The sequence below is a fragment of the Centroberyx gerrardi genome, chromosome 15 (genome assembly GCF_048128805.1).
Source record: "Centroberyx gerrardi isolate f3 chromosome 15, fCenGer3.hap1.cur.20231027, whole genome shotgun sequence".
Lineage (NCBI taxonomy): Eukaryota > Metazoa > Chordata > Actinopteri > Beryciformes > Berycidae > Centroberyx > Centroberyx gerrardi.
The window spans coordinates 3,789,331-3,933,063 of NC_136011.1; the positions used below are offsets into that span (position 1 = coordinate 3,789,331).

The 143,733-nt window shown below is 42.0% G+C and overlaps 9 protein-coding genes across 9 annotated transcripts; 4 read left to right on the top strand and 5 right to left on the bottom strand.

The window, feature by feature from the left end:
- Positions 1-4,961: 4,961 nt before the first annotated feature.
- Positions 4,962-13,028, top strand: LOC139932384 (RING finger protein 122-like). The gene is made up of 6 exons (XM_071926142.2): positions 4,962-5,441; positions 8,163-8,319; positions 9,960-10,002; positions 10,138-10,179; positions 10,864-10,946; positions 11,671-13,028. The coding sequence occupies exons 1-6, from the start codon at positions 5,417-5,419 to the stop codon at positions 11,789-11,791; spliced, it is 471 nt and encodes a 156-aa protein (XP_071782243.1). The 5' UTR covers positions 4,962-5,416; the 3' UTR covers positions 11,792-13,028.
- Positions 13,029-17,729: 4,701 nt separating this feature from the next.
- On the top strand, positions 17,730-26,682 carry pcgf6 (polycomb group ring finger 6). The gene is made up of 10 exons (XM_071926143.2): positions 17,730-18,177; positions 18,440-18,539; positions 18,760-18,856; positions 21,051-21,106; positions 21,221-21,280; positions 21,676-21,793; positions 22,611-22,638; positions 23,119-23,217; positions 25,185-25,271; positions 25,505-26,682. The coding sequence occupies exons 1-10, from the start codon at positions 18,097-18,099 to the stop codon at positions 25,553-25,555; spliced, it is 777 nt and encodes a 258-aa protein (XP_071782244.1). The 5' UTR covers positions 17,730-18,096; the 3' UTR covers positions 25,556-26,682.
- Positions 26,683-29,586: 2,904 nt separating this feature from the next.
- inaa (internexin neuronal intermediate filament protein, alpha a) lies at positions 29,587-36,189 on the bottom strand. Its single transcript, XM_071926138.1, has 5 exons — positions 35,896-36,189; positions 34,904-35,134; positions 33,424-33,951; positions 30,742-30,866; positions 29,587-29,797 (listed from the first exon to the last, which is right to left on the bottom strand). The coding sequence occupies exons 1-5, from the start codon at positions 36,187-36,189 to the stop codon at positions 29,587-29,589; spliced, it is 1,389 nt and encodes a 462-aa protein (XP_071782239.1).
- Positions 36,190-38,067: 1,878 nt separating this feature from the next.
- nt5c2a (5'-nucleotidase, cytosolic IIa) lies at positions 38,068-54,644 on the top strand. Its single transcript, XM_078288713.1, has 18 exons — positions 38,068-38,100; positions 39,256-39,377; positions 41,829-41,902; positions 43,873-43,990; positions 44,155-44,250; positions 44,684-44,775; positions 46,717-46,774; positions 46,948-47,041; positions 47,161-47,214; positions 47,329-47,412; positions 47,677-47,718; positions 48,206-48,313; positions 48,535-48,601; positions 51,853-52,023; positions 52,954-53,005; positions 53,460-53,520; positions 54,117-54,293; positions 54,411-54,644. The coding sequence occupies exons 2-18, from the start codon at positions 39,277-39,279 to the stop codon at positions 54,642-54,644; spliced, it is 1,683 nt and encodes a 560-aa protein (XP_078144839.1). The 5' UTR covers positions 38,068-38,100; positions 39,256-39,276.
- A 4,706-nt stretch (positions 54,645-59,350) lies between these two features.
- Positions 59,351-61,682, bottom strand: LOC139933277 (BLOC-1-related complex subunit 7). The gene is made up of 5 exons (XM_078288821.1): positions 61,530-61,682; positions 60,578-60,640; positions 60,412-60,455; positions 60,279-60,299; positions 59,351-60,147 (listed from the first exon to the last, which is right to left on the bottom strand). The coding sequence occupies exons 1-5, from the start codon at positions 61,665-61,667 to the stop codon at positions 60,096-60,098; spliced, it is 318 nt and encodes a 105-aa protein (XP_078144947.1). The 5' UTR covers positions 61,668-61,682; the 3' UTR covers positions 59,351-60,095.
- A 1,146-nt stretch (positions 61,683-62,828) lies between these two features.
- Positions 62,829-69,249, top strand: cyp17a1 (cytochrome P450, family 17, subfamily A, polypeptide 1). The gene is made up of 8 exons (XM_078288609.1): positions 62,829-63,143; positions 64,028-64,166; positions 65,675-65,910; positions 66,452-66,538; positions 67,623-67,841; positions 67,997-68,166; positions 68,612-68,715; positions 68,969-69,249. The coding sequence occupies exons 1-8, from the start codon at positions 62,829-62,831 to the stop codon at positions 69,247-69,249; spliced, it is 1,551 nt and encodes a 516-aa protein (XP_078144735.1).
- Positions 69,250-71,223: 1,974 nt separating this feature from the next.
- On the bottom strand, positions 71,224-76,900 carry wbp1la (WW domain binding protein 1-like a). The gene is made up of 4 exons (XM_071894735.1): positions 76,607-76,900; positions 74,895-74,997; positions 72,701-72,862; positions 71,224-71,717 (listed from the first exon to the last, which is right to left on the bottom strand). Exons 1-4 carry the CDS (start codon positions 76,667-76,669, stop codon positions 71,224-71,226), a joined length of 822 nt encoding a protein of 273 aa, XP_071750836.1. The 5' UTR covers positions 76,670-76,900.
- Positions 76,901-85,910: 9,010 nt separating this feature from the next.
- On the bottom strand, positions 85,911-118,719 carry fbxw4 (F-box and WD repeat domain containing 4). Its single transcript, XM_071894734.1, has 9 exons — positions 118,362-118,719; positions 115,720-115,815; positions 114,648-114,833; positions 113,546-113,678; positions 113,220-113,305; positions 98,247-98,312; positions 90,375-90,515; positions 86,280-86,421; positions 85,911-86,116 (listed from the first exon to the last, which is right to left on the bottom strand). The coding sequence occupies exons 1-9, from the start codon at positions 118,544-118,546 to the stop codon at positions 85,982-85,984; spliced, it is 1,170 nt and encodes a 389-aa protein (XP_071750835.1). The 5' UTR covers positions 118,547-118,719; the 3' UTR covers positions 85,911-85,981.
- A 10,024-nt stretch (positions 118,720-128,743) lies between these two features.
- fgf8a (fibroblast growth factor 8a) lies at positions 128,744-135,476 on the bottom strand. The gene is made up of 5 exons (XM_071894732.2): positions 135,445-135,476; positions 135,295-135,331; positions 134,201-134,381; positions 131,523-131,629; positions 128,744-129,028 (listed from the first exon to the last, which is right to left on the bottom strand). The coding sequence occupies exons 1-5, from the start codon at positions 135,474-135,476 to the stop codon at positions 128,744-128,746; spliced, it is 642 nt and encodes a 213-aa protein (XP_071750833.1).
- Positions 135,477-143,733: the final 8,257 nt, after the last annotated feature.

Below are 143,733 nucleotides of genomic sequence, written 5' to 3' on the forward strand. Positions count from 1 at the left end.
AGTTATCTCAGTGACACTTTCAGTGAATGTAAGGAAAAAACATACAGTGGAAAAAATATTACAGTCAGATTGTATGGCAGTTTTCTCTTATTTAGAGGGACATTTTAATACATTTTGACATATTACATTTGGAGTACATGGAAAACTAAATGTCAATGGAGTTTTCATTTTGGCAGTAATAATGCATTTTCCACCATGCAAATGCAAATGAAAATTGGGTTATTTCATTTTCATTTTCATTTTGTTATACATTATGCTCTCATATATGGGAATTGAAATTGCAATTCTATTTATGATTTCAATTGAATTATGTCACTTCTGGACATAGATATTACATTATCATTTGAAACAAGTTTCAGTGAAGAATGCTGCTATTTATTTTTTATAGATGGACAAATGTGGAAACATTTTTTTTACAATCCTTACAAAAACAAAATACAAGATATGAGATATAATAGTTTATAGTTTTGTATAGTATCATTCTAAAATGGATTATAGGATTATGAAAGTTCTTTATCATAAGAGACATTGTATGATAAGGTTATAGACTCACTATTGAGAACCACAGAGACACTTTAAGTCCCTATAGGAATACTATATAAGTATTATAGTGGTTATTCTTTAGGGTGACTAAAAGACTCAAATCCAAAATATCAAGTTCCAATGATATTTTATCTTGATGCTCAGGTTTTGAGTTAGGTTAAGATCCCATTGCTTGAGTTAATGAAATTCTGATCTAAAGCCTGTAAAATAATGCTTACAATGTTGAAGCACACTTGAGAAAGCTGATGAAACTTGAGTTATTTCCCTGCTGGTTTTTTCTAACGCACATTACATTTTGTCTGTGACTGGAATTGTGTTTAACCGCCCATTTTATATGTACTGATGTTGGTGTGATATATTTTGTGATCATAGCAGATCTGTTTGACTTGTTTATTCAGTGCTGCACTTCCATTAATTGGATTAAAACTGCTCTTTCAATGGGATTTAGAAATATTTTGGTCTTGTTTCTGTATACATAAAGGTGTTCCTGGCCTCTCCATCCAAATATCCACTAAACCTGTTCTGCTGAATGTTAACAAATGTCATGAATCTGAATGATTTTTGCTTAAACTGCTTCCTGGAGCTGTTGAGTCAGTCAATATCTTGTAACTCTGCTTATCAGCCAGCAGGTGGCGTTGTGGTAAGGTTTCTCTATGGCTGCTTTGGGGCGAGTGGTGAGCCTTGAGATATGTAAAGCCCAAACCAATTGGTCCTATTATACTAAATCAATTCAAACATATTGACAATTGATCAGTTCTTTTGGGTCTTATCCAACATTAACTTGCATTCTGCTTTCTCTGATTATAAATAAGCTTTAATGTGGTATTTCCAAACAATCAGGTATTTATAATTATATTATAAATATTATATTATATTATAAATATATATTATAAAATAATCAAGAAAAAATGCTTTGCCATTCACAGGTAAATAACAGTTTCTCTTCAATATTCTTTATACTTGCATAAATATATTTTACTTTCATTGCTTATTCTTTTCATATACTCACAATTTGCTCTAGCAGTAACTATCAGACACTATAGTGCACTTCATAGACTTCTGTTGTATTTTAGACTCAGTTAGTTATTATGATGCTGTTAATATTTTTAAAGGTATATTCTGCTGAAAGAATGTTTTTATTTGCATTAACTACTCCTACATTTTTTATTTTAAATTTTCCAGTCAGCATTTTACTTGTACACGTCTTTCATACTACATTCATTTTCTTTCTTTCTTTCTTTCTTTCTTTCTTTCTTTCTTTCTTTCTTTCTCTTTCTTTCTTCTTGCACTGCACATGCAAGCACATACACATTTTCTTGGAGAACATGTACTTTGTCTAGTTTGAACAGAATCTGAACTGAACCCAAACCTGGTGTGCACTGACTAATATTTGGAAGCATTTTGCAGATTGTGTAGTTTTAGTTCTATAAATATTTCAAAGCTGCTCTGGAGGCAGAAACAGTTAAACCGCAAGTCTTCTGGCTACATAACCTTAGGGCACATTCACACCCATCATGTTTGGAGCAGTTTACTCCTTCAGTTGGCTATTTGAACCAAATAACTGCAGTGAGACGACAGAAAATGCGGGTGTCAGTCCTCTAACAAGACAACTGTCGGTTTGTTAGGAGTGAGAATGTAATCTGAACCAACTACAAGAAACGACACCAAAACACAAGGTATTATGGGTATAAGGAAACAAACGTTGACATTTAATAGCCAGAGGAAAGCCTAGCACAGCAGAATGAAGTGATGACAAACCACAGTCTACTCTGGACTGATGCTCATATAGGGCTATTTCTTCATGTGTTCTTAACTGGTATGACTCTCTGCCACCAAAATCTCTACTGTGGTGGGATGACAGCTCACCAAAACTCTGTCCAATAAATGAGCTACTTGTAAGTCATGTGACTTTTATTTACAAGCCCTGTTTCACTTGTAAATGGGCTGTGTGAACCTAAACAAACCAAATATATATATTAAAAAAAAAAAACTGTAGTGTGACTGCACCTGACTGAAGCCCAGTGAAAAAGGCAAGGGGTAAGAGAGAAGCTGAGTGTTTTTGCTAGGCTACTGACTAGCTACTGGCTACTGTCTAGTTAGCCTAGCTTACCTTCCTAATTCAAACTAGCCATACTAACCTATAGATATCTAGGTAGGCTAGTTAGCTAGCTGCTGACCTTCCGACCTTCGAATACCATGGTCAAAAAAATAAATTGCCATTACAAATTGGATTTATATTGTCACCAGAGTTCCTTCTTTGCCGTTCAACTCTGCCAGTTAGCTAACTCCAAAAACTGGTTCTTTGGCTCCGCCCACTGAGGTTTAACTCATCCAATCAGATTATTTCTGCCTCCAAAGCAGCTCTGCCTCTGAGAAGTGTTTGTAGAACTAAAACGACTATCTGCTTAAGTTCTAGTACCTTGTCCAATTGTTTTGCCACTTGACTGAACGCCTGCCCACAGGTCTGTTTCATGTCTCAACACTCTGCCTAACTCTGTCTGCCCAACCCGTCTGTATACTGTCTCAGTGTATTTCTCTCACACCCCTCCAGACTAATGGTTTTGTCTGTCTGTTTTATGGTCCATCTGTCAGAGCCACATGGGGGTTTGAACTACCTGACTGTCTTGTCTGTGGGCCTCTCATGTTTGCCTACCTTGTTTAACTTTCTGCTCACATGTCTCTCTCTCTGCTGCCTTGTCATCTGTCACCTACTCTGTGTTTGTCTTCATGATGCTGGCTGCGTGCCTGTCCATCTGCATGCATCTGTTCCTCTGCCTGACATGTTCACTGTTGTGTATCTGTCTTTCTGTCTTCCTGTCTGGCCGGCCTGACCAGTATAACTGACATATTGACAGTATGTCAATATGTCAGTTCACATTGCTGTCCACATTGACCAATATGGGTCAATGTGGACCAATTTTGAAGGCTGATATCACTGATATATATTATTTTTGGGGGTTTGAAACTGCCGATAGACAATATTTTGTGTCGGTATTCACTATCTGTAAATTTGACAATTTTCCAAAAATTCCAGAAAATCCAAGTATTCACTTTCCCCCACAATTGTATTCTTGTCAGGGTGGAAAACCTCAGAAACAGCATTGAGACCATCATGGGACACTAAAACTCTCCACTGAAACCCAGGATAATAATAACAACAACATATAATAACTACTACTACTACTACCAATACTTAATTTATATGGCAAATATCTAAAAGCAGAGTATACATAGTGCTTTACAGGAAGGCATACAAGAAACACAATCAAGACAAAATAAAAGTATACCTACATAAAATGAAATGACAATATAAGAGACAACACAAGATTAATAGTGGTCAGTGTAGCACTGATCAATTCTACCATAAATATGTAATCAATCAAAGTGCATCATATCCATCATATCAGAGGTGGACCACACTGACAACTTAATATATCATTCTAGACCTAATACACAGTTTATAGATGCCTGTTCCTGTCTATCTGCCTGTCTGTCTGCCATCTGCTCTGCAGCTACTTCATAATAGCTTGCAGCTGGAAAGGAAAGGGGGGTAGGAGGAAAAACCAAGAGAAGGGGGGGGGTAGAAGGAGAGCAGGCAGGCAGGCGAGAGGGAGGGAGGGAGGAAGGAAGGAGGGGGCGGTGAAAGCAGAGAGCTGCGTTGCAGACAGCGAATCACATGAGCAGGGATCTGTTTACAAACTGAGGGCTTGTAGACGAGAGAAGTGGGGACGAGAGAGAGAGAGAGAGAGAACCGAGGAGGGAGAGTGAAATGTGAAAACAAGAGGAGAGAAAGAGAAAGAGAGAGGAGAGAAGAGCGTCCGGCCTGGATCTCAATTAACATTAGACTCATTGTTTTTCTCTCTCTTATATACCTTGCTCTTTCCTCTGCTCAGACAGAGAGAGAGAGAGAGAGAGAGAGAGAGAGAGAGAGAGAGAGGGGAAAGCAGGGCAGATGGTGGGGGACGGCAGAGGAGAGATGAGGAGCTGCTTTCCACGGGAACACTGAGGCTGCCTGCCTGGCTGCCTGGCCGCCTGGCTGCCTGGCTGGCCATACCACCGGGGGGAATCCATCCATGCCCTTCCTTTTGTCCCCCCCCCTAATTGGCCACAGCAGGTTTTCCCAGCCGGGGGAGGAAAGCGACGTGGAAATCTAACAGGCCGAACGGAGAGAGAGAGAGAGAGAGGAGAAGACGGACAGCGAGGAAGAAAGGAAAGGGAGAGGAGGGAAAACAGGAGGAAGGGAGGAGGGTGAGCCTCGTGACAATGTTTTGAAGGGGAGACAAAGCAGGCGCTGCACTCCGCCGGATGGGTCCGTAGCCACGGTGGTGGATGGGATTTGGAGTGTCCCCCCCCCCCCCCCCCCCCCCCCTGCGGTCAATGACATTGATCTGCTGTCATCCGCGAGGCTTACAGGTTCATCCCTAAGGAGATAGACTGCGATACTGTTGCGTGTCTTTGTTATGAAGAGGGGAATACAGAACTACTTCAGCTCCCCTCTGTGGTACATTCACAGTTGTGTTGTTGTGAGAGTCTGGATCAAAGGAGATCATTTTCCTGAATATCTGTGTCTACTTCGAGTAAATCATCAGTGCTGACTGGTTATTTGGACGATGTCTCCTTGAGGACCTGGGAGTCTACAGGTCTGCGTACTCCAGACCACAAGGACTGACCTACTGCACATCCAGTCTATCAACTAGCAGGGTAAACTACTCTAAACCCAAAGAGGAGCGGACGTACAGACTGCGACTTGGTCCTGAAAACAATCCCAGAAGCAGCTGCGGAAGCCAGACTTCGTGACACTCGAGAGGTCGCGACCCCAGACGTGGATCGGCCCTCAGATTCTCTGGGTTTGCCGTTTTCGAAGGCTGATTTGATGCACCCCGTCCACTGGTGTAACGGTAAGTATCCTCAATGTCACATTATGCCATAGTAAGATGTGGCGTAACCATTAAAGTGATGATGAACTTTGGTAGTACCTTGGGTTGTGTATCTTCCTCCATGATAAAACCCAAAATCAGTGATTCTCTGGTATCTGTTGCTCCAGTACAGTGTTTTTTTCTCTCTCCATTCACTGCCATTGTATGGAGGATACTGTGCTAGAAGTGTGAAAATCACACTTCTAGCACATAAACGCCAACAAAGCAGATTCTGACAATATATCTTTCTTTATGTTTATTAAACCTGCAGCACCGAAATCCGGTCTGAGGAAACTTATGCCGATGGAACAAAGAAAACAGCATGTTTAGCAATATTTGTAAATAGGCAAAAAAAAGTGAGAGACTCGTTTTTTATATATTGGCAGAATCTGCTTTGTCAAAGTCCTGTCTCCCACTTTTTTCGCCTATTTACAATTATTGATAAACATATTATTTTCTTTGTTCCATTGTTCCTGCGACCGAAAAGGAAGGAAGCGATTCACTTAAAAACAATTCAGCAGCATGACATCTGCTTTGTTCCTGTCCATACAATGACAGTGAATGGAGAGAGAAAAAAACACCCCAATCTCCTCTACCGGAGCAACAGATAACAGAATCACCGATTTTGATGTTATATCATGGAGGAAGCTACACAGCCCAAGCTACTACCAAAGTTCAACATCACTTCTTAGAGACTATGTGGTTTGTTATGCCATGCCAGGAACATGATCTCAAGTATATATTCCCATCAATAATAACTGAGTCCTCTGACGGGAGTTTTTCCACAAGCTAGCTTCTGCAGCTTTTCTAGTGAAAACACAGAGCGGCTGCAGGAGTTGCTTGCCTGTCTGACAGTGTTCAGGTACGGTCCTCCCCCCCAGTGCGCATTTGCACAGTGGCCTACCTTTTAGCGCTCCACTATCAATGATTTACCAACATCCTGCTAAGATTACAGCTGCCTCCTCACCTCAGCCAAACTCTACCCCCCCTCCCTAAACCCCCCACCCACCCACTGTGCACTGACGCTGCACCCTACCGTCGTGACCTTTGAACCAGGAAGCCACCACCTCAGGAGAACATAAGCGATGCCACTTAACCGCTACTACTTTCCGACTTTGCCTGGAGGCTGAAGTGTGTGTGTGTGTGTGTGTGTGTGTGTATGTGTGTCTAGGGCCGAAAACACTTATTTCACACTGAGCCCAAACTCTGGCAGGCATTCCTGGGCCGAGGAGCGAGTGGGACGCATTCCTGTGTGATGCAAGGGCGGTTGTAAATGTTTCGGACTGTTGGAGAGGTGTTTTTTGCTGTAGGAGCCACAGATTGTATAAATATGTGGAAGGTTTCTCTTCTGGGAAAGCTTGGTTACAAGCAGTGATGCAGCGGGTAATAAAAAGGAGGGTATACTGTGACTTCCAGTCAGTGATCGTCATGAGGCAAGCCACCACCAGTAGAAATAAAATCACTTTTCTCCCTTTAAAGACCATATCCTCATGTAACTTGCATCCGCTTGTACTTGCTATGATGTAAACTATGAATTTATGTCATATAGATTCAGGTTTACCCTCCATTACATCCTTGGTTATGGAACAGTTTTGTCAAAAGACCCGAAAAAGAACCATTAACAGCTCTCCCTCTCTCTAACACACACACACACACACACACACACACGCACACACACACAAAATCCCTCCACATGTATCTTCCATCTCAGTGTGAAGATTTCGAGCAGCTCTATGATGGAAGCAGTGTCATATTGTTATTTGAGACAAGAGGCTTTCCAGATGTAGTGTGCAATGTCCAATGCACACACACACACACACACACACACACACACACAAAGACAGACAAAGAGTGACAGTCCAGTAATGAGATGAAACGCAGTCAGAAAACATGAAAACATGGACGCTCACCCACGCTACTGTAAAGCACGCAAACCATTTATGCTAATTCCGGATAACAATGCACAACTTGACCTGCTTAACATGGTCAGCGTAAGAAATAAACAATGTGCCTAAATCCCTTAATGCTTTCAAATGCATCAAAAGCACCCTTTATGCAATGTGTATGTATATAAATTCATGCATTCTTTCTTGTCCGATTTCTTCTGGGGTTTCTAAAGGCCACATGATGTAAGATAAATTCCTCAGATGTAAACTGTAGCTCTGTCTGCTGTGGCTGACGCATGAAACACATTAATGTGTTCAAATGCCTACCTGCCTGCATTAACAACAGCAGGTTGTATTCACGAGGGCCTTGTTCTTTGTATGAAGACTTCAAAACCTCAGATGATGCAGATTGTTTGATTACATATTCATTGTAGAATTGATCAATACTACTCTGGTTGTCTATGGGGAAGACCTGAACCTGAACTGACTCTAATGAGACATTTTGATCAGATTCCGCACAAGTATGGGTTTCAGTGGAGAGTTTTAGTGTCCCATGATGATCTAAATGCTGTTTCAGAGGCTTTTCCACCTTCGCAAAGAATACAAATCTGGGGGAAACGGTGAATACTTGTATTTTTTATTGTTATTCGGCATGAAAATGGTCAAATTTAAAGAGAATGATTGACAAAAACATCAACTGTTGGCAGCTTCAATCCAAAAATATCGGTATCAGCCTTCATATCGGTCAAACCCCAACACAAAGCCATTTTGTCAATTTCTCGCCTTATTCCTTATTCCTGTTTGTTTTTCCTGCCAGGGTGTCTGTGTGGTCTTGGATTGCAGAACTCGGATCCTTACTGCAAGATGACGTCTGAAGAGATCTACCACCTGCCCCTCAATGTCTACGTCATCATCCTGGGCATCGGCCTCTTCATCTTCATGCTCAGCCTCATCTTCTGCTGCTACCTGTTCAGGTACGAGGCAACACACAAGGCCGACCTGCAGCTCCTGCAGGGTTAGACTGATATACGGGGCTGATATTGGCCTTTATTTAAAAATCGGATATCAGCCAGTCAGTGTGGTCCACCTCTGATATGATGGAGGTTCCTCCCTGTTATTATTATTATTGTGGTTTTTTTTCTATCAGGTGATAGATCAGAGAAATCATTCCAGTGTGGTGTGGGAAGATTTTACTCAACAGTCAGTGAAGCCTGCCTCACTCTGCCTTAAGGAGCTGCTGACACACCTAAAACAACTTCATTAGTCTGGGTTTCAGTGGAGAGTTTTAGTGTCCCATGATGGTCTGAATGCTGTTTCAGAGGCTTTTCCATCCTGACAAGAATACAATTCTGGGGGAAACACTGAATACTTGGAATATTGGGGAATTTGGGGGCAGGAAAGTGGTCAAATTTAGCATAAAATACTGTCTATGCAGCTTCAATCTAAAAATATTGGTATCAGTTCAGCCTTAAAAATTTGGTCGAACCCTAGTTGACACACCTGCTTCCACAATTTGTCCTCTTCAACTGCATAACTTATTTCCAGACCAGCCCTTGTATAGCTGATAAAAGCAATAGGGAATCACGTGAATATGCTATAAATCAATTTTAGAAATGAAATTACCTTCAAAATACTTAGAATTACATGGTCGTACATTTTACCATGTTGTAAGCAGCTGCTCTAAGCTAACACCTTGAATAATATCAATAGGGAGTACAACTTTAAAGCTGCACTAGAGAAGATGTTTATGTAAAAATACGCCCGTTTATCAGCTGAACTGTCTCCTAAACAGCAGCAGAGAAAGCTGGACTCCCCAACATTAGATCTTCTCCTCTCTCGTCTCTTTGGTATCTTTGGTATAAAGCATCACAGACCGGCCGGTTGGTAAACATGAGGATGCTGTGTGCACTTTACTGACATCAGCTTACAGGCTTACCTCCACCAAGGAGGTTATGTTAGTTTGTTTGTCTGTCTGTCAGCAGGATATTATAAAACTTAGCAATGGATTTCCATGAAATTTAGCAGACAGATAGGCCTTGGGCCATGAAGCAACTGATTTGATTTTGGTGGTGATCTGCATCTGGGATTTCCACCATTTTACGTTTTTCTTTTAGCCATAACTATGAAACTAACAGAGATAGAGACTTGATTCCAAATTCTAAGGTGATGTTTGCAGGATCAAGAAATCAATTTAACTTCATCTTTAAGTGATTGGAACTTTGGGTGTGAGTCTGTGTCAAACTTCTCAAATGGTGAATATCTCATTTATGCCTTGAACAACTTCAGGATCGACTTCATAAGATAGGATTTCAATCAAAATTCCAAAGCAGGGGCACCCTCTTCACCTGCTGTTGCACGTGTTCTAGAGATGCTCATGGCAAGTGTGGATGCACAGGCTGTTACTTGAACTTGGCACTGATGTGAATTCCAGGACCGCATGAACCAGTCTCATACAGTTGACTCATACGGCATGATAAGACATGTTCTGGATGAAGACAGATATGAGGCCATCAGACACATTATATGTCACAGTTATGTATTTATGACTCTAAATCATGGCATTATATAACAAGTGTGACTGTTTTTTTTTTTTTTGTTCTTTTGTATTCCACAGATTGAGGCGGCAAGGTGCAAGAGAACAATACGGCTATAATGAGGTAAAATGTTAATGGGAAACGCCAGTTTTGATTATTATCAAAGTCGATATTGCTTTTGGAATTTAGACTATGTTTATATGTTCATGTGTCTGCTGAAATGTATGCACATTCTCATGAATCCCTCCTTGTCAACAGGTTGTTTTGAAAGGAGCAGGGAAGAAACTGAGCCTTCTTGGTGTAAGTTGAATGCTGGGTGAATGGGATGGGAGGACTATTGTAATGAAAACATTTCAAAGTAGCAGATTGGAGTTAGTTCTGCAAACATTTCTCAGAGGCAGAGCTGCTCTGGAGGCAGTTTTCCAGAGCGAGTTACCTCCTCTTTTACCCCTTGCCTTCACTTGGCTTCAGTCTAACATTACTCAGCCAGAAAAACTGTGCTTCTTTGGCTCCGCCCACTGAGGTTTAACTCAGCCAATGAGATTATTCCTGCCTCCGCAGCAGCTCTGCCTCTGAGAAATGTTTGCATAGCTAAAACTCTAATCTGCTGGAAAGAACTGGGAAGTAATTTTCATCATAATGATTGGAAAAGTTGCCCCATCATACTGCATCGAAATGTTGCTGACATATCATTGCCTTAAAGGAGTAGTTCACCCCGAAATGAAAACTGAGTCGCTAACTGCTCACCCCCATATCAGTCGAAACTACACTGAAGTTCGTAGAACCAATAAACACACAACCATAGTTCCACCTAGAGCAGCGTAACCCTAGATAGTTACGGTAGTGAGTGCGGCTTTATGGTAGTAACTTTAGAAGGGAGTTATGGAGGTGACTGAATGGACAGGTTATTGTATTGACTTTGTGAGTGTTGTGATATTGATGGAGTTACGATAGAATTCATAACCCGTCTTTTTCTTCTTGCAGCAAACATGCGCCGTGTGTTTAGAGGAGTTTCGCAGCAGGGATGAGCTCGGAGTGTGTCCATGCTCCCATGCTTTCCACAAGAAGTAAGTCCTCCAGCCTTGGTTGGGAATTAAAGGGAAAATCTACACTAAAACAGAATTAACATATGATATTTCTATGGGGTTGGGGGGCAGCTGAATCCCTATTTGCGATAGTTTCAAAGTTACAATTGAGAGAACAAAAGAAGAGTTCATGAAGCAACACTTTGTGGAACCATTGCAAAGCTAAATTTATTTACTCATATGTTTTTTTGCAGCTACTGTGTCCACAAAGTCAGTCTCATCCATTGCCGATGGATCGGCTCCATAAAGTTTCACTTGGCAAACCACAAATTACAGTCGTCGCTTTGTTTTTTAGTTTTGGTAAAGATCGGTTGGCCACAAGTCTTGAGTAACCTGTTCATGAATGACATGGAATGTGCAGGAATGACATGCAAATTCCATTTTGGGGTGGAATTTTACTTTCAGTTAACAGCTGAAGCAGTCACAGAAGCAGTGACAAACAGCAATTTATCTTTGGAGAAACAGAGTAACTGTTTCACGGTGCCCTGGGGAAAATTACAAGCAAATACTTGACTTGAGATGTGACCTTGCATATTTGAATATGAACATGTTTTACCCAACAGAGTCCTGCTCTTGCCCTGCAGCTTAGGTGTGATGTTGACAGCAGTGCTTTCACACCAATTTGCTTGACTTGCTAACTGACATTTCTCTACTTGCATCAACAGTATCAGATGAGGTAATATCTATCTCTATGTGCTCCTCTCAGGTGTCTGCTAAAATGGTTGGAGATCCGCAGTGTCTGCCCCATGTGCAACAAGCCCATCTGCCGCCTCCAGCCTGACCCCCCGCAGGGGGCCGAGGGGCCGCAGAGTCTCCTGGAGGTCTGAAAGGGGAGAGTATGTCCAACACCACCTCACCCTCTCCAGTCAATCTACAACCAAGGGTATAGAGGAGCTTGTTTCCAACCACTTCCCACCCCCTTCCTTGTCCTTTGCAGCACATTGGAGCCATACAAGCATTTAGGCAGAGGCTGAGCTGCTCTGCAGGCAAAAATAATCTCACTGGTTGAGTTAAAGCTCAGTGGGTGGAGCCAAAGAACCACAGTTTTTCAGAGAGCAAGGTAGTTAACTGGCTTGAATGGCAAATTGGTCAAAATATAAATAAAAATATAAATGGGAATTTTTCATTGATTCATGACCATGGCATTCATGATAGCAGACACTGTAGGCCAGTATGGCTAGTTTGAACTTGGAAGGTCAGCTAGGCTAACTAGCTAACCTCGATAACTTAGTATGGTTATATTGCAGGTTTTCAGTTAGTAGCAAGAGCGCTAGGCTTCGTAATTGCCTTTTTCACTGGGCTTCAGTCTAACATTACTTAGCCAGAAAACCTGTGGTTTTTTGGCTCCGCCCACTGAGGTTTAACTCAACCAATGAGATTATTTCTGCCTCCAAAGCAGTTCTGCCTCTGAGAAATATTCGTATAATAAACTCCAATCTGCTCGTTTCCAACTGCCCTAAAATCACACGTGGATCCAGATGAAGATGACGTGTCTTGACCTTTCACCATAACGTAAGACCCTGGAGCTTTGAAAGAAGTCGATTTCACCACCTGACACCAGCTTTGAAAGTATCAGGCCTTCCTTCAGCTCTCCATTGCCCCGAATGTGAAGGTACATGCAGAGACTGCAAAGACGTGCAACGGCAAACAAGAGGACACTTACAATCCAAATAAAAGGAGGACAATGATGCCCAATTTTACTTAACAAAACAGGATGGTGAACATGGTGATCTAACAAAGAAACACGGATGGTGTATACTTTGGCTATAACCTTCCATAATTGCACAGTCAATCAACTCCATCCCATGTTGCCAAGCTGAGTGAAGATAGCGAAACCCTGATGGGTGAGTGGGTTGAGTCGCATGGGGTCCGATTAGACAAGACTACATGCCACTCCCACAGGTGCCTGTCCAAGGTATCCAGCTATACGACCAAGGGTCCTGAGTGAACCGGGTCACTAAAATAACACATCTATATAGTGTATACATAGTCTTTAAGTTATTTCTAAGGAGTTGTTTTGTATCATAACTGGCTTTCAATAAAAAGTATAGTGTTTCAGTGATACTTAAGCGCTTTGACTGTCATTTCTCCAACGATTGCGTGCTGGTGTTTCCACTGAGATGGAGCTGAGCCGGCCTCTCTGCAACGCAATGTTAGCCCCCAATGTCTAAGAACTGCTCTCCACTGCAGTGATATAAATAGGCACATTTCACTGATATGAAGAGCCTGTTTCAGCTGGTTTCTTGTCTAAGTGAGGTGCACGATAAGGCATCCCTCTCTGTAGTAACCATGCGATGTACTATGTATACTGTGTGAACTCCCTTTGCAAAAATTGAGAACCACCTCTGATATATAAATCTATCTGAAAACCTTGATAGCCAGAGATGTAGTGGAAGATTAACCGGCCTAAACTCCACAGTTTATCCATATTTTTTTTGGTGAAATAGAGTTTACTCAACTTTCTACAGAAGAGGATTAGGGCCGCATGTGACTTGAATTCTGACTTTATATTCTGAATTCTGTCTTTAATCTCAGAATTCTGACTTTCTTCTCAGAACTCAATTTTTTCACGTGGCCCTAATCCTCTTCCGTACCTTTCCAAGTTTTTAATGATACAAATCCTTGCTATGTACATTACAGTAAGTATAGTACCCGACTGATAGAAGTTACTTGATAAGAAAGAATGAATTAATACTATTCTGAAATTATTTAATTGTCTCTTTTTTAAAGGTTCCACATTATTCAGTTTTTCGACAGCAGCAGCTCCTCTCATTCAAATGAGGTAAACTTGCTGATTGGAAGGATTTCAGTAATTCTTTAGTGAGGGAGCCAATCAGGACCAAGTTCAGTTGTGATGTGTTTACTGGAATTAGCCTGAAACTGCTGAAGTGCAAACACTTAAAATTTAACCACTCAAAATCTAAATTTACGAATGTCTTCATTAAACATCTTTGATCAGATACGGTATATAGAGAAAATTTTAAATTCCTACATTACGGGACCTTTAAATATTTATAGCTATACATTGGTGGTTGGCTGCACTTCTTGTGGTCATCACCAGCTGGAGCTTATAGTTTAGCCACCTTTTCTTCTACCACTACATCACTGCACATAGCAATGTGTTACTCTTATGCGTGGAAGGATACTGACACACTTTTCTCTAAGTGGTCTTACATAAACAGTGTAGTTGGACCTAAACCCGCCGTTAACTGAGTTATGTTCTTTCATAACCAGAACACAACAAAAGGCTCCTTATTTGTGGGGTCTTCAGAAGAAATGCTCTTACATAGCTTTGATCACCAAAGTGTGTCAATGGGACAGTCTTGTGATGGACCCCGATGCCAGTATAATCTGCTCACATACACAAGCTCTGGCCTTAGCTTACAACATGGATTTAATAATGTAGCCTAGTTAGTCCCTGACTGCTCACAGTCTTCTCACATAGACAAGTCCTGTTCAAATAAGGTCACAGTCTATTCACATGCCAAAAACAGGGACTTAGCTTACACAGTGGACTTACCGTGGAGGCCCATGAATGGTATCAGTGTGCTCACACACACACTGAGTTACAATGTGGCCATAGTGGAGTGGAGTTATACCTAGGGGTATAGTGGAAGGTAAACCGACCTGAAGTCATTTTACCCACCTTTTTATCTGCAAGAACAGTGTTTTTAAGGCTTTCATAGATCCAACTGATGTAGCCTACATGTTCAAGCCACTATTAATTAAGTCTATACTACTAACGCTAGCTTCTAGATACGTTAGCGAGTGTGCAAATTAGATGTGTTTACAACAGGACAGTGATGGTTAGCTGACCAGATACTATGGTTTGCCAGCCAGTCTTGGGGAAAGGAAGTAATAAACTGGTATAGCTGGTGGGGACTTACGTTACTGTGCAGAATACACATGAATGCCATAGTCTGTTGAATTGTCCGTTCCCCTCTTCGCCTTAGTTGCAGCCTCTGATTTTCTCGTGTTACACTTTTTTCGAGCCTGCGAACAGCTCAGTTAACTATAGCTACCTCCTTAAATTAGCTGGTAGCAGCTAGCCTGTCAACAAAAATAAAATGGATAAACTGCAAGAGGATTAGGACTTAGCAATATCATGTACTGATAGTGACTAAAGGGGACAACAATTTTTGAAATTGGTCCAGTATTGAGCGAGATTGCATCGCCGGCAGCCGCGAAACGAGCTGCAATGTAATCCGACGGGGCAAATCGCACCGTCAATGTACGTCCACTAAAAGTGCTTGTTTCTGCCACTGACAGGCTCAGATTGTTATTATAAGTGTCTGACAACATTATGGAAAGGACCCTACAGAGAAATGAAACGTTTTTCTTTACCTTTTGCTTGATCCGGTCTGTGTGTAACTTCCTGCAACAACTCAACTTGGTTACGGTGCGATTTACCCCGTCGGATTAGTTACCCTTTAATAGCTAGGCCTACTACTTTTTGGGTCTGGTTTCCATACGCTACTATTTTGCTAGCGTACGCACACAACCATGCTAATCCCTGGCCACTCCCCATTAATGTGATTTGAAGTGTTTTTTTTCTGTGTCCTATAGCAGTTTAGTCAGGGGTTTCAGACAGGCTGTCCTGGAGCACTGTTACTGTACGGACAGGAGACACATGAACTACATGTATCAATGGGGAATCCATCAAAAATTGGAACACACACACACACACACAATAGGCCTAATTGCCTTTGAAATATGTGGGTTGGTGATGGGTCTCAGTATACCCATGTCCCCACTACAATATATCCACCTCTTCTGCTAGCACTGCACTGCTGGTAGCAGCCTATTCACACTCCCAAATCAGGGATTATTTAGCTTCCAAAGTAAGATTTACAATGTGGAAAACCCACAACTGGTTCAATATGAATCATGAATACTTCAGAGGCGAGGGAGGAATACCTGCGCTGCCCAGACACGCCACTGTGATCATTAGGGGATGTCCCAACTCCAGCAGGCATGTCACTGCAATGTGTAACACCCAATCCACTGTGGGGCTTACTGTAATATATCACCACGATAAAACAAAGGGGGTTTTAGCTGTAGATAGACCCAGACAGAGATATATCCATGTCAAGTGGGCCTGGTTATGAATGGTTTATGATGCTTTTTGATGTCCACAAACGGTACCAAAAAGTCGCAACAGAAATCCCCCTTGATTCAGATAACTAAGACACAAAGGTGGAAATATAAGGTTGATAATAAATGTATTTATATAGCACTTTAAAAACAAAGTTACAAAGTGCTTTACAGAGACAATGAAGTAAAACAGAGGATACAATCAGGCAAGAGCACAGGAGGGAGAAATCAAAAAAGGTGGAAAAGTCAATGGGGCTCTGACTGCAAACCTTTAGTTTTGAGACTGGATCTAGAGAAAGCTAGAAGTATCCTGGTCCTGCTTAAAAAAAAACAAATATGAAGGTTAGTCTGAAGAATGAAGGCTGTCTGCTGCATGCACAACTGAGAGGAAAACAGCATATGTCTGCATTTCTGGGATATCAAGATGTCTGACTAGATGACTTGTGCTCCCTGGTGGACAAGAATTTAAAAAAAGTTCAGTGAATCCGCTGTGGTTGGAAATGAGTTCAGCTGAGATAGCAAAAGAAGGCGAAGAATGGATGTGTGTAACAAAAGTATTGTTATGGTTAGATATTGCATCAGTACAATGCAAACATACAATATTACATAAATATTGCTTTTAGGCTCCTCCAATCTTTGCTGCTTTCAAAATGAGATGACAATGTTTTTTAGATTTTTTAAAAAACTTAATAAAAGTGGACTTAAATTGTGTAACATGCTAAGTGTGTTATGAATTTACTTTTTTGTTTTTTATTTATATTTTATTTTATTGTGAGTTTTTCTCCAGTTTTTACATGCGCTCAGATGTTTTCACTGTATATTACCTGCTTTGTTTTTTTTTTTCAATTGTATTCATTGATTGCATTTGCTTTGTTTTCCGCTGCTCATTTGTTTCCAATGTATATTGCCCGTATTTTGTACTGCCTTTTGATTGTGGTTCAATAAAAAAAATCTGTAAACTGTGCCACAGACTCCTCCTCTTCCGCGTTTTGATTCATTTTGATTGGATGCCTGTTTGCCGCAATTTTCGTCACCCGTCACGGAAGTTCCTGACTACTTGAGGGAAGTCTGCATCAAGTCAGACAGAATAATACCGGAAGAAGAGTTTTGCCTTCAAAATAAAAGCGTACAATATGTCCCTTGAAAAAGTGTATGGAATAACAAAAAAGGTATAAAATGCGAAATAAGTTTGAATAATTTTTTGGAATCAAATTCTAACTGTTAAATAGATAGCCTACTAAAATTACTGCAATTACTTTTTAATTCATGCATTTCTATGTTCTTGACACGTGGCTTGTTGGTTGTGTTATATTTAATACCCCGAATTTCTGTCATAGATTCTGAAAGAGACTTACGTGTGTTTGTTCGTAGGGAAGGAGATCGAAGTCTGGGGTTTTCCTATATGCAAAATGTATTTTATATATTTTTATGTAATGCACCGTTTCTGCATAGGTTTTTATTGTGAAGCACACTTCCCTGTGTATTAAATGTGCTGTCCTATTACTATTTGCATCTTCCTTCTATGTGATGTCGTTATTTGTATCTTATCTTATCTTATGTTTTGGTGTGTTCTGGTGAAACACAAATTATATTTGATATAATAAGGCTTTTATTTTGAATGCTCAACCAGGAGAGAGATTTTTATTGTGTTAACTTGACTAAAGAGGTAAATTGAGGCGCTAACGTGAACTTCCAAGTAAACAAAGTAACCACGATAAAGTTAAGTAACTTTATTTCGTGTTCGAGTGTGGTTCTTTCGCGGTGGTACCAAGAAACATCTATCGCGTGTTTCAAATGGTAGCTGCAACTTAAAAACACCTATGTGTTCTATTTTTTCCAGCATTTGAGATAATAAGCAAGCTAGCCAGCTAGCCAAGCTACGTTAATTGTCAACTGCCTGGCGCTGAAGAGAACTTCGCCGGTTCAGGCAAAGTTTTATTTTTTCAAGAAAGTAACGTTATCAAAGTCAGACAACTGCTGTCATATTATTTGTTATAAAAGAAAGGGAGGTTCTGTTGTCGGGCACCAGTTGTTGGGAATGTCATCACCAACACATGGCCATCATAGCAGCAGTCACGATGGGTCACCAAACAAGTCAGATACCGATTCAGAGGACGAGGTACGTAACCATATATTGCTACAATGTGCTTTCACGTGCTTTTAGGTTTTTAGATACCTGTTTTTCCTGCTTTTCTCCCACTATATCTTCTATGTTTTGCCCTGGCCATGTAAATTGACCCTGAATATGGACTAACTTACCACATAGGCTAGTAGTGTTATTGTTTTTTTCGACACAGGTATGTGACGTGAAGGCAGCTGCAAGGTGTGTGAAACTGTAACCCTTGACTAGGTTTTGCTCGTTCCTCATGTTTGTTCCTCAGCCCAAGCTCCCTCTCAATCAGTTCTACCCATACATCCGCTGTGGCCTGTGCTGCGGGTTCCTCATCGACGCCACCACCATCACAGAGTGCCTGCACACATGTGAGTTAAAGTGGGGTCCATGTCCCTCAGGGGGGTCTTGAGGAGGTTCCAGGGGGTCCCGACTGAACTGGGTAGTTTAACTTCACCTATACCAAACAGTGCTGTGAGTGCTACTCAATCAAACTCTCACCTCTAGTAGCTGTAGTGCGGTGCTCTATCCATTTAGCTACAGGACCTAGCCGTGATACTTTCTGTGACCATGGTTTTTGCTTCCTCCCAGTTTGCAAAAGCTGCATAGTGAAGCACTTCTTCTACAGCAACAGGTGCCCCACTTGCAGCATCGTGGTCCACCAGACACAGCCGCTCTACAACATCAGGTAGGCCGGTTTATTCTCATAGTAACTGCAAACTGGCATCACCTTCCCTGCCTGTTAAATGAATAGGTGGCAGCCAGCTGTGGGTTTTATGACCACTTAAAGAAACATTTCAAATGACGGGGCGGTATACTAAAAATTTACAGGAACCGACAGAGCAAATCTTTTACCGATCAAATTTTCCACGTACGGATGTTTGGTAAATACATTCCTCCAGTGCAGGCCAGTGTGTGTTCCTTAAATTTAGTAGAATATGAAATTTGATGACTGTGGCGAAAAGACGACTTCCCCCTCTGCAGACTGCAGAGAGAAGACAAATATGTATCTAGAAGAGGTGACATAGAACTGTCATGCAAACTGAATAATGAAACTGGTCTAAACTTGTGTAAGGAGGCCAATTATTTTTCCCATGGTGCAAGATGTGTTCATCAGGAGCCAAATTCAGGTCAGTCAGTCAAACTGCGCTAACCAGTGTTCATATCACAATGTGTGTTTGAAACTGCAGTGGCTAATTTACGTGCAACTAAAAAAGATTTTTTTGTAGAATATTGTAGTTACAACTAGATTGAGCTAGAAAAGCGGTTTTGCATAACAGGTGTGGAATTTATTGTTTGACCAATGCTAACGACACTAATGGAGAATGCAATATTTGTGCACTAAAGTAGAAATATATATATATATATGTATTGTTATCTAAATGTGACAATATATCCATGATATGGATTGCAGGTCATATCGCCCAGCCCAAAAATACTGTATATTTTTTGTTTCTTGTTTCTTTTCCTCTTCCTCTTGACACTTGATTGAATATGAGTTCCAAAAGTGCATTTTTCAATGCATAGGGAATCTGTAACCTTCTGCAACCTTCATTGTTTTTGTACGTATGTTTGGTGTGTAGTCTTTGAGCACTGTCCAACTTGATGTTGAACCCACTGAACTGGCATTGATATACCAAAGCTTTTCTAAAAGACAGGGAAAACACATGGCTGGGTAACAGGGAAATTTTCTCATACACGCATCAGTTCAGATAACAGAAATTCATGTTTTTTTTATCCCTTCATTTATTGAATCAAACCACATTTCATTATACAGCAGATAGACTTGTTTTGTGATGATGCTGAATTGATTTAATCAACAGTAGTGCCCATAGAATACAATAAAATTGAAACCTGACACCTTTTTGTAGACTGAAAGTTGATATCACGACAGTACTGAGGGTTCGCATTTTTAGCCACCCAGCCCAAGACAGAGTTGTCTTTAATTTCCTTTTACACACTCCCATCATCGGTGTTCTCATAGTCTCAAAGTGTATCAACCCCATTTTGTATGGTGTTGTCATTCTGTTTTTCCATTGCATCCCATTCCCATGAGAGCACATCTCTGTCGTCCCGCTGTCCTCATTAGGGAATTAACCAGGAACATTAAGAACTTGTGACGCACGTAAAGCCATGCACCTCTAAATAATTAGCACTGCTTTGCAGTACATGGAAAACAAAACACTACATATCCATTTTGAGAAAAAACAATTACCTGTTTTCATGACACAATAATTAAAAAATACAGGTGATCGCCTCCTTAAAAAAGATACTGGCAGTCTTGAGACCTTTAGTAACAATCCAGTACCTTCAGTAATATCCAGCACTCAATTACCATGATATTTTCATGCCAGAAATTATTTTCTCAGACTAGCTGTGTCCGTTTTCCAGTAGTGGATGTTTTATGTTTCCAATTGAATAGAATTGCCTATGAATTTGTTCATATCAGCCTATAGCTTTGTTAATATGTTTATTATCAGTAGGCTTACAAATGGACTGAAACACATTTTGTTGTTGATATGAGAATGAGTCTGGAACTGCATTAATAGATTTTGCTTAAAGAATAAGGCATTCTAAGTAGAAACCACTTCATGCGTAATGCCCCCACGCATGTTTCCAAACACACGTAGATTTTGATCGTACCAAAGAACAAATTCAGGTAAGAAAAACAAATGATGAATGCCGAAATGTTCGTGGAAACGTTCATAAGTACACTTTAAGATCAAATCTGATCGTACGCACGTTTCGTGAATGAGGCCCAATGATTCTACACATTCTAAATTCCAGGTCTGGAAAACCAATTCACTCACCCATGCAATTCACTCAAATCTGTAACTGTCAGTGTTGAGCATTAAAAGAGCTTTCCCTCTGTTTTCCTGCAGGCCTGACAGACAACTGCAGGATATTGTTTACAAAATGATTCCCTTTCTGGAAGAATGTAAGTACATACAGTCACATGCATAAGTCATATATTCAATTATTATTCTTTTTTTTCTCTTTCTTTGTTTTGATTTGCTCATTATAATGTGAAATATTTCTATTTGCTTTACAGTGGAGAGAGAACACATGTGTAATTTCTACAAGCAGAGAGGGCTGGAGGTGCCAAAACCAGGTAAAGTAGTTCAGCCCTAATGGGTCGGGTAAACAGGTTCGAGACAATGTTAGCTGTTATGTCTCTTCCCTGAACGCTTCATACGTCATTCTCTGTATGTGCAGTGTTTTCTTAAGCATTGTTATGCTGTTTCTTAAAACTCTCTTGACACGTGTCACATTCTTCCTGTATCTTAATGAGTTATGGAAGCGTATAGTTAACTTCATTCAAACGTTAATGAGTTGGACAAGGCAGCAGTTAACATGTCGTTTGCACAGACAAATTCAAGCTGGAAATGCAAAGGGTGTTTAATTTTCAAAGACAAAGATCCCAATGTATGGTTGAAAATATTTCTCTTCCTCTCTCTATTTCTCTATCTATCACAATTCCTCCCTATCTTTTCTCTCTCCTTGCAGCGGTGGTTTCCCCAGCAGGTCCCGTAGTGCTGAGGAGGCAGAAGAAGGACATGATTCACCAGTCGGTGTTCACCATTCCCCCCGAGCTCGATGTATCCCTGCTGCTGGAGTTTGTTGGGTGAGGATCTCACTGGACAGTGCCACACACTTAGCATTAGCTACGCCTATAGTGGCTATAGAAAGTATTCAACCCCCTGGCTTTTGGCACATTTTCTGTTCAATTCATGTGTAAACTTCCACGGGTAAAATCTAGTTTGCAATAGAATTCACCCCCTTTAATCGCTTGAGCAATATTGTCTCACTAGCACAACATTTCATAACATATTTTCATACTTCATCCTTAGATAATAGTGAGATATTTTGAATATATTCTCAGTAGTTTTTTCAGTCCAATTTCTTCATTTACGTCCATTGTAAAATTATAGAGAACATGCATTAGCATGTAGGGCACCCTCAGTACTGTCATGTAGTAATAGGGGGATGATAGTTTATTTCCATAAGTGGCATAGGTTTTCTGCTAATTTGATAACTCTATTCCACCCCTAAACTTAGTCTAGCCTTTTCCACTTTCCCCATATGATCTCCCTTGCCTGTCAAATCTGCACCAACAGTAGCCTGATGGCAGAACACTCTCAACATCGCTTTAATTCATTAGATGGTACAGATGCATTTCATCATGACCATATTCATTAAATAATTTCAGAGATAGCAGCTACATATATATATCAGACATTTTCAAAGGAAAATGTTTTACTTGTATTTTTAAAAAAGGGTTAAAATGGAAATGCAAAACACAGATTGCAACACTGAGTGAAAACTCCTTACAGTTAGATGGACATGCCGATCTTCACCAGCAGATGGCCCGAATGTCCTACATTCACTGCATGCTTCACATAAAAATGTTGCAGCTAAAATGACCCATATTTTGTTTCCAGGGCTGAAGAGGGCATCAACAACTATAAGGTAATGACTTCAGACGAGATCTTTTTTATTTAAAGATCATTTAAACAACTCTGCTTCATTAGATTGTGTGATAGTGACAGAAACTATGAGAGGGAGAGGGATGATAACGTGACAAAGGTCATAAGCTGGGTCTTGGGCTGTTGACCCACTGGGACATCCCGGGATAAGCTATTCTCAAATTACACATACAGGACCTCTTGGAAATAGTGTCAAGAATAGTTTTGTCACAGAGCAACACCATTTATTTAATGGGTACCTTGCAATTCAAATATCTTTAACTTTTCCCCAATGATTAATTACTCTACACTGCAATTGTACAGTGAAATTACTAAACAATGTAGCTTACATGAGATAAGTAGCTTTTATCAGATATTTTCATCCCATTATTTCCTATGTTTTGTGTTTCCCTAATCACATTTACTACTTCTGATGCAAAATGCTGTGACGTGTTCCAACCTGACACCCCTTATCCCTGTTCAGCCACTGGAGAGGCGCTACGTCCGCGTGTCGGGTGAGGCCACCATCCGCCACGTGGAGCTGTTCATCAGGAGGAAGATGGAGCTGAGCTCAACCTGCCAGGTCAGTCCGCCTGGCTTACGCCTAATCAGACCAGATTGTGTCACGACCACGGCCTCGAGCCTGATCATCGCTTCAGACAGACCTGGCAACATGACAGCAAGGGCATTACAGAAGGATGTGGGTGTGCAGGATGACTGGGTTCAAATGGGTGTCAGTGTGTGGGTGTGTTTATGTAAGACGGCAGACAAGGTAATTTTGCAACATGCTCTCATGGCTTACGGTGTCCTCAAAATACTCACCCATAGTGTGCAGGTAGGAAGCAGATGTGTCCTCACCCAGCTACACTTAGGCTATGTTCACACTGCAGCTCAAAGTGTCCCGCTGTTTCTGCTTTCCCCAGGTTGTGGTTGCCTCATTAGTTTTCAAACAACAACAAAACAAAGCCGTGTGTGTGTGTGTGTGTGTGTGTGTGTGTATACACAAATTTGTATGCGGCACTGTATTCAAGTGTGTTTCTATGTCGGTCAAGGAGCGATGGAAAGAAAGACAAATAGCTGATTTGTATTTGGGGAGACGACTCCATTCAGTCAAAACTCCAAGGCACACACCATAATCAAAATGTGTTATTGTTACTCTGTGCATGTGTGTCTTCTGGACATTGCTTTTAGTTCATATTGGTATCATATATGGGTTACATCCTAGAATACATATGAACAGGCGTCAAAAATATCTGAAATTCAGAATTGAGCATGAATTGACCTGCACTATGAACATAGATTAAGATGGGAATATCACTCATTTTAAGAATTTTTGAGAAATGGCCTGGGACAATCCAGTCAATATTACTGAATACACTATCTATGGAGCACATTTTACATATTGCTGGCAATATAGATTCAAGTCACCATTGCCATCTTTCCCAGTACATTTTCTATGGAACAGCTCCAGAGACAAATATTGATTGCACCGAGAAGTATTTCCCTTCGCTTTGAGCACAGAAAAAAAACTCGCTCTGTGTGGTCAATTTGACAGCGACAGTGTTCAGGTCTTAGCGGCACTCTGTTAAGAAGTGTATTTCGTATTTAGTAACACGTGGACGAGGATTAGCAGCTTAGGCTGATTTATTGGCTTCAGCCCTGCACTTCCTTGGCCGGTCTGGACAAACCTAGGTCAGGAGGAGAGGTGTAGGACACAGAAAGACTAACGTAGGGTCACTGTCCATTATCAATGAAGTTCAACCAGTCACATTATATAATCCTTCCCCTATTCACTAACCATGTTCTGCACACAACATTTTTCCCAGTACTTCAAACATGTGTCCATTATTACAACGTCATGCCAGTTTTTAATGAATGGGTTTTCGGTAGTAACCATTTCCTTGTTAAAGCTTTTTTTACTGGCAACAAGTTGTATGCTGATAAGGTAACAGTCTTTATATTCCAAATCCTCACCGATATTTCCTAAGTATAGGACATTGCATTCTAGTGGTAATTCCACTCTTCACAATTTTTTCAATGGCTTCTTTTATGTCCCTCTAGTAATTTTCGATATAGGGATTGGCCCAAAATATATGTTGGTGATCGCCAATCAAAAATGGTAAATACAAATGGGAAAGTTGAATTTTACTTGACACCCAAGATGCCAAGAGGACATTCTCATTCTGTTTAACTTTTAGGTGTCATGCATATACAACAACTTTTAGCCAATAAACTCAACTTAACTGAGTCCATTTTTATTGCATCTGACTAAAAAGTACTTTAATACACAACGAGTTGTATTTATGACTATTAAACTCAGAAGTATGAGCTTATGAGGAGCATATGGAGGCAGCAAGACCACAGACCTGCAAGAAATAAAGCTTCCTTTCTGTTGATTCGACTGTTAGTAAAATGCATTTGATGGATCATTATATTTGGTTTGTAAATTTATTCTAGCCTATTTAAAACGTGTCCGGTAAATGTTCTATGTATTACTGCCTCAGTGAATCTATGATGCAATGGTCTGAGGTGTTCCTGTGTGTCATACAGGTGGATGTGGTTTGTGGAGATCACCTCCTAGACCACTACCAGTCACTCAGAGACATACAGAACTTAATGGGAGAGGAGGCATTACAGGTAGGTACTACACACACACACACACACTAAAGGTGTTATTTGAATCATCAATCTAAATTTGTGTATATAGGTTTCTATAGCACAAGATTAGTGTACACACATATGTAAGAATACTCACTTGGAGAAGACGGCTAGGTTAATTATGGAAATCCATTGTGTAGAAGTTCAGGAATGATGATCCTTTGATTCATAGAAATATATGATATTTTGGTCTAATTTCCATTTGACCCCAGGACGGCCTGTTGGTGCTGCACTTCGGTCTGGTCCTGCCCTCCGAGTCTTGAGCAGGAGAAAAGGATGTAACACTTGAAGGGCTGCATTGACCTTTTGGATTAAACCTGTTGCTTCTTTTCATCTGGCTGTCATCACAATGTGGAGTAAAGTTTCTGCACCGGCATTTCAGCCACTCAAAAACTAGTGTTATCATTAAACTAATGGGTTGCCACCAGCTGCTAACAAAAAAAACCCTACCTAAAAACTGCTAAAGCCGCTAGCTGAACTAAGAACGATAGCTTGCGGCTGGCAGAACCATTTAGTTTGAAAGAGAAATGCGAGTACTGCAAACATGCTTTCTTTTTCCCACCATGTAATGTCTTCATTGAACAGTATCTAATTAATAAAAAGGCGTAGGAGTTGTAAAATGTGATCTTAACTCTGGATCTTCGCTCCCAAAATCATCATTTCGTATTGAGAAAGAACCATAGGTCCGTGGGACTGGACACAATCTGTACATATTTGGTTTATTTAGGTGCCGGTGCAGTACGCTGCACCTTTCCCTCACATCATGGGACAAACCCGGTGAAGAAAAACAACAGACTAAAGCTGAAAATGTCAAGGCGGTCTCGTAAGTATCGGTCCACTCGAGGATATGATGCTGATACCTAAGGCTGGCCTTTACTACTGTCGGACAGCGGGACAGAAACTCCTCAGATCTCCACCACTAATGTCTGTTAAGGCAACTAAGAAACAGTTTCCTTGAAGAACTGGACCGGTCTAGTTTACTGTTGGAAAACCAGGGACTTCTTAATTTTGATTTGTGGATTTTAGGATTTCGATTATGGTCTTTTTAATTTCCAAGATATTGTTGTGATTTCAAAGGGCTTGAAACAAAAAGGACCTCTACCACTACCAAAGGCTTGTATATTTCTTATGGGTTTAGATGTACACTGTATCTTCAGAATCTGTTTCTTCCTTATTGATTTACACACTTAATTTAAGAGCTGTTAACTTTTTGTACAGACTGTCTGCTTATGTGAATAAATGCCATTGTCTTGATAGAATCTGCTTCCCGCACAAACCAATACAGCAGTTATTTAAAGGGAGTTTATAAAGAGAATCTTTGATAGCATTTGTTACAGAATACCTTTCCTACATGCATTTTGTCAGTTTGAATAAATAAATGACTACGCAACTGTGAGTAATGTGTTTTGGAGATTTCTTTGGTGGTGTTTGTTTCTCTCCTCTGTAAAACAGTCTTATTCTAAGGGATTTAGTGTAGACTGGGTTTTAATGGAGAGTTCCATGATGGTCTGAATGATGTTTCAGAGGCTTTATCACCATGAATGCTATTGAATATTTGCCCAAATATTGGTTATCAGCAGCTTGAATCAGAAATATCTGTATCAGCTTTCAAAAACCCATATCAGTCAAACCTACATTCTGCAAGATTGTTGTAGCAAAAATGAGAAATAACATTTACAATTTCAACCCATTTGGTGGGACATTTTATTACATTTTGACAAGTTATTACATATCTGTCAGTTGCAACAACCCTGCCCCCAAGAAAGAAATGAGACGTTGGATGAAGGCAATCACTCAAAGTAGTTTTGTTGGTGGTGATGAATGATTGCAGTGTTTTTATGCCTGGGGGTATGTGTTGTCACATGTACAGAGCATTTTGCTGTAGGTTATGTGGAACAGAGTATACCTTCTTTCTCTGGATGGAATTCAGTATACTTGCCTATGCTCAGCCTGAGTTTCACTGACTTAAATTGGATGCTAGGCTCACAGTATACCCACCTCCTCAACTAGTGCTACACAAAGGTGTAAGTAACAAATTACTATTACTCTTGTTACTGTAGCTAATTAGGTAGCGTATTGGTGTACTGACTACATCGTTAAGTCGGTAAATTTACCAAGTTTTCCCTGAAGTATCCTACTTAACCACATTTTAAATCCATCCATTAGAGTATAAATGTCTGTCTAGCTTGCTAGCCTTCCTAGCTAGCTGGATAACTAATAGCAAACGAAACATCAATGTGCTGATGCTATTAAATAATGGCTATTTTCTGTATTTTTGTTTTTAGATCACAGATCGAATAATGACAGGAATTTAAAATTCTTATTTTATAAGGCCCATCATAGTGTCTAAAAAGTACAATATCACATATTGAACTCTGTTCTCTCATCCTGTGTTACATAGGAAACATCATATATTACAGTGTCTGTTTCATTTTAAGTAGCTATTACTCTGAGTACATTTTAAAAGGGCTACTTTTTACTTAAAGTATATTTAAACACCAGTAATTTTACACCTTACAGCAAAGTAATTTTAAACCTTAAAGCCTACCACTACTAGAGTAGGATATTTTGGTACTTTTTCTACCCATGGTGCTTCAATTATGTGAAACATTACACTGGTGTTCCCTGTATTTTGACCACTTTTGAATATACTAATGTATTCAACACTTGACTACAGCAGTGTGGTATGAGACAAGAAACAAATGGTGAATATCTCTGCTGTAGTTGCTGTAGTTCTTTCTCCAATACAAGATGCTATTGTCCTTACAGCAACCAAGCAAGTACAGTACCAGATTGATAAAGAAATGAATAAAATAATGTAAAACAATAGGATAATTCAAAGTATGCAGCCACTGATATTATAATAACTGTATAGTGAGACATTGAGGGTTTTTTTCCAGGACCACTTGACCTAGTGGAGAGCGTCAGCTCACTGGGACCTTGATGGGAACCAAGCCTATTTTCTATTCCTGTAGACCTACATCCCACTGTGTGTGTGTGTGTGTGTTTGAACACTGACTTGTCTGTGAGAAAATAACTGGTCAGTCATTTCATTACATTTATTGTGCAATCGGTGCAAAGGAAATAATTGGTTGTCAGTGGGTTTCTAATAACTATCCATACTTTGACACTTTTAGGCAGAATGTACACAAATTATTCAAATTTGTAAAAGCGTCAAAATCGGTATACATGAATAGTTTGATGCACTGAACATTTTCAGAATCGGAGACACTGCAAAAATGGCTTCTTGGCATACATTTTTATTTCCACCATTACCATTCCCATACAACTTTTGACAGTATCACACACTACATGTATACCAATTTTGGTGCTTTTACGCAAATCTGAACAATTTTGCCTATTCCTTACTGATTCGGCCTTGACTAACTGTACCATACTGGTACAGTGATAGTGGGATGCTGCAACAACGGAAGTGAGGCACTACACCAACATTTAGGCTTCCAACTAGAAAAATATAGAAATTTGAAATAAAGACTTTATCTAAAACAAAACAACTCTCCCCTTTCAACAGCATGCCACATAGGTTTTTAGTGCAAATCTCGCACAGCACAAAAATGGGAATCCACCTAGAAGCATTCAGTGTTCAGACACAGGCTTCTTAGCAACACCTTACAGGAGACCATCGGTTCAGTGTTCTCTGTGAACATACAGTACATTCTGTCTGGCTCTACATCTCTAGGTTAGTGTCCTTTGTTTTAATGTTGAAGGTTCACCTCTCAGTAATACAGACTCACTTTTTTCCCTGCACAGTAAGACAGGGGAACCTCTGCAAATCAGCAGTTTTGTTGAGTAGTGCCCAAACTTTTTTAAAATACATGTAGGGTTAGACCGATATAACAGGCCGATTTTTGCCTTTCATTAAAAATCAGATAGCCTATTGGCCAGTGCCTCTCCCTGTCTTGGGAAGCTGCTAACCCACTTAAAGAATTTCATTAGTGTCGCTTTCAATGGAGAGTTTTAGTGTCCCATGATGGTCTAAATGCTGATTCAGAGGCTTTTCCATCCTGTTAACAATAAATTTGGGGGAAAAACTGAATACTTGTAATTTTTTGGCATAAAAATTGTCAAATATTGGCTATCAGCACCTTCAATCCCAAAATACTGTTATCGTCATCGTCCCTAAAAAGCCCATATCGGTCTAACCCCTAGTTTCATGTTGATGTTTTAGACCTTATCGTGTATATAGGTAATATGTCTATTACTATGAACTCTCTCTATACATGTATATCTCTTCTCTCATATGTGCTCTCTCTCTTTCTGTTACATTCTCTCTTTAGTTGTTGGAGTTGATGTCCGCCTCGTCGCTCTTGTCCACTTTCTCCTCAGTGATCTCCTTGCGAGCAGCTTCTTTCTCCTTGCGGCCGCTCCTGGAGGAGGCGGCCGGGGCCGAGGCTCGGGGCTGGTAGCTGTAGCTCGTACTGGGGCTGGCAGCACCAAACGAGATCCCTGAGTTGAAGTGAGTCTCCTCCCCTTCCAGCAGTTTCCTTAGGATCAAAGGAAACACATGTCAGGCACACAGTCGGGTTGGCATTAAAGTCACAATGACACGGCATTTTTGGAGCATCTTGCTTCTGTAATTTTATGTGTTCAAAAGTGTAAACCACTTGGATATCAGTTGACAGAAAGGCAGTTTTATTTGATGGCAAGGGCAGAGGGGCGGGATTGTTGATCTGTGATGGTTTTTATTGGTTGGAATCTTTATGTACGCCTCCTGGTACAGCATGAGGTCATCACTAAAGATACACCATTTTCCAGGAAGTAAAAGTAATGGGATTTTGATATAAAAACACAAGAAACTAAAAATGTTGTACATTTATTATGACATGGAAAATTAGCTAACATGGCGAAAGTCATTTTTCATTTCATTGTGACTTTAATTCTAGGCACCAGACAAGTGTTTATAAATTTAGATTTTGACTGTTAAGTCTACCAGCCACTTTATGAGACAGCCAGCCTGTGTCTTTTCTTTGACAAAAAATACTTAAAGGAGCATTAAGTAATCTATCAGCCTCTATTGATGACAAGTCAATACTTCGTCATTTGCTTTTTTGGCTTGAAAATTAGGCTTTTTAGCCTCTGTAGCTGAAATCACCATCTCACCAAGTAATTGTTGAGTTGCATTTATTGATCAACAACCTTATCAGATATATTATGGTAGCAGATATATTATGATCATTTTGTGCTATGAGGCTGTAAACATTTTACTTATTGCACCTTTAAGCCACTTTTTAAGCCAAGATGGTAAATTGCTGGCAAAATTTTGAAACCATTGCACACCGCTGTACATAGTTGACAGCGAAGTTAGTGTTATGCTTTGAACATGATTTAGAAACCTACTGATGTGACCAGCGTCTACCAATTGGGGCATTTACACTTATACCATGGTGTATGGACTCATATATTTCCATTTTTTGTATCCAGCCAGTACCTGTAGGCAGCAATCTCTATGTCCAGTGCCATCTTGACATTGAGCAGGTCCTGGTACTCTCTCAGATGCTGGGCCATCTCACCCTTGAGGTTCCTCAGCTCATTATCCAGGTGGCCAATAGTGTCCTGTAACATTGTGAGTAAGAGAGGCAGGCAGACAGACCAGAAAGAACATTAACAGTAACAGTAACATTGCTATGGCCAAATAACACCACTGCAGGAGACCCCTAATGAAGAATCCCTATAATATTCCTATAATATACCTATGAAGACCTATAGTGAGTTTCTGGTATTCAATAGTGAGGTTATAGTGACCTTACTGTACTTTATGGTATTTGTTTTCTCCTATAGTATCACTATAATATTACCATAATATTCATATAGTGTGTCTGTGGTACTCAGTACTTAATTTATAGAGTTAATCATACTTTATGGTATTTTTTAATCCACTATGGTATTACTATAGGATTTTCTGTGGCATAATGTTTGACCTATAGTAGCTGCATGATATTTTAAAGTTCCCTGTGATACTTGTAGATCTTCTAACCCTCCTTCTAAAATGTATAATAGGATTACTCTAGTTCTTTTTCGTAAGGGAATACAATAGCTCTTGGAGCTTAAGTTGACCATCCTAAAAAAGCCAGTGAAAGCAGATGGCCTTCCAATATCCGATTTAGCAGGAGGGTTAGAGGTTAATCTAAGACATGCAGGGTCAATTATCCAGGAACTGGTTAGGTCAGTCTCCCAATTTGAGGCTCGTTAAACCAACTACCGCACACTGACGTCACGATCATCATGTCATGTCTTCAGTTGAGACCTTGAACCTGCATTAGGCTTTTCTGCATGGTCCGCACACTATACTAGACCAGTGGAATCTCCAGGGATCCGGAGCAAAATGAGGAATAGTTTAATTTCACTATTATTTCACTCCGTAGACGTTAGTGCAATGAGATAATGTATAAGGATGACTGTTTTGATTATAGGATTTACTCCACTGTTATTATCATCCCATCTACAGTATAGTTATGGAATTCAACAGTAAATCTTCGGTCGGTGGTCTAATGTGGATCTATCGGGGAGTCCTTGATATGAAAACATTGAGGAATCCCTGCGCTAGACTATTACCTAACAGCTTTGCTCAAGCTGACATAATTCATGATGAACTTGAACCTGAGAACTGCTTGCTTCCAATCCTATTATTTTACAGCATGTAGACAGCATTGACCTACACATAGACTGTGCCAACAGTGCAGCACCATGGACAGGGCGACTTGTAATTCAGAACAGCATGTGATTCATTTTCAAGCACAGTTTCGAAGTAATAGTTTTAACTTTTTTTTCAATTAAATTGCTAAGAAACTGTTTTACTTTGATCTCTTGGCCTATATTTTGCGCATAATCATGTACAATCTCTTAATTTCCAAGCATTTTTTCAAAGTAAAAGTTTTTAACATTTACTGTTTTCCAGACGTGGGGACTCGAGTCACATGACTGAGACTCGGGTCAGACTCGAGTCACAATTTTAATTGCTTGAGACTTGACTTGGTGCATGTAGAGAAGACTTGAGACTTGACTTGACTTGGGTTCTGGTGACTTGGGACTTGACTTTGACTTGTACTTTGATGACTTGAAAAGGTTTCTAAAGTCTTGACAAAAGATCTTGTGTTTGTGTACAAGTTATGAGATTTGTTCCACCAGACCTCTTACCAAGTTTTTAAAACAATATTGCATTGAAAAGTTCTAGATATGTTGTTTTCTTTGAGATATTAAATTGATACAGGACTCTTGATTTGTTCTGAGTTGTGTTCTACATTTAGACTTGAGACTTGACTTGAGACTTGTGCCTCAAGACTTGAGACTGATGATGACTTGGTCACACCTCTGCTGTTTTCAATTCTATTGCCTGCTCAAGAACTGTATGTGGTTGGGTGTACAATTTTCCCTTTATCTCTAGGCCTATATTTTGTACGTAGCTGTCCATTTTGTGCATGCATGATCCTTTATTAAATCAAATCAAGCTTAAAGACGAGATGAAATGAAAAATGCCTTTTTAACCCTTTTAGATCACATCCCCGGTCATACTGTGCACCTATTTAACAATATATGCCAAAAAAAATACCAAAAATCAATTTCATTGTATTCTTATATCAAAATTCAATCATGTTTTCTTCCTGTAAAACAAAATATGCCGTGTGCTTACGTAAGCATGCCCGTAACTAATTTCAACCAATAATATCATGACATCCACCCATCAATCAATCTTCAACTTTTAGCGCACAGAGCTAAGAGGCTAAGATTCATTAGTTAGCTAGCTAGCAACAGCATGGTACTTCGGTGTGTCTTCGGGTGTTATGACATACCCACTTTTCAACGTTCAAATCAAATTCCTCCCAACGTTATGTCCCGCCTGTCTTTCCTGTTTCACTCGGAAATACGTCACGATACGGAAGTTAGATACTCTCGAAATGCCGTTTCATCTCGACTTTAAGGGAGGCTTATTCTACACGTTACAATATATTTCTATGGTCTATTCCTATCACAGCAACTTTGTTTGTCAAATCGAATATCGGAGAGGCTTACGCTATATGTAAATCATAGGATAATATATTCCCATATTTTATTCCTGTCTCAACGTACTCACTGGTGAAATTATTTTACATGAATATCATTGCGCTCAGCTTGCCTGCATGGCTGTGGTTTCAGCATTGTGCATGTCCTCCATTTCTCTGATCTGCCGCTCCAGAGACTCGTTGGTGCCCCTCAGGGTCTCCATCTCGATGGTCTTGGACTGCAGCTGCCTCCTGAACTCACTGATCTCCTCCCTGCTGGCCCGCATGGCCTCATTGCTCCTGGTGGCCTGCTCGTTGAGGCTGACGAATTTGGTTTTGTACCACTCCTCCGCCGACTGCAGGTTTTTGGAGGCGATGGACTCATACTGGTTGCGGATCTCCTTCAGAGCTGAGGTGAGGTCCGGTTTGGAGAGCTCGATCTCCACGGACACCTGTGCCGCCTCCATCATGCTGCTCAGCTCCTGGATTTCCTCATCATGCACTTTCCTCAGGAAGGAGATTTCATCCATCAGCGACTCGACGCGGCGCTCCAGGTCCAGGCGAACCACTGCGGCATTGTCCACATCCTTTCTGAATGCCCTCAGGGTCTGCTCAACCTCCTCCCGCGCCCGCACCTCCTCATCATACTTCACACTAAGCTTCTGAAAGATGAGAGAGATGAGAGGCGAGATGATGAGAGAGTTGAGAGATGAGATGATGAGAGAGGAGATGAGAGGGGAAATGATGAGAAACTTGAAAGGTAAGATTAGAGAGATGAGATGAGGTGAGATAATGAGAAACATGAGAGATGAGATTAGAGACATGAGATCAGATGAGAGGTGAGATGATGAGAAACTTGAGAGATGAGATGAGAGGTGGGATAATGAGAAAGTTGAGATGAGATTAGAGAGATGAGATGAGCTGAGATAATGAGGAATTTGGGAGATGAGAGGTGAGATGATGAGAAAGTTGAAGGATGAGATTAGAGAGATGAGATGAGAGATGAGATGATGAGAAAGTTGAGAGATGAGATGATGAGAAAGTTAAGAGATGAGATGAGGAGAATGGAGATGAGAGGGGAGATGATGAGAAACATGAGATAAGATTAGAGAGATGAGATGAAATGAGAGGTGAGATAATGAGAAATATGAGAGATGAGATGAGAGATAATGAGAAACTTGGGAGATGAGATTAGAGAGATGAGATGAGAGCTGAGATGATGAGAAATTTGAGAGATGAGATTTGAGATGAGATGTGAGATGAGAAACTTGAAAAATTAGATTAGAGAGATAAAATGAGAGATGAAATGAGATGATGGAAGATGAGAGATGACGAGAGTTGAGATGATCAGATTATGAGAGATTAGGTGAGATAATGAGAAATGAGATGAGATATGAGATGGCGAAAGGTGAGATGAGATTAAATCTCTGTGGGGGAAATTAGGTCCTTGCAGTAGCAAACAGTAATAGGATACAGCAAAGAAAAACAGAATATAAATAAGAATAGAGGAAATGCAGGGTATTAAACATAACCCACACAGCAATTACGCAAATGAAAAGTATGACATATGAACTAGTCGTCCACGTTATCGAAACCACCACCAGACGCATTTACCTGCAGCTCTTCCTCCATGTTGTCCCGCTCGATGAGGATGCGGTTCTTCTCACCACTCAGCTCCTCCAGCTGCGCCCGCAGGTCCCGCATCTCCTGCCTGTAGAGATCAGCGATGCGGGACGGCTCGATCTGCTTCTGCCGGAGCGTCACCAGCTCCGTCTCCAGCGCTTTATTCTGCTGCTCCAGGTGCCGGACTTTATCAATGAACATGGCGAAGCGGTCATTAAGACCCTGTGTGACAGAGTAACATTCACTTGTATATAATTACACAAAATCTTCATTTATGGTGTGAATACTTAATACTCAGTCTTCCAAATCCATTTATATTAGACTACATTTAAACTAAAGCTGCACTAGGCAAGCCTACAAAGTGTGGTTACAACGGAGAAGAGCGTCCCATCCCCACTAATTGAGATCCTGTAGATTTGCCCTATTTGCCCAAATGGTGGGAAATCTCCACACAGGAAGTGATGAATCGAAACTTCAAAGTGAAATCAAACAGCCAGGTCAAAAACTGTCAGGTGATTTCATCATGGTAAAGATGTCATGATTCTTGTATCTAAAAAGAAGAAGATATGTTTGAGGCTTTATTATATATTAGTTTAAGGCTTTATAAGGTACAATAAGAGTTCATAAACTTTGCATAGCTGTGGACCTGATTAGCTGTGTGAAGCAGTTTTGTCAAAAATGGTAGTGGTGGGGTCAAATGTGCCTTGGGGCAAGTTGAGCCAATTCTTGCTCCATCCTTATGCTCAACTTGCCCCTAAGTTGTGCCAAAAGACCAACTTTTTTAAATGTCTCATTTCTAATACTGTAACAGCAACAGAAAATGTTTTGATTTCCAAGAATGCCCAGCAACATTAATTATACATAGCAATTATTTGAAATAAGTGTGTAGCCTATTTATTTTGCTGTAGTAGCGCAAAATGCAAAAAAGTGTCTCATTTTATCCCCTCCTCCCCTACACAACGCAGAAATCACACCGGCTCTACCTGCAGCTGCTCTTTCTCGTTGGTCCGGATGACTTTGAATTCATTGTTGACCACGGAGGTCTGGGTCAAGTCGAGGCAGTCGGTCAGCACCGGTGAGAAGGAGGCGGAGGACCGGCCAGCGCGTCTGTAGAGGCCCAGTGAGGACGCGCTGTTGCGGGACGCAGCCAGGGACCTGAACCCCGGCGGGGCCCGAGACGAGCCGCTGCTCATGCGGGGGGAGGAGGCTGAAAACCTGGGAGAATCCCCGAAAATCTTCCGGTAGGATGACGAGGAGTAGTGGTCTCCGTAGCTCATCTTTGCTGCGAGTCCGAGAGATAAAAACAGACAGAGGGACTTAGGAGCTTTGCAGGAGCTTATAGCCGTACAGGTGGAGCGAACCATTGTTGCGCACGGCGTTTCGCGGCTTTGTAATCATTTTGTTCAGTGAAGTGAACACGTTTAATGAAGATTTACGATTAAAAGTAATTAAAACAAACGTTGATAGGAAAATTGTCCAGAATTCATCCATGCCTTGAGTTCATTTCATGTGCGTAAAATGATGGAACTGTCCACTGACCACAATACTAAATCAAATATTCCTACTTTTCATTCATCGGGGCATTTTATGTCGATTAGTTCAACGTGGATCTAGTCAAAGAAATGCAAATAACTGTTTACTTTCCCTGTGCTTTTCTTCTTTTGTTTGCATACTATTTTATTATTTTATTGTACAGTGTGGCAAACGACATCACCACCAAGCGGCTCTCTCTACTCACGTCATGTAATTGACTATTAATACCAGCAGATGGAGACCACAGCTGGGTAAAACCAGTTCCATTAGTGTATTTGTATAAAACTGAATTCCAGTGAGAGTGAGAAATGGGCTTGTGTCCTAGGAGGATAACGCATTGATTTAAGGAACCATCTGTCTTGGGAAGGCATTTTTCTCCCTTGTTCCCTATTCCATCTATTATGTACCTAAGTTGACAGCTAAGAAACTATATTAAGAGCCCTTCTGCAGAAAATACATGTCACATAGCTACACTCCGGAATATGTTTAGGGGATACATTTCAAAAAAATATTTTGTAGGCGTAGTTGGATGGCACTCATGCAAAGTAGTTTTTGGACACTGGAAATTCCTTTGCAATGTTCACAATGACGTGAGATAACGAATTTTTTTTAATATTTTTTTTATCAAGTGTCATTTTTATTCTGCTTTGTTTCAAGATATTAACACTTGTTTAGAATTCTTGAATCAAGTAAAACTGCATTGGAAATGAGGAATTATCTCACCCAGCTGGCAGATAGAGTTTTACAGTTTTTAGCCTACTTGTTTTAAGAAAAAAACATTTTTTAAGACTGAACAGAGACTAAATGACTAAATTATTTTTAAGATGGGGCTCCAGTAACATCAATCCAGTCTTCCACAATTACTTTATTGTGTAAATATTGCATAATTGAATAAAAGTAGCTCGCTGCTGGCTTTTGTTTTGACATATTTTCCCCGACATATGCTACTTTTCGATGCATAAAAGTTGCACGTAGCAACAAATACCGACTATAGATTTCCTAGACGCTTCTCAGCTGTTTGCAGGAAAATGGTCAGGTCTGTTTACACAATACAAAGCAGTGAGAAACCCTTGGCTACTTGTTGACGTCCATTCTATCCAGTGCTTTTCTGCTGCCTTCATGCGCTCCTCGTAAGATCCTTCTCCTGATGTCAAAAATGGTAAACACGACTTGTCAGCCATTCAAATGCTTTTAGTCAGCAGTAATCGCGAAATGAAGCCTGTAACAAAATAGTTGTTTTATATGGCTGTTGTTTTATTTTAGAAATCAGGCGACCCAGAGCAACTTTGTGCTGCAGTGGCAGAATGAAGAGGGAAAGGGCACCAGGCATGAAATTGATGTTTTGGTTTTGTTTTTTTAATTTATGAAATAGATGTCAGTCATTGCCCCACTTTGTCCCCAGAAATTTTGTTAAATTTAGCAGGTTTGGAAGCTTTGGAGGCAAATTATATTAGATGCAGAGACTTTGCTAAACCTTAGGACTCGAGCATCATAGAAACGTATTTACCGCTTTGGTGGTCTCCTTCAAGTGCGCTAAATCTGTAACTACGACATTTCCGATAGCACGCGAAGGCAGCACCCGACCCGCAGCAGCTACTAATGCTTCTGCGCATGCTCCGTGAAGTAAATCACCACCACCAACTAGGATAAAGAGGGTGAGTGGTGTTCTTGTCCTCGTTTTACTGACAGCATACCCCTCTTTTAAACGAGTATCGTAAAACATATTGTATACGAACATAGAGAGCTGACCACTGCTTACTGCTAGCATGAATGAATGTGTTATTACCAGACATTTCATAAAGTTATGTTAGCTTACTTAGCAGCTGGGATTGCTAGCTGGCTAAGCTACAGCTGTCTGACAGAGCACTGTATCACTACTGACAGCTGTCACATAGGTTAGATGCTATTACTAGCGGAGTAAACCCATCAGTAAACCAGCCAGTAACTTTTAGCTTGCTAGCAGTCCGCCAGAAGCTGTTGTGATGAATAGGCATCTAAAATTACTCTCTTAACAGACCAACAACACCAGGAAACCAGTGAGCTAACTTTAGCTTAGCCCTGATACGTTCCCCAAATTCTATTCAAAAATCTGTCAATTTGATGTGGCCTTGGCACAAACGATATCTACCTCGTTAGTTATTGTTGTGTTTTGAATTGTTATGTTCCATTGGTAAATTTGGTTTACATATAATCCACCAAGCAGTACTTAATTTAAATAAAATCTCAGTTTTTAGAATTGGTTCCCACTGCTCGCTACCTCCTATTTTAATGGAAGAAGATTGTGGGAATAAGAGTTTAGGCGATTCTAAAGTCTGAATTTTATTAAAATAAGTGCTGCTTGGTGGATCATATATATGCCGAATTGAAGAGTGCTTTTTTATCGATCAAGTTTGGTGTTACTTTAAGCCCATACCTTCTGGAATTAGGTGATAGGATGGATTATCTAGGCTGTTTCTGCATTCTTGGGCTTGTATTGACGTTTGCTAGATTTCAAACTTGCAGACAAAGATAATTCACATGCATGTCAGCCCCTGTAAATGACTTATTCAGCATTGCTCTTTCAGAGCCTCCCTGTTAAGGTTTGTTTTGGTCAGGATATTGCATCATCGTGTGACATCTGACACAGGCAATGTAAACTGTTTTGGAAATCCGCAGTCCACTGTCTGCTTCCTGCGACTACTTTTATCAGCAAATGCAGCATCCTGACAAGAACTTAAACAAATCCAATGAGTTGTGTAATCTGAGTGTGTTTCAGACAGTGTTCACACTGCTTTAACCTCAGTTAAATCAACGTCTGTTTTTCTTCACAGAAACATTTCTAACAGTTCAAGATGACTACTTCGTGGAGCGACCGCTTACAGAACTACGCTGACCTCCCGGCCAACATGGACGGCGTGGCGATGAAGAAATATCGGCGCGAAGCTCACCACAGGTACGCATTGGACCAGCCACCAGAAAACAGTAGGGCCACAGCCACAGACATGGACCCAGTCGCTCTAGTGTTCCTGACACAAAGGCTACGGTTACACTTGTCCTTTCAAAGTGACTTTCATCATCCGGTTACACCATGATGCACGAAAAATGGAATTTGGTCACATTGAATTTTGCACAGTCTGGATGCAATCTGGTCACAGTGTGCATACAAGTAATGTATAGATATGTATAGAGAGGGAAAACATCATTCAGACACATATTTAAAGGAATACAACCACAGTAATCTGATCTCAAAAATCACATTGAAATGCAAGGTGTAATCATAGCTGTAGTCCCTTCATCTGTGTTTACATGTCAAATCTGTGTTGATTCTTGTGATGTTGAGTATATGCAGGTAGCAGATAATAGAGGCAGTTCATTACAAACTAATGAAGTAGACTTTGTGCACATATTCGGAACAGCAGTGTCTGGTAAATCAAGCAGTACATTTTGGCAAAGCGTGTCGTATTCAGGCTGTTATTACTGTTTTGTGGTCGGCAGCCTATTATATTCTGCAGGTAATAGAATATACAGGCCGTTCACTGACAAAAACCGCATTAAGCTATCTGGTGTGATGTCAGTGGAGAGAACAGACAAGACCATAGGTCTCGAATTCAGTGGTAACACAGTCATCATCGCACATGTATTCTCTATTACAAAGCTTTCCAAGGGATCTGGCTCAAAACCATCCTGCAATGAGGTACGCCGTCCTTTTGTTGTTGAGAAACTGCGACTACTGACTAAATTACCCCTCCGTTTTGATGTCCATGATGTGAATTGATTCTCCATCCAACTCCCATGGAACTCCATTCATACTGACACTAAGTGTGAGTTGGGTTGATCCCTGTGGAAATAGCAGTTGGTGGTCATCGTGTTTCCTTGGTGTGCGCCCCCCTTTTTTGTTTCATTCTCCCGTGTTCCCGCATCATTCTTTTTCACCTCTCCTCTCAATAATCCCCATCCATTGCCGTCAGTCCGATGTCATCCCTCACGCCATCTGAATAGAAACTTCAGGCCAGTGTTGGGTCCGAGCAGAGTCACAGATTATACATTGAGATTGTATAATCTATAACTCTGCGTCAGAGGAGACAGTGTTGTAAGGGAACTAGCAAGGAGCCATTGAGAATTTGCTTTCTTCAGCAAACCTTTATGTAGTCGTCCAGAATGCAATTTAATCTTCTGGTCCACCCAGACAATATCAGTTTCTACTGTCGATTTGATATATTGAGGGCAGCAAGGCTCTGCTGTGAAAATCTAGAACTGATGAAGGTTGAGATGATGGTGTAGTGGCATCAAATGGGAAATCAACCTCTGCTAATACAGGGTGTCTGCAGGTCCTTAAAAAGTCTTTAAATGTTTTGAGTTGAATTACCTACATTAAACGTTGCCTTTGAGTCCTTGATACAGGTTCAGGGCTCTTAAAAATGCTTTCTCATTGCATTAATTTTATTTTTTTGGATGAAATTGGTCTTAAATTTGATTTTAAATTGACATTAAAAGGTCTTAAAAAGTCTTAGATTTACCTTGCAGAAACCTGTAGTCACCCTGTATTATGCTCCAAGGTGTTCCACATATTTGGTATATATGTGAGATTGCTGGTTTCCATATAGACTTGCTAAAACATGCAGTTGAGATGTTTTAAGGGCACACATACACACATTTGAAGTGAAAGTATTATTGTTTGGGTGTAGGCCTAATGAGCACTTTATGTTACGATGAATGTAAATATGGAACATCTTGATTTTGTTAGAGATACCTTGAGGACATTTTAAATTTTAGCTGCTTATTTTGCTTGCGGCCAGTGATGACCCTTGGTTTCAGTGAGGAAAACTAACAATGGTAACAAGCTGTTTTTTAGAGAAACTTGGACAATTATGAAACTTGAATCCCACTAATCCCGTCTGTCGAAAAATAATCACCTAAAATTAAAAAAATAAAGATAACCATATGAAGAGAGACTGTAGAGAGACTTGGTCAATGATGGGGCTGAGAAGTTTTCAGTTCAGATGCTCTGATCAGTCAATATAACCAGTAGAATTGCATGCTTGTTGCTGTTGTGGTTTTTGATTTTTTTTTAGTGTCTTCTCGTAGTTCTGTAAAAAGCAGCTTGCCATGCATTTAAACCTTGACCTTTCAGGAAGTGTTGCTAAACCAAACTGGTGTAACGCTGCCTTTAAATGTTTTCTTTCATAACTCTAGTCTTGATCCTCTTTTCTTAGTCACACTATTGACAAAATGATATTACAGTAGGCTATATTGTCAACTGTTCATCACCAATTGGAGGTTTAAAATGCAATGATACATTAATAAAAACTACCATGTTATCATTTGCAGTGTTTCTCTTGCAGCATTTCACTTTGATTCCCTGCTGTCATGCATTAACTGACCACACATTATTTTCCCTTCCCAGAGTTTTTGTCAACAGAAGCTTGGCCATGGAGAAGATCAAGTGTTTTGGTTTTGATATGGATTACACTCTTGCAGGTATATACAGTCTCATTAACTGCCATGATGTGACTGTGCAAATACAGTTTGTATCATTGTATCATTTGTATCATCTCATATGAGCCCAAACCCATATCTAGCCAGGATTTTACTCAACAGTCTATAAAACCTGCAGTGAAACCTGCCTCACTCTGCCTTAAGGAACTGCTGACCCACCTAAAACGATTTCATTAGCTTTCAATGGAGAGTTTTAGTGTCCCATGATGGTCTAAATGCTGTTTCAGAGGCTTTTCCATCCTGACAACAATATAATGCTGGGGGAAATACTGAATACTTGTCATTTTTCTGGCATGAAATTGGTCACATTTCAAGATATTGAATATTGGCACAAATGGCAATCGGCAGCTTCAGTTAAAAAATATCAGTATTGGTATTGGCCTTCAAAAACCTGTAGCTACAGTTTACACAGTCTGCACTTAAGTGTCCTGACCCTATTTTCTCTCCGAGTGATGACACTACACACACATCGCCTTTTCAATCTATTGCACTCCTTCTTTCCGTCACACACATTTACACCTTCACACACTCCCTCTGTCCCTAGTTATACCATCTCCCTACTGCCCTCATTACCAGAGCCGTATGGTAACCCTAGCTGCTCCCATCCAGCTGTTTATAGGGATCTGCCCGGCCTGCAAGCAGACAGTAATTCTACACACCGGGGTGAAGGGCCGGGAGGAGGGGGTTGGGGTACGAGCCAGGGTTAGACCAGTATGGGGTTTAAAGGCTGATATTGTCACATGTGCCAGTATTCAGTATCTTTAAATTTGACCATTTCCATACCCCCAAAAATTCAAGTATTCAGTGTTTCCCCACAAATGTTATTCTTCTCGGGGTGGAAAAGCCTCTGAAACAGCATTTAGACCATCATGGGAATACATATATTAAATACATATTCTTGCATACTTGAATCAATAATTAGCATCAATTCAGGTTAAGGTCTTCCCATATACAACCAGTGTAGTATTGATCAATGATACAATAAATATGTAATCAATAAAACTGCATCATATCCATCATATTGGAGGTGGATGACATTTACTTGCCAGTGTCTGATTTTAATAAAAGGCCAGTATGGGCCTGAAATATCGGTGTAACCCTAGTGTGAATGAGTGTATATGGACCAGAGCCAGGAGCTTAACAGGAGGGTTTGTGCCAACCAATACAAGTCATATCTGTGGCCATAGTATCTAGGCCATGTAGGTACAGTTGACCCTTGCTGGCTTATCATTCCCTCTCCAGTATTTTTATTAGCTTTTCAGATGGCCGTATTTTCCATATCAGTTTTTGTAACAGTGGTGTTTCGGGCTAATTTTGGTTTTGGCTACCCTTGTTTTTATGTCCCAATTTTGCTTCCAGTCTTTGGGATACAACACGCAATTCCTATTAAAGTTTGTTATTATGAAAGCACAGATCTAAACAATGAAGACCTAGGTTGAAAGTGTGCATAATAATAATAATAATAATAATACAGTGTATCTGTAGGTCCTTAAAAAGTCTCCAAATGTCTTAAATTGAATTCTCTAAAATCAATCAATCTTTGTTGGTTTGTTTTACTTTTAAGCTTTTTTTTTTTTAAAAACTGGTCCTAAATTTTTATTCTATTTATTATATGAATCGAGGGAAAACTTTGCTAAATACTGCAGAGAGACAGGAAACAGTGGAAGTAGTGAGCAGCAGATCAATCATAGCCTCTCTATATGGCGTTTCTGCTTAATTCAATAGTGTTGAGATTTTTCTATTTATCAGTTTGGTACCAGATTTGGCCTCACTGAAACATCAACAAAATCCCTTCCAACATGTTTATCTTCTTCAGTAATGCCAAAGATGGGGGGGGGGGGGGGGGGGGTGACAGGAGGCAATGGGGTTTATGGGAAATTTTGAGAAACACTAACAATACAACTGGTGTGAGTCAATGAACATACATGAACCTGTCTCTCCGTCTCTTCCAGTGTATAAATCTCCTGAGTACGAGTCACTGGGCTTTGACCTGACCGTGGAGCGCCTGGTGTCCATTGGATATCCACAGGAACTGCTCAACTTTGTTTACGACCCTGCCTTCCCCACCAGGTCGGTCTACAAAGCCCACAAGCGGTCTAAGAAAAGACAGCAACCCCAGCTTATGCATTAAGTATTGCAAATGTATTACTGGAAGTATTTCACAGCCCACTAGCAGTAGGCAGACACTACAGATGATTTCTCTCTGATACATCTCTCCCCATCTTCGTCCCCAGAGGCCTGGTGTTTGACACAATGTACGGCAACCTGCTCAAAGTGGACGCCTATGGGAACATCCTGGTCTGTGCGCATGGGTTCAACTTCATGAGAGGGTGAGATGTGCTGCTCCCACCAAGCCGTCGACACGTTTCTCCAAGTGTCTAATAAACACAAAGCAAATATCCACATTAGGGTTAGACTGATATATGGGGCTGATATTGGCCTTTATCCACCTCTGATGGATATGATGCAGTTTGATTGATTACATATTTACTGCACAATTGATCACTACTACACTGATTATCTAAAGGAAGCCCCCAAAGCATTGCTCCTTAAAACCAATGAGTACTAATGTAAGAGAGTCTTGTTAACTTGAGCTAGCAGTACCAATTAGTTTCAATGAGGAACACTGGCGCAGTTAACAGTGTTTTGAAGGTAGTTGAAGACCAAAGCTGAAAATATTCCAGTATCCCTTTCATGTTTCCTAGTTTGACCATCCTCATCACTTGTGTACCTCTTGTATCCATCCATACTCACTCTGCACAGGCCTGAGATCAGGGAGATGTACCCCAACAAGTTTATCCAACGTGGAGATACAGACCGCTTCTACATCCTCAACACACTCTTCAACCTCCCTGGTAAAAAAACAAAACAAAACACAGCTACTCTTCTACACACCTTTATGATTCTTATAAGCAATAAACTGGGAATATGTATCAAAACATGATCAGTACTGCACAGATTTTTGGTTCAAGGTATTAAAGGTATTATTTCTTGAGGAACTGAGCAACCGAGCATGGTTTGATATTACTCAGAAAAGCAAATGGCATGTGTAAGAAAATGATAATGAAATGTGTTCATTTGAAGAAAGACTACATTTGAATTAGAATTATCTTAATTAACCCTGACAGTCCTCTTAAGAAAAAACACACAACACACCACTGAACTTCCTATTTGTTGTTTGGTGGTGCTCATTTTAAAGCTGGAATCCAGGACCTTTTTCTAGTAATAAATAGTTATTTTATCCATCTGGACCATGGAGTCAGGTTACACAACACCAGTTGGCAGTATTAGCATGGTGTTGGAGATGCTGTCCATTGACCACTATTGAAATTTTTGAGCGTGTAGGACGAAAGTCTGCTAACTATCAAACTAACGTTAGCCAACAAAGGTTAGCTGCACTGGGTAGCCGAGTGCCGCTAGCTAGTTAGCATACTAGCGTACTTCCGTGGTTAAATTAAAAGTCTGTGATTGTAGTTTAAACATAATTTCAAATACTTTTTGTCACCAGATGGGGAGACTAAGCAGGGAAATCCCGGATTTCAGCTTTAATGCTTCAGTTCAGTGGTTCTCAAACTGTGGTATGTGTACCACCAGTGGTACGCGGAGCGCCCCCTGGTGGTACACCAGATGACTGGAATTTTTTTGTTGCACTGAGAATTTGGAAAAACCATCTGAAACCATTACAATGTTTATAAATTCTTAATTTGCGATTTACCAGCATAATCAAAATTTTAAAAAGACTTAAAATGTTTTCATATTTTACGTTTTAAATTTTTTATAAAATTGACCAAGGTTTCTGCCTGCGCAGCCCATGTACTTGCACTGGCTCTGCCTGCCCGAATGACTTATGTACGGAGCCCGGGAGTGGCCATCGGGAGAAAAATTATTTATGTCATGGCCACGATTTACTGTAACGTGGGCACGATATGCAGTTCGAGCTCTCGTTTTCTTTTTTCGTGCGCACGAGATACAATTCGTTCCCTCGATCTGGTTAAAACGAGCCCTCGTTTTGGTTTATTTGTGCGCACGAGATACAATTCGTTCCCTCGATTTCCTCTTTACGTGCACACGAATTGCCAAAACGTGCCCTCGAAATAGTGATATCGTGCTCTCGATATATAATACATGCGCTATTCACGAGCTTATAAAGAGTCAGTGCACATATTGGTGATTATGTTTAAATGTGGCGCTGCCCTGGGTGTGTTACAGCCACCTGATTGTGTTTACATGGCCTGAAGGTTAAGTGGCTAAATATGTTGCAGTATTTGGGGGATATGCTTATTCAGTGTAAACAGACAATGGATATTAACATACCAAATCCTTACTAGGCATATCTGCAATACCTAAAAGGTACCTTTTAAGTTGCATTTTTTCCTAAAATACACAGTTTAACGAAATCGAGGGAACGAATTCTCGTGCGCACGAATGAACTAAAACGTCCGCATGTTACAGTAAATCGTGGACTCGATATAACTTTTTTTTCTTTCCAAATGGCCACTCCCGGGCTCCGTACTTATGCGCTCATACTACTTGTCATATTTGTGCTTTGAGATGTTGGCTTGTAGGTGAGGTGGTACTTGGACGCTTTGCTTTGATCAGAGGTGGTACTTGGTTCAAAAAGTTTGAGAACCACTGCTTTAGTTGTTTCTTGTGTTTCTTCACATCACATTCTACACATTTGTTTATTTCCTGTGTTGGGTGCATGTTTATGTTCAAGTCTTTGGCATAGATAGGTTTTAACATATTACTAGTTTACCCTTACTGATTCTACTCTTTTTTGTTTTTTTTTTCTTCAGAAACCTACCTCTTTGCTTGCCTGGTTGATTTCTTCAGCAACTGCTCTAGATACTCAAGGTACTCTGTTCAGCACACATTAATATCTTTCATTTTGCCTACTATGCAGTCAACATGCTGTTACTTTTATGGCATATATGTGTTACTTTATTACTCCCATAAATTACTGAGGGGATGTATCATTCCCGTCAGAAGGGAAGGTGTTATTTATGTTTTTTGAACTTTCTCTGTAGTTGTGAGACCGGCTTCAAGGACGGCGACCTCTTCATGTCCTACAAGAGCATGTTCCAGGACGTCCGTGACGCCGTGGACTGGGTTCATTTTAAGGTTGAATCACTTCCTTTCCTCCGTTAAACCTCCTTCCAACCAGCTTTATGCCTTCTCCCACAGCCAGCGCTTCATTCATGAGTCCTCATTTCTGTGTTTTTTCTGTTTTGTTTTCACAGGGGTCCTTAAAGGAGAAGACGGCCGAAAACCTGGAGAAGTATGTGGTAAAGGATGTAAGTAAAACAAAAGATCGATTTTAGCCCAGAGTCTCATTTCTTTTGCTGTTGACTGTTTTTTGAATGTTTTTCTGCATTGGTGAGGTTTTGACTTTGTCTGTCTTTCTGAAGCCAAAGCTTCCTCTTCTCCTCAGCCGTATGAACGAAGTCGCCAAAGTCTTCCTGGCCACCAACAGTGATTACAAATACACAGAGGTGAGCTGAATGGAATAAACTAATAGTAAAAGATAACACTAGTTTGCAGCTCAGACAAATTAGCTGTTACATAGAGAAGAGCAGCATCCAGTATTTTTCAGTTTTTATAGCTTCTGTAGAATGTCTTATAATTTGCTGTTTAATTGCATAAGTGAGACAGGTGTATTTTAAGTCGACAACTAATGCAGTTGTTACTGTCAATTAATAACTGATTATTGAGTTGAAACAAAAATAACCTGTGTCCTTTGCTCTGATTTCTTTCAGAAAATTATGACCTACCTGTTTGACTTTCCTCACGGCCCAAAGGTAATCAGAATATCCTACTATAGAATGAGGAAAACTCTGTCCGTCCGTCCGTCCGTCCGCATCCATTTTGCTCCTCAATGGGTTGGCCGATCAATCTGAAACTGCACATGGGCATTGAGCATTGGCATAGGCAGGGACTGACGAAGACGATTTTTCCATTTTCCCATATTTACGCTGTTTATGCGCATTTTTGGCAAGTCTGCGCGGAGTTGTGGCGCGCGCATCCCCGGGTATGGACTAGTGTTAACAAATCATAGTTTCTCTTCCAGAATGTTTAACAGCGTCTTAGTGAGGCATATGCAGTTAATTTATTTGCAGGCAAGTACAGAAAAATTCAATTAAAAGGAGTATATGCATTGAAAACAAAAGGGTAAGCGAGGTGCAAAAGAGGTAATCTCACCAATCAAAATGAAATTGGTGATATCTTAATTCACATTCACCTTTCATACTTAAAACATAATGATGCTGCTGTGTGTATGTGTTGCAGGCAGGCACACCCCACAGGCCCTGGAAGTCCTACTTTGACCTGATTCTGGTGGACGCCCGCAAACCTGTTTTCTTCGGAGAGGGAACAGTGCTGCGGCAGGTCGACACTGTGAGTGTATGCATTGGACAAAATATAATGTGGTCGTTATATGTGACTGATATTGTAATAATCAGTAATTTTTTAATATTTTAGAGTAGTTCTACTTTTAGCGGAGGTGCCTCTCATTCTTGCTGCGTCCCTCGTTGATTTTGTGCCTTGTAAAGATTAATGAAATATAGGGTATAATATATGAGTGTGTGACTCCTGACAGTGTGTATGGTTTATTTCAGACCACAGGTCGGCTGAAGATCGGCACATATACTGGACCCCTACAGCATGGTATCGTGTACTCTGGAGGTAAATAAGGAGCCTTTGTTTTAGCACAGCTTTTCTGACTGGGATGGAAGGATTTGCCTTTTAGAATTGAAGCATTCAGACAAAGAACCATCTGAATTCTTTTAAACAGCTAACATATTTGCAATGGTTTAGTCAACCAGTATCTCTTGGTGTGTGAGTATTATACATCGCCAGGGATTGCACAACCTTGACTGAATTCCTGGAATATCATGGAGGTTTGAGAGGTGTATTCCATTCACACATTAACTGTTAAGGTATTCAGAAAAACAACATTAACAAACCAGGAAGGAAGGACATTTTAGATCATGGAAGTGCTCCGACTGAGTTATGGAAAGTCATTGAAGTGTCATGGAATTTTACATCAGGGCCACAGTGGGAAGCCTGTCATTTGGAGAACTGCGGTAATATTACGTGACTTTAAGCCATCATACAACCTATCATGACTTGAAATGGAACACCAGACCACTGTTGCTTGTAGGCTTGCCCTGCTCCACATGTTCCTTAGGCTACAGAACAAAATTAACTTGAAGAGCTCAAACAGTTAATTACAAGGGTGTAACTTTGGTTTGAGAAGTGGCGGGGACACAATAAAACGGGGATTCTGGGGGTACTCCCCCAGAAAAAAAATTGCGATTTGAATTCCATTTCCTGCATTTCTACATACATTTAGGGACTACGGTAACCAATATAAAATCCGGGAAATAATTAAGTTGGTCATCATGCTAAATTCTGCCAGAATAGTACTAAATATGCATAAGAAAAACTGTCTTACTTTCTGTATTGTTTAACCCACAACTTTACTGAACTTCACATGTTGAGTTATTCAATTATAGATATATATATATTTTGAAGAATAGGACTGACAGATCTATGGTACATTATTGTGGCACTATCGATAGATAATGTGTCATTTGCACCTTCAATCACAACAAACATATAGAAAATGTATCAAAGAATATGAAACTTTTTTTTTTAGAAGTTTTTTAGAAGTCACACACTGTCAATACTATAAGAGCACTGCCAATGAATGTGTTAGCTTTTTTATGTAAGTCTAGTGTGTAGTTATCTTTATTATGAGTATTGGTTATACCTGAGATTAGATAGGCTTTGGTTCTACCTTTTCACAGTGTCACTCAAAATACATGCCTTTTGCCTCATTCAGTGAGCAATTTTTCAAGTGCGCATGCGTGGAACACGTCCGCGTCCACAGCAGTGTTGCCAACTCTTTTCCAAGGAAAGTAGCTATTGGCTGCTCAGAAAGTCGCTAGAAGTCGCCAGATGATGTCATACGATAATTTGCATATCAATATATAATGCTGCACTTGTTATGCACGCCGCGGCGTAGCCCGTTTTAATGTAAGTGCTGACTCTGCCCACCCGGGCCAGTTTCGGCGTACGCCGGTAGCAATTACAAGTGGACCCTATCCTACAGTCCCTGCTCTCAGCGGAGGGAGGGAACTACGCTGTGTGTGGGAAGCGCTGTGATCATCAGACCTTTCTGGATTAGACAAGCAAATAGAGAAAACCGGCATCAGCCATACCAATTTATTGCCAAATGCTTTGGGATTCAACACTTTAACATTGTTCCCCATGGTCAGAAAAAGTCGCCAGATTTGTCGCTAGTCGCTTTTGAGAAATAAAGTCGCCAGGGGGGTCTGAAAAGTCGCTACGTCTAGCGACAAAGTCGCCAAGTTGGCAACACTGGACAGACACCAAAATGCTATTTTTTTTTGGAGTATATCAGGGCCTTACAATCAGCAGCTCAATTCACATTCTCAGCCAGAATCTGACGGCTGGCCAAACAGTAGCGTATTCAGCACGATTTTTGCGGTTAAAAAAGTGGGGGGGACACAAACGGGATTTTGAAAAGAGGGAGGGACATGTCCCCCCCGTCCCCAGTGGAAATTACGCCCCAGGTTAATTAGATGATTAAGGTTGAAAGAACCAACTCTGGAATGACAAAATCTCCATTCGTGACTACATCCTGCAACTCAGGAATGAAGACATGATGTGCTGACTCATAAAAGAACTCGTAAAACTGAAGCGTCGACAGCGTTAGTGTCAGCGGCCTGTAATGTGACACCTTCAAGTTCATATGAGGTGATGGGAATTTATTACAGGCTGTACACTGGGAATGCCAAGCTCATCTCTCTTCTGTAGTCAGGTAGAGAACTTACACTAACACTAGCATGAACACGACTGGGGCCTCACCTACTTAAAGTGGAAATCACCTGTCAATCAATGTCTTTTTCCTTGGATTCACTGTTGATGCAGTTTGAGTTTCTCTTTTCTTTGTCTGTTCAGCCATGGTGGCTATCACTGCTCATGCTAACTACCCAGTTCTTCTTCTGTATAAAGAGACATTAAGGGATCTATTACTTTTAGGAATTGCAACAACATCAGTATGACTTATCTCCTCCTACCTGGCATTAACACACGTCTCGCATCCGGACTGTATCTGAATACAATTTAGCGGAACTACATTTCGCCATTGTCCGCATCAAGTCCACAGTGACAACTGATTGCACATTCTTGTGCAAAATTCACACAACCGCATACATCACTTCCTCCCCCAATGTGTACGTTTTTCAAGAACCGTGGGTGTGGGTCATTTGAAAGATGGTGGCTGTTTGTCACGTTGCGTTGTTATATGCACGTTTTCTTACTTTTCGAAATGGACGAAGAAGCCATCTTAGACAACTGGCATATTGTAGACAACAGCTGAGGAGAAGGCTGTTTTATGCAGCTGCTTTCATTTCAGCCGCGATCAGATCACAATCTCTCTTCAGTGCGTCTTGGGTGCATTTACACTTGTATTTTTATGTGGTTAAGCTCTATCCGATTACAATCCGATCACCCAAAACACCTGTTAATGCCAGGTGTAAGGCACAGTAATCTCAGCACCTGGCCAAGTAATCGTTGAGTCATTGGTTTTGATAAACAACCCTATCAACACCCACACATATGGTAATTACCTCCGCCAAGGAGGTTATGTTTTCGGTGCCGTTTGTTTGTTTGTCTGTTTGTTTGTCTGTTAGCAGGATTACGGAAAAACTACTGGCCTGATTTTCATGAAACTTCGTGGAAGGGTGTAGCATGGGCCAAGGAAGAACCCATTACATTTTGGAGCGGATCCGGATCCGACTCACGAACAAGCAATAATAGCATGAACCTTGGCGGAGGTCTGCGCTCTCCGAGTGCCCTTCTAGTTTTGCTATGGGACAGTAAAAATACCGTATGTCTTCACCCAGGGTCTTCTGACATTGTGTGTGACTTGCTGGGGGCCAAGGGGAAGGACATCGTCTACATTGGAGACCACATTTTCGGCGACATTCTCAAATCCAAGAAGCGTCAAGGCTGGAGGACCTTCCTGGTCATACCCGAGCTGGCCCAAGAGCTTCATGTCTGGACCGACAAGAGCTGTGAGGCCGGACACACACACACGTCCACATACACACATATCTACATTAGGGATAGGACGATACGCTTACCTCACGATACGATACGATACACCATATATACAGCCACAATATGATGTAATAAATAAAAGTTCAATGACAACAAAGTCTGACTACAGCATAATAAAATGGAGCTAATATCATGATACATTTTTCTGCCATGTTTATTATTGTCACATTTTTGTATTGCGACATATTGAATTTCGATATATCGTCCCATCCCTAATCTACATTATAATGGCAACCCTTTAAATTACAACTCCAATCGTTTCTGTAATAAAGGTGTAATTTGTTCAGCATCAGTAAAATACCTGATAAACACATCGCTTTGTCCTTATAAGAGTTCATTTAAAGAATAATGAGCAACCAAGTATATTGCTTGGCAGAAGAATAACCTTGTACTAGTGCTAGTAGTAGTAAATTATTAGTTATAACTAAATAATAATAATAATAAAAAAAATCTAAAAAAGTTGTATTTAATATTTGTGTTAGCGGGATCTTATAAAAGTAGTAAGCCACATATAAGCCACTGTAAAGCAAATTTTGAGTTGTATACAGAAGTTACTGTTACTGCAAGAAAATGAGAGACTGGACTCTGGTCTTCTGTCTCCAGTGGTTTCTGGTGGTTCCAGTGGTCTTCTGTTTCCATTTCCAGTGGTTAATTTTTCACAAGCTGTAACCAAATCTAACCATGTGACCATGTCAAAATTCAGTGAAGCTCAAGTGAATGATATACCCGTCTGTAGCAGAGTCAGCTGTGTTTTAAACATACAAAATTCTCATATTTTGGAACTATCTGATTGCACTTTATTTACAGAAAAAGGTCAGGGTAATTTAAAGTGTTACCATTGCGTGATGTGAAACTGAAATGATGCCAGTGTTTTTGTTTTCCAGCCATATTTGAGGAACTTCAGTCTCTGGATTGCTTCCTAGCAGAGCTCTACAAGTGAGTTCCCCATTCTGACACAGACAGCAGCTCAAACTTTAACCAAATAGAAACACTGTTTATCAATGATTGATGGTTTGGTTGGTGTTTAAAGCCATTTTTGACACATACTCATGTATTGCACAGGGAGTTGATATTTCTTCATGATTTCATTAAAGGCAGTGGTATGCGGTGTCTTTGCATAAATTCATCCTAAAAAGTTTAGATGCCAATCCACCTTTTTATCGGTGGTGGTGGGTTAAATTGTCTTTTTTCTAAAAGAGTATCATTGCTTCACAAAAAATGAGTATAGAAAAAAGTTTCTGACAAAAAGGTTGTTTTCTGACACAATTGTTTCAATGAATACCTATTAGAGTGAAAAATATTCCTTTCCATTCGTATCTCCCTCTAATTGAGGAAGGCCACATAGAACTGGACTCAGCCAGACTCCAATACATTTTTCTTTTGTCTTCAGGCATCTGGACAGCAGCAGCAATGAGAGGCCAGATATCAGCTCACTGCAGAGAAGGATCAAGGTACAATTTCGTTACACACACACACACACACACACACACACACATATGCAGACTAATTTTGTTTCTCTCTCCCAAAAAGAAAGGAATCGGCTAAAACTGATATGGGTTTTCGAGGCCAATACTGATATTTTATATATAGCATATTTTGTGCAGAAGTCAACAGTTTTCATGCCAAAAAATGACAAGTATTCAGTTTTTCCCCTGGAATTGTATTCTTGTCAGGGTGGAAAAGCCTCTGAAACAGCATTTGGACCATCATGGGACACTAAAACTCTCCATTGAAACCCAGGATCATAATTATAATAATAATTGGAATACTACTAATAATAACAACATATTCATGCATACTTGTGTGGAATCTGATCAAATTGTCACATTAGATTCAATTCAGGTTAAGGTCTTCCAGTAGACAACCAGCTCAATTCTACAACAAACATGTAATCAATCAAACTGCATCATATCCATCATATCAGAGGTGGACCACACTGACTGGACCAGATCTGATTTTGAATAAAAGACGAATATCAGCCCCACATATTGGTCTAACCTGACTGTGAAACCTGTCTCTCCTCATCCATCTCTCTGCCTCCTACCAGAAAGTGACCCATGACATGGACATGTGCTACGGCATGATGGGAAGTCTGTTTCGCAGCGGGTCCAGACAGACGCTGTTTGCCTCCCAGGTGATGCGCTACGCCGACCTGTACGCCGCCTCCTTCATCAACCTGCTCTACTACCCCTTCAGCTACCTCTTCAGAGCCGCCCACGTACTGGTGAGGTTCAACGACCACGCTCAATTGGGGTTAGGCCGATATATATATATTGCCGATATATGGGGACAATGTTGGTATTCTATTTAAAAAAAATCTGGTATGATCCCGCCCTCCCAGATGCCCCACGAGTCGACGGTGGAGCACACGCACGTCAACATCAACAACACCGAGTCGCCGCTGGCCACGCGCAACCGCCACGACGTCGACCTCAAGGAGTTCGAGTGCAAGCGCCACCAGCTGACCCGCTCCATCAGCGAGATCCAGCCGCCGCACCTCTTCCCCCAGACTCCCCAGGAGATCACCCACTGCCACGACGAGGACGACGACGAAGAGGAGGAGGAGGAAGAGTAGACGGAGTTGGGAAGGGAAGTAGATGGAGAGGGAGAAAAGCAGAGGATTTTAATGCTAAGTTTCCCTGAAATAGTAATTGCCAGGGCTGCAGTACTTGAGTTCAGTCTTGGTCTTGAGTCCGGTCTCGAGATCACTCTTTTGATGTCTTGGGCTTGGTCTCACCCACTTCTGGATGTTGACTCGACCTTTTATCGCCCCCGTCTAAAAGTATAACAAAAGTGGGTAATTTTATTTATGTTTGGCTTGTTTTCTCCCCAACACTACAAACAATTGACCAGGTGCAAGGAATTGCACCTGGTCTTCAACTTCTATGCATTGATTAGTTGAAGTTGAAGGGTAAAGAGTGGATTTCCAGACATATCTACATGTCTGTTGATCCCTAAAAAACTCCTTAGGGATTCTTTTTACATTTGGAAAGACATGTATAGTGTTTATTGCCTATTTTGGTCTTGAATTTGCTCTGGTCTCGGCCTTGAGTTGGTCTCTGCTCCCTTTGGACCCGGTCTTGACTTGAACTTGACTGGACCTGGTCTTGAAAGTGACTTGGACTCGACTTAGGAGGTCTTGACTACAGCCCTGGCAATTGCTTCCATCAAGAGAAGTAAGAGAGAATTACAAACAGGTTAGATAATAGTCTAGTTATAGTGTAGTGTTCAGAAAGGGAACTGAAAGTTATGTATAGAAACTAAGGGAGAAGAGTTACCTTGCGTACATAGAGGTTACACTGTTCATTGTTTGATCCTCTGTATATAATATACAGAAAGGCAAATATTTATTTTTACCTAGCTGCAGTAGATTACGTTTCAAGAGAAATTTTCTTCTTTCGTTGTTGCGTCCATAGGTTTAGCAGGAGCCAATGTTCCGCTCCAGCATGCATTTATTAATTTGTACTGTAAAAATCCATGTTCACTGCCCTGCTGCTTCCACTTGTACCATACCTCACACTTTGAAACATGCACACTGAAGTTAATAGCTGAAGCAAGGGAAACTTAAAGGAAAAATCCACTCAAATCAAAGAGCGAGGGCTTCTTTCTAGAGCCGCCATTTTGCACCAAGAGACGTTCAACAATCATACAGGGAGAAATCCATCGTAGAAGAGGAGAGAGACCAATTTCTCCATCCACAGGAGCCTCAATAGACCAGAATGCACTGCAGTCACATAATACATAACAGTGTAAGAGGATCTGAGGGGGTATTTTTCCTTTAAGAGACGATTTGAGAGTAGTTAGTGTATTTAATAGACACTACTTAGACTATGCTTAGTCATACGATGGTTGAACTGACTCCAGACAGTGAAGTACAGTCAGGAGGAATGTGCCAGTGGTATACTGTATATCGTATTGCACATGGTTAGGCCTAACAGCTTTATGCCAGCATCCGGTTACCAGCTCAGAGGAACTCCTCCTTCTCATTCACCCAGAACCAGCCCTCTCCCTGTTGTATTATAAGACCACATTTCCCAGTATCCCAGTATCATAGAGCTAAATAATAAATAAGTTAGAACCTTAAATTCCTTGCTGTTACATAGTCTAGCTTCCTCATCTCTTTTCGAAATGACTGTGAAAGTCATGGCGATATTACGCCGCGTATAATTTTCACAGATTTGTGAAAAGGTTACTGCCTTATTCTGATCTGCTCGCTTAGACTTGAGAAGAATGAATGTAAAGATTATTCTAGAGGAGTATATTTTTGAGATTGTTTTTTTCATATGAAGTTTGACAGGTGACAGCGAACATGCTGCTTGTGCTGCTTAGTCTACGGTTTTAGTTTTTGACTCAAGATGATGTCACCATTTCTAGGTGTGCTGTTACCTGCTGTTACTGTAATGAGAAATTGAATATGCTGATTTGTCTCGTCGATGGCCTGCCTTGGTATGCACTGAAGTGATTACTGATATTCATATTCATTAGGATGCTGTTGTTGAATATTTGTATTTAAGCCATTTTTTTCTTGGAGAAGGCCTGCATACAGCCTTACTATCTTTTTTTTTTTTCTATTTGTTTATTACCGCCCTGACTTGAAAGGACCTGTGTTAAAACATGACACTGAAGGACTGATTTGTCTGAAAAGATCATCTGCTGGAGTGATCATGCAATATTGACCCATAGAAGAGGCGGAATCCTGCCCTTGAAGATGTTTCCAATTAGGGATGGGACGATATATCGGAATTCAATATATCGCGAAACAAAAAGGTGACAATAAAAAATGAAAAAATGAATCGCAGTATTAGTGTAGTATTGAATCGTGAGATAAGCATATCGTCCCATCCCTATTTCTAATTCATCAAAGCCCGATTCAGCCTTGGACTGCAAGTGTTTTCTTATGCTGTTGCGTCCCTTTTGCTCTCTGTGCCATTGCCATGCACAAGAACTTATTGCTGTGACTCAGCATGACCCATGCACATGTCGGAAGTTGCCGATTTTCACTTGAGCGATTTATTTTTACTCCCCTAGTGTGGGTCTACGTTTGTTCAAATGTCTTGCTGTGTGCTCAAATGAACGGTCAGTTTATTTCTGACCTTTTTTTGCCCCGTGGCATCCTGGGACGCCTGTTCCGTTGCTTCAGTATGGGAGCAATAACGGACCGTGTTACCGTACCAAATGAATGTTAGCAGTTATTTTTTTTAAAACGGTTTTCATATTCAAGTGATTTCATGAATGTTTTTTGCATGTGGATTTTTTTTGTTTGTTTTCATTACAGCGACTGTGTCTAGTAAAAGACATTTCAATAACGTAGGTTAGAATTTGATCACCGGACCGACATGAGGAAACCGAACCAAATGGATGTCGTGCACGTTTTTATTTTCCCAGCAAAAGTTGCATTTTACCACGTCGCATTTTTGCATTTTTTTTGTTTTTTCTAAATGTGGGCTTTGTTTCCAAGAATGTTAAAAAGCGGAGACGCTCCAAGTCAATTTGTAATAAGAAATCATCTGATACTGATAACCGATTTATCAGTTTAGTTTGAGTCACTAATAAAATTCTAAAATTCTGTCTTCCGTTGACATCTTTAGGTACATTGTACTGCAGTTCAAACAGAATTGCGATTATCTACCAGTCCATTTTCAGGACCAATTTTGATTCTTGTATCCTCCTTCACATTTCATTCTTGGCAGCATTCACCATCAGGACAAATGTGTTATAAATCATGACTATTATAATGGTTAACAGGTTGTGAGTCCTGCACACTTGTCTGTCATCGCATAAAGAAATCTGTTTAGCATGTAATGTTCTTGAGCAAAAGATGCAATGCAATTTTTATATTGGAATATCGTAACTCATCTGTCACTGGTAGGCATTTGATACTGATTAGTGACCGATCGATTGGAGCATCCTCTGCTGTAATGTATGACTTGGGAATTTCCATTTTGATGTAAAATAATAAAGCGGTATGCCCTTTGCTGATGACAGGTTTCATGGTTGGCTCACTGAGACACTTGCAGCATGAAGCCAGTAGAGGGAGCTCAACATCATCATTTTTGATGACTGGGTGCTTAGGGTACAGTCTCTTTATGGAACTTTGGGTCAGCATTCTCTGAACAGTGAAGCCCGCCATGACCCTGAATAGGAATACGCAGGTAAAGAAAATTCAACAGTAGAAGCGAACAGGTTTTTTAGGATAATGATTAGCAGTGTTTTGTCTCGCAGCGTTACATTCCTGATTCTGAAAGGTTGCGGCGAGGCAGAAGAGGGCAGAAGGTGGAAGATCTTCACTGGAGCAGCCGTCCCTGGATCCTGTATCCTCTGAGACCTTGGGTCCCCGATAAGACGGGATTCTTTCCTGGAGGAACAGAACATTGTTTTGGCTCGAGGTTCAAGAGAAAAAAGCCGCAAATGCCCAGCCGGCAGGCGGGACCTTAAACTCTCTGATAGGATCCTCGCAGTCAGCGCTGCAGCTGAGAGGCCAGACATCTGTGCTCTGGACTGAGGGTCGACCGATACGGGTTTCTAAAGACCGATTCTGATCCTCCATAGTGAGTCCAAGCTGTCGGTACTCCATTTGATGAGACTTTTTAGATTTTAGGGTTAGGTGTGATGGTCGAGACACAATTTTATATTCAGAATCTTTAAATGTGATCATTTTCATGCCAAAAAACAAGTAGTAGTATTCTTGTCAGGGTGGAAAAGCCTCTGAAACAGCATTTAGGCCATCATGGGACACTAAAACTCTCCACTGAAACCCAGGATAATAACATATTCATTCATAGTTTTGTGGAATCTGATCAAAATATCACATTAGAATCAGTTCACTTCTCATAGACAGCGAGTGACTGATTGTGATTGATCAATTGCACAATAAATATGAGATCAATCAAACTGCATCATATCGGAGGTGGACCACACTGATTTTAAGGCCAATATCGGCCCCATATATCAGTCTAACCCTACCCTGTACAGTACACACGCACACACACACACTCACTCAGCCACAACCTCAATACCAACAAACACTCCAATATGATAATGTTCAACACGTGCAGCATGAAGTAACCAAGACTCAGCGCTTGCCTCAGGGACACGTTCTAGGTTAAGCAGCTGTTTGGCCTTCAAACTGACGACACGCTCGCCCCCCACTCCGCTATTCATCATGTGTCCGACTTTAAAAGATTCTCATCACATTTTCTCAGCATTAATGGCACATATTGTTTCATATGGAAGTCACAAGCACAATATTTTTCTAAACCCATATCGTCTCAAGGGAGTTCTCCAAAGCCTTCGTTAAGTTCATGCTTTTTATTACCAAAGAAAATAACAAATATTTCATCTTTATCATGCATGTGAATGTCTCATACAGTTTCGAAGACTATTCTGCCCAATAAATACAAACAGCAGTAACTCTTTTAGTGTGGTTTAAGTGTCAAAGGTCATGACTGTGGTTAACATTTCATATCAACAAATAAATGCTATTAAATGATGTACAATACTTTTGTTGGGACAGGAGATAAAATTTTAAGATATTTTTCTAAGTGTCAGTTAACTGCTCTTTGGCTTTGTCGGGCAGCATGATGAGGAGCACAAATAAGGATAAAGGCAAAGTTGACAAGGTAGTCAATAAATTAAATAAATACAACTGATCCAAAAATTTTACTTACAAAAAAAGCTGTTAAGTAGATATAGTTTGTCTGGGGAGAGCGTGTGTGTATTTGACAGAGCAGAACACTTGTAAACGGGTGAACTTGTGTCCATTGTCCAGCCACAGTTGCTGCAAACAGTGCGTTTTAAAATATATATATATGTATGTATATATATATATATACATATATATATATCTCCTATACATATATATATATGGGAGATTATCCATTTGGCCCAATTTTAAAACCTATAAATATGTTCAAGCTGAAATTGCATTCAGAAGCAAGGGAAACTCCCAGGAAAGCAGGGCATGTCTTGGCTCGGACACAATGACAGCTCCAAGGTTTCCAGCTGCACGTTTCTCCCTGCTGACCTCTCATTTCAGCAAGTGTCTCAGTTGATCCTGGAGGTTTTTGGAGTGTTCCACACTGGAGGATGAACAGAAGAGGCGATATGGCAGAATCAGTGTCATGCCATCAGTTTATGTTATGGCTCTCTGTTTAGACAGTGATGCAAAGCCTTTTCCACTGAACCATAAACAGAGTTTGTTTAGACTTACTTCTTCTGGATGGCCTCTTGTCTGGGTGATAGAGAGAGACATGATTATCATTTCAGCGTTTCTTTTCCACGGTTTTAACAAAAATACATTTGTTTCCCACATTTTTACACAAGAACTGCTCATCAGTACTTACTGATATTGTAAATGGGTGGTGATAATGGACATCTTTCTCAGACTCTGGAAGACAGATGGGAATGGTGTTGGAATTCTGCCATCTTGTGGCTCACAATAGCAGATAGCCTAACTATCAGTGTCTACTTGGTCTATTTCATCTAGGCCACATATATTTTAATACTTACATCCTCAGAGTGCAGAATGGCGTCCTCCTGAATAACCATATTTCTGGCTGCTTGACCAAGAAGCTGGAAAAGAAATTCGGTTAGCTCGTATGGAAAGACGGTCACGCCAAACTCCATTCAAAAACCTGGCAGTGAAATGCTTTGCTTATTGCTTAAGGTCAACAGCTCATAAAATGTGACTCAATATATTTTCAGCATCGTTAGGAGCCACTTTTCAATTCGGCATACAATTGATACACCAGGCAACAAGTACTTAAATAGCATTTCAATTTGTAGAGCCTGGCTCGCCTCTTGTTCCCACAATCCTCTTCCACCAAAATAACGTTACACTGTGGCGAGCAGTGTGCACGAATTGTGACAAGATTTTATAAAAATAAATGTGCTGCTTGGTGTATTTTTTGTAACGTTACACCCAATTTACCAGAAGAAGCTATGTTTTGTATAAAAGCTTAACTCATTTTCTACTGATAGTTAAGCTTGCTGACGAACAAGGCACATTAAATTGACAGATTTTTATATGGAGTTTAGCCATGACCTATCCTGGCTAGCTACTTCCCCTCCTATGCCAATTTCCTTTTCATCTCCAACATTGCGAGCGTTGCTGGTCAGCATGAATACTAATGCTTGTAAAGCTACTGTGGAAAAGTCATTTAAACAAATGCATGTTATAGAGGCAGGCTACTTTCAAAGATTCAACATACTTAGACCTCAGTCCTGCTAGCTTGTTAGCACAACTAGTGTCAAGCGAACCAGAATGAAAATAAAACCTCCAGTCAGAACGTCCAAAATAAAACCCTTATTGACCAACATGTTGTAACGAGCTTTGGGATGCTGGCGACGCTTTTATTTTGAAGGCAAAAGTAATTCCGATTGTATCCTGGTAGTCTGGCTGACTTGACGCAGCTGTTAGCAATGACCATAACACACTTCAAAGCGGCTTTTATCGTTTTACCTCCTGGCTCCGTGATCCCTTCAGCACTTGGCGGGTAAGTGCGATCACATCCCCGCTGCAAGAGCCGACTTTATCGGACAATAAACCTTTGACAGACTGGCCAAATCGCGGTTGAGACTCCGCCGAAGCCATTGCCATAATGATGTTTTGGCCAGCTACAGCACGTCGGCAGAGCCAAAAAGCACTCCTGCGCTCAAGCGCGCTAAGGAAATGTCAAGGCATAGCCCGAGTGGTCAAAGTGCACTGTGCAACAAAGTACACTGAAAAACACATACAACAATTAAAACAGTACAAGGTCAAATGTCACAGTTAAAAGTAACAAACGATTTTACTTAACTTATATGTGGGAAGATATACTTTTAGCTCTGATACACTGGCTTCCACTGCAGATCAGACCTGATTTTTCAGAAGTCTTGTTATTTAATCATTTTCAAAGTACTTCATGGTTGATACGAACCAGTTCACAATGCAGACCCTTTACTCCTTATGAGCAAAAGCACAGCCTTAGTTTGACATACAAACCTCTACTGACTACTCCCAGGGCAAAACCTAAAACCAAAGCTGATAAGGCTTTTGCAGCCTGCCTGAAGACATTAGCTGACGCTGTTTACTCAATATAATAGTTATCAATATAGGCTACATTTGTATAACATAATTGCTGTATTGTACTAGTTTTTATTTTGCAGGCCTATTTGATATATTACTTTGTTGATTTTATGTTGATTTTAAACCGCCATAGAGTTTTGTTAAAGGCTTCATGCCGTCCATAAATCTAGTTTATAAATACATAATATATCACCTGTCTTGTGCACTGCTTGATTTGTTAATATCCTCTATAGCACTTTATAATATTGTTTTGAAAAGTGGAAATAAAAATATTATTTTCACATATAAAATATAAAAACTATAAACTGCTATATAGAATAGCCTATCCTATCGGGACATTATGCAAATGTTACAGTGATACTATAGGAATTAGAACTACCATTAAGCACAATAAGGTCACTATAAACTCAGCACCACCGACTCTTTAAATCCCTATTATAAGATTATTACAGTGATTATTTTTCATGATGGTTTTCTGCAAGGAGTCATGAAGTGCATCCAAAGTGAATGAGCATATCTTGTTTAAATTGGCATCAGCTCTGAGAGATAGCGCAGCGTAACATATTCAGGGTCAAGGAGTTGGCATTGAAGGAGCAGTATAAAAGCCTCGGGGATTTTCTGCGCCGCTGCTCTCCGTGATGCTCGGCCTCCGCTGAAGCCATGCTGTCTCTCTCAGGGCCTTCTAGTGCGGCTATGGCTTGGTTTTTGTGTCTTTTTGTGTTTTTGGCAGTCGGCCTGGCCTTGCTGCTGTTGCAGGTGAAGCTCAGGACGTCCCTGCGGGGCCCCCGGGGGCCTCCCAGCCTCCCGGCGCTGCCCTTCATTGGCAGTCTGCTGAGCCTGCGGAGCTCGAGCCCGCCACACGTGCTTTTCCAGGACCTGCAGGTGAAATATGGACAGACGTACTCTCTGATGATGGGCTCGCACAGCGTCATCATAGTCAACCAGCACGCGCACGCCAAAGAAGTCCTGCTGAAGAAGGGAAAAGTGTTTGCAGGAAGACCCAGAACTGTGAGTGACTCATGCCTCTTCTTCTTCTTTTTCTTCTTCTTCTTCTTCTCCTGCATAGTAGTAGTAATAGCAGTAGTACTAGCAGTAGCAATAGTAGTAATAGCAGCAGTAGTAGTAGTAGTAGTAGTAGTATCACTAGTAGTAGTAGTAGCCTAATAGCAATAGTAGTAGCCTAGTAGTAGCAATAGTAATAGCAGTAGTAGTAGTAGTGGCAGTAGTAATAGTTGGAGTAGTAGTAATAATAGTAGTGTTGTTGTTTTTTAATCATGGAGCGTCATTTACATCCAAATCTTCTAGGAACAAAAAATGCCCAAAAAATGACAAAGAAAATACACAGTACAATTCAGACAGTCAGTAAAATACAGTCAGATTGATTATAAAAAGCAATCACAGATGTCATAGCAAAGGTGAGATATTGTTTCTTTAAAATCATTGAGAGGGACACACAATTCTGATTTTACAGTCTGCTCCACTTATAAGGTGTATAGTAGCAGAAACCAGAGTATTTAAAACTAAGCAGTTACAGATCTGGTAGTAGAACTACTGATTTTAAAATACAGTAGAGACGTGAGGTTCAGTTTATAAAGACTTGTGAGATCGATCTACTGTGGTAAACTGCATCCAATGGCTTCAAAATGAATGGGCAGCATACAAAATGTCTCCATAATCAAATACAGACATGACTGTGGAGTGGACTGTGGTTTTCCTATTGTCAAAAGAGAAGCACGCTTTGTTTCTATACAAAAGCACAAAAATCCAGTGTTTGTCCTGGGTTTAGTTATGTTATTATTGATGCTATTGTACTTTCATTCCAGTATGCCCTGCGTCCTTCTGAGACATTTGTGTTTTCTGCTGTTCATCCATGTAATGTGTGTTAAATGAAGGTAACCACAGATGTGCTGACCAGAGATGGGAAAGACATTGCCTTTGGAGACTACAGTGCCACTTGGAGGTTCCACCGAAAAATAGTCCACGGAGCCCTGTGCATGTTTGGAGAGGGCTCGGCTTCCATCGAGAAAATCAGTGAGTAGAGTTTATTCTGCACTCGAACCATCAGGTCAACAAACTGTTTCAACTGGCTGCTGAAGTTTTGACATCACTTATCAACACTTTTTATATTTCCACATATATTTATATTTCATACGAGTGATACCAGTTATTTTGCACACCCTAATAATGCTGTTGCTGTCCAAACTTTTCCTCATGCTCTCATACTTTTCTTATACTTCATTCATACATTTCTATTTTATAAGATCTAGTGTTGAAATGATTGGCTGTGTATGTTAATATAACCCCAATTTGCTATAATTTAGCTTTTTCCTGTGTCCTATTCACCATGGGAATCAATAAATATCATAGCATGACATGGCATAACACGGCACAACACAACAGCATAACAGCCCAGTGAGTGAACGGTCCCTTTAAAGTCCGCTGACCTGCTATAGTGGCCAATGGCAGATTCACCTAGATCTAATTCCCAACGGCTGACACTACTGTTCATTCCATTTTGTGAATAGGGAAAAATGATCAAGGTGACAATGACACATAGTTTCTATATAGCCTACATGTAAGTCCTAAGAAATGTTTAAATTCAAATAGACTGTTTATGGTGATTTGGTTAACATGTCCAAATGTTCGCCATATAATAGCCTAGTATTTTCAGTTTTATGGTAACTAACTAGCCTAATGGGTATCATAATGTGGGCCTGTGGTTTACATAGAATGCATTAAAACAATATTATATAATATGACTCGACATAACACAATATAGCATAACATAACATAACATGACACGACATAAAACGACATAGCATAACATAACATAACATGAGACGACATAAAATGACATAGCATAACATATAACATGACACAACATAACACGTCATAACACGACATAGCATAACATAACATAACATGACATGACATAAAATGACATAGCATAACATATAACATGACACAACATAACACGGCATAGCATAGCATAACATAACATAACATGACACGACATAACACGACATAGCATAACATAACATGACACAACATAACACGACATAGCATCACATAACATGACACAACATAACACGACATAGCATCACATAACATGACACAACATAACACGACATAACACGGCATAGCATAGCATAACATAACATAACATGACACAACATAACACGGCATAGCATAACATAACATGACACAACATAAAACGACATAGCATAGCATAACACAGCATTATATGACATGACATAAAACGACATAGCATAACACAGCATTATATGACATGACATAAAACGACATAGCATAACACAGCATTATATGACATGACATAAAACGACATAGCATAACATGACATGACATAACACGACATAGCATAACACAGCATAACATGACATGACACAACATGACATGCCATAGTATAACATAACATAGTATAGCATAACATAGCATGACACAACATGACATGACCCAGCAGGACATGACATGACATAAAGCAGCCATCCACCACGGTCTCTCTCCTCCTCCCTCTGCAGTCTGTCGAGAGGCCCAGTCCCTGTGCGTCCTCCTGTCGGAGGCGGCGTCCGGCGGCCTGCCGCTGGATCTGTCTCCGGAACTGACCCGGGCCGTCACCAACGTCATCTGCTCGCTCTGCTTCGACTCCTCCTACTGCCGAGGAGACCCCGAGTTCGAGGCCATGCTGCGCTACAGCCAGGGCATCGTGGACACCGTGGCCAAGGACAGCCTGGTGGACATCTTCCCTTGGCTACAGGTAGATGACAGAAAACACAGAAGAAGAAAGGTTAAGATGGAACTTCAACAATGCCGGAACATAGCGAATGTGAGGTCTAGGTGTGTAGACATTAGGGCTGCCCCCTAATAGTCGACCAAACGTTAGTCGATGAGAAGAGTCTTAGTCGACCAAGTTTTCATTGGTCAGTTAGTCGCAGGAAAAAAAAAAAAAAAAACCCTCAAACTCCATTCGGGAGCTGCGCCTTGTCGTTAAAAAGTTATTAGACCAGGGTTGCACTTGGCGGGTGTATTGCTGGGGACCCAAGGACGTGCAGTGTCGGATTTGGTGCCATTTGGACACGTGACACGTTCAATATTAATAAACTTTGAACCTTAAAATACCTTAAAATATATATTTAATTCACAGGTGTAGATAGAATGTGCAGATTCAGATAATGTGCAGTACTAGCTGTTCACCTTTAACTCATCTTCAGCTATTCGCAGCTTCGTCGAAAACTCCGAACATCGAAAAACAGAACAGAACAGAACAAACGACTGACCTCTCTTCTCTTCTCCCTCAGGTCTTTCCCAACGCGGACCTGCGGCTCCTAAAGCAGTGCATTTCAATCAGGGACGATCTTCTGCAGAAGAAATACGACGAACACAAGGTAGGCTTCTTACAGAGGAGCGCTGGATACATATGAGAAGTAAATCGAACTGCTTGATTAAACCACTAGCGATCTGGGGTTCTGAAGACTTTTCAGGACCCTTAAATGAGATAAGATGAGACTTTCATGATCCTTTAATGGCGGTGCAGCAGAAAAGTAGTAATAGGATGCATCAAACAAAGACAAAATAGAAATAAGAATGGAGCAAATGCAACATGGCAGCAGTAGAACATATCAATTGACTGTTCAAAATGGGCATAAAAAACTTGGTAACACTTTACATTAAGTGTTCAACATGAACTAATCTTTGTTAATGTTGTTGTTGTTTAATTCATGTTAGTAAATGCATTAGTTAACATTAGTTAATGAACACTTAATGTAAAGTGTTACCAAAACCTTTTACTTGACTTTTTTTAGTTACTCGACTTATTTTAGTTTTGGCTATTTGCTTTGTTCAATTCTTTTTTATTGTTATTTTCTTCCCTTTTTTTAAGTGTCCAAACATAGAAACAAACCAATAAAACAAACAACAGCAACAAAAGGTACAAAAACAAGAAACACCAAACATAAAATGCAAATATATATATATATATATGTATATATATATATATATATATATATACGCATATATACATATATACAGACAAGCTATGTGCTTTGTTAATGATGCACTGATACAGCAGGTGACACAGGGATATTTCTACGTATTCTGCTGTCTTTATTGTGCCAATATTCAAGATCTTTAAATTTGACCCAAAAAAAATACAAATCAAAAAAATCACAAGTATTCAGTGTTTCCCCCAGAATTGTATTCTCATCAGGGTGTGAAAGTCTCTGAAATAGCATTTAGACCACAGGACGTTGCATTAAAACCTGGGATAATAAGAATAAGAAACATATTAATACATACTTGTGTGGAATCCAATAAAATGTCTCATCAGAATCAGTTCAGGTTACGGGCTTCTCATAGACAGCCAGTGTATTATTGATCAATTCTACAATAAATATGTAATCAATCAAACTGCATCACATCCATCATATGGCAGCTTGAAATAATGTATCTGTATCTAATGGTGTCCCCTAGGCAGACTACAGCGACCACGTCCAGAGAGACCTGCTGGACGCCCTGCTGAGGGCCAAGCGGAGCGCCGAGAACAACAACACGGCCGAGATCGGCGGCGAGCCGGTGGGCCTCAGCGACGACCACCTGCTCATGACGGTGGGCGACATCTTCGGAGCCGGCGTGGAAACCACCACCACCGTGCTCAAATGGGCCGTAGCCTACCTCATCCATCACCCACAGGTAAGGCCGAGGCAGGGTGTGTGTGTGTGTGTGTGAGAGAGAGGTTAAGTTGCACCTCTCTCACCGAGCATCACAAATCTCCTAGCAAAGTTGCATAATTCTCTGTGCAGGAGATGGATATTTCTGACTGTGTGTGTGTGTGTGTGTGTGTGTAGGTGCAGAGGCGTATCCAGGAGGAGCTGGACAGTAAGGTGGGGGGGGACCGGACCCCCCAGCTCAGTGACAGAGGCAGTCTGCCCTACCTGGAGGCGACCATCAGGGAGCTGTTACGCATCCGTCCTGTCGCCCCTCTGCTCATCCCCCATGTAGCGCTCAGTGACACCAGGTATTAAAAATCGGATATCAGCCATTCCATGTTCTCATATGATGGATATGATGCAGTTTGATTGATTACATATTTATTGTAGAATTGATCAATACTACACTGGTTGTCTATGGGAAGACTTTAACCTGAAGTGACTCTAATGTGACATTTTGGTCAGATTCCACACAAGCATTCGTGAATATGTTTATTATTACTAACTGGTTTTTACTGGAGAGTTTTAGTGTCCCATGGTCTAAAATTAAATTGCTGTTTCAGAGGCTTTTCCTCCAGGACAAGAATACAATTCTGGGGGGAAATGAACCGAATATATTTAAAGATTTTGAATATCCGTACTCGTATCGGCCTTCAATAGCCCATATCTGTCGAACCCTATTTCTAACCTGCACACATTCGTGATGTATAACACTGTTCCTGACCTTGCTGTTCTCTATGATTGTGTCTCTAGCATCGGGGACTTCGCGGTAAGGAAAGGAGCTCGGGTCATCATCAACCTGTGGTCTCTGCACCACGATGAGAAAGAATGGAAAAACCCGGAGCTCTTTGACCCTGGTGAGAGGAAACTTCCATCCCATGTGATGCAATCGCTTACATATTTTACTAAGAAAGTATTACTCAAGTATTACTATGAGGAGTGTTTGACCTATATATAAGAGAGTTTTAGTGTCCCATGATGGTCTAAATGCAGTTTCAGAGGCTTTTCCCCCAGTTCTGGGAAAACACTGAATACTTAGAGGGGTTACAAGTCGCAGTACGAATTGTGAATACAGTCATCTGTGAAATCCCCCGTGTTTCCTCTCTGAAGGTCGGTTCCTGAACAAGGAGGGCACCGGCCTGGTCATCCCGTCGCCCAGCTACCTGCCGTTCGGCGCCGGGGTGAGGGTGTGCCTGGGGGAGGCCCTGGCCAAGATGGAGCTCTTCCTCTTTCTGTCCTGGATCCTGCAGCGCTTCACTCTGGCCGTGCCGCCGGGCGAGGCGCCGCCCAGCCTGGAGGGCAAGTTCGGCGTGGTCCTGCAGCCGGCCAGATACAGAGTGAACGCCACGCCCAGACCGGGCTGGGAGAGAGACAAGCCCCGGTCCTGCTAACACCCCCTCCGTCTGTCTGTTGATTTAGTATTGAATTGTAGAACTGTCTACACTGTACATGGGGAGATAATAGTGGTGCGGATGAAACCTATGATGAAAATAGGTGTTCTTATACATTTCCTACTTGGGATTCATTTCTATTGAATTATATTAAATTGAACTTTTCTTTGTTGTTTGTTGTTTCTTTGCCAGTGCTGTATATTTCTGCTGCTCCAACCTTAGTCACTTTGGCTGTCATAGTGTGCACATTATTGTTTTATTCAGGGATGAATAAAACAATGAAGAAGCAGGAAAGTGGTCTTATTTTATACACAACACTAAAACCACAGAGTTTACATCATGAGACAGATAGAAAAAAACTGTTCTCCACATCTTTTAATAACCATTTTTTTGTCAAATATTTTATACAAAATGTGACAGAAAAAAAACAGAAAAATATAATTTCATTTAGCGGATAATAAAGAGAGCATATATACAAAACGTAGCACCAGGGGCTGAAAGACCACTGTTCAATGCTGCATGTGGAAAAGTGCTGAATTGACATAATCGGAGAATATTTCACCCAGTGCGCGGTGTTTTGGTTTTGCCGGCAGCTTCCCGAACCATTTTGTACATTTACAGACGGAGTGTGTCCTTGAGCTGCAGGCGAGTCGGTCGTTCCCTTTGTGTGAGTTATTCTAGGACAAAACGGATGAACGCCCTCTGCCACAAAAACAGATCGTCTTGTCTACTAGGAGGCATTTCAATCCACATCCGGTACATCTTCTCTGCCACAAACCTGGGTCAGATTCTAAATGTGGTCGCTCTCGGTATTAAATCTCAGGAAACCATGCAGAAGATGCATGTCAATTGTGACAATCCCGCGATATTCTTATTTAGTATATGTGTGATGTGGAGTTCTCAATTCATCATTGGCAACATTTTGTTACCCAGTATTTTAACTCAGGTCTGATGTGCGCAGAGCTTTTTGGCAAACTACAAGGAAACAAATCCTGCATAGACAATCAACCATATAAAACAGTATGTTGGTTAAATGACACTGATTAATCTATTATATCGCACTGGAGGGGTTACTCAGTAATCAACTGTGAGTCAAAGGAGACTCCTGAGCTTTGATTTAGCACACCTAGATATTCTCTACTGAAAAGCTACATAAGGCTACATATTATGGCACTATGGCATTGCAGAAGGACGCCTGTATTGACACCCTGTGCTGCATCTGTGTCGGGGCAACTGGAGATACAGACTCAGCAGCAGGCGTGTCAAAACGACTCATACCGGGGTTAATAAACATCTTCCATTTCAGAATCACACGCCTGTCCCAAACCTCGATTTTTTACACTTTGGATTTTCCAAGTTGACAACAGGACAATAATGTTGTAGATAATCTCTGAGGAGCGTGGGCAAAAACGGATCATTTGCTTGACAACTGATCCTGTTTGGGGGACTATGATGACTTTAAAATCTCCACCTGTTAACAGTGCTGTGGTAGCACAGGGAACTAAAAGAATCCCTGAACGAACGAAAATCACCAAGCGACTTGGTATGTGAACTGGTATGTGGATGTCTGCAGGCTGGAGTGAGGAACCTGTCCATCTGGGACTACTACTGTACTACCTGGTGTCCAAAATACCGCGAACATTGTGAACAAACTTTTTATTGCAGATTGGCCGCATTCTCCGTCTGCTTCTGTAAGTCCTGTGTCGGCTTTACAGGACCGACTGAGGGGGAGGAGGGCGGGACTAACTACACACCTCCTGCCTCGAGGAGAACAGTTGCATATTGTAGCTTTCAATTCTTGGAAATTGTCAAAATCTTTTCTCACACATTTCCATACCTGTCACACACACAGGTGTTAGTCAAACATACACATGTACATATACACCGAACCCCTGAGCACCGAAGTTACATTAACGCATTCAACTACTGTCCTGCAGCTTCACTTCAGAACTGCAGATGTTGGATTATACTGGATTACCTAAGAGACTGTGGATCTGTATCCAGAGCTGTGTGTCTATCTGTATTTTCACGGGTGTCTGCGTCTGTAATATGGGTGTGTTCGACAGTGTGGGGACCACAGCGATCACACGGGTCCTCCACCTCCTCCACCCCCTCCTCCTCCTCCTCCTCCCTTCCCAGAAAGCCTTGCTGATCCCACAGCTCCTGGCCGTCGCACACTTCGATCCCGGAGTCGCCCGTGAAGCGCCGGTACCTGCCCGTCGCCGAGTCCTTGTTGTTGGGGTGGGAGGCGCTGTGGAGCTGGGTCTGGGTGGCCTCAGGAGCCGCGGGGAGCAGGGCGTCGCCGCCGGGGAGGTCGCCGTCGGCCGGGCGGGGGCGAGGCATCGGGGGGCCTTCCGGGGGGTCGGCGGGCGGAGCTGCAGACTGGAGGGGGCTGTAGGGAGGAGGAGGCGTGGCTGGGCGGTCCACTACCTCCTCATAGGCTGGCAGCAGGTAGTCGGGTAGGAATCCTGAGGAACAAGAGATAGAAGAGAGAGAGAGAGAGACAGAGAGAGGTGGAGAGATGAGCATGATGTGTAAATGTCATTCCTATTCAGACAGAGGTGCACCAATGCCAATTTTTCAGAGCTGATGCCAGTACAGAGGTTTTTTTTAAGTACACTGTCCAATATGAATAGCAATTCAAGTACTACTCAATTTGCCTAGTATTGCCCTTTTATAAAACAGTTACATAAATTGCGTTTACTCATTTGATCAAATAATGCACTTAACTGCTTACTAATTCTCAAATAAAAAGTAATAAACACCAATAATAACAGAAAATGGGCTATATAACATAGGTTATAGAATCTAGTTTAGCTTCTCATTTATTTTTACACTTGTCAAAGCATATTGACTGACTCAAAAACTGTTCATTCAGAAGTTTACAGATAAAAACAGCTTAACAGATAAAAACAGCTTATTCAGAATAGGTTAACAGATAAAACCGTTTATTCAAAATAGGTAACAAGATATGTAGATATTTTCTGATAAGCTGTGACCTATTTGGCTCTGTGATACCAAACACAAAAGCCTAATTTGCAAACCCCAGGATTAGAACCCACGACGCCCACATAAAAGTCTGTTTTCTGTAGTTTTTTGGGACCGACAGACCAGCAGAGTGACTAGCTGCTAGACTCGCAGCTAAAAACAGAGCTTACTATCGATATCGGGACAGCGTCATTTGGTCGATCCGAATATGATTACTTAAGAGCTGTATCAGCACCAATTCCAATACTACAGACGCTATCGGTGCAGCTCTACTAGTCAGCGGGTCAGTGGATGGTGGTTCAGTGTCACAGCTTGATGCTTAGAAAGTTATCATCTTATATTCCCCATTCTATTTAAAAACATTTATGACACGCAACTGGTAATGTAACTCAGGAACAGTCACTGAATATGTACAGTGCCTCTAGCGGGCGCGGCGTGCCAGGGGTGTCCCGCGGCTACTCACTGAGATAGAGGGGGAGCTGGGTGTTGTTGTGGGCCTCCCTGTAGGCGATGAGGTTGATCTCGTTCTGCCGACGCTGCTGCTGGAAGCGCTGCTTGGAGCGCCGGTGCTGACACACACAGCAGCATGTCAGGATAATGATCAGAGTCCACACCAGCCAAAACCCTGCAGGGCGGGGACGGCCTCAATGAGACGAATACACACAACCATGCATACGTACATACACACATGCTGCCTAATAAATTAAATTGCTGGAAAGTAGGAAGTTTTGAGAAGCCTTTAATGAAGTTCTCAGGTTACAAGTAGTCAACTCAACTGGCTTCATGGCTTCAAGTTCCTATTCAACCTTTGGCCACTACCATGATTCTTTCAGGAAGAAACTAGACAGTGAGTCACAGAGTGCGCCCTTATCTTTAAAAAGACCAGCGAGTGCTCTGCGGGGCTGTGAAGTACTTATTAAAATGGCACAAGGCTGCTTCAGTAACATGAGAGAGGAGCGGGCTGCCAGCCACCACCAGCTCAACCAGTAAACAAGTCCAGACAGCCAGCGACAGACCGGACTCAGGGCCAGGCCACACTGGGCCAACTGGGACTCTTTCTAACGTTTACCAACCTTCCACTCTGAGTCAGGCTTCCTACACATTTTCCATCTCAAAATCCCCTACTTTGTTTTCCATGATTTTGGTGTCTGGTCAGCATTACTCACAGTGGCTGGGCAATGCCTGTCATTTAGGCTTATTAATCTGTGGTTTACGGTTACACTTCACAACAGATATAAAATGAAAGCGGGTCTAACAACTACATAAAAGGGCTGGTTTCCCAGACAGGGATTAACCCAAGTCCTAGACTAAACTACCCTTTTAAACTGGATTAACGATAACTCGCTTTGTGGGTCGTGAATTGAAACAGTCCTAGATTTAGCTTAATCTGTGTTTAACTGATCAGATTTACAGAACAAAGATTAGCACCGCTCCAGGGCTAAATGAAGGTTTAAACTAAACCTCCAAGAAGGCAGGTTTAACTTCTGATTAATGCTGTTTGTCAAGGAAGAAACATTGCCTAGTTTTTGCTCCTCTAATTCTACACAATTCTAGGCTTTTCTAGATCTATTCCAGGCTTTTTGAGCATGCTCAGTCTAGCGCTGCGTGCACCTCACTAACGCAAACTAACATGTTTTGAAATTAAAGTAATAATCCGCAACTTTTTCTGTTTTGCTACTCTCTAGCGCCGATTGATAAACACCTATGATGGATCCCTCTTTCCCAGGAAAAATCCTCTGCTACACAAGAAGTGATGCGTTTTACATTTACAGAAGCAACAGCAGTTTGTCTGTAATAAATATAAGAAGCTACAAGAAATATAAGAAGCCACAGTCTACACTGAATGTCTTTATTATTACAGTATGTTGGGCCATGTGCCGACATTGAGTACAAAACAGGAAAAACAATTATCACTTTATATCTCGTTAAACTTAATCAAGGACTCCATAGTCCAGAAGCAACTACTCTGAAGTTAAGCTGTGTTGCAGAAAGCCACTTTTTAAGCCATGACTAACTAATCTGAATTAAGCCCTACTGTCTGGTTAACCGGCCCTGCTGCTCTACAAAGCCAAAGAACAGTAATTGTGTGAGTAGTGAAACAGATAAGTCAGAAATTACTTCAGTTTTTATCTCCTGACCTGACAAAAGTAGTTAATATTTAGAACAGAAGTAGTAAGCTAATACCTCATTTTGTGGCATTTATGGATGTACTTTCTGTTATAAAATAAGAAGTAGCAGTTATGACCCTTGACCTTTAAAAAGACAAAAAGAAGTTACTGCCGAAAATTAAACGATGAAATTAATTTTCCAGACCAGCGTAAGAATGCTGCTTAATAGACCCTGCCGCTGCTTCTTCAGTCATTTCATCTCAACTGTTTGCATTTGACTTTAATTGAGACATTTCTATTTTGCTGGGATGAGCGTTACAGACATGCGTGGAATGTGCTGTTTAGCTACAGGCTGACTTGTCTAATGTATGTCGAAATTATGTATGCAATACTACAGGTAATATAGAAGCAGGCATTCAGAGTATACCAGCTCAGAGACCATTTTGAAGTGTAATATTTACTATCATCTACTGTTTATGAAGCAGTATGCAGTAGGAACATTCAGACATTCAGACAGTGAATAAAGAGGAGACGGGTCAGGTAACTCACACCACAGTTCATAGTAGTAGCTGCAGCACTGCGTCTCTCCACAGCAGTGACCTGACTCACATATGTAGCTCTGGTTGTTGGCCCCCTGGCACACCAGCTTAGTCTGGGGGAAACACAACAACACTATGGTCACACATTGGCCTGAACAATCTACTGCAACAACATGCAGCACTCTGACACTGCAAGATTATATAGCAAAGGATGCAATGTGGGCATTTAGAGAACCCATTTTTGTAATACTTACCACTTTGACACTTTACTTGAAGTGCATTGTGTTGCATTGCAAGCGCATTATAAGCACATTAGAAGTGGAGATAAACTTTTCTTACAATATAATTATCAAACAAGTCACTCATCAGTTTGTCATGTCATTAACTATACAGTTGCCCCATAAACAATTCAACTCCCAATTTTTAGCATGTTGTCTTTATTATTTCATGCTCTGATTAATATAATTTTCATGCAGTCACAATGCACTTCTAATGTGCTGCAAGTAAAGTGTTACCACAAACACAATCAATGAGGGATGTAGTGCGAATGAGTTATAATTAAAGTGTAATACCTGTTACACTTAACAGTCACAACATATTGTCCGTATCATGCCATCACTGCATTAGCAAACATCCATCAATATTGCCCTAAGTAGTTAGTGTGTGTTTCTGTAGGATCCTGATATGATTAAATGTCAAAGGTTGTTTCAAATTACCTGTCTGATGCCCAGTAAGAAAGACATGACCTCATCAGTAAGACAATCTACCTCAAACAATAAAGCAAGGAGGAAGAGCAGGCTGAGGAGGAAGCTTCAATGCTGTAGCTCTGTTTGCAGAAGAAGATCCCAGCAACTGAGTGAGCTCAGCGGCCCCATAAGCTGTCTGGATCCGACTCAGCAGCCCCTCTCTGGAATTGGACGCCCGACATGTTGCCAAGGAATGTCAGTAAACAACCCCGTGCGCGCACAAGCCACCCATCTCCCTTCCTTCAGACTTCAGATATGTTCTTTCACACACTCAGACAGACACACATGCAGCACTTTCTTGTTTGAAGACATTTCAGCGAGCACCACTTCTCGGTCCCCAACATTTATTTTCTCAAACGTCAAGTGTTCCCTGAGCGAACAAAGCTACACCAGTCTGACTTCCGCAACTGGAACTGGCTCAATACATAGCCAACTGCACCAGAGGTATCTACACATTTCATTACAATTTGTAGTCAATTGTAATACTCTGATTACAACAACTGATTTACTCCCAGATTCGTGGCCTGTCTGTTATCTGCTACAGTTAAGCATCCGGTATGACAAGATTCCAGTGTTACATTGAGTTACCGTTGACTCACATATTCCTTCATCAGCAGGTAAAAGCACGAGTATTGCCAAAACCAGTTCAACAATCTAACTGCCGTCTAACATTCTAATACGAATGTGTTTGACCCGGCTAGCTCACGCTAACGTTACCTAGCCTCCTCTCACTTGCTAGTTTATAACAGCGATGTCTTTGCATCCATGTCTTCGACTGTGGTTAGAAGTAAGGAAGCTGGCCGACTAGACAGTTTGCTCTATATTACAAGTTTATTAGCCAGCTGCCGCTGCTATTAACACTAGCTGTTAGTATCCCTTGAGTAAAGGAAAGAGAAAGTTCGTTAGCCAGTCAAAATAAGACAGCTAACAAGCTAACGTAGCTAGCAAGTAAACTGTTAACGTTAATGTAGTTTACCTCTGCGACTGTGGCCGCTGTCGTTGGATTATCTCGTCCAACGTTGAACTTCAGTAAACCCATTGCTAAAAATGTTAGAAACTACTCTTCCTTCACCCATGAACCGTTTAATAACAATGACATTGTCCAAAACGTCGTCCTCTACGGCTAGTTGGTAGAGCAGCAACGAAAACAAAACTTCACCAACTGCCCCTTAAGCCCGCCCCTTACTCACTCTGCCATTGGTCTATTCATGGATTTATTTGTCTCTCGGACAGCCATTGGCACTGTCTGCTGTCACTCCAACACGGGGCTCATGGGTAACCACTACGCCACCTGTCACCAGGTAGGCGTGGTCACTGGCACATTTACCTCAGCACTCCACACCTACTAATATCAATGGAATGCAGTATTAAGATTAAGCAGGAAATATTATGTTACCAATAAAGTTACCAATAATATTATTCACTTAATGCATCCAGTTAGCCAGGTAATATCGAGATTTAAAAACGCTGTAGACGAAAAGTGTGTGTTTTATATTGGAATTGAATCCATAATTCATTTGTACTTTTTTGGACAGACCATGAACATTTCCTTGTAACAGGAAAGAAAATGTAACTTTTAGTAGACCAACATCTAGAGAACATTAAATATTTAGTGAATCTTTTTTTTTTTTAATCACATATGTCAAATGAAAATGTAAAGAGGCAAATTAAAAACCATATTTTCCATATTTACCTAAAAATGTTGCATTATATAAGAAATGGTAATGTAAGAAAAACCCTGCTTGTTTGTAAAGCCTTATGTATTGTTATTCTATACATACCTTGTATAAAGTTGTTTTTCTGCATGTTGATAGAATATTTCTTTGTATGTTCTTTGATTGATCATTTGAATAAAATTAGCTCATGAACTGAAAGTCCATCTTTTGTAGCCATAATAGGAAATACACAAATATCTAATTTTAGTAGACTACTCAGAATAAGACTCTAATCAGGAAAAATTTTAAATAAAAAATCTCAAAAATAAAAAATCTCTACAACCATGGGGATCACTTATGCCAAATCTAATTTTAGGCTTGATTTTTGCTTTGAGATCCTTATTATCCTATATATTATGATCCTATTAATATTTGGCTTTATGGGGTAAGTAAGTAAGTAAAGTTTATTTCTAGAGCACATTTAAACACAGCTTGAGCTGACCAAAGTGCTGTACAAAGAACATTAAAATACAAGTAAAAATAAAACACAAGGAGAAACATACCAACAACAACAATAAGCAACAACAAGGGACAAAATACAGAGTTATAGACATGACAACAGATTAGGGTAGATAGTGGGTACATTATTATCAAAGGGGTCAGTAGAGTTGAATGATTAAGCCTCCAACATCTTGTCTGTGCTCTTCTTCTCTGGTCTTCATACCAGTTAAGAACACATGAAGAAATATGAGCATCAGTCCAGACTTCATTTTGTTCTGCTAGGCTTTCCAAGCACGAGGAACTGCTGTCTCCTTTTACCCATAAAACCTTGCATTCTGAGGTTGGTTTCTGTAGTTGGTTTGGATTATGTTCTCACTCCTAACAAACCGCACCACAGTTATCTTGTTAGAGGACTGAGACTCGCATTTCCAGGTGTCTCTGTGCCATTATTTGCTATAAATGGCATCGTTCTCACCTGGCCAAACGAACCAAACGAATGGAGTAAATGTGCCAGAGTTCAAATAAGCCGCTCTAAACGTGCTTGTTGTGATTGTGCCCATATATTTGCCCATCGCTAGGGGTGCAGCAAGTAGGGGGCGAGGTGGTGACTCAATAGGCCCCGAGCAGGAGGGACGGAGAATCTGGATTATGGCACTGTGCTCCACTGTGGCTATTGTCACATCTTGTCAGGGGGCCTTGAATTCCAGGCAGCACCACTGTCTATTTTCTTTACTAATGGGCCCAGTTTAGCAGAATATTAAAGCAGTCAGCTGAAAACCTCATATGTCCAAAAAGTTTTTCAGGATTTTAGGTGTTTTTGAAAATATACAGTGGGGTTTGAATGGATTCTATGAGACTCAAGGCCATGAGAAACAGTACAGTGAAAAACATTGAAGTCCTTATTGTTGCCGACTTCATATCAAAAGGCGAGTATGGGGCAAAATAATAGACTGCCAGTTTTTGATAATGACTCTCAGCAACTCTCATGCAGCAACAATGACTCCGACCCAAAAGATGAACTTTAACTCACTGTTGCACTATTGACTACTGTATTGTAGTTTCCCTTCATACAATGCATGCATAGTTTCCCTTGTAAAGCCTGAGGGTGAAGTGTGGAAAGAGACACTGAACAAACTCTATTTTGATAGACTTGTTTTTTTACTTACTGTATTATCATAATTGAATTATTTACACAAAGTGAAATCAAGCAATCCATTTACTTTACATTACATTACATTCCTGTAAAATATCCCGAAACTGCTCTTTGACAGTAACCTTTTTTATTTTTTATATATATATATATATTTTATTTAACATTGTTGTACTGTTTGGGAACCATAAATATATTAGGGTTTGACTGATATGGATTTTTGAAGGCGGAAATCAATATTCAGGGTTGAAGCTGATATTTTGTGCTGATATTCAATATCTTTAAATTTGACCATTTTCATGCCAGAAAATACAGAAACATATGCAACATCATGCATGCTTGTGTGGAATCTGATCAAAATGTTTCATTAGAATCAGTTCAGGTTAAGGTCTTAACCCTAACCCTAACCTATAGACAACCAGTGTAGTATTGATCAATTCTACAATAAATATGTAATCAATCAAACTGCATCATATCCATCATATCAGAGGTGGACCACACTGACTGGTTGGTATCTGATTTTTAATAAAAGGCCAGTATCTGCCCCATATACTGTATATCCGTGTAATCCTAATCGGTACAGTAGTTGACTGTTCATGACCTTCTTCAGAGGAATAGGTTAGGGTTAAAAGGGGAACATTCACTTTAAAGTTAAGTGAGCTTTAAAAGTTCACTCCTCTCCTCTCTCCTTCCTCTCCTCGGGGCCGGCCCTTTGAACCTTTCAGCCCTGAGTTCGAGGGGAACAAAAGCAAACAAATCGCATTGTCCTTTCAGGAATTTTGTTCTTGTCCGCCGCCTTTCATGACCTCTTCTTTTAGGCACCTCTCTGCCTCTCCGCATTCAGGCTCCCCCAAGAAAAGTCAATGGTTCCTTACATCCCGGCTTGACAAGTCAGGAGGATACACGCTAATCCCCTTAATCTGGCCTTTCTCCCGCGCGCAGCCACAGGGAGAGAGGGACCACAGAGAGTAATCCTGTCGGGGAAACAATAGGATTAAGGGCCCGACCCCGCGAGTGACAATCAGGTATCCACTGACTGATCTGCGAGGCAGGAGCCCCGGCCACTCTCTTCAGTGTGACTTATTTTTGTTTGTCGGGGGGGGCCCCCGAGAGGGATGGGATGGGGTGGGGTGGGTAGAGAGGGTGGGGGGGTATTTCTTTGAGGGGCCGCTGGAGGTCTGACAGGCCTGTGGTCCCCTGAGCACCAGGGACCCAGGAATGACTGACAGGTGAGGGGGGTAAGAGCTGGGAGGTTGGGGAAGTGTGTGTGTGTGTGTGTGTGTTTGTGTGTGTGTGTGTGGAGGGCGAGTGGGGGGGTGGGGGTGGGATGGGTGGGAGGAGGGGTGCCAGTACATGCCAGTACATGCACTCACACGCACACACACACACACACACACACACACACACACGTACGTTCGGTGGCGGTTTGTGTTGTTGAGGCGATGGGTGCGCAGGTAGAGTTGTGGGTTAGGGTTAGTGGGTGGGTGTGTGTTTACAGACACACAAACACACACACACACACACACACACACACACACACACTAGGGTTAGACTGATATATTGGTTTGCTGATATAAGGGGCCGATATTGGTCTTTCAGTGAATATCAGGGCTGGTCCAGTCAGTGTGGTCCACCTTTGATAAGATGGATATGATGCAGTTTGATTGATTATGTGTTTATTGTAGAACTGCGTGTGCGTGAATGTGTTATTGTTGTTATGAGTTTCAGTGGAGAGTTTTAGTGTCCCATGATGGTCTAAATGCTGCTTCAGAGTCTGACAAGAATACAACTCTGAGGAAACACTGAATACTTGGAATTTCTTCTGCAACCTAAAGCTTTACCTAGTTCCTATATAAGGTAATTTAGACTGAAATGACTGGAATCATCATATATAACAAACCGGCAAACAATGGAAACTGTCTTATGGGTATTGTTAATGTGCTGCAGGTTGTGATTCAAAAGCAATCGACATGGAAATCGATAATTTGCCTCATTTCCATTGAGTAAAACAGGCTTCTAATGTTCTGGCCAATGTGAGAACATGTAACACAATCAGCAACTACTTTGGGGAATTCACAACATGTAGATTAGGCTAGATTGCGGTCCTGCGGCTCAGTGAGCTGAGCAAGGCACTAAGGTTAGGAGTGCGAATCCCAAGCTAAAAATGTATGCTTGTGTGGCACTATGAGGCACTTTGGTGACGTTTTTGAATAGCATTATGTTGTATTAGATGAGACTTTAATGATCCAGATGGGGGATGAGAGAAAAAGCAATGGTATTTATCATGATGCATCCAACAATTTCAAAAAATATAAAAAAAGATCCCTTCTCTACATTTTCTTCAGTTAAATATACCTTGTGTCTACACTGGCAATAGGTTTGTCTCTTGTACAGCTGCCATAGCTTCCATACTTTGCCATATATCCCAACTGAACAGGGTAAACCAACATCACAATACATGCACTTCACTTTATGAACACCAGATGGCCCCATTGGTATAGATATGTCTTCAGCAGGAGGCCCTCACTTGGAGAGCCCACTTACTTTTGGATCTCCTTCTGCTGCCTAATTGAAGCCCTGCAGATCACACAAATGACAAACTGCTCCTCGTACGAACACTTCCAACACGTCGTCTCACCAGAAACCAAAGCAAACCCCAAACAGCGAGACTGCACCGACGAGAAGTCCCCCGCGCCGCCCTGATATCCGATCCCTCGCCTTTACCACTGCCGCAGCCGCCGGGACCCAACCATAGGCCTCCGTGCTCAAGGAACCGAGGCTCACATCCATTGAAAAGGGGAAGTCCTCCCGCTCCATTCAAGTCCAATGAACTTGGCCAAAGAAAACAGCGTCCGATTCTTCACGTCTTCTCGTGTTACGGCGCTGGTCTTGCTAAGTGCCGGGGGTAAATTGCAGGTTAGCCATTGTGCGAGAGGGAATGAGTCACAGGATGGTGGATTTCCATGTGTGACAGGTGCCTGTAGTGGTTACTGTGTGTTTGTTTAGGTTAGCCGGAGGAGCTGCACTAGGGTGGAAATTCCCACTGGAGGCTCACCTTGAGGGGTGTGGGTGAACCAAAGTTCCCGAAGAGGAGTTCGCGAACTCTCAGGGGGTCTTTGGAAGGGGGTTCCTCTGCAAGAAAACAAGAAAAAAAGGTTGATTTTAGCATTCATTTACTCAGCAGAAGCAAGAGAGAATGTATTCTGCTCATGGGTTTCACTCTTCTCACCTACAGTAGAGATGTTTGGTAATGTGGTAAAGAAAGACGTGGGCGAACTATGACCTCCAGTCCGATCATCGCAAGGAAAACAACCACCAGTATGAACAATAATCAATTAGATTTTCAGAAAATCATTGATTCATCCTTTTTCCTTCCTTTTTCCCTTCAGTTCCATCAGTTTGATCCTACTTACTACTAAAGTCTATTTTGCAAGTAAAAAGGAGGGTAAACTGATAGGTTTAGGTGGGTTTACCCTCCACCACATCCCTGCTATCATATCGAATAAAAAAAATAATCTCAGATAGGGTTCCTGGAACAAATGCGGGGCCAATTACATGATCTAGCATATCTATTTGGGGGTTCTTGACCATGGGAAGTCATGGGTCCCCTCACATAGTCACAAGAAATAGTGATAAAAAGGGCAATAAGATAAAAGCAGTTGGATTCACTGCCTTCCGCTTCCTTTCTGCGTTCTTGAAGACAGTGGGAGGAATGTTGGCCTCATGCTAGGCAGACGTTAGTTTGTCTTTCATCACACGCTTCAGCAGGGAGAGAACCTGAATTTGATTTACGCGTCAACATGGTCTACCGCAAACTCCCTGTCGCCGTCATGATTTTTGTACAGCTCCCACAGTTAAGTATACCCCGTGTCTCTAGGCCCGGCTGTGGATTCATCTGCTGGGTTGACGACACTTTGCTAGACGTCCCGTTTAAGCCTCTGCCTCGTCCTTTTGGACAAACAAACAACGTGCAGCGGCCAGGACGTTTAGTCAGGACTAATGACTGCTGGGCCGTGTTTGGTTCAAGTGTAGCTTCCTCTGACCGACACTTGGAAAACCGGCGGAACTCGTCGTCCGCACGTCCATCCAACCACCTGTTCAGGTCAAAGGTCAGGAAGTGGCCCGACAATGTTCCTGTGACCACGGAATGATGATGTGAGAGCAAAGTGCTAGGAAAAGAAGTAGACCGAAGAGAGAGATAGAAGGGATTTTTGATCTGACTAAGACCAGTGTGGTGTTTTTTCAGTCTGCAGGGCTGAGACTGCAGACAGCGGCTTTGTGCCTCGTGATGTAGCACCTTCGGAAATAGATGATGTCACCCAAGACGAAGGTACCGGGGATGAGACAAGGCGAGGGTGGGGGGAGCCTTTTGTCTCCTACGGGTGCCTAAGCTCCCTTCACCTGGGTGACTGGGGGTTTGTACAGGTGACCGAACCCCCACCCATCCCTACCCACCCACCCACCCACCCACCCTACCTATCCTCTGAGTCACCCCCACCCACCCACCCATCCAAACCTGGAGTGACACTACAGAGGGAGAGGGACAGGCACAGACAAGAAAACACATCACTCACATAGACACAACTAGGGACCGATATATCAGTTTGCCGATATTGGCCTTTTATTAAAAACCAGATCTGGTCCAGTCAGTGTGGTTCACCTCTGATATGATGGATATGATGCAGTTTGATTGATTACATATTTATTGTTGAATTGATCAATACTACACTGGTTGTCTTTGGGAATCTCTTAACCTGAATTGATCCTAATGAGACATTTTGATCAGAATATGTTTTATTACAGTCATGATTACTACCATCCAGGACGAGTTAAATATCCCAATAACAAAAATCTTCCATGCAGAAACGCTGGTGTGCAGCGTGTTGTTGTGGAGACTCTGCCCCTCCCCTCCCCAGGCCCCTATGATTAATTCAACCCTCAGGAGTCCCCGGGGGTCACATCTCCTGCATGGGTGTGCAATGTCTGTACGCACCCTGGCCATTCCTCTTATCTGGCCCTGGCATATTAGCTAATGGATGGCCCCGCGTTGCATATGATCTAATATATGCCATTAATGGCCAGCAGGGAGGGTCACTGCCCGGACTCACAGTGGACACCCCGGGTGTCCACTGTGGGGTGGTGGACGTACACACACACACGGACACACACACACACACACACATTCTCAACATGAACATTAATATCACACAACTTGAGCATGGCAGGTTTTGAATTTAACCAGCGATCACTCTTCAAATGGTCCAGTCAAGAGAAACACTATGGAACTATGGAACTGTTTTTATGTAATCTATTTATATATTTATATACTGTATATATATATAATATACATATATAATTCATATATATATATTATGTTTTGGATTTGCTGTAGATTTTTGCTTGATTGACTTTTTGTGAATTGGTTGGTAATTGAGTCAAATTAATACAAAATGCCGACAAACATCACTACCAATACTGCTATTATTACTAGTACTACTGCTACTACTACTACTACTACTACTGCTATCACATACAGTACATACACCAACCACAACACATAACCACCATCAACACACACACACACTATCATGGCTCCGGACATAAACTCCAGCTGGTCTTGTCCTCTGTGAAACACCAGGTGTACTGTATGTGTGGCTTGTCTAGAGCTCCACATCTTTGATATGCCAGATGTGTGAGCATGCAGATTTGATCTGTGTCCATCAAATGGATCCTCACATTGTAAGGAGTGGATTTGAGGGGGTCAAACACTACAATCCCCTCCGGCGTGTGATCTCAGGTGCAGGGGTCAAATGTATGTAAACCCAAACAGTGTGTTTCCACAGCAATGGGACGGGTTTGTCAAGAGGCTAATGTGCCTTGATCCCTTCAAAGGCTGCGGCTGGATCCCAAGCAGCCACTCAAGAGTGTTGGTGGGGAAACGACGACCTGTGTGTTCTTTGGTGGGAGCTTTGTAGACAGCGTGTGCATGTGATTTTTATGTGTTGAGAATTTGTGTTCTACGAGTGCCTTCGGGCTAATGGATTAGCCCCTTCACCAGCAGGCTCTAGCATGCTTCTCAAGTCCAGCCAATGAGTTCTGGATAGTCCTGTCTGGATTGCTTTCAGTGTGTTGGTGGATGATGACCTTCGGTTAATTTATGTCCACAGTCGTCACCCTACTAGATTACTGTACATCAATGGAATTACAAATACACTCTTTATCTTTTTGGTGCCATAAATACTATTTGGGCACTAGGATATAGGATCTTTATGGTGCTGTAGAGAACCATTTAAGAACGCATGAAATCCTCAAAATTAGCAGTAGCAGAAGAACATTTTAAGAACCTTGAAGTGGTAATCTTCAAGATCATTTTTGAAATTTTGTGCTCAGCGCTCATAGCTGTGGTGTTTCTGCACTGCTCTTCCCAGAGATCACCTGTCAATCAAACAGTGTGTCCAGTACTGTGACGTCTTTTTCCTTGGAGTTTCTGTTGATGCAGTTTGAGTTTCTCTTTTCTTTGTCTGTTGCCATGGTGGCTATCACTGCTCATGCTAACTACCCAGTTCTTCTTCTTCTGTTTATTCCAAACAAACCGGAAATGTAAAACGCATCACTTCCTGTGCAGCAGAGGATTTTTCCAGAAAAGAACTACCAGACACCGGCTTTTTAGAACAGCAAATGTAAAAGCTTTCATGAACTGGCTATAGGTTGAATCAGTATTGTGTTATAGCAATCGGATAGAGAGGAGCAAAACACACGTATACTTACATGAAAATGTTGCGAATTACTACTTTAACACATCAGAGGGTTCTTTGAATCATTGTGGTTCCATATAGAACCACTACCCTAACCAAAGACTCCTTGAAGAACCCTCATGTTTCTGTGTTAAAGTGTCACTTTTGAATAAGTATGTGGGTTCAACATGTATGGATGTTCAATTCCGCCTACAAAGAGCAAAGCAGTGCACAAACGCATTTATTGTGAAAATATACAGCTTTATTGAATTGAGAAAGTTTAACTGGCTGTGTGTGTGTGTGTGTGTGCGTCATCTGATGTGGCGGGGACTGTGTCTGAAGTCCAGGGAGTGGAGGGTGGTGGCCAAGGCTGCATATAGATGAGAGCTGTTAAACCTCAGGCAGTACACCGGGCTGCTCACTGTGTCTGAGGTCAGCTGGAAAAACTGGGGAAAAACAAACAAAAATAGTAAAATTGTCATAAAAATTTTGGTATTTTAAACCTTTTATTCGAAATATTCATCATATCATTTATTTGATTGTGACGATGTAACATGTCTACACTACAATTGAGCAGACTATGGTTCACACACACACACACACACACACCTGTAGGCATTCAGTCTGCCGTTTGTCCCAGAGCCGGACGACGCCGTAGTACGAGGAGCCGCTGGCGATCATGTGATTTCCGTCTGTTTGGATGCAGTAGAGAGCGCTGTCGTGAGGCTCCTCCCACTCCATCACACACTTCCTGTCGGGGAGGACGGGATATTTTACACACACGTCACCTCGATAAAATGTTTTCAACATGAAAACTTAAAGGAGAGACAGCAAAACAACAGCAAACCATTGAAAATCCTGGCCTTGGATGGCGAGGAGCTAGATGTTTGACATGAGGACAGTATGTAGGTTTGCAAGCCTAATACATACTGTAGGTGTACATGATCTACATATTATGATCAGGCTTCTTGGTCGTCTTCCTCAGGTATTCTCTAATATTCATAGCTCAGGTTGACATGTACTGTACTCCTCTGTTAAGTCAGTTTATACCAAAGCATGATGATGACAAATATCCATAAATGTCAAGAGATCATACATATTCATAAGGGATGGGACGATATGTTTATCTCATGATGCAATTCGATAAGCGATATGGGGTTCACGATTCAATACAACCACGATATGATGTAATAAATAAAAGTTCAATGACAACAAAGTCTGACTGTGCAGAATTCAGTTTATTTCTGAGCCACAAATCTTTCTAGCAATGGCATTGGCTGCTAGAATGTAAACAACAATTTAAAAATGTCGTTACAAAGTGACGATAATATAATTTGGATGGAGAGCTTGTGAAATTGTGATGGTCAAGCGTCTCATTTGTGATTACTACAGTAGAATATAATGGAGCTAATATCACCATTTATTTTTATGCCCCACGATACGTATTGTCACATTTTTGTATCGCGATATATTGAATTTTGATATATACAAAACATCCATAATGGTGGTCAGTTCTCCTTAAAAATGTACCTACAGATAATGATAATGAAAGTAAATTTTAATTAAAAACATACCAATTTAAGTTTGCTGTAGCCAATGCGAATTATTAAAAAAAAGATGTAAAAATGCATAAGAATGTATGAAGAAAAAATAGATTTTAAACGTTTGAACCAGAGAACTGCAGCAATGAATGTGTGATGTTTTGTATTCATGTTGATGTATTTCTTTTGTGTGTGTGCTGGTTGACAATTCTGACACTCCATCCCTTGTTTTCAGGAAAGCTCTGTAGGTGGTAGGTGTGTGTGTGTGTGTGCAGCAGGAGGCTGGGTTAGGGTGGTGGTGGTTGTGGTTAAGAGAGGGGTAAGTATTTTCTGCCAATAGAGATCAATCCTCCATTAGTGCGGCCTCATCAATAAGTGATGCAGAGGGACCCGGGGCAGACACCGGGGCAGCAGAGATGTCTGGAGTCACACACACACACACACACACACACACACACACACACACACACACACACGGACAATACATACACCCTAATTTTAGCAATCCACTATGGGGGAGGTCACTCATTGTCATTGTGCCCTGAAGTGAAAAAGCACGTATAACACCAGTACAGTCTCTGATAAACAGTTTGCCAATACTCTATCACACACTTCCCTTTTCTCAGGCCTTCTCTAATGCAGAATGACATGATAAAATGATAGTGTGCGAGTCTGAGAGGTTGCAGGACTTTGTGCAGTGGTGTGTTTGTTTGTCACTTGCCGTCGTTCTTTCTTTTTGGCCTAACCTGTGACAGGCGTGGTGCACGTGGACGCCAAGAAATGTGAAAGAAAAAGAGAAGAAGAAACTGTGAAATGAACATCAAAAACTGTGTTTGTGGACTGGATGTAAATAGAGCCTTGGCTATAAAACGACACGGCGTCTTATGACCCACCAGATGAGAAACGCTCAAACTCAAACTTCAACCCACATGATCATTTTCAAGTGGTGTCTGTTCTTCGTTGAACAGTATCTACTTAATAAATGGAAGTAAAACTTGTGTTATTGTGAAAATTCAACTTCAACTTTACCTGTCTGGCTATGCTATCATTTTCTCGCATCATTTCACATGAGACGACTCACATCGTAGTCATTACTTTGCACTGACTGCTGCAATACAGTGACGTATGGTTATATACAGTATATATATATATATATATATATATACAGATAAATCTTTTCAGAAGCGTAAGACAACACAGGCTCTGGCATTTTATAATAATGCAGACTGTCGTATAACCACTTAATTTTACATATATAGTGTATGTAAAATGCTATACGCTATGTTTGTTAGCGGTTCAAATTGCTAACATCAGCTAGTAAGCCAAGTGGCATAACGTTACTGTATTCTCTATAGAGGCGTGAGACTGTACAGAAACTGTACTTGTTTGGGATTATTGCAATTTTCCATCACAGCGCGAGTTTCTCTCGGACGACAAGCCCCAACTTCCAGACGACCTGAACCTCCTGGCTGACCCTGGGAGCCTCCTGAGGCCGGTTTGGTTTGGACTGCGTGAATTATTGATGTCTAAAGAGGGACCCCCTCGGCCCACCTCCACCTCGACCCCACCCCCTCCAAACTCCCCAGAGCTATCTGCCAATCAGATCTTATTTGTCTTACTTGACTGATCCCCCCCCCCCCCCGAAAGACGCACCGCTGAACTCCTCTAACGCCCGCTGGCCAAAATAAATGCTGCCCTCCCCGGTCGCGTTAGGGACCCGGCCTGCTGCGAAGGGTGAGGCGAGGGGCTTCTGCGTCGATACGGACGCCGCAGAGGGCTGCTGGTTAACGCCCCTCTGCTCACACGCTTCCATCCCATTCCACTGAAAAATGCTATTTTCCAGCTCTCTGCGTGGTTATGAGGCATTTGAGCTGTAAATTGGCGTGAATAAATATTGAAAATCAGGGTTTGTGATATTTTAAATTAATATCGTAAGATGAAAACCTCGACTTGCTCCTCCTGGTTTCACAATCGGCTTAGAACTGGCTGAAATTCTTGACGCATTTTACGTCAAGGATTCTGGTAAATATCATCAATTGCATTTTTTGTCCCGCCTTTCCTAAGCCCAGCAAACACACCGCCCTCCTTCTCACTAACAGCCTGTTGTGAATGCAAGCTAGATAGTTTTTTTGAGAAGCCAATTATTTTGCGCACAGCCAAAACTAATCAGACATGGCAGATAGTCATTGTTGTATTACACCAGGGTGTCAACCTGCACAAAGAAAATTTGTATCAGACGGTTCTGTTTAGATTCAGCATTCCTATGCAGTGGACTGCAGTCTGAATATGACGCAACACTCTGGGTTCACCATGTTGGCTAGGTGGAGTAGACACCTGATGCAATTCCTTCAACTCAAATAAGCAGCTATCTGCATGAAGCCACCGCTTTTTATTCACAGGTAATGCTAGCTTTCATATGCTAGCGTTTGTTCAACAAGCCTAATACGGTTTACAATTTACAGGCACGGTCGCCTGCAGTGTGTGATAATTTATCAGCTTGAACTTGATAATAATTAGTTCCAAAAATTAGGGACACGCTTATCTCACGATGCCTTTCAATACGCGATATTGGGTTCACGATTCGATACAACCATGATACAATGTAATAAATAAAAGTTCAATGACAACAAAGTCTGACTGTGCAGAATTATGTTTATTTCTGACACAAATGTTTCTAGCGATGGCATTGGCTTGCTAGAATGTAAACAACAATTTAAAAATGTCATCACAAAGTGACAATAATATAATTTGGATGGACAGCTTGTGAAATTGTGATGGCAAGTCGTCTCATTTGTGATTACTACAGCAGAATAACATGGAGCTAATATCACGGTTCATTTTTCTGCCCCACGATACGTATTGTCACATTTTTGCATTGCGATATATTGAATTTTGATATATCGTCCCATCCCTATTCAAAAGACATCTACCACTATTTGACATTTTTCAGGTAGGAATCTTGAATTCTGGCGAGTCAAAGTCTACAGAAATTCAATCTGTTAATAGACTGTCCTAGTTTCATTACTCCAAACAAGTAATTCTGCAATAACTTTTGTATCAGTGTGTTTTGTTTATGAGGATCTTGTATGGCAAGAGATTCAGAGCGGGGAGCTTGCTGGCAGAAGGGTCTTACACCCTACTAGAGACAGAGGGCCGGTCATACCTGGGGCTGAGCCGGAGGTCCCAGAGACGGATGAAGGTATCGTAACCGCAGGTGAAGAGCTGGAAAGGCGACTCGAAGGCCATGTCCAACACGCCGGCCCCGCGGCGAAACTCTGAACCCAGACTGCACACACACTCCGACCTGACGGAGGAGATGAGAGAGGAGGGAAAGAGAAGGACAATTGAATCGCTGTTATAGCAAGCAGTATTGGGATGACAGTGAAGAAAAATACAATGCAAATCACTACAATGTCAACCCTAGAACATTTTAAGTAGAAAATATATGAATGAAAAGTATGAAAAAAATGTGTGCTGTATGAAATTAAACATTACATATGTTTAAGATACAAGGTATAGGTAAGCAAATAGATGGGAGAGAGAGCATGGAAGGTAATTTCAGGTCATTTTAATACAGTAAAAGAGTGTAGTGGGTTGAACACAGAGGTGAAAAAGTAGATGACAAAAAGATGATGAAAAAAGAACAGAAGAGAGGGTTTGAAATGAGGGAAAGTCCATGACATTAGGTCACCAAGATAACACGTTTAAGTATATACACCTTTCTTTTCTTAACTTTATGTCGGCCCGCCGGCTACTGGCAACTGCAATACAGGATTTCCTTTAGTGCCTCGGACGAGGATGTGCAGTCTTCTTTTACGCCCCTAAGCATCTCTGCATAATCAATGAGCCTATAAACCTCATTGATGTTGGGGATACATTTTCACCACACCTCTATCTAAGGCTTTTATTGGAGTGAGGTGTGCGTGTGTGTGAGCATTTTACACGGGGTCTGGGGTCAGTACAATAATCATTCTCATCAGTGATTACAGGAACCTTTCATGAGAATTAAAGGCAACTCTGGTGTACACATGTATGGGTGTGTGTGTGTTATTATCTAAACCTTAGGGTGCATTCACAAAAATCATGAATGGAGCAGTTTATTTGAAGCCTGGAGCATTTACTCTTTTAGTTTGGTTCGTTTGGCCAGGTGAGAACGATGCCATTCAAACTCGGGTGGCACCAAATAACGGCACCAAGACGCCTGAAAATGTGAGTCTCAGTCCTCTAACAATAGAACTGTGGTGCAATTTGTTAGGAGTGAGAACGTAATTTGAACAAACAACAGAAAACAACTCAAAACACAAGGTTTTATAGGTAGGAGGAGTTCCTCATGCTTGGAAAGCCTAGCAAAACAAACTGCAGTCTGGACTGATGCTCATATTCAGCTATTTCTTCACGCGTTCTTAACTGGTATGAAGACCAGAGAAGAAGAGCACAGACCTGTCCAGTCCATGTGACTTTTGTTTAACAATCTCTGGTTGCCTTGTTGGACATTGTGAACCTAAACAAACCAAATACAAAAATGCAGCAAAGTAAACTTTTCCACTACGGTTTGGACCAAGGAAACAACAGTCAAAATTTTGGTAATCCCAAAACAGAGTCTATCCATGCAAATTGAATATTAACAGCCGTGAGGTTATTGCAGAGAAAAAACAAGTTTGTATCCGATTGGTGCTCAGCATTGGCAGATACACATATTTGTTTACTTGGGAGTGGTATCAGCAATGAGAACGTGGCGACAGTGCATCGCCATTGAGATTGGATTAGTGAACATGGCTCGAAGTGAGAGGCTGGGGGACAGAGATGAGTGTGTGTGTGTGAGAGAGCAAGTGAAAGAGGTAAGGTGTGTGTATGCAAGTGATAAATCAAGTTTGTGTGTCTTGGTTGATGTGGTGTGACCTGTATGTGTGTGTGTGTGTGTGTGTGAGTACAGCTCCATGCAGCACCATGCTCTTGTGATCACAGCTCTGTCCCGCTCGCTCCTCGCCTCTTGATTATTGGAGAATAACTTGCACTCAGCAGGGCGGATTATTGCAGAATAACTGTCTCTTTGTTGCCATTTAATACCCTCCATGACCGTGACTGTGTGCGACTCTCGGACGTTTGATACCTGCCCCGTAGCAACCATTTAAAGGAGGCCGCTGGCCTTGGCGACCGAGCGGCCCGATCCTTCGACTCGTGCCCCCCCCTCTCGCCCTGGAGCTCAATCCGCGGGGTCAGGCTGGTAATCCCCCAGCCTTACCCCGGGGGGCCTTCTTATTGGACCAGGGCTTTCCCCGCAGGGCGCCTTATTGGGTGAGAGCTTTCTCAGTGCCAGGGTCTCATGACTAAGCCCGGGCCAATGGGGAGTCCGTGATGAGGCTCAGTCTGTGTCTGTGTGGGGTAGCGACCCCTCATTTTCCCCTTACCACTAAAACCAAGGGGCTTAGCGCATGCCGCACAAAAAGAAACTCATTCAAGCCAAAGGGATACGAGCCCGTTCATTCATAACTAAATAATGATGTCTCGTCAAGATCACAGCACTGCTGCTTGGCCTACAAAGGGATCATCAATTCATAACCCTAACTATGGTGTCTCACAAACAACATGGTAAATGATTACACTCTTGGGTTCTTCTTCTGAAAACAGTCAAAAACACCCGAATGTGAGAGGAGAAAAAAAACAGAAAAGCCAGGTTTCCATAAAAGCAGTCTTGACATCTGCGCAGGGATCTTAAAGGCAGTAATAGCACCATGCGACGGGCCGGTGCACAGTGCAAAACAGCAGGGATTCTAAAATTGTTAGGTCACTGCCTTTTATGGGGCCGCGCGTGATTACAGGATGGAGGCATAAGCATATAATCTGTCAAAATGACTGTATCTGCTGGTGAGCGGCGGCGCAATTTTCTGATCTGACCATCCGTTCCATCGCATGTCTGGGTCCATAGTGTTAAATACCTGTGTCTGGCCCTGAGCGCGCCTGACTGGAGAGTGTCACACGGGAGACTCTATAACATAGCCGACTGGGTGAGTCATAACCGGCGCACGTGGTCTGTCCTCAAAGGGTCGGCGATGACTCGCGAGTGCAAACCATCGCAGGTTGCGGGCTGTAAAAATCACAGGGTGGCTCGTGTCGGTTACTGTTCCAGTCATCATCCCAGAATCAATGGGAATGTCAGGTTACTCATTGATATCGGCCCATAGATCTTCGGAGCAATAAAAGCCGGGTACGGGCTATTACAAGAGCTGCTAATGCATTTCTGTGGTCGGTTTACTGTCACGGCACGCCGTCGGGGGTGAGGTCTAACGTTTGGACAAGTGGGAGGTTCAGAGGTCACGGGCAGACAAGAAAGGGCCCCGTGGGATACGGCCGACCTGCAAAAGACATCACACGGGCGGTACAGCTGACAGAGGAAACAAGAGTGGAGGGGAAGACGGGGATGAGAGAAAATCTTTTACGCTGCCTTCGCATCAGTGATGTGCGACGCCACGCAAACGGCAGAGCGGCAAGTGAAACTAAAGCTGTTGCGACCGGAGTGGCAACGATATGCCAACAAGGAATATCAGAAATGACTTCCAACAGCAAGACTCTAGTAAGCCTGAAGTCGAAAATGAAGGGTTTTCGCATTAAAGAGTAATTTTGCTTCCTTGTTTTCTATTTGTTGTTTGTTTCCATTGGCATGCACTATGTCAATGCCGTCTCTACTTGCTGCTTGAGAATGAAGCAGATTGAACTGAAATGGACTCCAGCACGGCAGCTAGTTTTAGAGGTGGGTAGACTGGCGGCCCTAGGGGGGAGAGACTTACCGATTGTTATGAAGGGGCTGCTGACTGTGTGACACACAGGGTCTAAGTCCTGATTTAAGCCTGTCTGGTCTCACTGCAGGAGTCAGGTTGGCTTTAGGGGCCACACACACACACATACACAGATTGTGAAAGGAATCATCAATGAATTGACAAAAAAAAAAGAAGAAGAAACTAAGGGCATTCTCCTTTAGTACAGCTAAAGAAAAGCAGTGTGTGTGTGTTTTTTTGTGGTAGAAGTGGCTGGAGGCTCTTGTAAGGTTAAGTCTGCGCTCTAAACTGGAGCCTGGGGACGCGCTGGGAAACAGGCCCTCCGTGTCAAAAGCCATCAGACAGGTAGAGAAAAGGAGCCCTGCTGGGGTTTTCAGCCCGTAAAACAAACAGAGGGGAGCCACGCAACCTGCTGCACGTCCACCCAATTTAGCCCCGCAGCCCCGAGCTCGCTGCGGCGCACTGACCGGGCCGAGGAATGCGAGGGTTTCCTGGCAGAGAGGGGGGCGGAGAGGAGGGGTGCCGGCGATCGACAATGACCACCTTCAGAATGTCGCACACACGCGCGTTCGCTGCAAAAACAATAGCGCTGCGATTTGTATAACAGAGCGCCGGAGATTTAACCCCGTTCTTTTCAGCGTCAGGAATGCAAGGAATCCTACCCTGACCGTTTGATTGTACAAAAAAAAAAAAAAGGAGGGTTCCCCTTTTTTTTAAGGAACAGAGGGGAATCTTGGGAGCAGGGAGCGATGGTCAGGGTCCGTTCTCTTTGATGCCCCCCCCCTCCCCCTGTGTTTAGCCATGAGCGAAGGCAGTGTGAAAAGTTGGGGTGCTGCTCCGAAGGCGCCACTTGTGTGGGATCCCCCTCTATATGGCTGATCATAAGGCCTCTTTGTGCCGACTAGATGAAAAAGACACAGAATTAATTGCAATGGAGGGGAGAGAAAGAGAATGTGTTAAATGAAATTAAAATCAAAGCCGCGACGGCTGAATGGGGGACCGGCCTTTATTGCCCCCCCCCCAGAGTGAGTGGGGAGGTTTTCGACTTGCATGGCAACACTTATAAGCGTCAACAAAAGAGAAAGTGATTTCTAATGGGGTCAGTGTGGAATGGTGGTTTGTCAGTCATGAAAAGCATCAACAGCGTTTCATTCGATTTATCGCTGCTTGAATAATGAGCCCTAATTACCGATTGGAAAATAACGTGGCGACTAATAGAATTCTTTTCTTTGGCGAGATGATTCGTTGATTTCATTCATTCCCGACTGGTGAAAATGAAAGGATATTACAGAAGTGGGGTAAAAACAGTAAAGAAAAATAGACTTTGAAGCTGTGTCCTTCCTTTCCTCCATCTATCTCCATAAAAAAGATAAAACTCCACCCTCCAACCTGGAATAACTCTATGCTTCACCCTGTAAACATCTCACGATGCCATCGCTATTTTCCACCGTGATGGGATGTGGCGAATCGTTCCTGAAAGAGTTTGCGGTCTCTCCTTCTGTGATCCGGCGGCAGCGGCAGCTGTTTCGCTGGCTGTTGTTTGGTGCTGCAGGTGTAACAGTGTCTTGTTTATGATGTTGTGGCTCAGATGGGCCCTGAATCAAAGGAGCATGCGGTCGCGCTAATGCATGGGGTCGAGGTGGATGCTGGTGGCTGCTGCTAGGAGGGTGTGTAGGGGCTGATGGTGGTGTGTCTGCGGAGGAAAAGGTGTGTGCGGTGTCTGAAGGCGTTACTGTGGATGAGGGGGAGCCTCTGTGTGTGTGTGTGTGTGTATGTGAGTAGCAGGGTGGTTTGTTGTTTATGTTTTTATGCATCATCTGTCTGGATTCACATATCACTGATTGTTGAGAAATGGGTCAAAACAGATCTTAATGTTGGAAGAAAAAATATGACATACAATATTACATATAATATTCTTATAAACCTTACAAATGCAGAAATTGGGTGTAGGATAAGTCATGGAGAGACATGTTGAAAGCTGAGGTATTTCAATTCTTCAATTCAAAACAACTGGTCGTGACTTTGCCTTTTCATTGTTACAAAATCTTTAAGTTCTTAGCTATCTAATGTTTCGGTGCAACCAACTTTTACACAAAATATATGTTCATGCAACTTTATCTCTAGTAGTAAAGATGTAAGATCATTCTGGACATCAAAAAGCATGTTTTGAAGTTTAGAGAGATAAATGCTTTAATAGATCAACACTATTAGCTGAACAACATAAAAGCACGTTTATTTAAAATCAATAATAAGGTTGATGGGGATACCAATGAACAGGCAGTTTCATTTTTTCAAACCTTTGAATTAAAAAACTGAAAATCACCAAAACGTGACGAGATAACAAGGTTTTGATGTGACTGCAGCATGTTGTGTGTATGAAGACAGTGTGTATCTGAGAACAGTTGGTGTCAAACAGTGCGCCCCCATCACCCTCACCCTGCACCCATCTGTATGTGCGCCCACTCGCGGCCAGGTATGCACCCTTCAGCTGATTATCAGATGGAAAATCACAGCGGGGGAGTGTGTGTGTGTGTGTGTGTGCGCGCGCGCCCGTGTCGAGGTGCCTGCATTCATGCGCTTATGTAAGGACAATAGCAGGATTTGTGTCATAAAGATTACACCGTCCTGACAGGAAAATAGGATGTTCAGCATAAAGGGGACATAAACGAGTGAATAAGTAAAGGCATTGACAGCCAGTAAGATGTTAATACAGTCAAATATTTTGAAAAAGTTGAGTATGGTTTAACAGTGATTTTCTGTCAGGGAGGGCTGCCTTTCCTACGTCTGGCCAGGGAAAAAAAAAAAAGAAAAACAGTTGGACTTTTGAGGACACATTATCTAGGTCTTAACACCGCTACACCTTGTAACCATGTCAATTTTCCTCAACACCTGCAACCTCAAAAATAACCCGCCCACCCATCCCTCCTCTCAACCTCCCCGTTCCCCCTGCCACTCTCCCCCGTCCGTCTTTGGTCTTTCCCCCCCCGGCTCAGATTTCCATGTCATTTGGAAGCAGGAAGCTGTGTTTTGTGTCCAGCCCTGTGTCGTGTCGGGGTGTTTTAATCGGCCCAGGTAAAGCCGGGAATTACAGCGGCCTTGTCAGGGATGTATCAGGTTTAAGCCTCGGCTTTCAAAGCCAGGAATTCTCTGAGGCCCCCTCGTTTTTGAACTACTCCCTGTTCGACGCTGGTGTGTTACAGGGTGTTTTCAAACCTGGAGTCGGTTGGCTTTGGTCCGAATCAGGGGCCAAGTTGTCTCTGCTGCATTTACACACCGGTTCAGTTGTGTTTCGCATGGCAAAATTTTGTACGTTTTCAGCAAAAACCATGTGGGAGCAGTCATTTCCTTAACTGGTCACACATTTGGTATAGGAAGGGACTTTCTTCCGGGGTTAAACCTTGTTCGTAACCCATAATTCACGGTGTGTTTGACCCATAATGCACAGTGCTCCAACAGTCGGGTGGAATTGGGGTCGGGATCGGGTCAAATCTCGCACTCAGTCCAAATGAAGCCCCAGAGTTGGTTTGGAAACACAGTGAGAAACCTCCCTCTCAACAAGGTCTTGTCTGATTGCCGTGTTCTCATATGCCCAAACAAACCGAGCTAAAGGGGAAACCGCTTCAGAGTTTGAAATAACTGCTCCAAACCAACTAGGTGTGAAAACGCCTGTTTGCACTGAGATTGGGTTTGGTTTGACTGACAGACAGACAGAGAGGAGGAAGAGTAGGAGGAGGAGGAGGAGGAGGAGGATGGTTAAGCCTAGAGGAAAGCCTGGCTGGTGGGACCATGGAGCAAACAGAGCTTTGAGAACCACTCAATGTAACTCAATACAGTATGTGACAGTGTGGTGAAGTTGGGTAAATTGTGTGAATGTGTGTGGTAGCTAGTCACAGTTTCACCAAACGGTTTGGTTTCTTAGGAGCCAATGTAGTTTTTAGAATATAAAAGATTGAGCGAACACAAGTTGGTTACAGGGGGAATTGTCAAACATACCAGCAACACTCAAAATTTACCAGCATTTGGATCCTGCCTGTTATGTGATTATTATGGGGCCATATCCACATGTCTGAATAACCAGTGATTTATAATAATTGCGGAGATGTGGTGATTTTAAACCCACACAAATCTGCCGAGTAAAAAGCTTAAAGGTTAATTAAGTAAAGCTCAAAGGTTAATAAAGGTTCAAACAGGCAGAACGTATGTGAGTGCAGTGGATGATGTGAAGGCTATGACTCTAGTGTCAGTGGCGTTTCCTGACTTACCGTTCCACATCCCAGATGCGAAGAGGGGAGAAGTTCTCGCAGCACGCCGTGCCCGTTACAAAGGAGCTGCAGAGAGAGAGAGAGAGAGAGAGAGAGAGAGAATTAGTGCAGTTGGGTTTTGTCCAGCATGGTATTTTGAGAGCTGATATCAACATTCTTCTTCTTCTTCTTCTTCACTTTGTGTAAGTTTGTGGAACAAAATGTTGCATTAGAATCAATTCAGGTTAAGGTCTTCCCATAGACAACCAGTGTGGTGTTGATCAATTTTACAATATGTGATCAATCAAACTGCATCATATCCATTAGATCATGAGTAGATGACACTGACTGGACCAGACCTATCAGTCTAAGTCCAGTAGTAAGTTTGCTGGTGCGAACAAAGCGGCTTCACTGGGGAAAGGGAAGAAGTTTCATATAAAGAAAAACACTCCAAGATGAAGGGGACAGTAGTTCTTCTTCACTTGAGAATTTGTTTTTTTATGATAAAAAGCAAATAAGTGTTGAAAAAAAGAAAAAGAAACAAGGATTCTCCCCGCTGTCCCTCTACCCACCCTCGCCCCCGCTTCCACACACCACGCATTGTTTCCCACCAGAAGAAAAGAGAAGAAAACTACAACACTTGTGATCCTTTGATTGGAGTGACAGGTTGGAATTAGCGGCCTAGGTATGCATGCTGAATGCGATGCATGGGGAGGGGAGGGGGAGAGGTGAAAGGAGAGGGGAGGAGCGCTGTGGGAGAGGGGTGATAGGGTGTGTTTGGGTGTTAGGGGCTGTGTAGAGGGTGGGGCGGTGGCCAGGGGTGCCAGCCGGTAGGGGGGCTTCTGTTGGGTCGGGCCTGAATCTCGGGGCTTAGGGCCCTCCTACGGGGTTGACGGACAGGGGGGAGGGCCCGCCTTTTACCCACGGAGAGACGGCAACTGACAAACGCTGTCGCCCGGACGAAAACACTATAGATGTAGATACAGAGAGACAGACACAGAGAGAAGTAATAAGAAACACTTAACTCTATTTCTCTGTTTAATCTTTAAGGCAGGGCAAAGGGTTCCAAAGGAAGCAAAACATATGAAAAATAGGTTGACAGGGATAGAGTTTGACCAATATGGGTTTTTGAAAGCGATACAGACATTTGTGTATTGAAGTTGCCAGTGTTCCAATATTCAGTATCTTTAAATTTGACCATTTTCATGCCCCAGAAATCCAAAATTAACAAGGTTTGATAGAATTGACAGAATTCTTAGCAGGATGGAAAAGCCTCTGAAACAGCATTTAGACCATGGGACACCAAAACACCTTGAACCTCATACTAATGAAATTCTTTTAGGGTTAGGGGACACACTTGTCTTGATTTTCATCCAAACTATTTTACTATCTAAACTATTTTTAGATCACAGGCGACCAAATCTAAGCATCTATTTGATGTCAGGATGCTGGCCATGATTTTGGCATATTTGTCTGTCTCCACTGTCACAATGTTAAGAATGAATAACTTTGCAGTGCTAAGAGGCATAAAGAGAAATTGGTCGCATCGTTAACGAGTCAACTGTACCCTGTAACTAACCAGACGGCCGCCTGTGGATCTGTATTGATATCGGAAAATTCCAGGGATTGTTTCAGGGACCCTATGTTTATATCAGGGGACCACACTTAGGGTCTCGACCCCGAGATTGGGAAAGGTCAACTCCCTCTCTATAAACCAGAGTGAAGGGAAATAAGCTATTAGCCCCTACTGTGGTGGTGCGTAGAGTAGGAACTGGCTTGTGGCTCCTCAGCTCTTCCTTGGCTTTTCCTCACTGACTGTCAGAATGTGACATAAGTCCGTACATTCAGTGTAACAGCTCAACCAAGACAACTATTGTCAGTCTCCTGTAGTGACATTGTATCTTCTATTTTGCTTTTTTTTTTTTTTTTTTTTTTTACAGTAGTCCATGGCTGGCATTGTGTCATGACATGTCATGACCCTGGGACAAAGCCAAAACACTGACTGCATTTCAAAATGTAAAGTTAAAAAACACATATATGCATGGCTGCCAATGGGAAAAATCAAGCAGTTTTTCAATTCCTCATGAGTAAACTTCGGTAATACAGCCTTTCTCCAAGACTGAAGCTCTTCACTGTGTTTAAAGTACCAGGACAAGGATGACAGTTGGCTACAATTGACAAGATCCATTTTCTCTACAACACTCAGGCAGTTGTAGGGAAACAGTATTTAATAATACATAACATAAACTGTTGGTAGTCAATTTTAAATTATATCCATTAGGGGTCCTGATGAGATTCCTACAAGGACTGTTACATAAAAATGGCACCCAGTCGCCCAGAGGGTGGCAAACAGAGCTGCGGCTGAAGGTTGGTGTTGGCAGCAGCGTAGACATGGCATGAACTGCCAAGAGGAGTGGTGAGGAGCGGGACGGCTGGGAGGTTGGGGGTGGGGGAGGGTGGCAGGATGGGACAGGGCTGGGGTGGGGGTAGGGTGGTGGCGGGGGGGGGGGGGTAAGGACGTCCAAGTGAGGCACAGAGGCAGCTGTCAGGCCCGTTAAGCGGCACAGCCCGCTGGCAGGCCCCCGGTAATTAGTGTTGGGTAAACTCATTTACGGCCCAATCAGGTCGGGCGGGGCCGGACCAGTATGCGCGGTGGGCGACCTCTGACCCCGCTGACACAGGATACAATAGGGTTACGGTCACACTCACTCCCCGGACCCTATTACTCTCCATTACTCACATTACTCACCCCTCAGTGGGCGCTGGCGGTGGGGGAGGCAGCGCGGGGAGACTGGCCATACAATGAAAGAATGAATTCCCTCTTTTCCCTCCCTCACCCCTTTAAAGCGCTAAGAAGGCCTGATCTGGGGTCAGATCTCGCACTGATATTATAGCTGCTAAGGTCAGAGCCTCTCTCGCCTAATGTGGGGCAGGTGCCCCCCCCCCCCCCCCCCCACAAAACACACATATACGTGCATACACACACACAAACTCAATGTCTGCCTCTGCTAAAATGGAGTCCCCCTCTATTCCCCTATCTGTGCCTCCTCCCTCACTCCTCCTCTCATCATTAGGAGCATGCTGGGCCTCTGCTGCCGTTTGGGTAACCTCATCAGCTGGTTGTATTATCTAAGGGCCTGTGTGGCAGGGTCACACAAACTAACTCAGCCCCCGCTGGGAACCCAGCCACATCCACACACACACAAGAAGAGAAACACAAACATGCAGAAACACACGCACACACGTTCACAACATGCTCTCTCGTGCACACGCATGCAAACACACGCTCGTTCATACAAGCAAAAGCACAGACAAGTACATAGAGAACAACAACAACAACTCACACAAAAAACACACATACACACACACAGAGTGCGAGAGCCCCTGCTGGGAGTTGAGTCCAACAGTACCAACATTGTTAGCTCCAAATCAACACGCTGACCGCACAGGGCGCACCACGCTTTCCCAAGACCACCACTGACACACCGCTTGTGTCCAAACCATCCTCATTCTCAGCCCCAAACTCACACCACATCAGCAGCACATTCCAAACCATAATAACTCCTATAATAAATATTCATTCAGAAGCGTAAGAATTTAGAAAAATCTAATCCTTAACAAACGGCATTCTTCAGAGATGCGGTTGAGTGGCTTGCCTCTAGCAAAGAGGCCAAGGTTCAAATGCAACCAGACCCTTATATGATATGATTTGTTTTGTGAACAGTAGTTCTGCCTGGCAAGTGTAAAATGGACAAGAAGTTGATTACAGCCATTCAAAGCTTCCCTTCTATTTGAAAGACTACAGGAATAAACATCTCAAAAACATTACTTGGAGAACAGTTGCATCAATCGTTTGGGTCGATGGTAAGCTCTAAAGTCATTTTTATTAATATATTGTTTTTTCTGTTTATTTTCAATTATCAAAACAACGCAACCAAATGAAATGCAATACAAAAGCAGTGAAAAATACATGATTTGCCTGTTCAAAACTTTGTAGCTGCTGACCACTACACAGATACAATCTGACCCTCTGGCCCAGTCAGAATAGAGCGACCCATCAACCAAGTTGCTCACAGTGTGAACACAGGGTTAGAATAAGACATATTACATTATACTGTGCATTCTGGAATTCATATGCATGCTTGTCTCATATTTTGAATATGAACTGCCCCAGTATTCAGTGTATTTCAGTCAGTGTGCATGTCATTGCTGTGTGCATTTGCTATGAGTTTCGACTGGCGAGGATCTACTTCACATGAACAACCACCAAAGACCACACCAATGTACAGTATGCCTGCTATAGATCAGTGCGTACTAGATTTTTAATACAATTTCCTTGGATTTAGCCTAGAATTTGTGTCATAAAAGGTATCTTTTGTCACTAAGTAACTGTTAATGATCAATATTTCAGCTCTTTACCTGCTTTACCTTTACAGCTGTTGCTATCTCAGTGGTAATGGGACAGTGAGCTAAAGTTAGTCTTTTCTGCTGAAGACTCATCTACGAGGCAAAGACTGAATTTGTATCAAAGATGAGTCAGCTGTCAGCTTTTGATTACAGGTCTACATTGGCTTCCATGTTAACCCAATGACAAGAGCAAAAGAGACCGACTGTTCCAATATTTCCACCACTGCCTGTATGTCCATCCTGTTGCTCTTTAGTGGCTTGTGGTTCTTTGGAGTTGGACTCAAATCTCCAGCCTGTGTTGCTTGTTAAATTTGGCCAAATGTTAGGGCTTACCTAAACAGCTACCTAAAAATACACTAATCCAATTAAGAAAACTGGAATTTTCAAAGCATGAAATCATTTATGCAGAAGAGTTCACTCCAAAAAAATTAAGCAAACAACGAAAATCTCCACTGCCCGAGTTGGGACTTGTGGCCCTATGTGACAAATGACTTAAATTCTCGCCTTTCATAATGGTCCGCAGACATCAATGGCTGTCTCGACTTTTGTTGGAATTAGGGAATTCCAAACAACTCTCCTATTAAGGAGAAATAATACAAACACAAAAAAGTAAATCACTATTTATCCAAGACTCTGCCCCCAGGACCAATTACAGATGAATGGCAGAGAGCAGCCCAGATCCCGGCTCTGGGAATGTGGAGGCATTTGGCTCTGGACTCCAGGGGCGGTTTAGCTTTGCCCCCCCTCTACCCCCTCCCACCCCCCACCCCCAGTCAGAAAGAGGGTTGTTAATTTGTTGCGCTTGACCCCGGGCTTTGTGCCTGCCGTGTATCTAGTTTGTAAAAAGTGCTTTTATCTGCTTTCTAAATATGTCTGAGCTCAAAGGGTTATGATGCTTTTATATCGGTCGGGGAGGGGGACAATGGTCGAGGGGTGCAAATGCTGACCCCCGCTGACACACACACACACACACACACACACACACACACACACACACTCTCTCTCCGTCTTTCTCTCTCTACCCCTTTCTTACACACCGATATGCATGGGCAAACATATGCGCGCACACAAACACACACTTTCTCTCTCTCTCTCTCTCTCTCTCTCTCACAAACACACACTGTTATGCATGGAGACACACACACACACAGAGAGCACTGCCCCCCCGCCGCCCCCCCGCCGCCCGCCACCCCCCACCCCAGACCCCGTCCCTCCATCCCCACCCCCTCGTGGCCCTTTTGGCTTCTGTTTGTGTCCCCTGTGTCTGGGGTCACCAGGACATTCCTCACCCGGCCCCTCCGCTCTGCTCAGCCGGCTGGAACAGACCGGGACCAAGCGCAACCGTCCACACCGGACAGCCAAACCAGACGCAACACCCACGCTAATGTTAGAATAATGTTGGGCCTATCAATGAAAAAGGAGGGCCATATTTGAATGAAAAGGCTTCAAACAATGTACTAACTGCTCAAAATGTCCCTGGTTACTATTGACTAATGATGTAATAACTCAGCTTATTACGTTCTTCTTATTCTTACAAGTTACAGTGATGTTTTTACATTATCCAGGAATTTATTAATAGCTTTTATTGCATTTTCAGCCCATCTACAGGGGCATTTTATTACATTTTGACAAGCTGTTACACGTTACAGTTGCTACAAGCCTTTATTGCATGGCTAGTTCAAAATTACATTATAAAAACATATTCCAAAGTAGCACCCCACACTGCATGAAGACCAGGAGGATTTTCAATATGTCCTTTTGAACAAGCCATGTAATAAATTATGGCTTTTACAGTTTTTTGCTTGAAGAATGCCTTGGAATTCCTGCATGTTCACGGCAAGCAACAACCCCAAACCAAAGAGCATCTTTAATAAATGCCCCCATGCACAGAAACCCGACGCAAGCATTCTCTATCCTCTCTGATTTTTTGGCATATGTTGCTATTTATTCTCGATTTTATTACCATATCCCCTTTCGGTACAAACCGAGAGTTCCAAACTATGATTTTCATCTGATAACCAATTTACAATTTGGTGAAAGGCAATTTCAAGTACTGTTGAAAAAGATGAAAACTTTCAACCCTAAAAAAAAAGGTGAGGCTGGACTTTTCCAGGAATCATACATTCTTGTATGGGGAGGATGAGAGAAGTCTATGTCAGTCTTATGTCAAAGCAAAGACAAATAGAGTTTAGGGCAATCAAAAAAACAATCGTCCTCATACAAGAGTGCCTTGATTTTCTGGAAAACAAGAGCATACCAAGACTCTTGCCTTTTTCCAAACTTTTTTTAAGCCAACATGTGGACGTCTAAGAGTAAACGTGGATACAATACAATACAATTTCCAAGTCAGTGAGAGTGGGAAGCGACAGGCCTTGGCGATGAGCGTGATGCGTTTCTATGGCCGAGGTCTGCACGGAGCGCGACTGACAAGTTTTAAATTGGAATCCACCAGGAGCAGAGCTTCAGTGATCACAGACCTCTCTCTGTCTCGAAATGTGGTGGGAGTGACACTCATTAGGATAATGTGCTGTATGAATAACACCGCCGCCAATACATATCACGCTCTCCCACGCCGTTAGGACTGGCTGGTGGTTGGATCCAGCGTCCCAGCATACTTTAACACTTCTTTATCAAAAAGTTATAAAGGGATAATGGTTTGTGTGACTCTATTTGGGTTTTTAGTATTTTCCTGTTTCTTACGTTTTTGTACAAAAAACAATTCTGAAATTTCTGACCAAAAACAAAACCTGGTCCAACTAAAGATGTGGATTCAATAAATGGAAGGGATCGATTAATTTTGTTTCTGTAAAAAAGAACTCACAACCTTTCATTTGTATAAACCTGCAAACCTACACTTACTAAACAAAAACTTATGGCAATACTTTACTCAATGAAAGTTAAGGGCTAAATAAGCACCAAGACAGGTTATTATAGCAAACTAACTGAACTAACTGAACTAACTATAATAATTAATTAACTATAATAAAGAGAAACAGACAAATTAATCTGTACTCTCCTCAAGCGTTTCACCACTTAAGCCTAACTTACCATACCAGGCTAAAGTTTAACAAGATGAAAACTACAGATGAACAACCGCATGGGCTTTTTTGAGTTTTTAAGTCTAATTATCTTGAGTCTGCATATTTTAGTGCCACATACATCCACAGTCCAAGGCAACAGAAGAAAGAATACATTCAAATGATAATTAATACTTCAAATATTTGACTATACATGTATGCTGGTTGTTGAAAACATGTCAATATTGGCTTGACATGGTTGCTTGTCTGAATTTATGCTTGTATCATATCTAGCATATAAGACCGACATTGAGTGTTTCTTGCAGGCCAAATACATGAAAACACTGGTAAAACACTGGTGAGACCTGGGAACACCTGTATGAGGCCGGCATGTAATGAGAGGTCTTTATGCCGTGTGTGAGTGAACGTGTGTGTGTGTGTGTGTGTCTGTGTGTACTTCCATGCAACACCGTCTGTGCACATGTTTCTGGTGTGAATGTGTATGAGGCTTCTCCTCAGTGTGTGTTTATGTGTGTAGCAAGTGCGAGGCATGTCTACAAGGTGTGTCTCTCTCTTCAAGGGAATGTCTGCCTGCAATGTGTGTGTGCACAAGCCTATGTATGTGTGTAAGGAATGTAAGGTGTGTGCGTGCGTGTGTGTGTGTGTGTGAGTGCGTGTGTGTGTGTAATGAGTGGGTTCAGAGGGAGCTGTGATTATTCTCGCCTCCTGCGGTGCGGGTCCTCCGGCTCTGTGGGCCCCAGGGAAAGCGCCCTGTATTTAGCGTGTGGGAACGCACATTCTGCCCCCTTATCGCTGCATTGTTGCAGCCTCTCTCTTTTCTTCTCTTTTTTTAACTAATTGAATTCTTGACTCCTGAGCCACAGGGCCGGCCCGGGAGAGACCAAAGAGAAAGACATGAATTTCAGGCTTTTTCTTGCGGTTGAGTGGGGCAGAGCAGTGGGGGTGAAATTGGAGTGTGTAGGGGTTGGGTGAGGGGGGGGCGGGGGTGAGGGGGGTGGGGGGGCAGTCAGAGAGGGCTGGCTGGCTGGCTGGCTGGGTGGGTTGGTGGGTGGGTGGGTGTTGTGGCATCGCCCTGTACTTTGATACTGGAGGTCAAAGGTCGCCCCCCCCCCTCGGCGGTGAGAAAGTGGCGAATTGGGGCCGGTTTATCCAACAATCATTTTCTCCTTTTGGAAACTTTCAAAAGCACTTTTGGCCCCTGCAACATCTTTGTAGTTGTGCTTGAGGAATTCTAGACAAAACAAACCAGCAGAAAAAGCCCCCCCTTTCTCACCTCTCCTCAGGGTAGCTTCTCCCTTCACTGGCTTCTGCCCAGCCCCCCTTTTCTACACTAGTGGTCAGTGTAACACCCCCCCACACACACACACACCCCACCACGCCAACCCCCCACCCCAGCTCCAAGACAGGATACCCACATAGTTTGGCAGCAATTTGGCGCGAAACAATGCGCTGATCTCATTGGCCCGCTACTTGGCATGAGCGGGCATCAAAGCCAAACTGACCCGAAGAAGAGGCTAAACCACGCTTTGTCATGGTGGGAACAGTTTGGGATGTCATTGTTTCTTATCGAACCCACTCGCAGTTGCTAACTTTATTGTAGCAATCAAGAAATCTCACAATTCAAACCCAAACCTCCGAAATCTTCCAAATCTAGCGACCAGCCGACCGCTGGGCTCAAATCCAGCCCCATCCAGCAGGAAACCCTATCAGCCGTGACTCCATACTCCGCGTGAGTGCTGACCTGCCACCGCCGCTCTGAAGTCGCCCAGCCCAGACTTCAACCTGTCCAGTCTTGTTTGACTGAGAGCAGGGTCTGCAGGAAACACCTCAGTCAACTATTAGCTAACCACCTGCCCCACTTCCTACTAATTCCACTGCCTGGAAGCGCAGACTGCACGGATACAGCAGGGGAGAGAAAGCAGTGAGAAAGAGAGAGATAATGAGAGAGAGAGAGAGGCATAAACAAGGGTATGGAGGGTATGTGTAACTCATCACTTTAATATTCTAAGAAAAGACAAATGGGAAATTTAGTGGAATATTTTGAAATCTCAATTTGTTGCCCCTCGGACATATGCAAAATTGAGATTTTGGACTAATTTTTTGGGCCCCACCGAGTCCAGCCCTCGCTTTGGTGTCCCCATGCCAATCATCCTGTGGCATGCTGTTTAAATGAAACCTACCCCAGTTGGGTCCCTGTAGCACATATCTGTTTATTTTTCTACTTCAAAATTGTAAATAGCAAAACAGAAAATTTTGTGCAATTTTCTAAAATTGCAATTATTGCCGAGTTGAGTTTTCAGATTTGTTTTTTCAATTTAAATTTTTTTGTTTCACTGAAAAATGGAAATTGCAAAATTGGTCTTCAACACAAAGGTATTTATTTTGATGCACAAAAAAAATAGGCAGGATGATGGGTTCCAGCGACCAATAAGAAATAAGTCCAGTCCTTGCCTTGTTCTCCCCATGCAAGTTAACCCCTGGCATGCTGTTGAATCGAAAAACACCTTTGTTTTGTGTCGAAGACCGACCCTTCAATTTTCAGTTTTCAAACACATTTAACAGAAAAAATTTTAAATAATTTATACGTTGAGCAAAATTTTCATTTACAAATTTTATGTTCTTGTATTATTGATTTTGAATTAAACTGCTAAATGTTAGACGGACTCAGTTTTGTGTTTTGAGACAAATATAAAAAAATTTCAAAGAAGAAAAGTCTAAAATCTCACTTTTGCATTTATCCAAGAAGCAACAGAGCTCAGAATATTGCACAAAATTTTCAGTTTTGAATTCTAATATTAAACTGATAAGTGTTACATGTGGACAGACAGAGAGAGAGGAACAGATTTTGACAGAGAGGGAGAGAAAGAGACAGAAAAAAAGACAGAAAGTAACCCTACCTACAGTAACCCTAATGGTCACATATCTCAAATGTAAAAAACAAGGCTATGTATGAGACAAGTTTCTCAGCACCAGGTTACAGGGAACCAATGAAAACAGCCCACTAGACCCAGTAATCAGTCAAAGATTTACCCCGCAGATGGCCAAAAATAGAAACAAAAAACAGACAACAGTACGAGAAACACTTGACCGACCCCATTTGAACCCTGCTGCCTCCTACAGTGCCTCGTCATATTTCAATAACCCTGTCCGATATGAGCTCGGCCTGTGGGCAGATACTGTAGCACACAATATGGTGTGGAAAAACGAAATATGATTGAGAAAAGCAATCTGGAGGAGAAAAAAAAAGGCCAAGGTCAGTGCCCACTGATGGGATCAATCTCTTTTTCCATGCTGGCAGGGACCCGCATACGGAGGTCCCCGTCCTGCACCAGCCTTGGCATTTCACCGCAGCCACAATAATCCGCGCTAACAGACCTTGAGATGATATCCACTGGAACAACAGAGGGACGGTGATGGAAACAGAGGGAAGGGGGGGTGGGGGTGGGGGTTACAGAGTGGCAGTGGTAATGGTGGTGTGAATGTGTATGTGTGTGGTGGATGGAATGGTAGTGTAAAGTCTATAGATTATCGGCTCAGTTTGGTGACCGCGCATGGACATCAATAGGGGTATGGCAAGGTATGGGCCTTTGCCATACCACAGCCGAATTGAGCATAAATTTTATCTTGTAGTTTTTATCATTAGAAAGATCAAAGATCAAGCAAAAATAGTCAGAAATCTATTTGGAAGCCATATCTAAAAAAAAATTTAAAAAAAATCACATCAGGGGAGTATTCAGGACCAATGTTCCCTTTAAACTAATAGTGGTGGCTTACAATTAATAATTTATCACCTTGACCAAATGATAACATTTGGTAGTTTTGGTAGTACTGTAAATTATACTGGGTTAAGTGATGCAAAGAGCAGGGTGCTTGAAGCCTCTAACACAAGTTTTGGTTTGTATCCACTATCAGTTTTCACAAGACAGTGTGCCCTATAATAAAAAAAAGTACTGTCTTTAAATATTCCATCCATGATTCCACCAACACTTAGAACATATATCAAAGAGAAAGGCGATGACAGCACTATGTGCATTGATTGTTTCATAAGCATAACAACAAGCTTAACAAGGGGTTGTTATTGTCAAATCCCAGTCCCAATGAGGTCTGAAGCCCAAACTAAGCCCCACTGAAGCCAGAGCTTGCTTGTGGACAAGTGGTCAGTACTCAATGTTGACAAGCGACTATGAACTAACAACAGGTTGACATTACAATATACAGTATAGTATGCAATTGGTAAGACTGGATTTATAGAATTTCCAGTGGTGCTATAGTAAAAAACTCCAACTAGACACAGTATAAGAGTTGGAAGTTTGCTCAGGCCATCAGTCTGGTTTTGATACCTAAAATAACTTCAAATTAAATTTCGTATTAAATTATATCATGCTGTGTAAACATCTTACATGTATGGTAAGTTTAAAGTGGCTAGTACCAGTGTTACTTATCCATCATTACGACTTTAGCATGACTGTGTCGGTGATAACGGGCCCTAGCGATGCAACCTCCGCAGCTCATGCTATCCATCCCCCTCTCTCTTTACTCTTTAGATTTTTCGAGCGTGAAGCGGGGACAATTACATTTACAACACAAGGGGCTCTCCCTCTCTTCCCTACTGTTCTGAGATAGAAGGCATGGTGTGGAGGCAGCCACCATTTACCTCTGTCGCTCTAAACTAACCTTTAGCATCTCACAAACTTTGCCAAAGTGGCACATGGCACAGACAAATGCCACAAACTGTTAAAGAGAGTGAGTTACGACACCTGTCTTGAGCGGTGGTACATCTGGGAAGAGAATCAGCCTCCTGACTGGAAAGCTTTTAGGGCATGTACTGGAGACTAGGGTTTGCCCAGTATGTGCTTTTGAAGGCCAATTCAGCCAATAGACAATATTTACTACTGACTCTTTAGATTTAACAATTTTCATGACAAAAAAACTCCAAAGAACCCAGGATAATAATAATAATATTCATGCATACTTGTGTGGAATCTGATCAAAATGTCTCATTAGAATCAATTCGGTGAAGGTCTTCCCATAGACAACCAGTGTAGTATTGATCAATTCTATAATAACTATGTAATCAATCAAACTGCATCATATCCATCATACCAGAGGACAATATTGGCCCTATATTAGTCTATCCTGAAGAAACGGTGGTGTTCTAGTTCAGACTGGACTGGTGAGAGTGTGTGTTGCAGTGTGTGGGTCAGCCAGCTTTCAGCCACATGTATGGGGCCGGGCCTCCACGCCTGGCTACAGCACTTTCTCAGCCCTACACTTTTTATAACCCTCCTTTCTCTACAGCATGACTTGCGCTTTCGTACACTTAGCGGCGTTTACCTAGGCTTCCGCTTTAACAACTGAGGTGTGAACAAAAAAAAAAAAACACGACGGTCCACAACATTTTTCCTTTCGGTGTGCCGGCACCCACCACCTTCTTAAGTTGGAGGGGCGACTCGCTCGGCGGTGGGCGGAGGGGGTTTAATAGGTTTATCAGTGAGTTGACACCTGGTTTCCAGAGGAGTTTTAATTAACCAGGCTGTTGGTCAGTGAGAGGTAGGGAGCAGGTTTCCATTATGAGGGGGCGGCAGGCTGAGGCACGGCCTGCTATTTCAGCCAGCAAATTGGAGAATTAATGATGTGGATAATCGCCTCGTTCCTCTCAGATCTCTTAGAGCCTCTCCTAGGCCCGGCCGAGGCAGGCAAGGCCACCGTGTGTGTGTGTGTGTGTGTGTGTGTTCTTGTACTTCTTTGGAGTGAGGAAATTTTGTCTGGTCCTCACTTCTTTGAGGTGCTAGTTTAGGGATTAGGACTTGGGTTTTAAGGATTATGTTTAAATTAGGGTTAGGTTTAAGGTTAAGGTTAGTTTAAGCATAGAATTTGGGTTTAGGGTTAAGATTAAAATTAGGTTTAGATTAGGGTAAAGATTATGAGGGTTTGGGAATGCACGCAGTCAGTGAAGGTCCTCATAAGAATTAAAGTACAAAAGTGTGTGTGTGTGTGTGTGTTAATGTGTGGGGGGCAGTAGGCCTTTAAAGTGCGCATGTGAGACAGAGTTTATACTGTGAATGAGTGTGTGAGTGTGTGAGAGGGAAAGAGTGAGTTCGGGGTGAATAAGTGTGTGTTAGAGTGCTGGCTTATACAGACTGAGACTGTAAGTGCTGCCTTGTTACACTGTGGCAGATCCTTGTCGGCCCTTAAGTGCGCCAGTTCCTCAGAAAAGTGAAACTCCTGGGCTTTTCTCACACTGAAGACTTTTGGGACGCCTCAGGGGAATTTTTTGGGGGCCCGGGAGAAAATATAGGTGCTCGCACAAAAACGTACGCTGGAATTCAAAACCTGCTGCAAAACGTGTCCCTGACAAGTATTATTTTGGAAGATTTCTCACCTCCATGAGGAAACCACAGCTTTGTCTTTTAATCTGCTATTCTGAAAGAAAAAATCGTTTTCAAAATCACACAGAGTAGTTGGTGATAAGAGCAAAAGAGGAATCCGATTCTGCAGTTAGGTGGGTCATATCGCCTAAGGATGTCATAAACTTTCTCAATGGAAAACCTACTGAGACCTTTCCCTTTCTAGCAAGTTGCATTTTAAAAAAAACACTAAATGATAAAAAACAAATGCAGCATCTTGCAATTTGAAAATTACAGTAGCCAACATTATGATTACATAATGTGAGAGACCAGCCAAGCATGTTTCTGAGGTGGGAAACCCCCTGGACCTGTGATGTTTCCACTCTGTAGCCAGATGGACGGATCACCTGCCTCTCTGCTGGGCTAGCAGGTGATAAACTAAGGATACTGTTACAGCCCTCTGCATCTGTCTGCCTGCATGTCATCAACGGAGTGTGAGTGTGTGTGTGTGTGTGTGTGTGTGCGTGAGACTGTGTGTTATTAAGTGTCTGGGTGTGAACATGGCTGAGAAATCAAAGGCACTTCAAACACAACACTTCCACGCATAATTTTCTCTCTCTGCTCTTTCAAGCCCACTTACATATACAGTATGTATTTTTCAATTATCTCACACAGGTCATACATACAGTATATTGAGCTAAAATTAGTGAAGGATGTCTGCAATTTCATTAAGTTAAATTTAAGATTTTTAAAGACCTTAGTAATGGCAGCTAGAGTGAAATATATGGACAACTTTGCAATTGAAATACATGTGAGAATAAAAACAACTGTAGACCTATTAGAATATAGATCTGCATGACTGGGCTGATTTCAATGCACCAAGCAAACCGCAACATTCTTAAGACCTTCAAACCTAAATTTAAGAGTTAAATGGTATATTCAACTGTCTTTAAGACCTTTGAGTTTACCTAATATTACATAAGACATTTAGATTTAAGTTTCAGGACTGGCAGACACTCTGTACAATCAATTACTATATGCTGTTAAATTCAAGGCTTTAGACTGTAATTTTCAGGGCATGAAATTAACCTTTCTTTGCAAAGTTTTACCAGCTTGTTAAATTTTTTTGCAACCAAATGCGGGTTACATGCTTGAGGGGCTAGTAGAGTTGACTGACTGAGTGGTTCTGAGCAAATGCTTACCTCAGTGTGGGACTAATAGCCACAGACCATACTCTGTCATACATGGGAATTGTGTCTCTGGGGCAGCTGGAAGCCAAAGTCCAAATCTAGAGGAAACACGATAGAAAAACCACCAGTAAGCACTTATATTTAGCATCTTATATAGCATGTATATATACAAGAAACATTGTCACACATGAACAATTTTGGGGTTTGCACTACTGATATCACACTGCCCACACCCCCAAGGAGGGATCTACTCTGCAATCTTATTCCATATGGGCTATTAGTTTGGCTGTTGCCGTTGTAGTGAACATTAGCGACATTAGCATAGTAATATATCTGACCCGGGCTGTTCGGTCTCTGGATCCGCTGACGATGAGTCCATCTCTGGAGTCCAGGCAGTTGACTTCCTGGTTATGACCCGATAACTCCATTGAGACGTCACTCCTCCTGCTGTGGACCAGGATCTTGCCATCGCTGACATACACAGGGGGAATCACTATTAGTAATACCATAATTACCATGGGCGATTGCTATAACACAATAGTGATTCAAACTATAGCCAGTTCATGAACGTTTTGCCTGGGGAAAATCCTCTGGCGCACAGCAAGTGATGTGTTTTATGTTTCTGGTTTGTTTGGAATAAACAGAAGAAGAACTGGGTAGTTAGCATGAGCAGTGATAGCCACCATGGCTGAACAGACAAAGAAAAGAGAAACTCAAACTGCATCAACAGTAAATCCAAGCTCCGCCCACACTGTTTGATTGACAGGTGATCTCTGGGAAGTGCAGTGCAGAAACACCACAGCAATGAGCGCTTAGTGACAAAGATGGAGACAAATTCAGAAAAACACAGATCTAAAAGTTTACCACTTTAATGCGTCTCATATCCAGACTGTGTCAAGATGTGATTTAGCTGGATTATATTTACACCTGACCCTGAAATGCGTCTCGGGTATAGAAAAGAGCCACATCTACATCGCTCCTTATTGTCCCTTCTCATCTTGGAGTGCTTTTCATCTTGGAAAGGCAATGCCGATGTTCACTCTAGTTTTGGCTTGGAAATAGTTGCTTTCCTCTATCATGCTTGCCTTGCTCTGAGCGGTTCAACTGTTTCTTTTCCCTTGGATTTTCTGTAGGTGGCACTGTTTTCTTTGTCTGTGCAGCCATGGTAACAATCGCTGCTCATGCTAACTCCCAAGTTCTTCTTCTATTTATTCCAAACATGACAGGAAACATAAAATGCATCTTCCTGTGCACCAGAGGATTTTTCCCAGGAAAGATCTACCAGACACCGGGTGTTTAGAACAGCAAATGGAAAAGCTTTCCTGAACTGGCTATAGGTTAAGTCACTACTGCATGGTATAAATCGGCGACAGAGAGTAACAAAATGGCATGTTTTTATATGAGTCGAATCAAAAGGTGAACAACTTGATTACAGGCTACCTTCCACCACTGACAAGGTGAGAGTCCGTCAGAGCAAAGCGACAGACGTCACCCTTGTGGCCTGAGTAGATGGCAAACGGGTTGCGCTGGAACCTCCCCCTGTCTTGCCGCAGATGGTACGCTCCGATGTCTGCAGCCTGGGACAGAAACAGCACGTCCCCGTCCAGCTGTAACCATGGCAGCAATCTGAAGGGGAGGAAATATAATTGAAGAGTGGAAATTATGACTCACCGATGTGTTCAATATAAAATAGCAGGAAATACACAGGAGTAAAATAACAAACGTTAATTTTTGATATTAAAAAAAAAGAGTGTTGAGTCCAAGAAACAAGTGCGGAATTGTCACGTCAGCTTTTTTTTGTTTCAGTCGGTGGCTTCAATCAGAAAACTGAACTCCTCGCATAATAAATGTGTTACTTTATGTTATAGGCACAGAACTGACAAGAGAGAAAAATCACTATAATATTAATCTTGTATTACTATAGGGACTGAGGGTGTCTATGGTTCTCTATAGTGAGTTTATAGTCAGTGGGTATCATTCATTGGTTTCAATCGGGATGCTGCTGTAAATCGTCATATTTGTTTTCTTCACATTCCTTTAGTCTTTTTCATTTATGAAATATATCTTGATATATTTAACTTGATATATTTTTAAATCATTTATTTCACACTGCATCTATTTAATTCTTTGGGAATATGCTTTATCAGACATATTTCTCTTTCTTTTTTCTCTTTTTTGTTTCAGTATGTTCTCCTGCTGTTGTGTTGCACTCCCTTGTAATGTTGGAACCAATATTTTTTTCATACTCTCATTCATACATTTCTACTTCATTATGTTCTTGAAATGTTGGAACTGTCAATTGTGCTATGTGTTATACCGCTCATTTCCTCTATTCTTATTTATATTCTATATTTTCTTGCTGCATCCTAGTCCAAACCCTACTGTCTAAAGCATTTGACCGAACCAGCAGCCTATAAATAAGAAATGTGCTCTTGGTTAAATAAGGTTAAATCTCTGTCTGAATGCTATGGAGTATAAAAGGTCAAAGCCTTTAGGCAGGTCACACACTTACTTAATCTTCCATTTGAGAGGAGCAGCTAATTTGCAGACACCATCATACCAGTTCTGAGCTGTCTTCACTCTATCCTTCAGTGGGATATGAGGATATCTGCAATGATAGAGACACATTAACATTACAAAATGAAACAAGAGACATCACAACAAAATACCACAAAATCTACAGGCGTCTACTATAGGGTTTGAGATACCGATACTGAAATATCTGTATTGAACCTGCCAATAGCGAATTATTTTCGCAGATAGGCTATTCAGCATCTTTAATTCTTCATTAATTCATAGTCTACAACTGTATTCTTGTCAGGGTGAAAAAGCCTCTGAAACAGCATGGGACACTAAAACTCTCCATTGAAACCTAGACTAATGAAATTCTATTAGGGTTAGCAGCTCTTGAAGGCAGAACGACCCACCAGACCTATTCGATGGTAGGGAAACTCCAGGATACATTACTGCCTTTTCAAAAATAATTAATTCACAAAGAGCATTATTGACCAATTAAATGAATAAATAAAAAGTGTATTTATGTAGCTGTGGTTAGGGAAGAACCTTCATCATATCAGCAGTGGACCACATGACTTGCCTAGCACTTTAAAGAAATGATGGAGAGTCAAAAAAACAAAAACAAAAAGCCATGTGTACTGATACTGATACGAGGCTAGTGTGAGGTGTCAAGGCCTGGGCGCAGCAGCAGCCGACACTCATCCAGAACAGTAGCATATGCATTCACATGTGTTCAGCAGCCCCATGCCAGACGGGGAGGACACAAAGCAGGAGGAAGCAGCTTGAAGCTCTCTCACTGCGAGGCTCTGAAGGATGTGCTGCCCTGTCGCTCTCAGCGGGGCCGACAACTTCAATTACGCCGGCCTTTGCCTGCATCTCGGAGGCCACGCCGGCTTTGATTAGCACGGGTTTCACTCTGCCGCTGGGGGAAAGGGCTGGAGGGGAGGAAACTGGGATGCCATGGTGGCTCCGGGCCAATCGGTCAGGCTGAGGTCTGTGAGCCGGTCAGGGCTTCCACCTTCTCACTAGGAGGAGGATTTCTTTCTTTCTTTGTTGCTTTCTTTCTTTCTTTTCTAAAATGATATGTGGCTAAGTCTGGCAGTTTTGTGTAGACTGGTAGAATTTACACAAAATATGATACAAAAATAACATACTGTTTTAAACTAGCAGGGACTACTTTCCCTGTTTCAATAAGGAGTGAAGGTGGTGGGCGATGGGAGACTGTGCACAGCTTAAAATCACTGCACAGCGGATGAATACCTGGTTGCTCACCTGAAACAGTTCCAAAAATAAACGTGGCTACATCAGCTTTATTATTATTTTTTTTTAAAGAATTATGAATCTACAGGCCATGTAATAATAAAAAAACACTAGCAACTTTTACTCCTAAAAGGTCTTCTTACTTTGGATAATGCTAGTGGCCTACTGTCACTCAACATAGTGTATGTTAAAGTGTTAGCATGGAGCACCGGAGCTTATGATCTGCTGGGGACACATTGATGATTTTGGTGTTCTCACAACTTAACAGGTTAATTGACCAACAGGACAATCTCCTAAAAGCTTGGTGTACTCTTCTAATCTGTGTGGGAGAGCAGGACACCATCTGAGTAGCAAAGAAGGGGGATGGTTTTCACCATGGCAGAAAATCAACAAATGCATCCCAACGTCAACAACAGATTTTATGGAAAATGTCAGGGAATGTGTCCCAGAAATGGACACACAACATCAGACAGGTGGACCACAAATAGATTCCCTAAACTGCTAAAATATCATTAAAAGCGCTCATTGCGTTGAATGTGCACACTTCTCTCTATTAATCAAGTCCACCTTTCTTATCTGCCCTGGCCTGCCACCACCACAAATAACCTGGGAAATAGCAGGTTTATGTTGTGTCAGCTGAAGTAGAAAGCTGACTAATAAAATAATTCCTGATCAAAAATGACAGTTAATATATTAGAGGGTATTTTGAAATGAGGAAACTAGTGCCAAAGTTTGGCGGGCTGCATGGGGGCATCAGAAAACACCAAAACATAACCTAGAAACATGTGGGAAAACCTGAAACTAAGGCTTTGTAACTTTTTGCCTACTATCACCCAGTTAAATCTGAACAAGTGAGCAACCTGTGGAGCTGCATTACAAGTTGATGGAGGTGGAGTCATTCAGACCGCCTCCAGGCCAAATCCTATTGAAAAAACCAAGCACTTAGATGCACAGCAACATTTAGCAGCAAGAACAGAGAGGTATTGTGATAGTAAAGAGCAGAACTGATATGAGTATACGTGTCTACATGAACAACAAGGCTTATGGACTTATTTTGAAAGCTATAGACCAAGCTAAAGGTGTACAGTGGTACTGTAGATGGGGGTTTCAGACTATATACTGAGGAATGCATTTAACGTTACATAAAATAACTGACGTTAGCTAGTAGTGTTAACTGTCAGATATGTGGTAAAGGCATGAGAACAAACTGACTCAACAACGGTCAGTAAGGACTATCACTGCACGATAACTATTTAGGTTAATGTTATGCTAGCTGCAGTCTCTTACCGCTAATGGTCAACTACTAAGCTAGCTAAAAATACACATGGCTACGAGGGTCTGTCAGTCTGTGAGAACAAGAGGCGACTATTATCTTACATGTCTCTTCCATTTCGAGTAATTCCAGTGTTTAGAAACTCTTTAGCGATCTTCCTCCACACGGCGTCCCGGTTTACAAAGTGGTAAATTGTCTTGCAAACTTGAGAGAGGCGACTCAGAGATTTGTAGTCCAAATATGACAAGATATGGTAAAGGACATCCTCTGGCAGCTGGGATAGCAGCATTCTGAGCGCTTTGAGAAGCTTTCTCTTCTCTTTTTACACACTCTGTATTTTGCCCTCGGCGGTGTATTACCTCGCCTGTGGTGGTAGTTTTTAAAAACCGGTTTTAAAAGGAGTAGACTATATTCCATCTTTTAGAGAGCTGTGGGATAGAAGATACAGGAAGCCATTCCAGAAGTAAACTGACAGCCGATGATGACGACACGACGTGGCAGGACGTAGTGACGTACCGGGTGCGTTCCCTACGCTGTAGAAAAGGCGTCATGTTCCTCTAAAATAAATAAAATAAAATAAAATAAAATAAATCATCTTAAACTAGATTAAATTTAATAAATAAAAAACCTAACCTTAATAAATAATTCACCTAATTCTGGGACTCCTTAATATTGGGACTTCTTAAGTGGTTAATGCCCTAGATGTATTACAAATAAATACAAACATCCATTTTAAAATTCATTTTAAAATATTACAATATTAATACTTACGTTTTTAATAAAAACAAATACTTCATAACATTTTGTGCTGACAGATATAATTTGTTGCTATTGCAATGCAAATAGGTCCATTGAAACATATTAATGTTGTTATCCGTGCAATTTTTTTTATGTACAAACAAAAAAATTGAAGAAATTAGGTTTTGTTTGTTTTTCTGAGAGCATTTGGCTATAAAATCACTATTGCTGCAGTTTTCTTTTTCTTTTTTCCATGTTATTGTGGTGAACTTTTCTACAATAAAAAAACAAGTAACATCACCATTTAAATCAGGCATGCATATTGTTTCTCGCTCAAGTAGAAATCTCCTCACTTAATTCCTGATCAATCTGAAATGACAGTAGTACTATTTATTTTGAAATAGAAAAAATACTGAAATGGAAAACTACAACCTGCTCTTTTATTGTAGATGTGACCGCTCACCAGATGGTAACTTTACAGAAGTGCCACTGTGTTTACAATCATGAAGAACAGGGAAGAATATGGACTTTCATTGATTTCTACTGTGGATCCATGATGGTAAGGCAAGTCTGACGGTATTTTGTTTTAAATTCTGTTTCACATTTAAAGTTAGACTCAGTAGTGTGACATCACATTCCAAAAATTTTGGTATCTTAAATGTTCTTAAGTGTTGGTAAACTCCATGCTAACTGGATTTGCGCATCTTAAGGCCTTGTATGATTCATTGAAATATTTTTTTTGGCATTTCAAAGCAGTCTTGCTTCCGTAATTTGACGTATTTCCTGTTGAAACAGGATGTTGCCGCTGTTCAAAAGTGTGTGTGGGGGTGAGATTGGGTTGGAGGGGATGGGATTGGACCAGAACAAACATGGAAAGTGACTCAGAAGAACTGTGAAATGGTTTGTACAAAATCTGGAGCTTCACAAATCCAGAATTCTTCAAAATGAATAAGGTCCAGCCACCAGGACACAACCATGGTTTCTTGAGAGTTTGTTAAGTTGCAAGTTTTATATGATAGGAGGGGTGTGGATGGGATTGTTCAAACATCTGTAATACTATTATTGGTTGGAATTCTTATGTACACCTATTGGTACGCATGGGATTAAAAGTTATGGGATTTTGACATAAAAATACAAGTGAAAAGGTTTGGTGGAGGTTTTCACTGAGCCTGGCATCTCAGATGTTTCCCTGCAATACTATAGGACTATAGTAGATATTCTCAATGAGTGTCAACGCCCCCCTCGACCCCTCATAGTTACACACCGACTGACCTGAACCCTCTGCTGTTTTTGTTGTTGTGTGTTTTTCGTGTACGGTGAACCCCGTCCCACATCAACATTCAAAGCCGTCATTGTCTGACATGTTTTTCCATTAAGGCCACAATAGGCCCCGTTTGATCAGGGGTTATGGTATGTGATAGGTCGTTTGATCAAGGGTCATGGTGTGTGATTGGCAGATATGCAGCTCCTAGGTGGCACTTTTTGTTCAGGCCAAAAGTAGCTGCGTGACCCCGTCCCATTCAGCACGGCGACCGCGACGCCGGCAGAAAAGAGAGCTGAGTGCAAGAGCAGAACGGCCCGCGGACCGGGTTCCCTGCACCGGCCCAAGATACAAGAGCCACCACATTCCTGTTTGCAGCTATGGGGGCAACAGATCATAAGCAGAGTTCCACCAATATGGAGTTTTGAAGGCCGATAGTTGATAGATGACATTTTGTGCTAATATTCAATATCATTAAATTTGACCTATTTTGTACCAAAAAATAAATAAATAAATTACAAGGTTTTAGTGTTTCCCCAGAGCTTTACACTTGTCAAGGTGGAAAAGCCTCTGAAACAGCATTTAGACCATCATGGGACACTAAAACTCTCCATTGAAACCCAGGATAATAAAAACAACAACAATAACCACAACAACAACAATATATATCAACAGCATCATACTCATCTTATCAGAGGTAGACGACACTGACCGACTTTTAATAAAAAAAAATGAACATTGACCTGATATATTGGTTTGCCAAGATATCAGGTCTAACTCTAAGTGCTGTGAATATGTTTAATATGACTGAGGGTAAAACATGCTGGCCTGTGATTTTATCGCATCCCAAATGAGGCAAAAACATCTAGCATTCAATTGCTGCGAGACCAGCAACCATGATATCTTATGGACAAATCCACAGGAAATTCTGCAATTAAAATCTCTTTCATTGACCCACATATACATCTTTTTTTCACAGGTATTCTCAAGTCGAACCAAAGTGAAACTCAACCCCAGCCTTGCCCAAGGGCCTATTTAGCCACTAAAACTGCCAAAGTTGTGTCACGGTCAAATGACTACCAAAAGTTGATTGACCTTATGACATTTTGTGAGGCGCTTAACCGTTTAGCATCAGTAGCATCAATTTGTGCTCATTCACATCATGAGGGTCCTCAAGCCTTCAGTTACGACTGGCATCCCCACAGCTCTTTGATCAGCTGAGCACAACGGCACATAATTGAAATATGCAGATCGTTTTTTTTTGTTTTTTTTTTGTCGAGACGTTGCACCCCCCCCCCCCCCCCCCCTTGTTGAAAGCGGTGCGCTCTGAAAGGCCATGTCCCAAACACTGGGACGTCGAGAAAAATCATTTATGGTTGGCTTTCCAGCTGAACTGTCATGGCTAAAAGGAAATGAAGAGGTTGGGAGGAGGGAGATGGGGAGCGGAGGGGTGCGTTTGGGATTGGGGAGGTGGAGGAGGGAGGTGGTGGGGGGCTTCAAGGGGGTTGGGGGGTGGTGTGTGTGTGTGGGGGGGTCTTCCCTTTTGATCTTTTTAGGGCAGCAGAAGAAGGGGGGACTCTCCCTGAGCTGGCAAACACATTTAGCTGGTAATTGTTCAGATCAGACTGACAATCAGTCTTGGAGATGCATGGACAAACAAAAGTTTACAGCTCCAATTGGAAAAGTCAACAGGTCTCCCATAAGGCCCGTATATAAACAATGAAACTGTCGAGTTGGAGCTTGGCTTTGATCAGTTGTTTGCGTTTCAATTATCCAGCCTAGTTCGGCTGGTGGCTTTTTGTTAGCACTGCTGAACGGGGGCTTGGATTTAACGGAGTGGCTGTCATTTTTGATAGAAAGCCTATCCACCTAGCTGATTCTGTCCTTAATACAATGTTAAGAATAACCACATCAGCTGGTTAACCACATCAGAGCAACAGCAAAATGAAATCACACATGATATTCACTAGGGTTGCACCAATAGATCAATATTAAATATCAGCCAGTCGGAGTCGTCCACCTCTCTGACCACAACTACAGAAAAAGTGTCTGAAAAACCTGACGTGAAATTTGATTTTCTTTGCACATTATATTCATTCACAATTGTTCATTGTTCTATACGTTTTTGCAAATTAATTCTTGATTTAAATGTAGTAGGTGAGTTTCACCTACCAGTGAATCCTTGCAGTGGGTCACCCTGCCTTAAAGAGCTGCTAACTCTTAAACAATTTCATCAGTCTGGGTTTCAGTGTTTGGTCGAACCCTATGGTATTCACCTCTTAATTCATATCCCATGAATGTATGCCTGATAAAGATGAGAATTTAGGCCACAAAGCTGTATCTCTGCACCATTCCCTAAATATGCCATTTTAAAATGCTGGACCAAGTTGTGGTCTAACACCTGCTGATGAAAAGGCTCCAGGATTGACCTCTGCGATGCATGAGTAAACCTCTGAACGCACCTGAGATTACCTGCAGATTTTCCTATGGACACCTCAGTGCCTTTCTGCGAGGCTAACTCCTAATCTGGAGCGCATATTGACGGATAGACAGATAGCGCCAGGCAATCTGAGACCCAGAAGGTCAACAAGGGACGTTTGCTCCTTGGGGGGAAAATCCTCGATTGAGAAGTGGTCGGAGGTTGTAAGCGGCAGCTTCTGTGTTGGCTTGTGGCACTGGAGGCTGCTTAGGGAGGCAGGGTCGCGTTCCCCGGTCACCCCTGCTATTCTACGGCCTCCGCAGGGGAGGGGGGGTGGGGGGTGAGGCAGGGGCTAAATTGCTCCCTAAGCAAATGAAGAAGGTAGCTCTGTTTGTTTATCCGGGGTTTAGGATGATGGCGCGGGGCTCCATAAAAACGGATGAAAGCGATTTTACCCCCTTCTCTCTGCGGCCGAATTGCTCCGCATTTGCATGGCATCACAGGGCGACACAGAAGGTGTGATTTTTCCCACAACCCAGCTCTTCCCCAGGGTCTGCTCCGGCTTTACAGTCATAGGAGGCAGTCGCGGGGGTCGTAATGGAGAGCGCAGACTAGGGCCCTAATTCAATCAATATGCACAGAGGAAGGTCCTTCCAGAGTTTCTAGAACTCCCGGACTTCAGCACCATCATCATGAATGTATGGATTTACCAGCAAAACCAGAATCCCAATAACACAACTAGGGTTATATCATTGAGTTATCACCAAACACTGGTTGTAATTGATTGATTTGATGTCTAGGAGCTACTATGGGAAGCCCTGAGGGACAAATCCCTCTGTTAATCCAATGTGGAAGGACTTAATCAGATTAATGTCAAGTATTGTCAAGAGCATTTAATTCAGTGCTCAGGGCTGGAGGGGCTTTCCTACGTCAGGATTAACAAGTGAAGGAACTAATCCATGTTTTCATCTGTAAAAAAAAAAGTACAAATTCACAAATGTTTTCATCACGTTAAAGGTCATGTGTGCTGTTATCTATACATAATCAGAACACGTTGACTGCTTTGGCTGTGTTGTGGAGATACGGGATGGTGGCGGACCAAAGACGTTTGTTCTTTTCATTTTACTTCTTCGGTAATTAAGCGATCAAGACAAGCGTGCAGAATCAAAGTGTCAGATGGAGGACAATTTCAGTCAAATGTCCAAAGACGTTATCAGGACAACAATGAGAGAATAACAGGAAATCTCCAGTGTTAATAAATGGGAATGTTTGATTGCCGATTGCATGTGAAATCTGGGTAGCCAATCCTTAGAATATTATCTTCCATCTTCCAGCAAAGATTAGACCATTTGCTCTGCCATACGATCCAATGGAAATATAAAAAGTTCCATTCCAAAAAGTTGTATGTATTTTGGAAAAGTTTTGCTATCAATATTAGTCAATATTACAAAAGCATAGATGATTCAAACCACGCAAAGGTGTTAAGAAGACCCATAATGTGCTTTACTTTCACATTACACATACTTTTGCCAGCCATGAATTTTGGAAGAGCAGGTGTAATTTTTTTCCCAAATGGTGAATATCTGATTTTTTTGGAATGAAGCTCTTTTAAATATTTTCTGTTATCCCAGTCCAGTTGATGGTGTAGACAAGGGGTTAGGGTTAGGGTTAGGGTTAGGGTTAGGGTTAGGGTTAGGGTTGCGGTTCTGAAGCCACACGATTACACTGTGTTGGACTAAAGTCCAATATTTACTTCATTATCTCCTAGATTTTCCACGCTGGTTCGGCACCTCACCAACCATCACAACATTAACAAGCAGATGCTGCCAAATGCTGTTGTAAATATTGTAATTACGGTTAGAGCGCACTTGAAAGACCCAATAAATTGATGAATACAAATGGGAAAGTCGAATTTTACATGATACCCAAGATGCCAAGATATGACATTCTCACTCTGTTTACCTTTTAGGTGTCATGCATATACAACAACGTTTAGCCAATAAACGTATTAAAATATCATTTACAAAATTGATATATACTGTATCTCCTCTTCATTCTGCCGTTGCAGCACAAAGTAGCTCTGTACCACGTAGTTTCTAAAATAGTCACCAAAAAAGATACTTTTGTTTTAGGGTCCATTTTGTTCTTTATGACTAAAAAGTACTTGAATACACAACGAGTTGTATTTACGACTATAAAACTCGGAAGTACGAGCTGACAAGAAGCACATGAAGGCAGCAACACTCTTCCATCAGCTCGCTGTAGGGCGACCAGAGCTAGAAATCTAAGAAATAATGAGGTAAAGTTTGGACTTTTGGACCCACAGTGCAATCGTTTGACTTCAGAACACTTGGATTGTGCTGCACAAGCTGCTTGGAGTATTTTCTGGTCATTTTTGCCCTTTCTGGAACTCTAAAGAAAGGACCACTTTAGTTGTTTTGGAGAAGGCTGATACAGTGCAGCACTAGCAAACTTGTAGTGTGTTATGTGGACATACAAACTCCGACATCACCGACATGACATGAGGGTGAGTAGATAATGACAGAATTTTCATTTTTGGTTGAACTCTTCCCAAGGGCTTCCCAAGGGCTTCCTATAGACAACCAGTGTAGTATTGATCAGTTCTACAATACATATATGTAATCAATCAAACAACATCATATCCATCATACCAGAGGTGGACGACACTGACTAGACCAGATCTGATTTTTAATACAAGGCCAATATCAGCCTGATATATTGGCAAACCGATATATCCATCTAACCCTCACACAGACACAAACACACACACACACACACACACATACACACACACACAAGTGCATGCTGGGTTTGTCCAATCAGATTAAGCCCTGGGGTGTTAAAAGGTGGGAGATGAAAGAATAACAGTGGAGATACTGAAAGAGACAGTTACAGAACCTGGAGGAAGCTAAAGCCTAAAAACAAACACCGCGCTATCATCCCCACCACAGCAAACCGCCCTGACACTGACACACTGATATCTGCTAAAGAGGAGAGAGGGCTGTGTGTGTGTGTGTGTGATCTTCATGACTTCAAATGACCTTGTTATCCCTGATGGGATCTGACTAAGAATACCCTCCCTGTTAGCTTTCCCTGGTCAGGTTTCATGTGGGGAGAAACTCCTACAGGCCACAGCATTTCCTCTCCATTCATTTTAGAAGTGACAGCGGGTCGCCACAGCAAGGAAGCTGCCATCAATGGTAGAGACAATGAAAAATGGAAATAAAAACATGATTTGGAACAATTTCTATGGCATATGTGTTCATAGGACATTATAGTGACACATGTTTATAATGTTAAGACGCTATAGAGGCTTTGCCGTGTCCAGCAGCCGGTGCCATCATGGAGGTCCATCGGAGAACTGGCTATGTGCAAATAATGGCTAAATAGGCCTATAACAACCAGAGTAGAAAAAGAGATATCTGAAAAAGATTGTTGTTGTCTGGCTATAGATCCATTCCCTAGCTAAAAGTGAATAGTGTGATGAGGCCTATTTGTTTCCAAATTTAGGTTACTGTTACACAGTAAACTGCCTTGTCTTTAGCCCTAGTCTCTACTCCAAAATACGAGTATGAGTTGTAGCTTGAGAAGAGTCAGCTCATTTAGACTGAACAAACTGTTGGTTTTTCGCTTTGTTAGGTAGCTAACTAGCTAGCAGACTAATTTAGCAAAACAATTAATGTTAATGTTAACATGTGACTACTAGCCAGTTGCCGCCAACAACGGTAGCTTCTACTAGATATGTTAGCTTGCGTGTAAACCTGATAACAAGAAGACAGTGACGGTTAGCTGACCAGGTACTATGGTTAGCTAGCTGACAAGCTGATATTACATAAACACAACATCTATCTAATGTATCAGAGGTGAAATGACCAGTTCCCAGTGAAAAACATCACAGAAATTAACTATTGAAGGTCTATTTAAGGTTGTGCGTATAGAAACGTAACCAGTTGTTATCAGTCAAGAGCTGAGGACCTCCAATATGGCCACCAGAGTCAGTTTTGTCACCTGAAAGCTCTCTAGAAGAGCCTATAATCATCCATAAGTTATTATAAAGCTCATTTATAATGTTTTATGCGTATTTTCATATATTGGCTTATAGAATATGTTTAGAATGTATTACAACACCTCCTGTTAGAAAACTTGTAACACACTTATAACACATCTAGATCTTATGTGACTCCATATTTGTGGTGTATTGTAGAACTTTATGACTGACTATTCATGTCTTTTTGTTTGCTTTAAGTAAAGTGAGATGGTTGCTCTTAGTGTATTATAAAGCTTTATCAACCACTTTTTGTCTGCTTTAAGTAAAGTGATCCAATCAAAGCATTTCCAAACCTACATCAGGGTGCTATAAACATATAATAATATAAGCCATTATCTGTGAATATTCATAAAACATTATTATATCACAGTTGGTGCTTACCAATAGCATCATAAGACATTATAAATGTGTTTATAGCTTGTTCTAGCTACACTTATAATGTCAATATGTCAATATATGTTACCATATTATTATTTAGTCAAATTTTGCCCCAAAATACAACTGAGTATAATTCCATTCTTGATAAATGTTGCTTGTATCATACTAAAGTTTCCGTATAAGAAGACTTTTAGTGGTGTAGCATGCGCTAGAGCACAAACTGGGGTCAAAGCAGGAGCAGACACGGAATTAAAAAATATATGGGAGACTATACCAACACTATACAGACTACACTATAGTCTATACTACACAGTCTAAACCCATACATCAGGTGTCACCAGGAAAACACAAAATAGCTTAAAATAATCAAGGAATAGCAAGGAAAAAGATTCTCCGTTAGAAATGCATGGGAGTTTTATGTCCAAAAAAATGGAAATCCTGAAAAACTGCAAAAATCAAATCACCGCTAAATTATGTTCGTGTTTGATTGCATATTTTGTGTTATAAACAAAGAGTAGTAGGCATACAAGTGGCATTGGAAGTATATACACATATATGTAAGTATAGGTGACTTAAGCGTGTGTGTGTGTGTGTATGTGTGTCTTTTCAGGGTTTTTACAAACGGGTACAAAGCAAGCACTTAACAAACAAGAGTTTAATATCAGTATTCTAATGTACATTTATTACACATTTTAAATAAATATTCCATCCTTAAAATTATTTTACACATCCTCAAATAAAAATATATTTATATATGTATAAAAAACAGACATACAAGGGCAATGAAAAACAAAAGGGTGGTGGGGGGGGGGGGGGGGGGGGGGGGCGGGATAGAGGGAGGGGGGTGGGGGGGGGTTCCTTACACTTCAATGCATTTTGTACACATCAAATTTACAGTCAGAACAGGAAACCTGTGATGAGTCAACGTAGCTGCCATAGTGTTTTTTTTTCTTCCCCATTAGACATACTTAAAGCTCGGTTTGCTTTAACTGTGTTAGAGAGATAGCGGGAAGGATCGAAGTCGCGATGCGGCGTCCACCGACATTGTCACCGAACCCCCGGCGCTCTCGAAAACGCAGTGTGTAACGGTTTAGTGTCTCTGAACGCAGCGTTCCCTGGCAGTGCGGTCAATCAGGGCCCTTCAAGTCTCCTTGAGCAGCAGGCGAGAGTCCAAAAAACGACTCCACTGGTCAAAATAAGATACCAAAAAACAACAACACAACGCACTCTACGAAGGCGTCAGCATCCCCGATAAGTCAGACGACAAGTTATGTGCATCTACAAACTTTTCATTATCTTCTTTTTTTGTTTTTTTTGTTACACAGGTCAGTACTAAAAGTCTGGAGTACAAAAATAGATTTCTCATGTCTTTCTTTACAGCGTTTTTTTTTTTTTTTACGTTGAGAAAAATAGAAAACAAACTACATATTAAGATATAGTAATGCTCAGTATAAAAAAAATGTCTCTAGAGGTTGTTTTTTTTTTTTTGGAGGGGGTAGGGGTGGGGAGGGAGAAGAGGCCCGAGGAGTTCGTTGGCTTCGTCAGTCAATGAGTCCGTTTCTCCTCTTTCTCTCCTCTGTCTTTTCTATCTTCCCTCCCCCCCCTTTTCCCCCCCCCGGCTTCAGCGCTCCGACGAGTAGCGCGTGCGTTTAGTCCTCCGGCTGAACGGGTATTGGATGAAGTCGAAGGGCCGGTGGTGGGCCGGGTGGGCGGGCTGCTGCCCCTTCGGCAGCCGCTTCATGAAGTGGACCTCGCGCTGGTGCTGACGCGTCCGCGAGCCCTTCCGCGGCCGGCCGCGCCGCGTGAACGCCATGTACCAGCCCTCGTAGCGGGCGTTCCTCAGCGCTGTGTAGTTGTTCTCCAGCACGATCTCGGTGAAGATGCAGTCGCGGCCTTGTCCGTTTTTCTGCGGAAACACACACACACACACACACACACACACGAGTCAGAAAGGCCGCTCGATGAAGATTTACAGATGGGAAATATCAGATGTAAGGAAGGCTTTCCCTGTGCAGCCTGTCCCCTGCATCCACATACACACACACACACACACACACACACACACAGCCCTCCCCACACACACGCAGCATATGCTACACTCATTACACTCCCAGATCAGAGAGAGGGGGATGACAGTAAGCGATGACTCTTCTCTCCCTTTAGCAAACATCCAGGAGCGCCTCGTGGGTCAGTCGCCCCAGGCACGCCATCACAGGACGGATACCTCCAGTCCAGAAAGGCCTTAATCAGCCCCCCGAGTGTCAATTTCACCCCCGTTCCCATCTCCTGTTGCATTGTCTTTAGCCCCGCAGGTTAAATTTAACCGGCCAGCGCTCCTCGGCTTGAATATCAATCGATAGGACCTTAAATACACCTCACCAGCCGTCTGCTGTGTTCAATTAAGGCGCCACTAGATCGGAGTGTCGACTTGAAATAACTGGTAAATAAAAAGGAGGGTAAACTATGACCTCCAGTTGGTGGTATCATCAGGCAAACAGCCATCAATATGGACAAAAGTCATTATATTTTCAGAAAAGATTTATGCTTTATGATTTTTGTGACTATTTCCCCTTTAAAAAGCCCCCTTTCATTAGCTTGATACAACTTCTTAAGATGCATATGAGTAATTTGGGCCGTGTTCGCCCCATAAAGCTGGGTACACTTAAATGGAAGGATGGTGTAAAGACAATATGGGGTTCTGCTGTGATAAAAGTGAAGGCAAATGGGGGATTTGTGGTGATGAAATGTACAGTAAGGCCAATAGAAACAGCCTCTACTGGACTTGGACCCGGCGACAGAACGCAGCGCTAACCTACTGTAGCAAGCTCCCACCTTTTGGACAAAATAGTCCCGTGTTAAAAATAGTCCAGATACACACAAGCACACACACACACACACGTATGCATCCAAAGACACAAAAACACGCGCTCTCGTTCTCTTCGTTCGTCCTCTCTCTCTCTCCTACACACACACACACACACACACACACACACACACACACTGAGGCCGGGCAGGCTGTGACTGGGCCGGTAGCTCAGGGCAGATGGTGTACGAGGCAGGGTGCTGGGTGGGGGGGTGGGGGGGAATGGGGGGGGCGGGGGGTGTAGGGAGGCTGGCAGCTCTGTTTATTAGCCAGCACAGTGAGAGAGGAGCGCTAACATAGCCTCGGACACACTCGCAGCCTAGAAAACACACACTCACACACACGTACAGACTCAGCAATGGCTACCCATACACACATAAAACTCACACACACAACCAAAGCCTAACCTGGAGCCTTTCTTGGAGTCTAACTTGGAGTTACAGTGTAAAGCCTTCTATATTAACCATGCACATGTATAAAGCATCTTCTCCACTTTGGACAGTTTGGAAATAGCATTAGCCTCCATTAGCTTCCAACCACCGTGACTCTATTTTACTGATCAAAAGTCTCAACTTGAAGGAATACATCAAGTTTTTGGTAGGTTGTCAACTTAGCTAGTAAGTGATAAGAACATAGACACCAAAATCATCCATGTGTCACCAGTAGATTATTGGCTCCAGTGCTCCATGCTAACACTTTAGCATACACTATGTTGAGTGATAGTAGGCTCCATGCTAACACTTTAGCATACACTATGTTGAGTGATAGTAGGCTCCATGCTAACACTTTAGCATACACTATGTTGAGTGATAGTAGGCTCCATGCTAACACTTTAGCATACACTATGTTGAGTGATAGGAGGCTCCATGCTAACACTTTAGCATACACTATGTTGAATGATAGTAGGCGACTAGCATTATCCAAAGTAAGATGACTGACCATTTCAGGCGTATTCATCCACTGCACAGTGATTTTTAGCTGTATACAGTCTACCATCACCCAACACATTAACTTCCTATAGAAACAAGTAGTCCCTACTGTTCACAACAGTATGTAATTTTTTTTAATATCATATTTACTATAAATTTTAACAATCCTCTATGCAATCCTTGCCACGTACCTCCATAAAATTTAAGCTTTCTTACCATTTAGCATTAGAGCTAAACAGTAAGTTTTCACTTTTGAGATAATGCTAGTTACCTCTATCCCTCAACATAGTGTTTGCTAAAGTGTTAGCATGGAACCTACTGTCACTCAACATAGTGTATGCTAAAGTGTTAGCATGTCGCACTGGAGCCAATGACCTACCGCGGACACATGGATGATTTTTGTGTTGTCATCACCTAACAGTTAAATTGCCCAAGAGGACAAATCTCTTAAAATCTTAATGTATTCCTTTAAGCCAAATAAATTCATCAGACAACAAGTCCTGCTGTAGCTGTGCAGCTGTAAGCGTTGACATTTTGACCTCGGCCATAGCTGCAAGCTGACCGACCTTTTGTTCCAACCCAGTGCTGCGATGAACTTTTTTCCTCACCTTGCCAATGAGCTTTCCCCTTTTGTTCATGCAGATATAGAAGCCAGTCTCAGCTCCCTTGATCCGCACGCGGCTCCCAAAAGTGTCGGTTTCCACAATGAGTTTTGCTGAGGAAATAAAACAAAAAGAAAGTTTTATTAGCGACTGAAGCTAGGAGCGGTGGCACAGGCAGTGATGGCAGGTTGGTGAAACATTAAGTTTATTTTTTCGGTGAGATGACTACATTTTTGTGTGTATGTCTGAAATGTTACTCTGAAAACCTGAATGAAGTACTTAGGGGTGTGTGTGTGTGTGTGCGCGCGCACATGCACGTGCACACACATAAAAGCATCAGCAACTCGCAAAAATACTTGAGTGCATGCATGCATATACCCTTGCTCTCTCTCTCTCTCTCTCTCTCTCACACACACACACACACACACACACACACACGCACCAAAACCTGTGGGACCATTCCTGGGGATTTATGCAAGCAGAAATTCTTGCAAAATGATAAAACCACGTGTCTCTCAATTCTTTGAAAGCTAAAGAGGCAATCCTGGCAGGCCCATCAAGAATTCCTTTTCAAATAAATCTGCGTTGACCTCACACATAAAGCTCCACATTTATCTCTATATCCTAAGAAGTACTGAAAGACAGGAAATATGGACGTTTCTCAGTGTCGGAGTCTATTGAGTTTGCTTTGTTGTTTTTTTCGACAGTGAAAAACCACGTCAGGATGTATAAAAATGAACGCATTCCTTTATCGTTTCGTTTCTGCAGAACGACAAAAAATGCATATGTATAGTGTGTGCTCATTTGATACAATTTGACATTTCCGAGCAATAATTCTGCTCATAGATCTCGATCTTGGACATTTAAATCCATGCCAGATAGTAGATGAACATATAGAACAGACACTTTCGTTCAAATTGGCTTTTCATGCCTTTTGCCACAAGGTTACCGGGGTCACTGGGAATGGCCGTGGCCCTTTCCACCCACCCACTGACTAACCACTACAAGTCTGAGAGTTATGGCTGCGGTTACAACCAACAGTTAAGGCTGAGCTGAATAGCGGGCAGCGTCTATGAGAGACTCTCTCTCACACACACACACACACACACACACAGACAAAACGACGTCAGTAGTCCACACAGGTGACCTGAATAGCTTTCTGCGGCCACACACACGCACACATCCCATAAAAAGGTGCATGTGACCTGCAGCAGCGTGCCGATAGACCACAGCATGCTTGTATTCCCCAAGTATCAATTGACAGAGGAAAATGTAGCCCGAAAAGGTGCAGTTTCTTATGGGAATTGAATAGAAATACGGTGAAAAGTGAGTTCGGCGAGGCCTTTTTCGGGTTCTGAAGCTGGACGGAGGGAGAGGGGGTGGAGGGTGGGGGGATAGGGTGGGTGAGGTGGGGTGGGGGGGTGGAAGAAGGAGCTATGCAGGAAATGTTCAGGAGGTAGAAGTAAGATGACTTCTAATGGCTCTTCCAGACCCGGCGGGATCTCCGGAGGATCAACCTACAGCACCATCTACAATCCACTGGACTACTTTTTTTTCTGCCTCTTCCCTTCTCTCCACAATACAGACTGGTGTCACATAAAAAAAAAAACATGTCCATCTCCGCAAGTCATTTTAGTGTCAAATTCAAGCATAAAGTCCTTTTTTTTTTTTCACGGATAACGAGTGAAAAATGCAGCCGACGGGGGAGTGAAGGGAATTCCTCCGTGCGCCTGATGCAGTTTCACTTGTTTCTGGAATTTTCTAGAAACAAGTGTCAGTGTCTTGGAAAAAAGGCAGAGCAAGGCGGATCGCTGCACTAGGAGCAAGAGCATGAGACTTGACTTGACGAAATTCTGGAGGCGAGTTGGTTTGCATTGGAAACGAGGGAAATTATCTCACTCCATTTGCAGATTTGCACTTATTTAAAGAAAAACAAGGGAAAAATAAGACACAATGCTAAATGGCTTTTTAAGATGGGTGTTTTTCACAGTGCAGCTGAAACTGTACTCCACTAATCTCTGATGTTTCTGGTCTTTAAGAGAGAAGTTCTCCAGGCCCAACATCCCTTATTTCACAATTGACAAATGAATGGCACAATCATGTTAAAAATCCAGCAAAACCATGAGCAGAATTTGCTTCACAAAGCAGAACAGGCCTTAGTGTTGGATTTCATCATGGAAACTACAAAAATTTAAAAAATAACATATAAGCCTAGCAAGGAATTGGGTATGATAAGGACAGTTTAAAAAAAAGTGTGATTAAAAATAACAACAACAAAAAAACAGGAAAATCACATTATCTGTCCAGAGACACTAAAGTGAATTGAAGGGTTTCTTAGCATGTGCATCTATTGGGGTATATGGAAAATTAGTGAGTCCAAATTTCATCTTGTAGTTATTATTAGAATTAGGAGCAAATATCAAGCAAAAATCAACAGAGATATATTGGAAAGCCATATGTAAAATAAAAATAAAAAACACACCAGGGAGCATTCTGGACCAATGTTCCCTCTGAACTGATAGTTAGGTGACCTACAAATAATTTATCACATTGACCAAATAATATCTGGTCAGTCATCAGTCCTTGCTCCACTTTGTCCACAGAAATTCAGTGGATATACGTTTTAGAAGGAGTTTTGCTGTTAAATGACACTAGATGACTTTGGGCTTTAGTGAACTTCTTACCGTGCACGTCTCCATCCTCGGCCATGGCGTTGATCTTCTTGCTGGGCAGAACCTGCACATGCTTGCCGCTGGTCCGGCTGTACAGCTGGTAGGTCCGGATCAACCTGCGGCTGACGCGGTCCGTCACTTTGCTCTGCTCGCTTACATGCTGCGTGAAATTAGGCGGGGACTGATTGGTTACCTGTCAGAAATTAAATGTCATCACAGTAATCAGTATGTGTACATTCCTCCTTATTTTCCTTGTACATAAGAATAAAAACCAGGACTATAATTAAAGTGTGGCCAATTGTTTGTCTCCAGGATATTTGAATATGGCTTTAAACACAGGGGGAAAGGCTATTCTAACGCAATGAGATCTTGTTGTGTTTTTTTCCCCCGAGTGACAAGTGTAACACGTTCCAGTTTCCTGTTGCCAAATCAAATTAACAGCTTCCAAAAAAGACGCGCGGCGTGATTACAGGTTGCGCGTAAAAGGAGAATGCGCGCTCGGGTATGTTGCCAAAAACGCTGAACTAAAAACACGGGTCAAAATCTCACAGAAACACCGAGAAAACCCACTTTCAGCCTTACAGCAAGCCGAAATATTAATTCTGTTTCACTCGGGGTCAGACGTCACGCCGCCGTCCTCCCTCGGTGTAGCGGCGCGGTGTGATGGAATGACTCGGGGGGGGGGGGGGATGGGGGGACGGAAAACATTGGCCCTCGCTTATTTGGAACCCCACGACATTTTTCACAAGACTCGCAAGCATTTCCCCCCATGCCCCGATGCCCCCCGTCTGTGCCCGCGCGTCCCGTGCCAGGGCCGGTATGTTCATCAGGAACCTGCCAGCAGGCCGCGCGCCCCGCTGCCCGCGGCGCCGCGGGAGCCATCCGATATTGTTGTATCACATAATGATATGATGATCTCTCACCTTTCCCCCCCCCCACCCTCCTGCTCGCTGTTACTGCGCTCTGCATCGAGGAGCTTTGGCTGCCATATGTTTTAGCGATTCGCATCTTCTGACACTTCCCGATAAAATCACAAAATTGACGAGAATAAAGGAATATTCTAACAAAGATCCCATGTATAGAAAGGTAGAAAAGCAGTGACATACCTGAGCGTAGTAGCAAAATGCGAATAAGTGTAGAAACCTGCGAAGAAGAATGATAAAGTCACTTCAGGGTTGCGTAAACGCGCATAATTCATCTAGACAGTAAATTTGAAGAGATAAAAAATACTTGGAAATGGGAGGAAAGGCACTCACAGATAGCTGAGTCGGGATGGGATGGGTCGCATGTTGGATGGAGATGAAATGCTCTTCCAGTACAATTCTGAGACAGAACTCCCCCAAAAGTCTCACCGATCTCGTTTAGGATGCGAATATCAGACGATCAAGTACAAAGATTTAATTGAAATCCCCACGCAAAAAAAAAAAACACAACAGAAAAGGTCAGAGGTGCTGACAGAGACGCTCATGAGCGCAAAGCCACACACATTCTGCGCCAAATCAATGTCCATCAGAGGGAAATGCTCCAAGTTCCTGCTCCACTGACAACGCTGGCAGCCCAAAAAAATTAGAAGGATAACAGTAGCCTAATAAATGATAATAAAACAAACAAAAAAAAAGTGTTGATCTGTCTTTTGTCAGAAGTCTAAGTGCACTTGCAAAACGGAGCGGTGCGTTCAAGTTTTTGGGAAAAAAGCGCTGCAGGGTTTTAATACAAAAAAAAAAATAATAACAATAATTTGAAACCCTGATGCAAAGAAAACCCCGAGGTCAATCCGGTGGTGGTGTCAGGCTGCTCCGCCTGGTTTGTAATTCCTATAACGGGTTCTCCGGCCGCTGCCTTCAGGTGTGTGTGTGTGTGTCTCTCTTCTTTTTTTTATCCCGTTGGATAGTGTGTGTGTGTCGGTCGGGATCCTGAGCTTCGGGATCAGAGTGAGCTTGATGCTGCTCCTCTGCTCTGCTCGGCTGCGGCGGGACTGGCAGGACGCTCCTTCTTCTTCCCTTCCTCTGCTCCCATCCCACAGCTCCGATGTCAGCCCCCCTTTTCGCTCGATCGGCGCTCACACCCCCCCCCCCCCCCCCCCCCGGGTTAAAATGGCAGGCCGATCTGCTAAGAACAAGCCCCCTTTTTTTTTTTTTTTTTACTGCGGAACAAAAGCCGGGACCCCCCCCCCCCCCCCCTTTTTCATTTAAAACATCTCTTCACCTGTGGAATAGTCAGTCCGCAGAAAAAAAAAACACAGGGGCGAGGAGGAGCCTTGGACGCCCCCCCCACCCCCCCACCCCCGTGCGCAATGACGCCCTTTGGAAATACTGAAATAAAAAACTGCTTGTTGATGTCATTGATGAAGGATGACACATTACGTCTGAGTGCATCATCGGCTATAATAACCCCAAACCCCCTCTGGTCTCCATATAATGTCCATTCATAATCCTGTTTTCCCATTATTTGTTTATTTTGGATGCATGTGAGCTGCATCCATTTGTGTATTGTCAGAGCAAAGTGTGAGACATATTAAAAGGATTACAGGCGATTAGCGTTTTAACCCCCTCCCCTCCTCCTCCTCTCTCACTCTCTCTCTCCCTTCATTTGATAAAGAGAGGCGCATTCATTCATTCATTCATTCAGCAGCAGCAGCGGCGGCGGCCTCTTCTCGCCTTAACGAGCCGCCGCGCTTCTCCATCCATTGGGGTTTAATGTCCATGAACTGAACTGCGTAAACAAACGGGCGTCTGATTCAGAGGGGTGGGGTGGGGTGGGGTGGGGTGTCTACTTCTTCTTCGTGGGTTTCAAAAGTGGCATCAAGTGGGAAGCGCGGTGGTGGGAAAGCTGATGACAGACTGAGAAATCAAAAAGTCACTTCAAAAACTTCACTGCCAAAGCAGACAGCAGAGTAAGTAATGGACTATAGGATGGGACATTCACACCTAACCGCCCCCCCCCACCCCCACCCCCAGCATTTCGTTTTTTGACTTAAGGGCCTCGCCAGATCAATGAGCAGCTAACTGCACCCTTAGGTTTTTGAACGCGGCCATTATCAATTAGACTTTATTGATTGATTTTGAGCGCGCCATTCATTAAAGCAGCGGTTCCCCCCAGTATCGGCCACAACAAGGACACAGAAACTCACTATGAAGTCTGATTACTGTAATAAATGGCGTTTAAGGTCAATCAGCTCAATCAGCTGGAGAGGCTTCAAGTGGCCTGTTGGGAATATAATCACATTTGGGTGGGTTGCTGTCTGTTTCAAAAGTGGGGGGAAAAGATCAGGTAGGAGTGCAGAATGGCAAATACATGCAGTGCTAATATATAAATGTTAGTGTATATGTGCATGTGTGTATGTGTGTGTATGTATGTATGTGTGTGTGTGTGTGTGTGTGTGTGTGTGTGTGTATGTATGTATGTATGTGTGTGTGTGTGTGTATGTATATATGCAGTTTATGTGTATGTGTATATATATATGTATGTATGTATGTATGTGTATATGTATATATGCAGTATATGTGTATCTGTGTGTATATATGTATGTATGTATGTATGTATGTGTGTGTCTATGCAGTATGTGTATCTGTGTGTATATATGGATGTACTGTATATATGTATGTATGTATGTATGTATGTGTGTGTGTATATGTATACATATATGCAATATATGTGTATCTGTGTGTAGGCCTATGTGCATATGTGTCTATATGTATGTATGTATGTATGTGTGTATGTATGTGTGTATATGTATATTTGCTGTATATGTGTGTATGTGCATATTTGTGTAGTATGCATGTATCTTTTTGTGCACATTTGTATATATATCTGTGTATTTATATGCTTTTAATTATTAACTCTATTTCTTGTATATAAAGCACTTTGAACTGTATGAATTGTGCTACATAAATACAATTTGACTTGACTTAACATGTGTTGGTTTATATGAGAAGTCTTGATTACACATTGTCAGGATTTCATGGAAGTCTACACTCACCCCATTAACAGACATCACAACCCATCTCTCTGCATCTATACCTCAGTGTCATCTTGCCATGCAGTATTGAACCACCAGTGGGCGCTACAAAGGAGAGCATTAGGTGTGAGGTGAGTAATGTGTACCCAAATGTCCTTGATCCTGTAATAAGCTGCTATTAAACACAGTGTATAGGCTGTGGATGGAGTTCTGCTGTCTGTGTTAATGTGTCACATAGTGAAGACACTTCATCTGTTATCTTCTCCACTGACAGCCTTCATGTTGTCAGATGGTTTGTTTTTCTGCTTCCTTCCCTCCCTCCCATTAGCATCTTCTGCTGTGTGTGTGTGTGTGCGTGTGTGTGTGTGGGGTACACATGTTAACCTGTGAGAGAGACAAAGTGGGTCAGTATGTGTAAAGACGGTGTGCACCTAAACGCCCGTCGCCGGTGTGTTATTCTGGAAACCTGAATGAAGTAGGCTGTTTTAGGTGTGTGTGTGTGTGTGTGTGTGTGTGTGTGTGTGTGTGATGAGCGGCAGGTAGCTGCCACTCTGTACCCTGGCTCAAGGCCTGGCTGCCCTCCCCTTAACCCCAGGAGCCCTGCATCCATCAGCAGCCCTGCAGGGGGGCAAATACCCTTCCCCCTCTGCCCTCCCTCTCCCTCTCTCTCTCTCTCTCTCTCTCTCTCCACCACTCGTTGCCAGGGTTTGACTTATATGGATTTTTGAACACCGATATTTTTGGGTTGAAGCTGCTGATGGACAATATTTTGCGCCAGTATGCCCCAAAATCTTTCAATTGCACCATTTTCATGCAAAAGGATGCATTATTTCCAGCAGAATTCTCTTCTTGTCAGGGTGTAAAAGCCTCTGAAACAGCATTTAGGACACTAAAACTCTCCACTGAAACCCAGGAGAATTCAAATTTAAATTGAAATGAAAACAAAAAAAAGAAGAAAAACAAAAATAAAATCATATCAGAGACAACAATGTCTGTTCTTTAATAAAAGGCCAATATTGGCCCCATATATCGATCTAAGCCTACTCAACACTCTGGAGAGTGAAGAGTTTTAGTGTCCCTCTCTCCATCTCTTTCTATTCTCCTCCCTGTGCGATTTCTCTCCCTTTTTACCTTGTCCCTCTCTCCCTCTCCTTTCCATCAAACATCACCCTCCTGTTCTTCTATTCCCTCTAACCTGTCTCTCTTCCATTCACTCCCTTGTTATCTCTCTCTCTCTTTCCCTCCATCATTCCAGCCCTGCATACCAATATGCAGCCATCTGCCACCTCCCCCTCCTCCTTCTCCACCTCCTCCCTTCAACCCTTCTCTCTCTCTTCCCTCCATCCCCTTAAGCTGAAGCCCCTATACATTAGGGATGGGACGATATATTGAAATTCATTATATTGCAATACAAAAATGTGACAATACGTATCGTGGGGCAGAAAAATGAATTGCGATATCAGCTCCATGTTATTCTGCTGTAGTAATCACAAATGAGACACTTGACCATCACAATTTCACAAGCTGTCCATCCAAATTATATTATTGTCACTTTGTAACAACATTTTTAAATTGTTGTTTACATTCTAGCAGCCAATGGCATCGCTAGAAAGATTTGTGTCTCAGAAATAAACAGAATTCTGCACAGTCAGACTTTGTTGTCATGGAACTTTTATTTATTACATCCTATCGTGGTTGTCATAAAATAATCTTTAGAAAGTAAACCCATATTAGTTGCAGCCTACTTGCTCATCACCATGACATGGCTCATCATAAACATTAGAGACATTTTTCAGGGGGAAAAGGGGGGAATTTAAGACCAAGAAAACAGGCCTGTTTGGAGTGGGGGGGACCACAGACATAAAAAAAATAGTAAGAAAATAATAATAATAAATAATAAATATTTGTCTTTTCTTAATCTGGTTCTCATAGATGTAGCCATTATTTGCACACCGCTAATTGCTGCTAGTGTCTCATTAACAATGTAGTTGTCAGTTCAGTGTGGATTGTGTGTGCGTATCACAAATAAATGATGTTCGCCTGCCCAGCGCTGAAGTCATGGCTGACTGCTCTCTCTCAATAACAATTACAACAATAAAAAAAATAGACCGAGCCGAGCCAGAGGTCTCAAGTAACTATGTGGCCCTGCAGTCACTTTCTCAGGCCCCACTCATTAGGTGTGTGCCTTCAACTGTTTATCCATCTGGATGGAGAGAGAGAGAGAGAGAGAGAGAGAGAGAGAGAGAGAGAGAGAGAGAGAGAGAGAGAGAGAGGGAGAGAGAGACCCTGGCATCTATGAGAGTCCCCTAAACTTACAGACATTTCCAGTCTCAAATCCAGGTCGTCTTTGATTGCCCCATTGGGTTCAACCAGATATACCCTCCTTCAGCGAACACATGCTAGTAATACCCATTCCATATGACAGCTTAAACCCAGCACCATGGCTTCAGCATCTAGCACTGGCCTTACCTCTGCTGCAAAGGTAACCCCGGGTCTGACGCCTGGGTTTGTTGAGAAGAAGATTACAATTTTAGTTCTACAATCATTTCTCAGACGAAGAGCTGCTCTGGAGGCAGAAATAATCTGATTGGTTGAACTAAACCTCAGTGGGCGGAGCCAAAGAACCAACGTTTTTTGGAGTGCAAGTAACTGGCAAACTTGAATGGCAAATAATTCAAAATTCCTAATTCAAAATTCATGATGATGCCATGATGGCTAGGTTGAACTTGGAAGGTCAGCAGCTAGCTAATTAGCTTACCTAGCTAGCTATAGGCTAGTAGGCCTACAGCTAGGTTGAACTTGGAAGGTCAGCTAGGCTAACTAGCTAACCTAGATAATTTAGTATGGATAGATTGCATTTAGATTGCGCTAGGCTTCATAACATTAGCTTCCTCCTCTCTTACTTTTGCTGTTGGTGCAAAATATTGTCCGTCGGCAGCTTCAATCCAAAAATATCAGTGTTCAGTCTAACGTTACTACTTACCAGAAAAACGATGGTTCTTTGGCTCCGCCCACAGAGGTTTAACTCAACCAATGATATTATTTCTGACTCTGAGAAATGCTTGTAGAACTAAAACTCCAATCTGCGTATTTTTTCATGTCCATGATAAAATAAGATTAACATAGGGATCTTCAAAAAGGCTGGTAACAAAACTAATGACTTATTTTACTGATTGGTAACTGTAATGTTAATACTGAAAATTAAATCATCGTCAGACTATCATCGTTAGACTACTTGTTACTGGGGATAATAATAAAATCGATGTGTAGCACGTTACCATCCAACACTATTCATTATATTAGGGCAAATCCAGGTGATTCTGGTACAGTATGTGGGTGTTAAAGGGCTGAAGACCACCAGACTGAGGATGACCCCTGACTCTCTCACACACACTACTAATTACACACCCAGACCTGCACACTCGCCTCAATTGGACACTGCCCTCTGACACACACACACACACACACACACACACACACTCACACTTTTAACACACCCAGAGCTGGACACTGACTCTGACCTGGTGGCAGAAGGTCATGTTGATGCAGAGGTTAGTAGAGAGGGCAGAGTCTTTAAAGAGAGCCCCACATGTGTTTTCATGACTTGAGGTGTTACTTGGAGAGCTCATGGTGAAGCAAATGAACTGCAGTCTGTGTTTCTGTCTCTCACACAAATAGATAGGAACACACAAACTTTAAAGCAATAATCCAGTTTAATCCAGTTTTGTTACTCTCTATCTGATTGATATAATACAGTAATGATTCTTTTCCATTTGCTGTTCTAAACACCAGGTGTCTGGTAGCTGTTTCGTGGGAAAAATCCTCTGGTACACAGGAAAAAATGTGTTTTATGTTTCCAATTTGTTTGGAATAAATAGAAGAACTGGGTAGTTAGCATGAGCAGTGACAAGCATGTAATTGGTGATAAGCTGTAACCCGATTGGTGCAGGTTACCTTATTGGGGCCGTTGTGACGTGGAAGCCTAAAGTCGGCCTATAGTTTTTTAGACTGTGCAGTCACTTATAAGGATGTGCATGAATAGGCCTAATCAGTGATCTGTTATTTAGGCCTACTCTTGACTGTGTGCAACATCAATCAATGTCATCAAACTAAAAGATTAACTTTGGTATTGGGCAACTTTTCCTGAATATCCTGGTGGAAAAATGGTATCTTATAAATTAACCATGTCAAATAGCTTAATGTAAGCATTCTGTGCTTTCTAGGTTCAAGAGTTAATCTCTGTTTGAATCATTTGCCAACCGCATGATTAGAACCTGCCTACATGAAAGTCTGCTGAACTACCAAGTGAGCTAAAGCAGCAGTGTGGCTGGTAAGGTGTTGTATCTCTATACGCACAGTGAGGTTTTTTGAATTTTTTGAGACTGACTGATCAATAAAGCAACCAACTGACAGAGTGACTTATACAAGCTGCTGGTCCCCGCTAAAAGCGAGGAACTTGGGGATTACCACATTAAGTAGAAATGTATGAATGAAAGTATGAAAAAAAAGACAGATGTCATTGGAGAAAGTTACTTTTAAAAGTAATGCATTACTTTGTAAGGTACTCTGTATTAAAAGTAAAATGCCGCAGCAATATGCTGTGTGCTGCCAAGTGTGTTTCTGATCATTGTCTTAGATTGTGTTTTTTTCAATTAGCAATTAGCAGCATCTTGTCTGCAGAGAAGCTGCTGGATTTTCACTTAAAAAAAAAGAAACAATATCAAAGAAAAATAAAAGTAACACTAATATGAAAAAAGTAGCAACTAACAGATTACAAGAATTGAAAAACTAATGTGTTAAGTAACTAGTTACTACAAAAAAGTAATCTGAGTACTCTAATGCATTTTCCCCAGCACTGACTACAACATCATGAGGCAGTGTAAAATTACAGAACAATCAAAGAAAGAGAAGATGTACAGTACATTAGAAAGATATACCAAATATGTGAAATATATGTAGTATAAGTGAAACATTATACACACACACACACAGTCAGACATGTACACTCTCTCATACAGACTGGCTTTTCGTATGTTTCACACGGTCTGTGGCCGGCGGTGGGAGTGCTGCCTTTGGATTTGCTCCAAGCGCTGCCATGTTCTCTGTGTTCACATCGCTTCTCTGGATGTCGCTGGGCTGCTTTTCACATCCACGCTCTGCTAACACCATCCATGCGACCGTATGAGCCGCACACACACACACACACACACACACAGAGGTGAGGCAGTAAAATACCTGGCAACCTGCCGCTGCGGAGAATTAGCGGAGCTGAGTGAATGTCTGAGAGCGCTGCAACGACCAGACTGTGGGCACGTGCACGCTCACACACACACACACACACACACACATAAATACATGCATATACACACATGCATAGATACAAACGTGCACAGATTTACATGCACATGCTCATGAACATACTGTACATGACACCACAAATACAAAACCACTCACACACACTTAGATGCACACACACACACACACACACACGTGCGGCAGTGGGCGAGGCGGTGAGGTAGACGGGTCGAGCGTCTAAATCAGCGTGGGAAATTGTTCCCACCAGTTGGCGAATAGACCGGCGTGGGTT

Coding starts and splice junctions, on each gene's coding strand:
- fgf8a (XM_071894732.2), bottom strand. CDS start 135,476: ATGCGACCCATCCCATCCCGACTCAGCTATCT. Junction 131,630..134,200: donor CGAGGATGGAGACGTGCACG/GTAAGAAGTTCA, acceptor TTATTTCCTCAG/CAAAACTCATTGTGGAAACC. Junction 129,029..131,522: donor GGGGAAAGCTCATTGGCAAG/GTGAGGAAAAAA, acceptor GTGTTTCCGCAG/AAAAACGGACAAGGCCGCGA.
- pcgf6 (XM_071926143.2), top strand. CDS start 18,097: ATGTCATCACCAACACATGGCCATCATAGCAGCAGTCACGATGGGTCA. Junction 21,794..22,610: donor CTGCTGCTGGAGTTTGTTGG/GTGAGGATCTCA, acceptor TTTTGTTTCCAG/GGCTGAAGAGGGCATCAACA. Junction 22,639..23,118: donor AGGGCATCAACAACTATAAG/GTAATGACTTCA, acceptor ATCCCTGTTCAG/CCACTGGAGAGGCGCTACGT.
- wbp1la (XM_071894735.1), bottom strand. CDS start 76,669: ATGGGTTTACTGAAGTTCAACGTTGGACGAGATAATCCAACGACAGCG. Junction 74,998..76,606: donor CAGCGGCCACAGTCGCAGAG/GTAAACTACATT, acceptor TGTTTCCCCCAG/ACTAAGCTGGTGTGCCAGGG. Junction 72,863..74,894: donor CTACTACTATGAACTGTGGT/GTGAGTTACCTG, acceptor CCCGCCCTGCAG/GGTTTTGGCTGGTGTGGACT.
- LOC139932384 (XM_071926142.2), top strand. CDS start 5,417: ATGCACCCCGTCCACTGGTGTAACG. Junction 5,442..8,162: donor CCCCGTCCACTGGTGTAACG/GTAAGTATCCTC, acceptor TTTTCCTGCCAG/GGTGTCTGTGTGGTCTTGGA. Junction 10,180..10,863: donor AGAAACTGAGCCTTCTTGGT/GTAAGTTGAATG, acceptor TTCTTCTTGCAG/CAAACATGCGCCGTGTGTTT.
- cyp17a1 (XM_078288609.1), top strand. CDS start 62,829: ATGGCTTGGTTTTTGTGTCTTTTTGTGTTTTTGGCAGTCGGCCTGGCC. Junction 67,842..67,996: donor ACCTCATCCATCACCCACAG/GTAAGGCCGAGG, acceptor GTGTGTGTGTAG/GTGCAGAGGCGTATCCAGGA. Junction 68,716..68,968: donor CCCGGAGCTCTTTGACCCTG/GTGAGAGGAAAC, acceptor TCCTCTCTGAAG/GTCGGTTCCTGAACAAGGAG.
- inaa (XM_071926138.1), bottom strand. CDS start 36,189: ATGAGCTACGGAGACCACTACTCCTCGTCATCCTACCGGAAGATTTTC. Junction 33,952..34,903: donor ACATGGAGGAAGAGCTGCAG/GTAAATGCGTCT, acceptor CTCATCTTTCAG/AAGCTTAGTGTGAAGTATGA. Junction 29,798..30,741: donor ATAGAGATTGCTGCCTACAG/GTACTGGCTGGA, acceptor TTTGATCCTAAG/GAAACTGCTGGAAGGGGAGG.
- fbxw4 (XM_071894734.1), bottom strand. CDS start 118,546: ATGCTGCTATCCCAGCTGCCAGAGGATGTCCTTTACCATATCTTGTCA. Junction 114,834..115,719: donor CCTCTCAAATGGAAGATTAA/GTAAGTGTGTGA, acceptor CCTCCCCTTCAG/ATTGCTGCCATGGTTACAGC. Junction 98,313..113,219: donor GCTATTAGTCCCACACTGAG/GTAAGCATTTGC, acceptor CTCTCTCTGCAG/CTCCTTTGTAACGGGCACGG.
- LOC139933277 (XM_078288821.1), bottom strand. CDS start 61,667: ATGGCAATGGCTTCGGCGGAGTCTCAACCGCGATTTGGCCAGTCTGTC. Junction 60,641..61,529: donor AGGGATCACGGAGCCAGGAG/GTAAAACGATAA, acceptor TTTCTTTTCCAG/CTTCTTGGTCAAGCAGCCAG. Junction 60,300..60,411: donor ACCACCCATTTACAATATCA/GTAAGTACTGAT, acceptor TCTATCACCCAG/ACAAGAGGCCATCCAGAAGA.
- nt5c2a (XM_078288713.1), top strand. CDS start 39,277: ATGACTACTTCGTGGAGCGACCGCTTACAGAACTACGCTGACCTCCCG. Junction 39,378..41,828: donor CGGCGCGAAGCTCACCACAG/GTACGCATTGGA, acceptor TTCCCTTCCCAG/AGTTTTTGTCAACAGAAGCT. Junction 54,294..54,410: donor TCAGAGCCGCCCACGTACTG/GTGAGGTTCAAC, acceptor CCGCCCTCCCAG/ATGCCCCACGAGTCGACGGT.